The sequence below is a fragment of the Larus michahellis genome, chromosome 6, assembly GCF_964199755.1.
Source record: "Larus michahellis chromosome 6, bLarMic1.1, whole genome shotgun sequence".
Lineage (NCBI taxonomy): Eukaryota > Metazoa > Chordata > Aves > Charadriiformes > Laridae > Larus > Larus michahellis.
The window spans coordinates 52,036,066-52,154,638 of record NC_133901.1 but is presented as its reverse complement, the minus strand read 5'-3'; the positions used below and the strand labels follow the sequence as shown (position 1 = coordinate 52,154,638).

General features: G+C 47.8%; 4 protein-coding genes and 1 long non-coding RNA gene across 14 annotated transcripts; 2 read left to right on the top strand and 3 right to left on the bottom strand.

Annotated features, from left to right (window-relative positions):
• Positions 1-24,374: 24,374 nt before the first annotated feature.
• On the bottom strand, positions 24,375-26,368 carry LOC141744550 (uncharacterized). The gene is made up of 3 exons (XR_012587494.1): positions 26,292-26,368; positions 25,886-26,006; positions 24,375-24,916 (listed from the first exon to the last, which is right to left on the bottom strand). It is a non-coding gene; the product is annotated as an uncharacterized LOC141744550 (long non-coding RNA).
• An 834-nt stretch (positions 26,369-27,202) lies between these two features.
• WNT8B (Wnt family member 8B) lies at positions 27,203-41,030 on the top strand. Its single transcript, XM_074593047.1, has 6 exons — positions 27,203-28,079; positions 34,900-34,933; positions 36,221-36,359; positions 37,749-37,874; positions 39,905-40,047; positions 40,473-41,030. The coding sequence occupies exons 1-6, from the start codon at positions 28,021-28,023 to the stop codon at positions 41,028-41,030; spliced, it is 1,059 nt and encodes a 352-aa protein (XP_074449148.1). The 5' UTR covers positions 27,203-28,020.
• A 5,050-nt stretch (positions 41,031-46,080) lies between these two features.
• On the bottom strand, positions 46,081-81,955 carry SEC31B (SEC31 homolog B, COPII coat complex component). 10 transcript variants are annotated; one of them, XM_074590061.1, is made up of 28 exons: positions 81,852-81,933; positions 80,106-80,167; positions 77,174-77,272; positions 75,485-75,608; positions 74,501-74,696; positions 73,648-73,743; positions 72,425-72,565; positions 71,776-71,918; positions 71,448-71,547; positions 69,307-69,468; positions 67,205-67,357; positions 66,220-66,450; positions 64,701-64,775; positions 64,032-64,115; positions 62,974-63,082; positions 62,382-62,560; positions 61,595-61,721; positions 60,052-60,197; positions 58,603-58,776; positions 57,787-57,975; positions 56,903-57,116; positions 56,181-56,507; positions 54,987-55,091; positions 52,127-52,179; positions 50,738-50,884; positions 50,205-50,321; positions 48,719-48,790; positions 46,081-47,979 (listed from the first exon to the last, which is right to left on the bottom strand). In XM_074590061.1, exons 3-28 carry the CDS (start codon positions 77,250-77,252, stop codon positions 47,800-47,802), a joined length of 3,723 nt encoding a protein of 1,240 aa, XP_074446162.1. In that variant the 5' UTR covers positions 77,253-77,272; positions 80,106-80,167; positions 81,852-81,933; the 3' UTR covers positions 46,081-47,799. The 10 variants fall into 10 exon arrangements, with proteins under 10 accessions (XP_074446162.1, XP_074446163.1, XP_074446165.1 ...); XM_074590062.1 differs by lacking the exon at positions 81,852-81,933 and adding an exon at positions 81,474-81,489; XM_074590064.1 differs by lacking the exon at positions 80,106-80,167 and having other exon boundaries at positions 77,174-77,262; positions 81,852-81,955.
• A 2,310-nt stretch (positions 81,956-84,265) lies between these two features.
• Positions 84,266-88,074, bottom strand: NDUFB8 (NADH:ubiquinone oxidoreductase subunit B8). Its single transcript, XM_074590071.1, has 5 exons — positions 87,920-88,074; positions 87,622-87,748; positions 86,917-87,016; positions 85,204-85,359; positions 84,266-84,497 (listed from the first exon to the last, which is right to left on the bottom strand). The coding sequence occupies exons 1-5, from the start codon at positions 88,017-88,019 to the stop codon at positions 84,405-84,407; spliced, it is 576 nt and encodes a 191-aa protein (XP_074446172.1). The 5' UTR covers positions 88,020-88,074; the 3' UTR covers positions 84,266-84,404.
• Positions 88,075-91,112: 3,038 nt separating this feature from the next.
• On the top strand, positions 91,113-101,611 carry HIF1AN (hypoxia inducible factor 1 subunit alpha inhibitor). The gene is made up of 8 exons (XM_074591915.1): positions 91,113-91,329; positions 92,489-92,739; positions 94,537-94,685; positions 96,440-96,585; positions 97,080-97,186; positions 97,554-97,617; positions 97,856-97,966; positions 99,165-101,611. Exons 1-8 carry the CDS (start codon positions 91,153-91,155, stop codon positions 99,207-99,209), a joined length of 1,050 nt encoding a protein of 349 aa, XP_074448016.1. The 5' UTR covers positions 91,113-91,152; the 3' UTR covers positions 99,210-101,611.
• The last annotated feature ends 16,962 nt before the right edge of the window (positions 101,612-118,573 follow it).

The following is a 118,573-nucleotide window of genomic DNA, read 5'->3' as shown; positions in this document are numbered from 1 at the left end:
TCCTGCAAGTTACAGAGACCACAGCTTGAGTTCAGGCGATGGGTTAGGTTCTGGGCATCATGGCCTCGAGCCCCTCACTGGGCTGAACGTGCTTTTTTGTTTCCCCCTTAACTCTCCCCATTATGATTAATTTTTTTTTATTATTATTATTAGTTGTAGCAATAGTATTGGTTTTGTTGCTTAAATGCATCAAATGGAGCTGGAGGAAAGCACAAGAGGTGGCCAAAACAAGGTGAAACATCACCTCGAGTGATGTTTGAGTGGGGTTTGCAGCATCTCCCGTATTCAGGCAGGCCAGGGAGGGCAGAGAGGGAGCGGATGCCAACTTCCTCACTTCGGCTCTGCCACGTCGCAGCCAGGCAAGCTTCACGGAAGTGAGTCTCTGCAGCTTTGCTTTCTCCTGCTGCTGTGAAACTCGCCAGGAGCCAGGACAGCTCTGTGATGCTCTTCTTAGCAAGAGCACGCTTGTTACTCAGAAAAGAAGTCCTTCTCCTCGCCTTTCCCCTTCCTGCCACCACCACGGCCTTGTTATTGCTCAGCAATGGGACCCTTCGAGGTTTTGAGCCATCAGGAGCGATGTGGTCTCCAGCCAAAAGGTACAACAGGGATGAATGGAACAGGGAGCCCTTCAGCTCCCGGTGTCAGGAGACAGCATCCTTACTGCTCCAAGACTCATGACTGCCTGGGGGCCGGCTGGGGAAAAGGGGGAGAAGGCGAGGAGAAGGATTTCCTTGCTCCTGGTGCCCTTAGCGTGTTGTGTGACATACCCTACAGTAGAGAAGCGTGCCGTGACATACTGCAATATTTCACACCCTCTCAGCAGAGAAGCAGGGTTTGACATCCAGGGTTCCTTTAAAATTTCAAGTGCTGATTTGGGTCCAGAATCTGGAATTATGGTGGAAGCTGAGGAGCAGTAACCAAACAGTCCTGGTGTTTGCCCAGTCACTTTAAAGGTAGATTGGCAAATATCTCTGGGTGCCTTAAATCTTTCTTTAATATACATAGGAGTATTGACAGCTATTTGCCGTATTTTTTTTTTCTTTTGTTTTTTTTTTTTTGCTCAATTATGAACATTTGAGGGGTTTCTTAATTATTTAATTGCCTACACTGAACTGTGGGTGCAGGTGATTTTGAATGTATTTGAGTTAGAATTTTTGTTAGATTAAGAAACAGTTACAACACTTTAAGTAGAACTTTGTTTGAGAGAGATATATATATATACCTATAAATATATATATATATTTTTGGTGGCATGTTTGTATCTTGGACGCGTTGTCTGTATGTCTAGCTTAAACGAGTCTGTGAGAGGTGGAAGCAGAGAAGGCAGCAGTGGGACCTCGTGGCTGGAGCAGCCATTCTCCTGGGACCTGTTCCCGGCTTAGCTACTCGCTCACTGCGTGATTTGGGACAAAGTCACTTAAAAAAAAAAAAAAACCACAAAAAAAACTCTCCGTGCCTCAGTTTCCCTACCTGTAACAGGGGTTACGCCCTGCCTCCCAGGGGTGTGCTGAGGCTTGCTGCCGAGCGCCGAGGAGGGAGGCGTCCATACCACACGCACACCGCTGCTGGCAGAAGCATGGACTGGTTTGTTTTCCAAAACCATTCCCAGCCCCGCTGGTATTGTGAAGAGCAGATGTCCAAGTGTTGGGTGTTCAGGGAAGGACTGGAAAGTTGAATCTGCACATTGTCTAAGCTCTGTCACTGTTGAAATGTGAGTAGGATACGATTTTTCACAGCTTAGGGATTTCTGCATAGTAGTATCTCTGTTTTGTGTACTGGAAAAGAAAAAAAAAAACCTTTTTGAAATAATTTCTACTAATATGGAAACAGACATCTGGTTATGCTGATCTGAAATTTTATTTGTTCATAATAAAAATGTTACTTTAAAACTTGTTGGACTGATGACATGGCGGGCCGGGCTCAGTACAGCACACGATGCCCCATCAGGATGGAGAACGCTATGCGCTACCATTCCCAAACCCTCTTTCCCTTCCAGAAGAACCAAGGGGGGGAAAAAAAAAAATATCAAAAAAACTTCTGGCTCTTTAAGCGCTGTGAATGAGCGGATTATAATGGCTTTCATACTCCAGCGCAGCCAGGGCGGCACACCCCAGCAAGGCTGCCCTTGCGCTGCGGGGTTACTGCAGGTTAATTCCAGCCGGGGCCTCTCGCCAGAGCCTTGTGGTGAGGGATATACATGCAGCATAACACGTAATACCGGCAGCCCGTCTCCCCAGCCGGGGAACGGCCACCACCGCGTCAGGCGGGTTCATTAACCTCAGCGAGGGGGAATTTTCCTCCTGCAAGAGCCAGTGTCCCAGCTCTCCCCACCCCTTTCGCAGCTGGAAGGAAGTGAAAGGAGAAGGGGGAAATCCCCGCACCGAATCTCACTTTAATTGATGTTAGCTTCCCCACTCCTCCACCCTTTCAAACATCCGATCGGAACGGCGAATAAGGCCATCTCTGCATGGCACCAGCTCGCTCCACATGGGAGTAGGCAGAGGGGATGGCCTTGTTTGCAGCAACTTTACCACCTGCAGCACCCGGGGACAGCCGAGCCAGCCCTCCTTCCCTGGCATAGCCAGTTCCTTGCAGCCGGCATGCTGAATTCCTCAGCGAAGTTGGCCCACGCTTTGGTTTCCAGCTGCAGCTTCTGCTGCCGGAAAGCCCTTTGGGTGGGAAGGCCAGAGCCAGCACGCTGCAAACCGGAGTGTGGGGGAGAGCATGGGAAGATGTGCCGGCGGGAGAGAGAGGAGGGTTATTTGGAAGGAAGGTCTGGGCTCTTCCGCAGCTGCATTCTCCCACCTGGAGGAGCACGGCTGGCCCAGTCAATGTGACGTGTGGCTGCCCTGAGCTGTGGGAATGCTCTGGTTACAGAAGTACATCCCTGGCAGTGACAGAGAGGTGCTGCTTCCAACAATCCGTTGTGCTTTTGATCCCAGCCATGCCAGCACAGCCCCTCCTAAAACGAGTGAAACAGAAAAGGCAAATCTTCAAACCTTCTGATTATTCAGCCAAGCCTAAAAATAAAGTTAATGATCCCTCTGTCTGAATTTTATGAGTGCAACTCAGATCTCGGCCTCTCCCTCTTTGTTAAAGGTTGTTATTAAATCCCCTGCCCAGAATATGTTTTCCTATACTATATCAAGCTCGTCAGCAGTGCCTGCTCAGCATTTTGAGCTCATTGCCTGTTTCACGCATGATTATTATTCCCAGTTTCCTATGTAATCTGTGAATTTGGGTTGCAATTCCAATGCACCCCAACTTTGCTTCTCTGAAGATCTCCCACCCGCCTGGGAAGGGGAGGGAAGGGTTAACACGCCAACCAGCTCTGCTGGGTAGGAGAGGACAGGCAAACAAGTGCCTGCTTGTTCAGACCCAGCCGAGGGAGCACAGGGAGGGCTGCTAGCCTCCGCTGCTGGCTGTCATCAGCCAGGTGGAGGGTTTGCTGCATCTTCTCGTTCTGGACACAACATGCAGGAGAGGCCAGTGCGGTCTCTGGGGGCGAGGGACCAGGTTCCAGTTGCAACCCCCTCCCCAGAGCCAGGACCACAGCTGTGAGGAGCCCAGCGTAGCCAGCCCAGGACCCTGTGAATAGGAGCAAGGAGGGTGCCCCAGCAAGGGCAAGTGGTCCCACCGGGAGCTGCCCAGCAGCAGGGCTGGGTGCCAGCTCTGCACCCAGCCATGGGCTCCCACCACAGCGAGAAACCAGCAGCTCCTACTGACCCTCCAAGAGGGGCCAGGACTCCAGGAAGGGTGCAGGGACCTCCTGGGGAGCGGGGGTGGGGAGGAGGGGGGAGGCCATAGGAGCATAGGAGGGAAGCTGGAGGAGTGAACAAAGTCCCAGGAGAGCACGTGGAGGAGACGGCAGCCCTGCACGCCAGATAGATGGAGTGGGTGGCGTTTGCTTAATGCCCAGCCAAGTAGCCTCAGCCCTGCCCCAGAGAGACCTCTTCATCTGGGGAGCCTGGCAGTCACCCTACCCCGGTGGGCAGCGCTCCGCCATAGCCAGCGGCAGGACTGTGGCATGTACCCCAAGACAGCGGGGTGCCCACAGCCACGATGCCCGACCTGCCACAAACTCCCACCCGCCGCGGTGCTGGGTTACACGTGGGAGCCGAGCCCCATCTGCATGGGCTCAGAAGAGGCTTTTGCTTGGTTGCCGAGGGCGAGCGGCGACTTGCCACGCACTTTCCCCCCCGCCCCCGCAGCCCTCGGCTGGGCCGCCCGCCACGGCAGAGCCGCGAGCGGCTGACGGTGCACAAAAGAGAAAGGGTGGTGGGGGGGAAATCCGCAACAACCAAACAAGTAGGCTGAGTCTCCCTGAGGGTTACTGCCGGTCACCCCACGGCCCCCGGCGGCGTGTCGGCCGTGTGTTTACAGCAGCCCACAGCTCCTGACCCAGCCCGGGCCAATCCCCGCCTCGCCGCCCTTGGCTGATGCCGCCCGGCCCAATCCGCCCCGCCGGCGGGGCCGCCGCACCGCCCTCCCGCCGCACCGCCCTCCCGCCGCACCGGCCCGCTGCGGGGCTCGCCGGGACGCCACCACCCCCGCACCCTCGGGAAAACTCCGCCCGAAGTCGCCCCCTTGCCCGCCCCGCCGAGCTCCGGAGGGGTTTTATCCACCCGGCGGGGTCTGCGGGCAGCGGCCGCCCCTGACGGGCTGCGAGGGGGAAAGGGGGAGCAGGAGGGCAGGGAAGCAGCTCGTCTCCTTCCCGAGGGAGCAGCCCTCTGCCGGGGCTGCCCCCGGCGAGCGTCGCCCCCCCCGCATCCAGCAGCGTCGCCGCCAGCGCCTGCCCGGGTTAGTGCTTCTCTTAAAGCACCGGGTGCGGAGTCGTGGGAAATGCGGCCTCCTCAGCTTCCATTTAAAAACGAGCTCCGGGTTTTTACCTTTAAAAAGAAAGCAGACAAAAAAATTGGAATCCAGTATGCACGTGGACACACACAGTCACACTCAAACGTGTATACGTACACGTATACGAACGCATGCACAAGTATCAATCATAAAGCAGGAGACTTAGATTCGCGAGAGGCTTATAAAAAACCCCAAGCTGTGATTTTCATACACATAAATGTTAGTTATGTTACGAATCTGGTCATTTTGTAACTGTATTGAAAGTTGGCATTACATGAAAACAACAAAATCCTCCCTTACTTGGAATTCTTAACTAAAAAAAGCCACCTGTAAACTATGTCTTTCATTTCTTTTTAAACTGCATAGGAAGATAGAGCACTTTGCAGAACAAACACTATTTCATAATGGAGAATGTAGTGACGACAGCTGTTACACGCCAGTTTGGCTTTGTAACAAACACATCTGCTTGTTTTACATTTTTTTCAGTTCTCCTACAATAGCTTTTTACAAAACCCTGCTCTTTAGCACTCAAACAGAAGAAATGTCTGTCCCTTTTCAAAGCGCCTGTGACCTTCAGTCACTTTATAAGCTGACTAAGCAAAACTGACATTTTGACCAAATGATCGTAAATACATGTCCATTTACAGAGAGGCTTCACATTCCATCGCATTGACACAGATATATAAAATTAATGGTTTCTACACTTCACCCAGTTCTGGTGACACCTGCCATGTGATTTTAACACTCAGAAACAGGAGGAGACCTGTACAGTCACAATATTGCACTTCTTGTCTTTTTGAGCTGCCTAATTAAATCATGGTGATCCAAATATCCTGCGTTTAACTGCCATTTTATCACCTAAAATAGATTTGGCCTGACCTTGAATACATTGTTCTTGGGTCACCACTGGGAAGTGCATCATTAGAAAACCAGGATAATTAATTTAAAAGCCCTGAAAGACTACGGCTGTGACTGAGGTTAGGATGTTTTCCCACCTCAAGCAGGTGAGGAAGCATCAGGCTACCCTGCACTCACCCACCCACTATTCCCCCTCAGCCAAAATTCTTCCAAGATGACTTAGAGTGTAGGTATCTCTTTTCACAGGGCAAAAATGGTGGGGGCAGGTTTCAACTAACTTCAGCAATTTTAACCTTATGTATGAAATCCACTCTGGTTAAATAAGCGTCCTCTAGAGTCAAGAGAGACAGGGAGGCGGTTCCCGCAGTGAGTCACAGCAGCAATCTGAGATACCTGTTTTAGAAAAGGGTGAATCATCCGCTGGTGGTGCATCTGTAACTTCTATATACGGATACCTGGATTAGTTGTTGGATGCCTGTCTTTTAGATGATGAGTTTGGTGCAATGAGTTCCACACCTGGATTTTAATTGAGGAGAGCCCTTAACTCTCCAGCAGTGGCCCACACAAGTGCAGGCTCTGAGTGCTCAGAATGAGAAACGTGTCGTCTGAGGCATCTCGGTGGCTTTGGTCTCTGACTCAGCTTCCTTGTTTGGAGCTAAGGATGTTCAAAATGCCCCAAGAATTACTGGAAACTTGAAACTGGAAAATTTTAGATGCGCTTGACAGATAAGAGTACTTTTGTTTTTTTACACGGGAGGTGATAAACTTCTGGAAATTGTTGCAGTAGGATGTTGTGGCAGCAGACAGCATCAACAGGTTCACAAAGGGTTTGGAGAGACTCACAGTAAACAAGGTCCATAACCAGATGGTAAAAGCAGAGATGTGCCCTCTAACAGACACAAACACAAAAGGCTTGTGGACACAGGTCCGGGTGGAGCAGACCTCAAACAACCCCTAGGCTTGAGGGCTCTTCTTAAACAGCCTCTCCAGTTGCCACTGATGGAGAACATGACATGGGGCAGGATGGACCATCAGTATGAAGCCTTCCTCTGGAAGGGAGGATGAGGAATAGTTGCCAGTAGTTACCCTGCTCTAAATTCTGCTCTCATGATGGCCCCTGTCACAGTGTGGGGACACAGAGGGCTGGAATCACAGTCCCAGGATTGCACCTGGCTTTGGAGACAGTCCTTCTATTCCTCCATGTCATTCCTTCCAGTTCACTTCCCCCAGGCTTTGTTTTTAGTACTCCAAGCTTCTGAGAAGTCCAGCCATCAAATTATCAAGATGTTTGATGGCACACAATAAATATTGAATCTTTGGGAATGAAGCTCATAACTCAGTTTGCCACTCCTGACTAACGAGCCATCTCAAACTCATAAATGAGTAAGTATGTTCTTTGGACTAATGACCACATAACATGCTGGGATTGATGTTGTGGAAGATATTGCAGACACATGGGAGTTTTCAGGAAATATCAAGGCTCTTTAGAACCGCTACTAACAATGCACTAGCTTTGTTTAATATCTGTGTGGGATGTATTTTGTGTGTTTATGAGATTTTTCTTTGTCTCTGGTCTCTCCAATTCCAATTAAGCTGAGTCATGTGCAGGCGGAGCATAAGGGGTTGTATTAGAGGAGCATCAAAAATGGATTTTTTATTTTTTATTTTTTTTTCACAGATATTACCCATATCACTACTATCATTTGGATTCAGGACAAACCCGAAAGGTGAAAAATCAAAGGAAAAACTTCCCAGTCTTTTCCAATTTATCTGAAAACAGACAAAAAAACAGGATCCCCGAGCGGTCTTGTCTGATTGGTTGGTTGTGAGGTTTCAGTCTCAACAGTGCTTTCCTTTCTTTCTTTTATATTGTGACTCCTTCTATCATAATATGCATAATTAGCACCTTTGCACTCAAATATAGCTGAATATTTTCCAAGCAAAAGCTAGAAGCATTTAATTTTGAAAATACTCAAACCAAAACATTTCAAAATGGACAGAACATTTGTTTCCCTTTTTTTCTCCTCTAAGATGATATTTCTGGTTTCAGGCAGTGTTTCAGTTATGACGACCACATTTTCTGCTGGCAAGAGGTCCCATCAGTGGAATTTAGCTGGTCAGAAGGATGATGCAGTCTTATACCCCTTGGGCTGGCCCAGCTTGGAGTCTGAGTCACTACTGATGCATTTATTGGGTTCCTACTCTGCTATTGGCTTCTTACATGATACTGGGCAGGTCTCCTAATCCTCCAGGAACTGGCACAGATGCTGCTTTCCTCCTTCCCAGATTTTCTGCCGTGCTCTCTGGAGGAGAGACTTCACGTTCCGCATCTAGCATAGGGAAGCCAGAGTGTGGTTAAGGATGTTATAATCCAAATGGCTGTGGTGGAAACCTTCTGTCTTATCTGCTCTGTTTAGAGTTCAGCCGTTCCTGTTTCTGGAAGGTTCACAAGGCAGGTCCCTGGGCCATCCCTCAGCCTTTGAGGAAAACCAGAGCAGAATAGCATCCTGTCCTTTGCTGCGGCAGAAACCCTTGCTAGAACCAAATGCCTGTGCAATGAGAGACACTGAAGCACTGGAACTAAAGCAACCTCTCCCAAGAGGTGCATGCACAGGTTTTTCTCTCAAGAGATTCAAATCAGTTCTAACTGCACATTTAAATACTTAATGCTTTTGAATGATTGATGGGTTGAGGTACAGCTCTCCTAATATCTGTTTTGTTCTGTGCCTGCATCCTCATCTGGATGTCTTGAGCTAACAGAACAGCACAGCCTGGTAATAAATGCTTTTGCCATGGGAACTGGACACATTAGCAGCATGTTTACTGTCAGCTCCTTCTTCTACCTGAGCAGGTACAGGACATACTGCAAGGATCACTAATTGCCTGACACGTCTTTGTCAGTAACCAGCTCAGCTGAGTTTTCCCTGCCCTGCTGAGCTACTTTTGTTCTGCCCCAGTATCATGTTGTGCTGTAACAGATTTCCGTTCGGCTGGAGAAACCGTTCTCCGCCTCCTGCCCAGCCCTGCTCTGCCACCCAGCAGCGCAGTCGCTGAGCTGAGGGCACAGCTCAGGGAACGCTAAGGACAATCTCTTTGTCCTTTATTTGCACAATGAAGATACACCTCCCTTCTGTATGGCCAACACATACAGATATTTCTAACCAAAACGTTTGCCTGGGCATAGTGTATGGCGTGAGTGCCAATGGCCTCCGACCTCCTCTGGTCTCCGAGAGGTAAGGCAGGTAGCTTTCTTGGCCTCACGGCACCGGCTCTAACACAAAAGGTAGTACCACACACAGAATTATAAATGTGCTTGCTGTTCACTACCATGCTTAAATGTATAGGACTGCTCAAGGCATATAAAATAGTAAATATTTATAAGGTCAGGCTGAGATCAGGCACTGCATCTTTCATGCAAACCCCACTTCAGAGCGCATTAGCCTATTAAATGCACTCACCTCCCTTCTGTAAAAGGCTAGTAGGGAGAAAAGAATCCATTCCTGGTCATGAGGGGGCCCCAGTGCAGTAGTAAAAGAGAGCAGCGCTCACTTAGAAAGTGAGTTAGCATAAAGATAATCCACCCCCTTAAAGATAATTCTCACCATCCTCAGTGAAAAATACTGAGATGCTCTAGATCAGCTGGCATAGATAATGTGCCTCCCACTAAAAGCTCAGATTTACAGCTACTGAAAAAGTGCCTCCTTCCTCCTGTATTTGGAAATAGCTTTTCCATGGCTGAAAGGACAGGGTTAGGCAGCTCTTCCTGTTGGGGGAGATGGGGACACTGATACAAAAATGTTCTTACTGCAAAATAGCGCTGAGAGCGCCGTCGCTGAGATACAGGCAGCAGAGGCTGACAAATAACCTGGCTGCTGAAGAGCTGTTTGACTGAGCCAGCAGCGAAATGGGGGTGGGAGCTAATTCCGGTTACGGTCATGACAGATAAAAAATGGCACAGTTGCCATGGCTGGCAGGGTGTCTACCACAGTGACATAAACAAATAATAAAAGAGAAGGCGTTTGGCATCACAAACCCCCAGCAAAGTCCATGCAGAGCACAGTCTGTCAGTAAGGGCTGCACGTGCCTCTGATTTCCCAAATGACAGCTCTGTAATAAGCTGTGTAAGAAACTTGGCTTTGTGAAACAACCTGTAGCATTTCACTTAGCACTTAATTCCACAGCTAGTGAATCTTCTTTACTGACATGTCGTGGCCTTTTCACACTTTTCTGCTGATTTATACTTTCTATCATATGAACCACAAACCACCGCCTGTTTTTAATTTCTAATTCTGTGTGGGACTTCTGAGAGCTTTTGAAACCTAACAGAAAATGCCAGCGATGTAAAGACATGCAGTGTGTGCTAACCTGCATACCTGCCAACCTCACCTCCACCATCACAGGCAATAGCTACAGAGGTAGCTGTCAAGCACGGCATCACAACTCTCTCAGTTTTCCCCACCAAAAATTAAGGTATTCATTCAGAGTGTTTCTCCTTTCTGGTTCCTTCTAAAAAGCCGACTCCTCCTGTTCTCTTGGTTACACTAGTCAGATCCTCTCTGTGCCTCCTGGCTCCCCTGCAGCTGACCCTGACGCGGGTCAGAGCAGCCATCAGACCGACTGGGTCCTCTCTCCCAGCTGGTTTCTCATCACACCAAAAGCCAGCCAGCTCCTGGCAAGATGGGGAACGACACCTGAGGGATCCTGCAGTAGGGAAGGGCCTGTGGTAATGGTGATCAGGAGTCCACAGAATTCTCTATTACAGTGTCCCTTTACCCAACCCTTATTCCCAGCCACGTTGGCTGCTCAGGACAGGAGCCTCTTGGAGGATCAGACTCCATGGAGGGGAAAATGCAGGGCTGGAATTAGGAAGAGTTTCAGAGCACTCACCCTTTTCTTCCACTGTGGACACCCAAGAGGATAAACACTCCTTTCTTCAGGCTTGCTGACTGGCATTAAATTCAGGCTTGCCATCTACACACCAACTACAGACCAGACTTCTTTGGAGACCCTTACTGTGCAGCCAGCAAAGGTGTTTCCTCCTTCAGCAGCAGGAGACTGAGACTCGTCTGGGCGAAACCAGGGAAAGCCAACCAAGACCATTGGCGAAGCTGCCAGACTGAGCCAGTGCTGCTCACAAAGGAGCCAGACTAATTGAGACCTGCTGAAGGAGCAGACTATCTCATTAACCACATGTATAGGGAAGCCCTAAGCGAACCTATTCACAGGTAACCAGCACGGCACGCCATATGGCTAAGATCCCAGAGAGCTCTCTCATGGTTTGAAAGCTTGGGCCATCCTGCTCTGCTACGTTCTCATATACAGCAGAGATGTAATTTGCTGGCTGCTGGGTGCCGCACACCTACAGTGCTCCTCTTAACCCTTCTCGAGTCTGCAAGGGACTCTGTTCTTCACCAGTAGTCAGGCTGGGCAGCTGTTCATTACAGCGCAGCTCCAGGAGGAGGGTATTGCTCTACATATGGGACAGCTGGGTCACCAGGAAAAACATCTGCATGTCCAGATTCAAATCCATAAAGTGTTAGAAGGAGTGTCCTGAAGACAGAAATGCTGGCACAGGACAAAAGTTCATGGATACTATTAAAAATCAGGAACCTGAATTGGTCTATCTGAACTTGTTTTGTGTTTATACACCTCTAAAGGGTATAACTGAATAGTTTTGGTCAAAAGGGGAGATGGGAAGATTGGTCATAGTTAGTCACAAGCGCAGTCACAGGCTTTAAAATGGGAAGGGAATTACATCTCCATGGATGGAGAGATCCAGGGAAGAGCAAAGGAGAGGGGGACCTCAAGCATTCTGCAAAACACAAATGAGAACTGTGGCAGGGAGCTTTTTCTTTGAGTCAGGAAGTGTCATGTATAGACTCTGGGACTAGTTAGAGCAGATAAATGTCAACTCTGTCCATGTGAAGATGATGGCGTCAGCGTGCCCAAGCACTGATCCATCCACCTGTTGATCCAGCTCATTCCTCATGAATTTGAGCCCACCTCTTGCCACAACGTAACATACTCTGCCAAAGACATGTATCTTCCACCACTCCAGTAAGGCACTACCTCCTGGTATCATAAAAGCTCCCTTTTTACAAGTTTGTGTGCTTAAGTTCTCTATGTTTCTATGGATTTGGATGGAGAAATAGTTACCAGAAAACATCACAGGCCAAAGACAGGAAAGATAAATGCTAAGAAGATACTATGTGAAAGTTTCCCAAGGACTGATAAGTTTTGGAGAGAAGTAATCCTCATGAATTTGCAAGAACTGATAAACTTAGACCACCAGAGTCTAATACTGCGCAAGGCTGCCAGCACACATTAGCATCTACAACAGGTTGTATAACTTGGATCACACCCAGGAGGGCGGTGGCTGCTATACGCAGATGAAGACTACAGAGTTATGTATACAGCTGGTGAAACAAAGTGCCTGCTGAAGGAATTTCTAAAGACCTGCCTAAAAGCTACTGGTGCGTCAGGATGACCTTCTGCTTCTGAGTGTGCATGTTGGGGTTGGCCTCCCAACGGTTGCTCCAGCTAATAAGTGAACATGAATGAGCGTGTTATATGAATAGTTACCTGCTATTACTAATAACACCTTGATTCTAGTAACAACAGCAGCTAATGAATAAAAGATATTTCAAGAAATAGCGGTTGTAATCTGTGTTTTCCCATAACACTATCCCCTATCAAGGAAAAAGGAATTTACACCACCTGTTTGGGAGAAGCATGCTAAAGACAGTGGGGCACTCATACCTCTTCATGGTGGGACCTGCAGACCTAGCTTGGACAGACAGTGTTAGCACAGCTTCTTTGACCAAACAAGCCACTAGCCATGAAATGGTTTGTTGAAATCCCAGTGAAATCCTTGCTACTGCCTGACAGAAGGAATTGGTGGCTGTGGGAAATATGTTCCTCCTCCTGAACTATCGTATAGGAAATTCAGTCAAATCCAGCCTTGTGGAGGGACTTGACATGAACCACGTGAGCGTTTGCATGGGCAAGATTTGTTCAAAGGGAGAAGGTCCCATGTAAGAGCCAGCTAACCGCCATTGGCTCCATCACCCACACATTGTCTTCTCTGCATGCTTCAGTGCATGTCTGGGGACCATGACCAGACCCAACTCTGCCACTTACTCACTCTACAGACATGGGTTGTCACTTGAGTCTGCTATTTTTCAAAAGCATCTCCGTAGGTGATGCTTCGTGGCTGCTACTGATGTCCACAGAAACTGTGCAGACTCAGCACTTCTAATGTGGAAAAACAACATGTGTTGCAAGTCACACTGCAGCAAAAACATGAGACCCACAACATTTTATCTTGTAAGCCTCCCCCTCAATCTGCCTCCAGGTAACCTGCATTCCTCTCTCTCCAGGGCTGTCAAGTCTGTACCTCCACTTAAGGAACAGACAGATTTCTCTATCTATAAAAAGAACGTGAGGTTGTTTGAATGACGATTGCAACAAAACTAGCTTTATTGAGTCAGACCAAAAGTACCCTCTGACTAACCACAGCCAGCAGCAGATGCTTAGAGGCCTATAGAAGAACGATCAGATTATATCCGGACCTTTATTTTTAATAACTACCAATAGCCTCATCTTCCGTGAAGCACTCCTTCCATGTAAGTGCTGAAAGGCTTGAACCAGATCGCACGGTCTTGCACATTAAAGCAGCTCCTACCCTAGAGAGAGTTTATAACCCAAGAGGCCAAACCCCCATATACAGATGCAGGCACAAAGCATTCATGGCAAAGCTGAGTCAAATGGAGTCTCTTGACACCAGGTTATATTTTCAAAACCATCTGTCCAAACATGATGGAAATTATTAAACTAAAGAAACAAAGGCTTCGACAGGTGAAACTTCCTTCCAGATTTTCTGGCAGTGTTCCAGCCTTGATCATTGAAATTTCACGTGCACACCCGACCTCTGTGAGCGCATGAGCACGCTGCTAAAACACGCCTAGCTGAAACGCCATTCAAGCAAAACTTTTTGCTTGGTGAGCGTATTTCCTGTTGTCTCTGGTAACTCCTTCAATCCCAGCACACTGATCTCAGCAACCTCATGATTTATTAAGACACGGAGCAATGTTTTTCCAGTGGGTTTTTCCCCCCAACGCCATTGTCATCACTGCTGAGGTCCTGGCATTGAGAGCTTTCCAGGTTCAGGCAGCCGGAGCGGGCACTCCGGGTGAGCTGCGGTCAGCAAACATTTGCAGTCAGCAGCTGACTTCACGCTGGTACCGGCCAGCTCGGGCAGACAACGAAGCCCTTCGCTTTTGTGCCCAGCACCTCACTCTGAGGGCAAAAGAAGATCCCTCAGCCCATGGGACTTCCCAAGCCCATGTGTTGCCTACAGCCGTCGGATTCGTTTAATGCCCATGTAAAAGAAGTCGAGTTGGGTGTGATCGAAGAACAGGGGAAAAGTGAGCTGGCTCAGCTCTGCTTTAATAATATTAGTCATGAATTTTTACTCACTCGGAGTTCCTAAAGCTTGCTTTCCTTTTTTCCCCTCTTATCTCTTTAATCTGTGTGGAACACAGGTGATGTCAATCCTGCTGAGACAATCCTGAAAACTTTGCTTAGCTTTAACACTTGCATCTCTACCTCAGACTTTAAGGAGAGCCTGTGGGATGTCAGCAGCTGTACAGCTAAAGGGAATCCTTTCCAATCCTCTCTACCAGTGCCAAAACATTGTCAAATCCCCACGCGTCGAGCAGAAGCCTTCCTACTTCAGAAAGCAACGTGCCTTTCCCTCTACTTCCCCCTGTGCCTCAGCAAGCAGGGTAGCTGATGGCATGGCTCCAGTGCTCTCCAAAGCTTCCAAACTGCTGCTGCCAGCAACGCAAGCAGATGCCACCTTTGTCTGGCAGGGTAGCATTAAAAAAGCCACAGGGTATCAAGTGAGAGTTCTCCAAGGCTGTATCACCAGAGTTGTTAGAGAGGAGCCAGCAGGAACCTTAAGATTAAGTCCCATCACTTCAGTAGTTAAATTAATTAAAGTGCAGATGGAGTGGGCGAGGGAACCTGTATGAAGTAATTAAGCAAAACACCTACTCAAGTTAAACCCCAGTGACATCCACTCCTTCCACTCAGAGAAGTGTCTCTGGTCTGGGCCTACATGCAACAAGGTGAACGTACCTTTGCCAAGGGGGTAGAAATTCCCAACTCCTCTTTCCCTCCCTCATTCTCATGAGGATAGAAATTTTTTTTTTTTTTTTTTTTTTTTTTAAAATCTGATGCATGAAACATGACCTGGACCGGGGCTCAAGAAGTTTGGATGCTCATTCCCGCTCTGCCACTGACCGGATGAGTGACCTTGGCCATACTTTCTCGTTCCTTTTTCAGGAGAAGGAATGATCCCCACCTCGCTGAGCCTTATGCAACACACCCTGCTGCAGCTTACGTGATACTGCTGCACCCATTAAAGGAATAATTGGACCTGTCCTAGATGGCCAGAGGCTTGGCAAATCGGTTTGTTCTGAACCATCCCAATGCCTACCTTTTTGGTTGTTTGGCCTAAGATCTTTTTGCAGATGGAGAAAAAAAAAAGTCAATTTCAGAACAAAATGTTTTAAAAAATTTGACATAGTTAAGTAATATAAGGGTTTGCATCTGGTTTATTTGCTTAGTGATGAAACACCAGAGAATATAGACACTGGAAACCTTTCAGCTAAGATATCTACACTTCAGATATCAGAGGAGCTATGATAGCTGTTCAGATCTAGTAACATTCCCTGTGGACACTGTTTGAAGATCAAACATCTGTAATTTTCCCTCAGACAGGACATCCTGCCAACCACCGCAGGGACATGGTCACACTAAGAAAAGTGCCAGATTTTCTGTTTGTCTGCAAGCACCAGAGAGTTGCTGAATTTTTGGCTGACCACAGAAACCCAAGAACAGTAAACTTCATGGGTGATAAGACTGATGCCAGCCAACAAGGAAACCAGCTGATTAATGCACACCCCACAGTCTCTGACATGGGAGGAGCAAGGGGTTACTTAAGTGAAATTACGTGATCAGGCACTGCCAGCACACAAACGCTCACTACGCATCTGAAATCACCCAACCAAGGTTTCAGCTCAGCGACAGCCCTCATTGAAGGGTGGCCTCAGCCTCCAGCACCTTGGATTACACTTCCCGAGCTCTGTCCCTTCAGCCCAGTATCTGCGAGGCCATCAGCTGAGAAATATTCCTGGTTTGGCCAAAAAGACCCCATAGCAGACCTGCTCTTACGTAGGGAAGAGCCTGCAGATCAACTGTTAAGTTGTTCAGAGACCTGAGAAGCAAAGCTCTCCTAGGCCCCTGAGAGCGGGCACAAAGGCACTTAAAATAGCAGCTCTATCCCCAGAACTAATTCATAAGCTTTTAGACCCTAATGATATCCCAGCAACAAGCAGAGAAATGCCACATAGGAGGTCAGACTGCCGCATCATCATCAGAATAGAGACTTTCCGAAGCCTTCATTGTGTGTAAGGCCAGGGACACAAAGGCACTGCTTTCCCCAAGGACAGGGGACTAGATTTTCAGAAACACTTACAGGCTCTGGAGCCTCATGATTGCTTCAGGTTCCTAATATCAGATCCTAAAAGCTTCTCTTTCACACTACCCAGAGCATTTCTAATCCCAGAAAAGAGATGGAAACAAGGGAGAACTGCAACAGGTAACTTCCTACTCAACAAAACATGCTTTCTGTGCTGAGAGCAAGCTATGCATTGCTTTGCTCCCCTTCCCATAGACGGTACTCGTTGTAATAGGTAGTTTCCAAATACATCTGCTTCCCCTTTTCTCTAGCAGCTGCTTTACTAGCCTTAAACAACTGCCTAAACCACAACCAGAATTTCTGAAGCTTAATCTCTAACTTGCACCCAGAGTTTTGCTGCAGCCCATCATTTCCCTAGCACATAGTATCAGCAACATCCTACATACTCTCATCCCTCATGTAACCTTCTAGAAGCTCCTGTCCCAGCAGGCTCCTTTTATAGGAAAGCCCAGGGCTCAGCTGCCCCATCAGTCCCCTCCACCTGGGAGGGGGGGAGCAGTTACAGCTGAGGCTCAGCCTGGCTCCTCGTAAGGGGTCAGTCCACCTTTCCTCAGCAGAGAAGTTACAAGCTTGTGCTAATTTCAGTACAAGCTCTCCAAAATACATTGGCTGAGCCTCTAACTATGCCAGAAAGAAATGTATTAACGTATTTGGGTGAGCATAAGAGAATGATCCACCTCTTAGGCTTGCACAGAGGACATCCAGCCCAAGGTTTACATATGCAGGTAATTTTCGAAATCCTGCTAAAAATACTGTGAAGTGCTCAGTTTTTAGAGGGCAGGGGCTCTATTTTTTTTCTGGGAATCAGGATTAGAAAGGGTTTTATGATTGGGCATTTTTTTCCTTAGATGTTTCTGAGTTCTGCTTTTGGAAACTCACTAGTAATCACTAGTTCCTTGGGAATTCTGGCTTTCATCCTCTCAAAATAATCCATGAAATGGAGAGGGAGAAGAGCTCCAAATTACCATTTAGCTGATGCTACAAACAACATATTTGAGGCAAACTTCTCCCTGTTTTTATAGGGCTTATCGCATTTTAAATGTGCGTGCATCGACTCAGCTCAGACGAAGCCCCAGCAATGTCTGCTGGTGGTCCAAACAGAAGAGTCAGCTCTGCGTGAGAGAGAGCACATGAAAGACACGTCGGGCCTGAGGTTATGAGAGGACATGGCAGTGGGCACCATTCCCATTTGTTGGGACACAGAGGGCAGAAATCTGAGAGGACTGAGTGATTTTATTGGACGTCCTAAAACCTTCCTTGTGACACGTAGGATGCTTGCTCCTTCTGTGCATGGGGAAGATGGTGGGCATGGTAGGACGCTGCTGAACTCTCCTCTACTATATCATTAATGCAGTTGCTTTGGGAGAGGAGGAGGAGAGACCCCCAGTTTGTTGGAAATGCTGACAGCGTCCTGATATCCAGATCCTTCTTCTGAAAGGGGACTTTGCTATTGGAGAGGAGTATTTGCTATTGGACTCAGCAAACAAGATGCTGTTTCATTAGTCAGTTGTTTTCTGGGCTGGTATGGCCAGAAATGATTGCAACTGCCTTTGGCCGGACATTTGATAGAGTGCCACATTATATATTTATTGAGTGAAGAAATCCTAACCGGATAAAAATAGCAAGGCTGGGATTAGAAACTGGCTGGCAGATGAAGAACAGAGGTTCACTGTTGCTTCAAGATGCCTAGTGTCGCCAGAAAGATCCTGCACGGTGTTGATGTGGGTCTGCTAAGCTGGGGCAGGGGAGACACAAGACTGGCCTGAGGAAGCACAGTGAATAACTCCACCAGGCCTTTTGGATGACTGAGTGATGTCTTCTTGATCAAGAGAGGTAGTACACCAATGAATTAGCTCTCTCTAGTAGACACTGCACACAGATCCGCTCCTTGCAGCCCAGCAAAACTGGAAGACATACCATTCGAGGTGAGGTGCATAGTGGGGTCCACTCTTCTGCCATGCAAGATAGGAAGTTCACTCTCTTAATGATAGGTGGAGCAATATTAGTGGTCCTCACATTATTTATGGAAAAAGGACAAAAAATTCTGTTTAAAATGTCCTTTGTCAGTCTTCTTTTAGTCAAAAGGGATTTTCCCTTATGAACTGATACTTCCTACCTCCTGTGGTGTTCCTAGTGGGTGGTTTAAATGGTAAAGGGACTGGAGAGTCCAGTCTCTTCAAAGCTTTGTTTTTTGCTCCCTCTTCCGGCGGGTCAAGTGTATCCATTGTAATGGAGGTACCAGGTCATTCTCTGGAGCTAGTGTGCTATTAGGCCTGCTCTCTAAGGAGTGCCTGTCTTCAGGGAATCACCACAATTGCTACAAAATCGCACTTTGGGATCCAAGACCAGGAGTTGACTTCTTTTTCCCATGCAGAAGAAAGCTTCTAGCAGGCTGCGGAGATGGCTTACACATCATGTCTGAGGTGCAGTTCTGCCCCTTGGAGGGCAGTCACCTCCACCCACAACCCAGATGTCACACCTTCAGTCACTCCAAACCCAGAAAGTGGTTTTATATACACACACTTTCCTCTGTCACTTCTTACCACATGTGTGATCTGGAGCCAATGTGGCCAAGGGATTGTTGAGATAAATTAATTCATTCAAAGACTTTGATGATTCTATTAAGATAATGAGTGAAGGTTACCATCAAGATCAAGGTCTCCATTGTGCTGGGTGCTGTACAAACCCATCTGGGAGATAATACCCACTGTCGCCAAAAGCTTACAATCTAAGTAGACACTTGAATGGGGAGGGAGACTGAGGCATGAGAAAGAGGAATAATTTATTCATGGTTAAAGGCTGAGCTGGAATTAGAAGCCCCCATGTTCTGAGTGGGATCTGCTATCTCCTCTTAGCATCACCATCTACCAATGATTGATGCAGTCATAAATACTCACAATAAAAAGCCTCCCAGAAACAAGCCACACTTAATTCTTGAGGACATTTTGTTCTTTTCTCTGGTTACAAACCATGGGCGGGTAAGGGCTGTTCCGGCAGCTGCACGCAAGGCTTCGGACATAGCAACAGCAGGCAGACCGTGGCTGCAAGAATGACTCCTGTCATATGCAGTCATCTATCAGCACACCCTGTGGTGCTCATAAAAAAAGCCCTTCACAGAGTGCACAGTGTGCATTATTGGACGAATAAGATCTGAGGCAGCATCGCCATCCCTGAGTTGGAGAGGGAACTGCAGGGGAAACACATCCGAAGTTGGTGCCTTCAGTACCATTGTGTGTTACGTATTCCTCTCCACTCACCCTGATGGCGTGAGGTCTGAATCATGTTGCCATATTTCTGAAAACCGAGGTGAGGAAGGGTGGGACTCTGCCTCCAAACAGGTACTGCAATGAAATCTGACAGCAGAAAGCCTAGGAGTTAGCACACCTGTCTCAGTGGCAATGGGTAAGGACACAACTGCCTAAAGCACATCATTCCAGAAAGTACCACACAATGATAGATTAATATGAACGTTAGTTTCTTCTAATGTTGGGGCAGTTGAGGTTTTTGCCTTCTTCTCTGTTGATGTGGCAATGAGCGCTTTGTCCTCTAAACATAGGGCTCATTCCTACTTTGCGTGTGTTAATGTAAAACCAGTGCAAACATTGCTGTCGATTCTCATTCCGAGACCAGATGCAGGTCACCGTATAAACTCAATGTTCAGGAAGAGCTGCCATTATACAGGAACCTCATTTGCTCCTGATGTGATGCCGTCCCAGTGTACTGGGGTGTCAGCCCCCAGTAACCGCCAGGAGAAGCCAGGATGTTCTTGCATCTTCTTTGGTAGGGCACTCCCTTTCTCAGCATGGACATGTCGTAGGGGTACCCTCCACCCCCTCTTCCTCTCCCTAGTAGCAGGGTATGCTCTGATCTGTTTTCAGCTCAGATGCATCATACGATACACCATCTCGCCGCCCGAGTCTGGGCAAATCATTATCTGTGCCATGCCTCAGTTACCAGTGTCAGTGAACAGCTGACACTCTGTAAGCGTACCGAGGTTGCAGTAGACCATGTCCTGGGATGCTGCAGTGGTGGAAGTCAGATAAGGACGACTTTGTAAAACATTCATACAAAGCAAGCTTGACTGTTAGCAGTTGTGAAAAACGAACGTGACTGGCCAGAACAAAGTTCACTGTCATGCACTGACACCCCTCAGCAGCACCTGACCAGCATGAAGCTCTCTCCTAGCTGTGCTTCAAGAGTGGCACTCAGAAAAGGGTTATTGTTTCTAGCCACGTTTCTCTTTCCTTCACTCTCTGTGTCTCTGTTTTTTAGGGCTCAGTGGAAAATCTTGATCAGGCCACAGACCATGCTCTTAAGGCTGTAAGCAAAATGTCTGGTCCCCTTAGACAGGAAAAGGAAACACCTCCTTCAGAGAGGGTTATGCTTCAATAAAGCACCTCTTTGTGGTGGCCCTCATCAGCAGTGAAACTTCGTCCAGGCTGACAGTATGAAAGCCAAGGGGCTTGTCCCCAACAGGCCAACAAAAGCGCTGCTTTACTATTTATGCAACAGCCTGTTTCTCGGGACATTTATAAAAGAGGTCAGGGTTGTCCAACAGCAGAGTATCCGCAACATTTTTCCAACAATCACCAATAAAAGTGCCTCATGCTTAAGAGTTTGACAGTAAGCTGGCTTCTGGCTCTGTCAGCAATGGCATTTGCAAAGGATTGGTGATAGATTTCGTGCTGCTGCCAGTTTACCCTGACCATCTTGAAGCTGTTTCTTCATCTTGACTGTCTGATTCAGCCTCCAAGCTCCTCATCATCACCATTTATTGCGACTGACTGACTATTTTGGCAGAAAAGATAGTCCCAGTCAGTGCAGATGACACTGGGGAACGTTGGAGCCGGAGGCAGATCCTGAGCCCTGGGTTTTATTGGGAAATGATTCAGCTTTCCTTATAGCTCACTGGGGGCCACAGCACCCCGTGAGCTGATCTGATTGATGCTCACCACTGAAATGCAGCCACTCCCAAGGTGAAGAGTAGCAACAAGTAACACACTGAAGGCCAAGAACAGAGCAAAAAAGATCCGGTATTTTTATGTACGTACACTGAATGTATGAGAGCGCTCAGGCAAATAGCCAGGACCCACACTCTGCAAGTTTTGGGCAATGCAGAGAGGTGCTATGTGCCTTCTCAGCCTCGCTGCGATTTATGCCAAGCCTTCTGACATTTGGTGTTCATCGGAAAGCCCAATCGCCCACAGCCCAAGACTCTCAGCTTGCCTTTCATGCAAGAGAACATCATGTTCCCAGGCCTGCCGATTCCAGAGGAAACAAGCCCCAAGAGTACCTTAAAGGCTTGGACACAAATAGCTCCCACTGTGTATTATTTTCAAGCTAGTCTCATGATTTTGCAGGCCTGACTCATTCCGTGTAAATGCCGAGGGTTAGTCATGTTAGTCATCTGTAGGCAAAGAGGAAGGACCTCACTGGACTTACGCCAGCACAGCTTTTACCGCTGTTTTAGGGCAAAGAACTGAGCAAGATTTGCAGGTCCCTGACCTTGGGATTTGTCCTAGGACCTGTTAGGGGGCACAGCAGTGAAAAAGCATGAATCCAGATCTGTGCACACTACTGATGGCTTTACATCCATCTCCATGCGGAGGGTTGATCCTTTCCAAGCTAAGGCCTGGTGTCGGTAGAAGACTGATCAGCTGCCACGGCGGCTCGCCCTTGGGAAGCATGCTGCAGCACCCGAGTGGCGCACACGAGTGCTATGCTGCATCAGAGAGCTCACGTCAGGGTGCTGCTGGCCCTCCACCCACAGGCACGGCCACCAGCGGCTCTGCAGCACTGCTGTGAACGCTGAACCATTCACGATCCTCTGTAAAACAGCACCCTGAGGCCTCAGCATGGGCTCGGTCTGGAGAAGGAGAAGGTCTTTTTAAGCCCGGGTACCCTGCAGAGCATGTTGTCTGTGCTGGACATGGCAGTGCCCAGCACAGGAGCGTTTCCCCGCACGCCTGTGGGCCAAGGACACTCTTCAGCAGCAGCACTGAGCCCCGGCCCGGCTGCAGCCCGAGCCGGGAGCACCATCTGCCGGCTGCGGAACAGCGAGCGGGCTCGCCAGAAGGATAAATTACAGGGGAATTCGGAGCTACGTATGCCGCTGCACGGCCATCAGACCGTGTAGCAAGTTAGAGATGAAAAAGATCGCAGGATTGCGGAAAGCCCTCAGCTAAACCGCCTCCTGTCTGCATTACAAAAGGGACTGCAAACCAATCAGTCTGTCTACACTAGAGCCGGGCAAAATCGCTTGGGTGAAGGATATCCAGTTGTAAATCGGCTGGAGCTATTTACAGCTTGCGGACGGTTTCAGCTAAAAAAAGATCAAAGCATGTCACTGGGCAGTTTTCTTAATAAAAGGGCTTGATTTTTTTCATTTTGAAATGCGGTTTTGTTTCCAAATATTCCTGATAATAATAATATTGAGGGGAGCATAGGGAGCCTAAAAGGGAAACAAAACTTATGTCTCTGGTGCAACAGTGGACCCATTTAAGCAGTTCCCAAGCAGATTCCTCAGGTTTGCCAAAGACCCAAGCTAGCAAGTATTTATTTACACCATGCTGCTGAGCCATCTTCCTGCTTTACCCGCCTCATCCTTTGGTCCACTGAGTTCCACACACCTCTCAAACCTACAGCCCTTTCCCCCTCCAGCTACTTATCCTTCTGGCCAGTACAGAAGGATATCTCTGCCTGCCTTTTTCCCTTTTTTTTTTTTTTTCGTCATGCCCCGAATCTGCATGTGCAGGGGCCAAGCATGTTTCCCCCTTGCAGCAGAGCCCTCATGGATGCTGAAGAGGGGCTCCTTTTGCAGACCCACACACGTTGATGCCTGCGACATTTACTCCCTATGACCGTGAGCTTGTCTGTGTTGGCCCAAGCAGGGCTCTCTGAAGGACGGTGGCCATGTCCAGGATGAGCAGTAGCACGTGGCCTGGGCTCCTGGTCCCTAAAGGGCCATGCTGGGGAATCACTGTAGCTGCCACTCTGCATGGGAGTCTGGCTTTCCTTCAAGGCACAGGGGGACAGGAGCAAGGTGTGGCTGGCAAGCAGCCAGGGTATGTTGCTAGACCTGGGAGCTCAGTATGGTCCCTCTCACCTCCAGGGTTATCTCACCTCCTGCCATCCACCCAGGAATGTGCTATGACTCGCTTAGTCCTGCTTGTCCTAATAACACCTTCCTGGAGTGCTATACATAATTTCCCTCCACCCTTTTCTCCAAGCTGATCCTGCTTGTCCTTTAATGGCACACCACCTCCTCACTTTTCTTTGATTTTCATCACCAGATACCCCACCTCAGCACTTCAGTCCCTTTCCCTCTCCCAGCCCTCAGCTGCCTGGTTGGCAGGTGCTGGAAAAAGATGCTCTAGACCAGTACTTGCTCTCTGGACTCTCAGAAGAAATACTTTTTCGGCCAACACAGCGTGAGCCTGTGCAAGTTACTGCAATGGCAAGTCAATACCATTCAGAGGGAATATCCTCTAGTACTGTAACTGAGAATATGTGATAGAGGAATCATCTTAGCCCAGGCTAACTGGACTGAGCTGGAGCTTTTGAAGTGCTCTAAGCTCACTTGCTCCAGGGCACGGGCAACTTCTACATAGCACAGCTAAAGAGGCTGTTGCCCTAGAGACCCTTGAAACTGGCTGCCTTGAACATCAGACTAGTCAGATGGAGCCTGGGGCCGGCCTAGGGCATAAGAGGCTAGATCTATCCCCAAATTGCTGCCTGGCTCCAGGCCTCAGTTTTGCATCCTGTAAAATGGGAAAAGCGGGGAAGCTATTTCACTGAGGCACTTTGAGAGCTGCAGCTGGAAAATGCTTTGGAGATAACCATGCCTTGAACCGTGAACCAACCCTCTGCAAGATTTCTGGCCCTTCTGATGTGAAATAATTTTCACTGGATGTGTCCAGCCATGCAGTTCACTACAGTAGGTGAGGATTCCCTGAGCATGAACCATGAGGAGAACCTGCTAACGTGAGGATACACTCAACATTGGTAAAGCACAAGCAGACGTCACGGGAGACTGCTCATCACGTGTCACCCATGCACAGAGCAGCATTAGGGAACATAAAGGTTACAATGAAGAGGTCACGCAGCTGTTTGCGTGTCCTGGTGCGTCAATACTGTCTTTAATGGCACAATCTCAGATTGATATAGCTAAAAAAAAATAATAGACAGGCTTCTGGGCATACCAGCACCTTTCCTGCCTTTTCAGAGCAAAGGCGCTCAAAAAACCTGTTTGCTTTTTCCAGTGCATATCAGTCAGTCTAATAAAAGCTATTAAATTTCCCCAGCCTTTGTCTGCCTTTGTTTCTGGAACCACTTGACTGTAGGAGCAGAATAGCACAGGGCATGTTCAGGACAGGACTGGAAGCAACACTTACACTTTCATGGGGTGCTGGGGGATGTTTTCAGAGGCGTTAGACACTATTGAAGCCGCACATAGGTGGTGCACAAGGCAAAGCTGCAGTAAAGTCCGCTGAAATCTGCTTACTGCACTGGGAAGCCAAACCTTCCTGAGACTTTTTCAGCTCTTTCAGGGTGCTCCCGAGACAAGATTAATTTCTTTTTGTTTTGATCTCATACCTTCTGCATCTCTTTTAAAATAAGAGACGTCGAATTCCTTCTTGACCTTTTTAAATGGCCACTCTGTTTAAAAAAAAAAAAAAAAAAAAAATCTGTCATTTGGGCACTTTGCATTGTCACCAAGAAACTTTTGAGATATCTGTGAGCCAGACTTGGAATTTTTACACCCATTTCTTAACCTCATTTTTCATATCCATCAGTTGCATTGGTACCAGGGTGGAAGGCAGCAAGAGTATTAGAGGCTTTATTTCTTAATCTTTCTGTGATTACTTGTACAAGCTCTTTATTCAGATCTTCTCTGTACTCTGGAAATTAAACCTACACATCTTATATTCATGGTTTTGGTATGTTTTGTTTTTTAACAAACTGGAACAAATTACCATAGATGATGGTAGGTTCTCTATCTCCTGTTGTCCTTAGACCCCGTCTGCTGTTTTGGGAGATGAGCAAAGAGTCAAACACACATTACAGCACTCAATGCAAAGGTCAGTAGAGATCTGTATTGGCCAACATGTCAGATGGGATAATTTACCAGTCCTTCTAGCCATAAAATGTATTTTAATGCTTTCTGGGCCCATTTTAGAAAATTTACAGAGCTTTTGTCAGTAACAATAACAAAATTTGAAGGACATTATAATACAATTCTGCATCCCATTTCTTCAGAGAGTATCTCGTAGAGTCTATTAAACAGCCTTTGAGAGCTGTAATTAAGTGCTTTGAAACGTGTTTGGGACAGTTTTGTTTCAGGCTTTGCCTCCAGCTTCTTTGGCTTGAAAAAACATGCTTGTTTCCAGGAAAGGGACTATTGCATTTAATTGAAATTAGAAGTTGACTGGGGAGGCTGCTGCCTCTGAAGCGCCCTGGTGCTGCTGGTGCTTCTGTGAGCTTGGAGGAGGACCTGGCTGTCTCTTGTAACAGCTAATAAAAGATTAAATTCCTCCTCTTTATTTTGGATCCACCTACAGTTATTTTTTTCCTCAATTTTGTAATCCCATTACTTAATTTGTCTTGGAGTAAACAAAAAAAGCTCACCCCAGCAAACCCAGTGATGTCCTTCCTTTCCGGTTGGTCAAGATGTGTCTGAAGTGCTGCGTGATTTCAAAATGCTGTCGCTGCTGGGCCCGAGGAATGAGAAAATTCCAGTTCAAGAGCCCTGAAACAGACATGTGGAGACTTTCAAGAAACAACTGGAAATTATTCTTTGTCCTGCCATGGGAAATGGATGCCAAGTGCAGGGCGGCAGCATCCCCAGTGTCCCACCAGTGCTACCCCAGTGGGGCAGAGCCCCCAGCAGCCCCTCAGCTCCCTTGGGGCAGCCTCTTCTGGCACAGGGAGCACAGCCACCCTAGCCACTAAAACCATGCTAAACATCACAGCATTAGAATTCTATTTCAATATAAGAAATAATTTAAATAAATAAAGGATTTATTTCTCTTACCTTTCAGTTTCTGGCATTTATCTTCTACTAGATAATTTTTTAAGCTTTTTCTTAGTGTGTGTATCACCTCGTTTTTTAAAATATTCACAGATCCAGGAGGTGGGGCTTTAATTGCTGTAATAGGATGCAGCTGGGAGGCACAGCTGGCCCTGGGATCAGTTGATGGCGGCTGCGTTTTCTCCTCACCTTGGTGCTTCCAAACCACCTGGCCACCCTCGCTGGCTGGGTGGGCAATGCCTGGGGCAAAGGTAGAGTTTTGCCATCAGTGCCTGGTGTGCTGTGCCCTGCTGGAACTCCCTGGCCTGTGCAGAGCCAGTCTTGGCATGGCCAAAGTCTGGCTGAGAGCAAATCTCTGCCAGGCAGGTTTCCCTCCTTGAGGCTGCATGACCCAGGGGGGACATTTTATCCACTTGAGGTGGCCCTGAGAGAAGCTCAGCCTCCAGCCAGCCTGATGGCACAGCCACGGGGTCTCACTGCCCCCGTGAGACAACTGCTGCACCCTGGGTGAAATGAGTTTGACTGGTCTCAGCCCGTGTTTTAGCTGATTACGTCCACAGCACCTAAATGAGCTGTGCAGAGAAGATGGTGCTATGGCTCTGGGACGGGGTGGTGCAGCTGGTCCTGTTGACCTAGGGCCTGTCAGAGCAGCTGTGGTGGGCAGTGTGACAGTAACTGGGATGTCCTGCATGGACAGCAGGCACAGGCTGGATGCACTTCTAAGTAGCTCCAGCAGCTCTTGGCCTGGGATAAGCCCTCACTGAGAGACAACTGACCCTCCCAAACCAAAGACTCCCTCCTGTGGACTTCATAGGAAACCCCAAAAGCAAAAAATTAAGGGTGAAAGGGAAGGTTTAGTCAGAGGCCTTTCTCCTGGAGTGAGGGTGGCACGTGGCAAAGAGGAGATGGGAAGAAAGAGCAGGTCACCGTGATGAAGGAGGAGCAGATGGAGGTAGGAACTGGCCCCAGTTCCCCTTAAACTCCTGGGGGTGTCTGGGGCAGAGACGATGTTCATGTATCTGTTTCCCAGCCTTCTCCCTGAAGCACGCTGCGTGGCCTCCAAGCAGCGGGCACGGGCGACCCCAACCCAAGGCCGCCATCCCAGAGCACCCATTGCACCCCGGCCCCAGCAGGGTCTCCAAGGTAGGAGGAGGTGAGGGCAAGCCAAAAGCAGCCCTTCCAGTTGCCTTTGCGGGGGATGGAGAGGCAGGGCAGTGCTGGTGGAGATTGAATCTAGTGATTACTTTAAGGGATTTGCTGTCTCTTTCTTTATCCCTCTCTCTCTCTTTTTCTTTCTTTTTTTTTTTTTTGTTTTCCCCTTTTCCCTCCCTCTTATCCCTTTCGTGGTGCATTTGTCTTCGAGGAACCTGGGGTGTTCTTTTCATCAGTTCAATCTCTCTCTGGCACTTGAGTCCTGATTGGCTGAAGGACTTAGGGAAAAAAAAATCTTTAATTAAGTAGATAATCTCTTCTTAGGAAGTTCTGCGGCTCCATTTCACCAACCCCCTTTAGCTCTTACTTTAGGATTGGTTACCCTTCGCAGAAGTTGGGATTCAAGGGGCATACGCCTCTTCATCACACCAGGAGCGCCGGGTAGAAAATAACTCCATCCCTTTCCTAATTTTGTTGTGTTTCTTTTTTTTTTTTTTTTTCTTTTTGCTGGTGGTGGTGGTACCCAAGGTTTTTTTTTAGGATATCCTTTCTCCCTCTTTATTTGGATTTTATATTTCACATGGACCCTTATCTGGGCATCTTCTTCCTCACTCCCTTCTTCCAATCCTGCTGTGCCTGGTGAGTATCGAGAGCACCTCAGTCTGTGTCACAGGCAGGTGCTCTTCCCGGACACCCTAAGGAAATTCCTCTTCACCTTCCTAAATGTCCCCTTTTTTCCACTTAGCTCAGTTCTGGTCTTTAATGGGACCAGATACTTTACTTAGTCCCAACACACTCACTGTCAGAGAGGTTAGATCTGAGCAGAGAAAGTCCCCTTCTTCCCCCTTGCCCCCCAACAGTAACTCGATGGGCTAAATCCTGAGCTGGGTTAAAACAGAGTAGAGGAGAGCGGAAGATCTAGCCCCTCATTTCCAACTGGGAAGATAACCCAATGGCAGAGCCAGGGATTTCTGTTTTTCCAAAGGCTCACAGTCTGCTTGTCTTAATCAAATCAGGTGGGGCTTCTCTCACACTCCCCAAAGAAGACAGTCCCTGATTAAGAGCTCAAAGCCAGCAGGGGTGAGTTAGATCCACAGGAGCATCACTCCGGATGAGCAGCCTGAGACCCAGACTCCTTGGCAGGCACAGGGTCAGGATTACACACGTCTGAAATTCATGTATTAGGATTTCCTGGGGAGACACTTTTGGTACGGAGATTGCTGCGGCTTGGATCCCGACACCTGGGTCCCATCAGACCAGTCCCCCCGTGCACAAACCAGCTGTCGTCTCCGGTGGGCCTCTTGCTCTGTCCTAAGAGTGCTTTTACATTTATTTCCAGAAATGTTTTATAAGGGTGAGCAGAAGGAGATTACACTTGCATCAAATCTCATATCATTCCTTGGGGAATGTATCTATCCCATGCTCAAATAGAGATGGACTCAAATGACCTGGTTCTGTAGGCAATTTTTTCCTATGTGATTTTTACTCAGTACCCCAACTTTATTCTCCATTCCTGTAATGCCCTGGGGAATCTGCTCAGTGGGTTACAGGCTTATCTGTAACAGCAAGGAAAGTCTTTGGCCGTTCAATTACTAATATCCCTTGCCTCCCCCGCAGCAGATCTCTAGGGTTATTACCAGGGATGGAGAAACCAAAATTGCAGAAAGAGAAACTCAAGCGTAATTGGGAACTCAGTCCTGTTAGGCTGGGAGTGAAATTTTTGTTCTTTCAGAGATTTTCTGCTCCCTTCATTAAAAGAATGTGCAACAACTTGTATATGTCTAAATATTATACAGTAGCAAACTCAAGGTAAATCTCCCTTCTGCAACAAGGGGAATATGTCTGTTATGCGGAGAGGCTAGGCAAGAAATGCTGATTTTATTTTTCTTTTTCTGTTCTTCCTGTGTATGTCTCTCACTTTCCTCAATATAGACACGTTTATAATACATTAAAAGATTTTAAAAAAAAATCATCATTTTAAAGAAACAGTCCAAAGGGGAGAAATTTCAGAGCGCAAAGTAGAGTTAAATACAGAAATCCCAGGCGTTTTCAATGCAAGTTGGATGTCTAAATTCCCTGTCTGCCTTTTAGAAGCTTTTATCTAAGAGAAAAGTTTAGAGATCAAGATAGCCCTGCTTCTCTCCACATGTTGCCCATAGGTCATCATTTCCCGAGAGAAAGGAAAACTCCAAAGTTTATTCAAAACAGTCACATTACAGACCCTGTCCCTTAACTCGTGTGGAGAAAAAAGCAAGGTTGGTGGGAATCATGCAATAATCATGCTTGCAATTTTTGCTGGTCTTCTTTATCTGATCCAACAGCTTAAAATGCAACAAGATTCTTCTTGTGATTTAATCATGAGAATTGGGAGCAGGGGGCAATGTAGATCAACAATAATTTTTTTTTTATATATATGTGGCCACTTCCCTCCTCTGAGTGTGAATTAGATTCTGCCGTGTCAGCTAGGTTGAATGGTCAGCGTGTTTCTAGATATGCAAAATATCAGGGTTGCAGTTAGGAACTAAAAACCAAATAAATGTAGCAAGATAGAGAGAAATTGAGAAAAAAAAATAAAGCTCCAAATGTTAATGAGTTGCCTCCCCGTCTCTTATCCTGTGGGAATAATGTAAAAGTCTCTAATGCGGCAGCTTGTTTCTAAATGTTTTTTTACACTTCAGCTGTGAGATTGCCTTTAGTTTCCATTGTCACTGGTTTTCTAAAAAGTTGGGGGAGTTTGTACTTGAAAACGAACTCAGATCCAAAGTAAAATTGCATCCATTTTCTGTATTTGCGATAATGACAGTAAAGAACTAAATATAGGTTTATAATTTTCTAAAGAGCTGAACCAGCAGCACTGTAGCATGATAAGGTGTAAGGTGATAAAGTATCAAACAAATACTTTAATGGGAGATTTGATAAGGCTCTTGGGGCATATTAAACTGAGGAGTGGGGTGCTGTTATTTGTTAAAGTTGTAGCTGAGCAGAAATTATCAGAGGCTTATTAGTATTTGATATGTGTAAAATATCATGGGACAGCTGCTTGGCAGGGTTATTTGGTTTGGATTCAATAAAACTACGATAGAGAACTGCTGCTATAGATACTCATTAGCTTTGAGGTAATTCCCTTGTATCGGATGCAGCGAAAATCACTTGCCCTTGATTTGCTTTTTACCTGGATGCACAGAGTTGCAGTGAGGGAGCCGCACGCGCGGCCCAGGGCCCTGCACGGGCTGGGCATGGGGCTGAAGGACTCAGTGGGGCTCCTCTACCTCTGCTGAGGTCTGTCTCTGCTCCGCTTCAGTCCGTGTAATGCTGTCCTGGAATTTGAAGGTGGAGGGAAAGGGGTTTAGAAAGCTAGAAACCCAGAAAGATTTGTTGGAGAAGAGAAATAATTTCAAGCGTTTCCTTTCGTGTGTGCGATTTCAAAAAGTTTTAAATCAGTGTGGTGACACCCAAGTCCTGGGAATCGGGCTGGTTTACACCCATTGTGGATGCAGTTGGCTGGTTAGTTTAGGATTGCATTCCGCCTTCCTTTATAGTGGTATGGAAAATTAGTAAAAATAAATAAATGAATAAAAATCACACTACAGAGACAAAAATAAGAGAGATTCGTTTTCATAGTGATTCCTATTCGCAGCACAGAGATGACTGTAGTGGCATTGTCACTACATCCGTGGAACAAGTGGCTGAATTACTCTCTGTCCTTGCTGGAGACTATATTCAGAATAGAGACATTTTTTCTTAGCTAGATCATATGGGCAAAGACAAAACGCACAGAGTTTGTCTCCATTATTATCTTTCCTTCCCTCTCAGCATAGATAAGAAAAATCCCAGCTACCCTCCAGCCACACGACAGCCCCTTCTGCAGCACACAGCACCCTCATATTCAAACTGTCCCGTCCCCCCTTCTCCCGAATCCACTCGCAGCTGCAAGAGTTAAATGTGGGGGGTCAAGTGTACCCGTCTAAATGAATCCTTTACTTGTCTAAGTCCTACAAACCCGCCCAGCAGCATGCCTGCCTGTTGATCAGAGAGCTCGGGGAAAATGCCTTCTGTCTCTCAGACTTAATAAAAATGTTTAGAATATCCTGCTGGGAAATTGCTACTGTACCATTTGCTCAGCTGCAGATGGTGAATTGGCATATCCTGAACTTGGCCTTTTTGTGAACCTTGAGTTTTATCCCGGGAGGAACAGATCCTCTGCTTCAGTGCAGTTATGTCAATTGACACCTGCTAACAGGCTGTTTTGCTGCAAACCCTGAACTTGGGGATTACTGTCCTCCTCCTAAAGCCACCCTTGCAACTGCTCAGCAAGGGCTTGAAGCAAATCCTTCTTGCACACTGTGAATTTGGCTTTTCCTACCCAGGTGGGAAGCAATGATAAGAAAAAAACAAGATTAGAGAGGACTTGCAATTCTCTAGATCTTGCCTACACAGGGGCATTTTACCAGTGTTTTCTCACAGCTGCTACCAAGGTCCTCAGATTCACATTGACGCCATCCCGAGTGTGGTCCCCATAGCAAAGCACTTAAGGTCAAGGCAAAGGACAGGAGGGAAACCAGATGGAAAAATGACTTGTTCGAGCTGCTACCCAGTTGCGTGAGGATGGGGACCCATGGAGCTTACACAGTCTGAATAGTCCCAGGTTCATGGCCCTGTGTGATTCAGGTCACCCGATGCTCTAATCACCCGGCTACAGATGCCGTTTCTCCAAGTCCCAGGAAATATTTAATTAGCTGTACAATGCAGCAGCAGCTCCCAAAGGAAAATTCCTCGGCAAAACAGCCATCGACTTTGTGCTAAAGTACCCATGGGGGCTGGAGCACAGCCGGGTCTGAATCCCAGGCCTGGAACAAAGGGAAAGGATCTCTTGCTCTCACAGTGCCCTGGCACAGCCCTCTCCCTCCCATTGTGACCCAGGGGAATCTTTCCCAGCACAAGCTTCATCAATCTGGATGCATTTCCACCAAAAAAAAAAAATAACGTTAGACTTGCCAGAGTGAAACTTTGCAAGCTAGTTTTCTCAACTCTTCCTAAACTGTGAGTAATAGCAAGGTTTTGAGGTTTTGACCAAGCTATACCCTGTCTGCCACAATGTCCATGGCAGGGCTGCAGCACAGCTACACTTTGTCCCCCAGCTTGGGATGGCAGTGCCTGCTTTTGCCTGTGCTTGAGCCCACCCCGGAATGCCCCCGCAGTCTCCGTGCTGGATTTGTAGCACAACAGGACAGTGCCTTTCTCTCCCTGACCAGGGACATCTGTAGCTCCAGACAACATCACTTGAAAACACACAGGGAGAAAAAATCATACCGTAACCCACACCTTTCTCCCCCACATCCAGTGAAGGTCCACCCCGCTGCTGGGATTTTCAGGGAATGGAGGGGAGCTAGAAAAGCAGAAAGCATCACTGCATGCCTGGTAGCCCAACTGTGGAGTGGAGCATCCAGCTCCCGTGGAAGGACAGAGTGTGGATTAAGGTTCTGCAAAGGCTCGCTGAAAAGGAGAGGCACCCTCCACTGGGAGACAGCCAGCATTTGAAGCAGAACATTATGTCAAGAAGAAGCTGAAGAGCCCAGCCTCTCTCGATGCATGCTCTAGCTTTTTCCCAATCACTCACTGCAAGGTCTCAATCCACTCATGACACCTCTCTGGCCTCAGTGTCCTTCCCTTGGGATAACAGCACTCACCCATCTCTTTGGAGTGCCGGGGTGCCTGCAGGGAACTCACCAGAAATGGTGATGAGGGTTATTTTTGCAAACCTGGAGAGACTGGAATGAGGTGTTTGTAGACGACACCTCCCTCCACTTACTTCATTTCTGGCTAGGGACAGTTGGGGTTGGCTCTTGGGTCTTTTTAAAACCTTGGTCCTTTCTGCCAGTGCACAGCTAAGCTGGATTCACCCAGCCATCCGCCAAATTCCTAGGGCTTGTCACTGCACCATGTGGAGTCCTAATGCTGACTGACCGTTTACACTGAAAGAGCCTTTCTTGCTGGAGAAAGAGACTCAGACCGGCCAGCGTTGGCTCTGCTCTGCAAGCCCCTGGGGACAGGGATGGAGGGCAACCATGCTGCCTTGTGGCCCTTGGAGATTCCTCCTTCACAGCTTCAGCGGGAACAGACATTTTCCTCTTCATAAAATGAAGGAGGGGGAGGAACGTAGCATGTCATGCAGTTACCTCCTTTCCCTTTTTTTCTGCAGGGGCAGAAAGCTGTTACAACCTAGGAGACATGAACACCTGCAAGAGCCCTGTCTGCTGTCCCACCAGAGCAGGGCTTTGGCCAGGCAGGGATAAGGCTGTGGGCTTCTTTGGTGATCCTTTAGAGACCTCCTAAAATCCTTGATTCTGCTTCAGCAGACCCTCAGCTCATTCCCAGAGTTTGCTATTTTGTTTTTTCCACCTGGAGGTGAGAGGAATGGGTTAATGCCATGGAAAGCCACAGGCAGGGAAAAACCAGGGGCCAGAAGAGTGTGAAATTGGCTATGAAAATCTTACATTCAAAAATAAACGAATGCTAGAGGTCCTTTCATTTTCCTTGCAATAGCCTTAGGAAGAAGACCCACATTTTGAGTTTTTCCCCTTCCATACAAGAAGTAGGAATTACTGACCTAGAGAACAAAGAGGGGGATCATGAGACTCCCAGAGCAGAAGGTTTCAGGATCCTGCTATTTAAGATTACTAAAGCAGACTCTGGCATTTTCAGTAGAACAATTCTCCATTAATAGCAGCACAATTAAGTGTTTCACAGGAATACTTACAAACGGGCACCTTTGGAAACAGTTCATCTCAATTTTTCATATTTCACTTGGGAAACACCGGAAAGTTTAATTTTGGCTAGGACCAATTCACACATGCCCCCACTCCTCCCCACACAGCGCCCATCAGGATAGGGAGGATGAGCGTGTTTGAGTTCAGCCGTCACCCTAATGTGACCAAGGCGGGAGCGTGGGCAGCCAGACCTGGCACCACAGGAAAACAAGGGACTGTGATCCAGGGTGATGCTGTCAGGACACACACTGTGAGGGAACAGGATGTGACCTCCTTCCCTCAGCACGGTCCAGTGGGGAGGGCGATGCTGGGACATGGCCCAGCTCTTGGGACTGGGGGCAACACTACCCTAAACTAAGCTGAGCAGCAGCTGGGTAAGGCAAAAAGCAGGAAAGCACTACAAAAATGAGGGATAGGTATGAAGGGCAGCTGTGCGGGGAAAAGCAAAAGGAGGGGGTGTGATGGGGTTGCAGCCTAGTACAGCCTGGTTGGGGGAGTGGGGCTGGGGGAAGGAGAAGGCACCGTCCTGGCTCGCAGGGAGCAGCGAGGAGAGACGGGGGAGAGACCAAAGGTGCCTGCAGCCAGGAGACAGGCAGTCTGCGGGGAGTGAGAGGGGAGCCCGGGGATGCCTGGCATTCCCCAGGCCCCTCCGCCGTCACCCCCTCCCTGCTGACACTGTCTCTGTCTTCCAGGTCAGTGAATAATTTCCTGATGACGGGCCCCAAGGTAAGAGAAATCCCTTTGATCTCTGTCCCTTATTCCACTAAACCCGGGGAGGAGAGGGAGGGGCTCCTCCTTCCCACTACTCTCCATCCAGCCTTGGCCAGAGCTCCCCCCACCCCCAGGTTTCGTACAACAAGGTGGAGGAGGGCCAGGAACAACCTGCTATGCGCTGCAGCTCCTTGGGCTGTGTCAGCCCTAAGCAAAGCTGGCCTGGGGTCTTTTGAAGCTGGTTGGGGCCAGATTTTGGAGATTGTCTGCTGGCACCAGCTACGGCTCTCACCTGTCATCTGTTGCTTGCTGATGATCAGGTTAGCATCAGGACCCACTTTCATTGAGCTGGAAAGGTACTTTCTGTAAGCCCTGCAAAACATACTTCCCCGAGGAGCACAACTGGAATTGCCAGGACCTTGTTCAGTATTTTTGACCCCCTCTCCTCCTTGCAGCCCTTTTTTATTTCCTAGCCAGAACCAACTGTAAAATTCACCCGATTTTTGTTCCTGGCTATTCCCCAGGAACACCTCCAAGCCGATCTAGCTCTTGCTACAGCCCTCAGTGCTATGGTGGAGCGACCTTGCCCCAGATCACTGGTGGTCCCCCTGGGACTGCAGCGAGGGAGGCAGCAGGCTGAGGCACCTGCTGGCCTGGAGTTCCCTGTTCTCTGAGAAGGCGGCTCTGCCTCCTCTCATGCTGGAGAGATAAGGGGCGGGCTGGCACATCTCCTAACCTGGCTAACAGCCAACAGCTTAGCTTTCTTCCCCTGGGAGGCTCAGGCTCTGACCCAGCACAGCAGAAAATGCATTTGCTGCTGCTGGTGGCGAGCTCCACTCCCCAGGGGAGCCAAGCCTAAGAGACCTCCAGCTCTCTACAACTTGTCTCTGTAAAATGGCATGCAAGTTGTTTTCAGTTGAACGCCAGCCCCCTCGGGAGCCTGAGGCCATGTTCTTCCTGGTGTTTTGCACTGTGCTTCTCCATCCTTCTAGGGCCCAAAGCAGCAGGGCCCACAATATGCAGCTCAGGGCAGGAAAGCTACGCCTGCATCAGCCCCACCTCTGCATGGGGAGTGGCTGGGGCTACACCAGCTTTGCAAAACTGCTTGCGATGGAAACTAGAGCTGCTGAGTGACTCTCCTGAACCCTGGGAGTAGCCTGGGGACATTCTCAGCCTGTTGCCCACGGGGCTGTCCCCGCATGCTGGCCAAAGCATCCTGACTTGGTTTTGCAAGTTAATGCTGGGGGGGGCTGAAATGGGGCACACATTGTCCCCCCTCCTGACCCGCTGCTCTGCTCCTAGGCCTATCTCATCTACTCCAGCAGCGTGGCGGCCGGGGCGCAGAGCGGCATCGAGGAGTGCAAGTTCCAGTTCGCCTGGGACCGCTGGAACTGCCCTGAGAGGGCACTGCAGCTCTCCAGCCACGGCGGGCTGCGCAGTGGTAAGGAAAGCATTGGATACCACTACTGGGACCCCCTCGCTACAGGTTAGAGCCCATGGGCTCCTCCTCTCTTCCCAGGTTCCTCCTTTTCCTCCCCATACCCACCTGGGATGTGCCTCTCCCAGGAATACCCCAGAGGGATCTTTCCAGGAAGCCCCCTTCACCCATCACGCTGGGATCTAGCTTCAAGACAAGGCAGCCTCGCAATGCCAGCATGGTCTCCGGACCCATCGGGCCCCAGCTTGGGCAGGACAAGAATGTCCCACCGACCCTCACACCACTGCCTCCCCACAGAGATGCACCACCACGACCTGCAGCATGGGCTGCTGGACAATTCATGCCCAGGTGGTGTCTCTCTCCAGGGTGTCCCAGGGAGGCTGAGAACCAGCACAGAATGGTGGGGTGGCAAGCAGAGGGATATGGCTAAAGGGAGCAGGAAAGAGTTCATCAGTGGCTGTGCTGTGGCCAAGAGGCAGGAGAAAAGTCTTCCCACAGCTTCCAGATGTCAGAGTCACCTTGGGCAGAAATCCAGCACCCATGACCTGTGCCACTGTAGGGCATGGGGCTGTGGTCATTGTCACCGTATCCCATTCCTTACCCATTTGCAGGTGCCAGGAAATGTTTCAGTGCATGCCTGGTCCTCTAGACCCGTATATGATGCTGGCCTGAGCTCATACCTGCCCTGTGCAGGCAGGACCTGGGTATGGAGGAGAGCCTCAGGCCTCTGGTGGGACTGCAGCAGACGAGGGACCAGGGCCCCAGGCAGAGGTGCGCAGAGGTTTCAAACCAAGGCCTTGAGGAGGCAATTGCAGCACAAAGTAACACTCTGGGACCCTGGATCCCTGAACCGTTCCCATCAAGGTTATCTGCTCAGATCCAGACCTTGCTAGTATTAAATGAAAGCCAAAAGCTCAGTGAAGTCAGCTGATGATCACCACACTGACCCTGGTCCATAGGTAAGGTCACTGCTCTGAGCTCCGGCAGTGTCCAGCAGAAGATAAGGCTTTGGGGGCTGTGGGAAAGGAGCTCTTTGATCCTTGGAGAAGGCCTCTTCCCCTCTGGGGTGTATTAGTGAGATGTGGGGGACATTTGTCTGTCCGCGCTGTATCCCCACTGCTGAGCTCCCACAAGGACAGCCAAGAGCTAAACTCATCCACATCTTTGGAAATGGCATGAGTCAGTCTGGATAAAATTTGGGAGCTTCTGTCTTCATGCAGTTCAAGCCAAAACTAAGCTAATCTGACACGTAGGGCCTCCTCTCCATCCCACAAAGTTCTGCCCGTTGCAAATCTCTTCCTACGCAACCTCCTGCATGGTAGGAGTTGTTTCTCACACTGGTCTCAGTGAAACCTTTAGTACATCTGCTCTCCTTGTATTCCCACTTGACAGCAAACCGAGAAACCGCTTTTGTCCACGCCATCAGCTCTGCGGGCGTCATGTACACCCTGACCCGGAACTGCAGCCTGGGGGATTTTGACAACTGTGGCTGTGACGACTCCCGCAATGGACAGCTGGGTAAGGAGCGACGAGCTGCCGTCCCTCTCTCACATCCCAGGCAGCAGGTGACAGTTCTTCTCTTCTCCTTCACTGAAGCCTGCAAAAATAACTCCTCCTTCCAGTCCCCACACCTGCAAATAATGCCCAGAGCAGAGCTTTGCCTGGCTCAAACCAAAGTAGCTCTGCGGAAACTTATGGGGCCATCTCTAATTTACACCAGCTGAGACCAAGCCCTTGATGTTTTCCATTACTTTCTAAATGAGCAGGAAAGTAGAAGGGAGTTGCAGTTTCCCTGGTTCAAATAAAGAATGACTCTGTTTAAGCTGCTGGAGGGAATCACTATCATGCGTGCAGAGGAGAGGATCTGATGCCATGCATCTAAATGGCAGGTCTGGTTAGAGCAGCGCTCATCAGGACCTCCTAGGGTCTGCAGGACCAGGGTGGCCCCAGAGCAGAATGACCAGGAGGGAAAGCAGGGTGGCATTCACAGACCCCTCCAGCGTTTGTCAGGGTGGCAGGGAGAGCACAAACAGGAGAACCGCAGTGGCAGCAACAGCCTTCACCCCGTTCCCGTCGCAGCGGTACCCAGCCCCGCAGGCGCTGAGCACCCGGGGGTGGGGAGCCCCAGGCTGCACCGCTCCAGCTCTCCGCTCAGCTCGCACAGAAAACATTGACATTTCCGTCTTTTGTTTTGCATGGGAAGAGGTCAAATTTCAAATTGTCAAAATCTTTTAAAAGCCATTCCCCGCCCAGCTGCACTGGGCAGTTGGTATGTGTTAGTTTATGACAAACTCCTCTGCAGTTTTCAGTATTTGGTAATTTTTTTTATTGGCTAATAGGTTTTAAAACAGCCACTGCTTAGGTGTCCGAGGTGTGGGATAACCCAAGCAAAGACTTTTGGGCAATGACGCACCAAATTTTATCTTCTCTGGAAAACTGAGTTAGTCATGCTACACTTCTTTTCTCCAAAACATATCTGGTTTTCATGAAAATTTTCCATTGTGAACTTAAAACCTTGGAAGGCAAAGGAAATTTTTGGGCTTGTCCAAAACAGCGTGATTCAATTCTAAATGCCGTTGCGCTGGATCCAAGTTGGTGAAAGGTTTCCATTCTCCCTTCACTCCCAGCTCTTGATTTGGACTTCATCATCCGCTGCAATTACCCACCTCCCATGAGACAACCCTGCCTTTCCCTGGGAGAGGGGACCGCAGTGCTCTGGGCCAGGGCTGGGCCTTTCAAGAGAGGCACGAGGCCGTTGAACCACAACGCCCAAGATGTACTGCCGAGGCATGTTGGGGTCAGAATGTTCCAGATTTCAAGTCTTCATATAGAATTTGGCATTGGTCTCTAGGAGGAAAAGAGGCAAACCGCATGACGTCTTTCTAGTCAGCCAAGCTCAGTTATCAAGCTCCCACGCGGTTGGGAAGAGTACCCTCCACATCTTGCTGTGCAGTTTCCCAGTTCTGTGCCGAGTCCTTTGTTTCTTTATGATCATTGGAAAACCAGAGCCTTCTGAGATACCAAACTTCATCCCAGGATTCTGGGCGCAACAAAAAAGAGGGTCTCCTGGATACATGTGTGCCAGGCTTGGGTTGTTTCCCGGCGGAGGGGAATCTGTTCCCCCTGACCAGGATGCTTCCACCAGTTCACTAATCCACATTAACTAGATGCTGGCTCTACAAGTTAGACTGAACCAGTTCAAGTCAGGGTTTGAAGGAAGGTGATTAAAGACCCAAAGCCTTACCTATATGGCTGATAATGCACGATAATTAACAGCTTCTGAATCCAGCTCTATAGAAAGGCTGGAAATCCCTGGGTTTGTCACACAGGACCTACCCCTCCTCTGCCTGCATGAGCCACTTCCTAGCCAGGCCTCAGTAGAAACAGCATGAGCCCAAGGGGAGGGAATTGGGGAGTATCATGAGGCAAAAGGCTGGATTTGCCCCACAGCCTCTGTTCCCTCCCGTCACTTCTGAGACCCTTTCTTGTTGCCAGAGCCACAAGCCAGGCTGGTTCCCTGACAGCACACATCTCATCTCCTTTCCTAGGGGGGCAAGGCTGGCTGTGGGGAGGCTGCAGCGACAATGTGGGCTTTGGGGAAGCCATTTCCAAGCAGTTTGTGGATGCCCTGGAGACCGGACAAGACGCCAGAGCTGCTATGAACCTGCACAACAACGAGGCGGGTAGAAAGGTGAGCCCCTCTCTCCCTCCAGCCCTGACAGAGCATACCAGTACTCAGGCCATTCACTGTGGAGTCACAACTTGCTGTGGCTAAAAGCACGTGTCCAGAAGAAACAACTACCCCGCTGAGGAGAAGGGGATGGCAGCAGCACTGACATGATGGGTGGTGGTTGTTCTAAGGTAGCAAACCTTCTGTGATTACACCGTTAATGGCTTCCTGCTGTCCCCCTTCTCCCAGCTCGAGTAGGGGAGTACTGTGGAGAAGCAAATCTGCGAGCTTTAATCCAACAACCCTGGGCAGGACTACTGTGGAGGGGGAGTAGATGGCAAACCCCTCCACAGGCCTGGAGCCACATGTCTCCATGCACCGCAGCACAGAAATGACCCCTCTGGGCCTTTTCCTGAATCCCCCCTCTCTCTCTCCTCACCCTGTAGGCCGTGAAAGGGACCATGAAGCGGACTTGCAAATGCCACGGCGTGTCAGGGAGCTGCACCACCCAGACCTGCTGGCTGCAGCTGCCTGAGTTTCGGGAGGTGGGCACTTACCTCAAGGAGAGGTACCACAAAGCCCTGAAGGTGGACTTGCTGCAGGGGGCAGGGAACAGTGCTGCCAGCCGGGGCGCCATCGCCGAGACCTTCAGCTCCATCTCCAAGAAGGAGCTGGTGCATTTAGAAGACTCTCCTGACTACTGCCTGGAGAACAAGACGCTGGGGCTGCTGGGCACGGAGGGCAGGGAGTGCCTGAAGAGGGGCAAGGCGCTCAGCAAGTGGGAGAAGCGGAGCTGCCGGCGGCTGTGCGGGGACTGCGGGCTGGCGGTGGAGGAGAGGCGAGCCGAGATGGTGTCCAGCTGCAACTGCAAGTTCCACTGGTGCTGCGCCGTGCGCTGCGAGCAGTGCCGCAAAAGGGTCACCAAGTACTTCTGCGTCCGCAAGGAGAAGCGGGAGCGGAGCGGGGGTGGCGGGGCCAGCCGCAAGCTCAAGAGAAAGCCCTAACTTGCCTCTGCTCCTCCACGGCCCTGTCTGCCCTCCCCCTCTCCTGGCCTCCCCATCATCCCCCGGCACCATTTCCCTTTGGCTTAATCTTGTCTCATTCCCAATGCCCCCTCACCGGGGCTTGGGCAAGGCAAAAGAGCTTGCATGAGCCCCTAGGCCTTGCCCATACAGGGCAGTGGGTGATGACTTCTGGGAAGACCCTCAAGTGTTGACAAAACAAGGAGAGATTTGGTCTCTTCAACCCAGAGTCACTCTATCCAGTGACTATGGTTTTTTATTGCTGAAAACACAGGTGGTGTGGGTGGCTCCTGCTCTTTTCAGCTTGTCTGTTCCCCAAACAAGCACCTGCTCTGGGCTTTTGAATAGGTGAGATTAACACTTAGGAAAGCATGAGGAAGCTGAGATGGCACCACCAGAATTGGGCAACTCAGAGTGGTAATCCCTAAACTAGAAGAGGCTTCTAGTACCCTAAAAAAAAAAAATAGAGGCACTAAAATAAAGTTGTTATTGCCTTTTATTAAGCCTACACTATGAGGGAATAAAAAAAGTGTGCAACTCCTTCCTGCAGCAAGCCAGCCTCCAGGAGGCCCACAGTCTCACTTCCCATCCTTTAACAGCTTTGTGTTTTATTTTGCATTTGAGATGGCAGCAGCAAGAGTGAAGCTGCTGCTTGACCTGACCGTTAAACAGCTGTCCAAAAGAGGAGTCCCATCACTTGCTTTATACATGCTTTCTCTGTATCTTTTAAGCCTCCAGGTCTGGTCTCCCTTGTCATGCCAGCATCCCTGCCAAAGCCCTTGATTGATGCCATAAAGATGTCCTCACACTTCTCCAGTCCCTCTTTCCTCCCAGATCTCTCCCAGAGAGGAGCTGTCAGCTGAGCCCATTCCCCACCTCCTGGTGTACTTGCCAAGCACTCTTACCCTGTCAGCTAACTAACTACTTCCTCCTAGTCTGAGAAAATAATGTCAGTTACTATTTAATGGCGTTGTAAATAGGAAAGTGAAGCACTTTGAAGTTTAATTTATTGCACAGTTACTGTGATGTATACATAACAGTTTTTCCTCTACCGCTTATTGTATATATTCTATAGGCTAAGTAAGCAGCAGGAAGATTTGGTCGATGCATCTGTTCCCTTGCTGCGGTTGGGGTAGGGAGGGAAGAAGCTGTCAGCTGCAGGACCCGGGGAAGCTCACTGCACCATCACAGTGACGTCCCCGGGGGCTGCGAGGTTATTGTCTGCTTTGCTGTTTGAAGTGTCCTTTAGCCAGATGAGAAGCCAGCAGAGCTACGTTGCTGGCCATTGGACCTGTCTTGTAGCCAATATTTGTAAACCAATAGCCAATGCAATAAATCAGTAGCCAAGTGCTTGCAAAATGCTGTTGTGTCTAAGTAGTTTGGTGGGGTTTTTTCATCCAGTTGTGTGTGTGTATGCATGTAGTTACAGTTCTGGAGGCTAAAACTCAGGCACTTACCTGTCTGTTGAGTATAAGAAGAACTGACCAGTTGTCTCCACGCAGCACAACCTTGGCCTCTACCAAGAGGGGAAAGGGCCTGCTTGCTCCTTGAGCTTGCTCGAGGTTGCATCCAACTGCAATGCAGCTGCCAGGAGGAAAGGGGGTGGGAAGGTGGAAGACAGGGGCCCTGTTGCCCTCTTCAGAGGTGATACATTAAAGACACTCAGCAGTCTGTATGTGTGTATTTATGAAATACCCCCTTGATTCTAGGACTACTTCGTTGGGGGTGGGAATTTGGACCTAGGGCAAGCCGGGGTCTCACCAGAGCAAGAGTGTTCATGTCAAGCAAGAATCTGGCCCTTCAAAAATGGCAAGAAACATTGTCCCATTCTCAGGGAAAACTTAAACACTTCCACTTCACACACAAACCAGCAGCTGTTTGCGCAAAGGTTCTTATTCATACAAGGACCCTGCCCTTGGTCTCCCTTGCATCTCTGTCAGCAGTTCCTCCATCTCCCTGTGGTTGGAATGCATCCTTGGGCAGGAAAGCATTGCAGGAAAGCATCTTGCCCAGCAGGGAAAGCTCCAGCATGGGCTGGCTTGAGGACCACTGCAAAGCAGAGAGGACAGCTTCTACCCCCTTGTCCTTCTGTGCCCCCCATTCCACAGCCAGCTGGAAATGTAAGAAAAGGAAAAGATGTGGAAGCTCTTTCCCATTTCCTCCCTCTCCTCAGCACATGGTAGGCTGTGCTACCCCCCTGCTGACATTATTGCCCCACACGGTCGAAGGCCGTGGCACAGCCCAGGACGTGCCTGCTGGGCACAGTGACACCTGTGGGTGAAGCAGACACGCAGGGAGCATTACGAGCATGAGCCCCACCATTGCACGCTTCTTTCTCTGAGAGAAAATGGCGATACCGCAGCTGCAAAATGTGCTGACCTCAGCAGCGGGTCGGGGCCGGAGGGGTCCCCCCTCCCCAGCGCAAGGAGCCCTGAGCTGTAAAGGCACTGCAGCCATTGTGCGGCAGGATTGGATGCTTCCATGTATTCATTTCGGTTTAATGAAGGCGCATTCCTCAGAGGAGAAATATTTACATTCAGCTTCCCAGGTGGTCACCTTCGCCCAGATGACACACAAACAGGCAGCCCCCCGCTCCCTTTTCCAATCCAGACCTCTTTAGAGGGCTCGGGGAGGAGGGGAGCAAGGGGAGGGGGGCTGATGGGGGAGCAGAATAGAGAAGGGAACAAAATGCTAATAAATCAGCCAGCCAGCCCTTTTCCCCTCCCCTCTGTGGAGTCAATGGAAAGTGTCATTTCACATGCTAATCCCCCTCCGCTCTCTTCACAACACCTTTTCCGAAAAGTGTTTGGGAAAAGTCCTTGTGGCCCGTTTACAGCTCCCTGCCGCTTCGGATTCCTTCTTGTCTAAGGCCGCGGCCCCCGTGTGGGTCTCTCCCTCCAGCAGGGCTCCTTACAAAAAACATCTCAACAAAGACTTTGGAGTTCATCAGCCTCCCACTGAAATTCACAGCTGCTGAACAAACTAATCCCCTCTCTTGGCCTTTCTTCCTTTCAATGGGTTCTTGGCTTCAAAGACACTTTGGGAAAGGACTTTGTGGGGACTCACACTGCTCCCTCAATAGAAGTTAGTGCAAGCATTATCTTCAGAGCAAGTGGCTTTACAAACAAATACTGCCTAACAATCTCTGCCCCTCCAGCTCCCCCAAACACACACAAGCCTAGCCTGCAGACATGATGTTATCTGCAACAGGATTAGAGCTCTGTTCTCTGTGCCCAGGGATCCTTTCCTACCGCCCCCCCCCCCCCAATTCTTTGTCAACCCAAAGGCCTTCTCACCCAACAGAAAAGGCTTTCTCTGTGAGCAGGGCAGGGATGCAGTGGTAGCATGTGCCCACATGGGAGGGGGCAACGCCAAGAAGCTGCTGCCCATAGACCAGAAACTGTTACTAGCCAGCAGAGATAGTGCTATTAATGAAGGAGTGCTTTCCTGCTGGGCTTGCGAGGACACATACCACCCCAGGGCCACAGAGACTGGGCTTCTACCACAAGCCTCTCAAAGACCCTCGAGTACGTCACCTCACTTCCCCCTGCCCGATTTTCCTAGCAAGAGTTTTAGGGATGGCACTCGCTGGGGTAAACCTGAAGCAAAACTGGGCAACTATGGGACAAAGAGGCAAGCAAGGAAGGACTTGCCGCGAAGACAGGATAAATAGCCAGTCTCTGCATGAGTCCAGGGGTAGAGAGAGCAGCGTGTGCTGGAGGGAACTAAAGTCTAATGCATTGGAGAAATACATGGAAAATCCATACTTATTTTTCAGTGGTACAAGTGGCCTGAGGTAAAGAAAGAGAGTGGCTGGACTCCACAGGGTACTATAACTGGGTCCAGAGAGGCAGAATCTAAGAAATATGAGGTTAAATGATCTCAGAAAGCTAGGACTTTCCTGATATACTTGTTAAGCAAATGTATGCCTCCAGGGCTACCTGCTCACTTGTACAACATCAGAAGGCATCATAACACAAGTGCTGCCTTTGAAAATCAGCTTGCATCTCCCTGATGGGGGACAGCTGGGAGGCCAGACTTGTTGCTAACTGCTCCTAGACTGGGCTGCAAAAGCTGTGCAAGACTCCCTTATGCTTGGTGTTTGTCTCTCCCAGAAGCAGAACTAACAAAGGCTGGTTTTCTCTGAATGCATGTGCTGTGTCCATAACACCCCAAAACTCTAATAAACCCTGGTCCCTTCCCAGCAACAGCCCTTCAAATCTTCCCCATCCAACAATCTTTGTCAACCTTAACTTCCTCCCAAGTCCTCCAACCACAAGCCAGGTAATATAGTCCTGCACATTTCAGTTTCAGGTGTGCTGACTGGCTGGCCTGTACATATATGCTAGTTATCCAGCTGACAGGAAAAAGAAAGCAAAAATTTTTGAGATTACATCAGCCTTTTTGCAGGAGCTAATTTGATTCCTGACTTTATCTCAGTACCGATGTTTCACTTCACCCTTCTTACCTCCTTAAAAGCTTAAATTAAATCAGCCAACCCATTCAGAAGTTATTAACCAATGGTAAGAACTGACAATTCAATGGTATAAATCTGATTTCCACACAGGTCAGATCCTCATCCTAGTTTAAGTGGCTTGGCATGGCTTCAGCGGTGTAACGTTGATTTCCAATGGCAGAGGATCTCATCAAGGGTGCTCTGTTTACTTACTGGCATACTTCCAACTCCTGAAGTCTGGTGTAAAAATCACCAACACTGCTGTGATTCCCCAAGAGAACCTCAGCCATCCTGGTGACCTTCTTGTGTCTGATGCAGATGAACAGTCACAACTGAGGCAGGTGATCTGGAGAAAATCAGTTCTCTCACCCTGCAGCCTTATGGAGTGGGTCTCACCACACCAGGATGGTTGCTGCCCACATCAGCAGAGCTCAGAATCTGGTTTGCCCCACAGAGTTCTCAATTGCCCCCCTCACCAAAGCTGAGAACTCAGCTCTCAGTGGGTCGCCCTGCAGACTGAGGGAAGTCCCATGTAGCCTGAGGTGACAAGCCTATGAAAAAAACCCACGCTAGCAGTATCACAAAACACAGCTTTTATTTCACTGTTCTGTAATCTCTCAGTGCATCAAACCGCAGCAATAGAAACAACACAGCAGCAACAAGGAGGCACTTTGACCTGGAAAGGAGAGAATGAGATGTGTCCTCTCCCTCGCTTCTCTGATTTTTCTCCCTCCTAAGTCTCCTGGCAGAGCAGGCTGATTTGCGTAAGTCACTGAACCACAGCCCCACAATGGCATTACCACTCAAGCAGCAAGCAGAGGAAGCATGGGCTGGCTGTAGCCAAATGTCAGGAAGAAGCCTTGCTCCCAGCTAGGGCCCAACGATTACGCTCCCTGGTTAGCATGAAAGAGGGTGAGAGAAAGGAAGGCAAGGAGGGAGGAAGAAAGGGAAAGATACACACACACATACACGGAGATGTGCCCTAAAATCTTATCTGCCTTCCCAGCCAGACTTCTTCTGCAGGACAGATATGTTTCATTCATCTATTTTACCCCAGAGGAAACGCCACAGTGATGAAAAGACTCAGCACAGCCACATCCTTAACAGCATCACCTCCTGCGGCATATTTCTGCCACCATAGTGCCAAGGGGCCTTTGAGAACTACCTTTGTATCTATCTGCTACTGTAGGCAAAATGAATGCACCACACTTGGAGCAGTGAGCTGTCTCCCCGTGCTCAAGTCTGGGCTGGTCAGAGTAGCTCGAGGGGATTCTTTATGGGACCTGAACAATCCCTGATGCTCTTAAAGCCCCTAGACTGTTTGAAAAGCCTAATGTGGGAAGCCTTTAGATAACACCAGTGGGCAAAAGGCCAGCTGTGCTAACATAAAGGAAGTGAAAAAGGCCAGGAGCCAGAGAGGGCAGCTTTCAGCCCAAACCCAGGATGTGACTAGCTCTGGGGAGGAGTGCATAGAGCAGTCCAACCTGCTAGCATTCCTGAATGGGAGAGTCCCAGGAGAGAGAAGGGAGATCCAGCCCTGGGCCTGAAACATAAAGGGCTCAAGCCTGCAGCTTATGGGGGAAAAGATATAAGAGAGGGGAGATAGAAGGTAAACAGGAGACTCAACTATGAAAAGAGAGGGATGGGTGAAGAAGAGAGAGAACCACAGCTAGCCCAGAGCGAGCTGGCAGTTAGCCCTAATTGTAGCAGGACATGGGTGCAGAGGGGTGAGAGGGTGAGTCAAGGATAAGAATGAAGAAAAAGGAGGAACCAGAGGAGAGATCCTCACTGCAGCCCAACAGAGCAGGGACACCCCAGCTTAAGTCCCAAAGGAGCCCAGCTATCACTCAGGCAGTTTAAACTGCAGCAGGGAATAGAGCCTGAGGCTCTTCTGTCTGGTGGCACTGCAGGTGCCAGCCCTGTTTGTCTCCTAAAAAAAAGAACAAACAAGCAACGTCACCCTAGGCAGGAAGGAGTTTCCCCTTTGTGCCAGGGAAACAGGGAAGAGGGAGGATCTCTGTGTAACCTGGACAGCCTGAAATTGAGATCCCTGGGCTGGGAAGCAGCCTCAGACTAGTGAAAAAGAAGAGAGAGAAAGAACAGTCTCCAGGAGTCCCAGGCCCCAGTTGGTTTCTGGAGAGTGGATGGGGCCAGCCATGCTGTCCCAGCACAGTTCCAGGCACTGGCACAGACTCACTTCTCCAGAGTACGAAGGAGAGTCCACAACCTGCAGCACAACAACAGGTGAGGGAGTCTACCAGTTCTCATTGTGCACTGTTCCAGCTGCTCCACACTTTACACATTCAGCTTGCCGGCAATGGTCATGAGGACTTTCAAGATGGGCATGAAACCAGACACCTCACTGAAACTGCTGCTGCTCACCACTTGGGTGTGAACCAGGAGACCCTGTTGGTAGTTTCTAGCCTCAATGCAGCGGGCAATTTCATGGAGACCCATGAGGATGGTTGGAGAGAGCTGTGGGGAGGGAGCAGAAATGAGTCAGCATGCTCAGCACTGTAACACAGGCCTCCCTCCCTCCACACCCTTCCTTCCCGTTCTCTACTTCATCCTCACCCAACAGCACCTACACAGTCAAGCACTGGCCGGAAGGACAGCCTGCTTTGTCCTTAGGTTTCCCAGGCCACAACAAACATTAATCTAATACCCAGTCTGGGTTACAGTGAATGCAGATCCTAAGTAATGACGTTTCAGCATTAATTTAATATCTGATGTATTTGAGGAGGTCAAAGGTCCATCTAGCACAGAATCCTGTCTCTGTTCAGGCTAATACGGACACTGAGGACAAGGGTGTATATTAAAAGGATTCTTCCCTTGATAGCTATCCTTCCAGCAATTGGCATCAACAGTTTCAGAATTTCCTAAGGCCAGAGGTTACACTAGGTTCACACTTAACAACTACTCTCTATTGTCCATTCCAGTCTGGAACCTGTCTATATGCCAGTATACTTCCTGGGGGCAAAATGACCCCCCAGATACCTCCCCAGCTTCTCCTTACACTATGTCTGGGCCAAACTCAAGGAAGACGAGATAAGGCTGGCTGGATTCAAGGTGGGTTATAAGGTCTGGCAATCCCCTAGCTTTCTCAAGCGGATATGTGTTGGTAACACTGGAACAGACACCAAGGCCCACAACCCAGTGCAAAGGTGGGATCAGGAACCTGGACAGACCACAGGGAATGGTGGCATCTACTTACCGCCTGCTCACGGAGCTTCTCATACAAACACTCCAGCCGCTGCAATGCATCCTCCAGCTTCCTTCGGGTTTTCTGAAGTGAAACAGGTATCACTAGCTCTGCCAGAGCTTCAAAGCCACCTCTCCCAGAACCATGTTGTTCTCACTTAGTCCCTCCCCTCCACTGTTCTCCCCGCAGCACCTTACAATTCAGTTGCATCTCAGCCTCTGCCAGCCAGGGACTGTGCTACAAGCCAGCCATGCCCTCACTGTGCAATATACATGCACGCCTTCTCTCCCAAGACAGGAAGCTGGATTTGCCCCTTTTCCCATCTCCCAGCCTAAGAGTTCCTCCCTTCTGCCAGTGCTTGCAGACCACAGGACAGAGTGCTGCTTCCAGAGCTTGAGAAACATCCACTAGTTGACCCATGGGGCATTCAGACAGCCCCACCCCACCTGACCTAAGCAACAGCTTCTTCCTGGTCTCCTTGAGGAAAAGAGGGAATATCCTTCCCACCCTAGGTAACCACCAAGGAAAGGGCCTGAGTACCGAAGCTCTGGTGGGACTGACCCCATTAAGCCTACCTCAGTTAATCCACTCATGGGTAAATTATACTGTGGCTAGAAATGCCTGGCTCTGGGCAATGCTGGGACAGGCCTGGCAGCCTTAGGAGCTTGGGTGCATTGCATTGCTGTACCAAACCAGCTAGTCAACCTCCACGTAAGCTGAGCGATTAAGCTCAAACCAACAGGCCCTTCTGTCCCTAGAAGGAACCTTTAGGTTATCTCCCAGAAATTGCTGTGCTGTACTGCACTCTCAGAAAGCACAGAGCGAACACGCTGAAACTGCTGCTACACACAAATTGTCTGACTCTGGGACAGCAGTTTGGGCTCGGTGCTCATCCCAACACCCCTAAGCAGAGGTATTCCAGAAGGCTTCATGGTGCCCCCAAGCTCCAGGAAGACTTAGCAACGTAACGTGATGCTGAAAACGCCGTTTTTCTGCTTCGAGACAGTCTGGCCTGATACATTCATGCAAAGCGGCATGTATGCCAACAGCCTTCCAGGAACCAGGGTGGAGGAGTTACAGTGACTCGGACACAAAGATTGTCTGGCTTTCTCTTCCACACAGGGTATCTCAGCCTTTCCCTCTGAGCTCTGAGGATAGCTGGTAATACCAGCTCAGCACGAACTATCTACAGATCAAGCTGGTGAAAAAGGAAGCTGAATTAGTTGGGTCATTTTTTCTACTTTTCTCAGAGCAAAAAGCCAGGAGGACAGAACCATTGGTCCAGAGAGGGAATGAGAAGCAGTGGATAAATGCTAGAGAATGCATCTCAGTTCCCAAGAGATGGACAAACATACAGCCTAAGGGAAGGAGGAAAGATGAAGATTAACTGGGTTCTTGGGACAAGACTCTTCCTCTCTTTTCCCAACCAAAAGAAGGAAGCACCAGTCAAACATCTATGAGGGCAAAAAAGCCAAAGATCAGAGAAGGGAGGACTTACTGGATCAGTGGCAACAGCAGAGCAGCGTTGCACCAACCCTTCAAATGTGGTCTTCAGAGCCTGGTGCTCAGGTGGCACCTCCTTCCTCTCAACCCTCTCCACAGGTAGCTGGTGATACTGACAGAGAGAGAAAAAGCTGAATGACTGCAACAAGAGCATGAAAGGCTGGAGCAGGTTGATTCCTCTCCTGCAACTATGAACAGAAAGAATTTCACCCCTTCACAAACCCAGAGAATACCTGGAAGCACAGAGTTAGATTATCATCTTCACACTGTGATATAGCTTCAGGCCTCTGTGGATTCCCAACTCTCAGCAGGCTGACAGCCTGCCTGGCCTCCCTCCCTCTCTCCCGTCCATACCCAGGTGTCATTTTCCACCCCGGCAATTCCTCTAACACTCAGGCAGAGAGTGTTAAGGGCTAGGGAGCAACATAAGCCCTGCAGCTGCCAATTAATAAGAATCTCAGAAGTTTAGTTGTTTTTCTACTTGACAAAGAGCTGGTGGCTGTGGAATGCCCCGCTTTCTCTGGGTACCTGCAGGCTGCCTTCCTTGGGTGCTCCTGGGGGCGACTGGCCAGATTCTTGCAACCTGGACAGCTGAGGATGGATCCCCTGGGGCTCAGCAGGCAGGCTCATTACTGGAGCTGTGATAGGGGCTGGAGGAGTAAATTTGTCAGGCAGCTGTCAGCAAGAAGAAAGAAAAAAAAAATAATCAAGAAAACCAAGTCCAAGGAAAGAGAGTTGGTTACATTCCGCACAGTCAAATTCAACTTCCTTTCTAACTTGCAAAGTGCCCAGTTCTCAAGATGATGTGTAACACACCCCTGTTCTTTCAGCCCCCTTACTCGGAGCATGGGGCCCTTCCTCTTGCATCCTAGATGAACAGTCAAAGAGACAGCAAGAAAACTCCTCTGAAATTGTTCAATCAAACAGATCCGTTGCCCCTGAAAGCACTGGTCCTCAGAAAGCCGCCTTGGCTCTGCGACGGCACGAGTCCTGAATGTAGAGATTAGCAGCAGTAAAGTGTCCAACAGAGCAAGTGCTGGGGAAAATCCCACGACATGGGGGGAGAATCCTCTTGCAAACACTTCATCGTGCCCCTGCTAAGCCAGAGAGTCAGGACAGATTCACTCCGACGGGGCTAGATCAAAAGGAGATGGCTTTAACAAGAGGCTAATCCTGTTGTAGTGAGCACAGCCTGAAGCAGGTTCCCAGCTATGCTGCCAGAAAAAGGGCGAGAAGTCTGTTCCAAGCTAAAGAAGAGGAGTGGGGGGTGGGAATGGTGCCAAACAAGCCTCTTGTCTCACCTGCCAGAAGGCAGCAGTGATAGAAATGGGGTACTGAGAGCATTTGTTGCATAAAAGCTCAGCTCACAGGTCCTCCTATGCAATCACTACAAGGGCGAGAGCAGCAGGGCCAACATGGCAGGCAGCTCACAGCTACACCTGTCCCAACTTCTTTCAGCAGAAGTGTCCTATCAGTTGGTATCAGCATCTGAGGCAAATCGCTGCGGGTCTCACTATGCTGAGGGGAAATGCTGCCCCCAGCTGTCAGGTGTGAAGTGAGCGTGATCCCCCCCAGCCACTGTCAGAAAAAGTGTGTGGGCAAGGGGATAAGATTAAATCCCTATTTCTAGCAACAAGTGACTGTAGTCGGCCTGGGAAGTACTGACAGAGGATGCAGTATCACAGACGATAACCATGTTACAAAACAGTCACCGTGGAGAATGGCATGTGAGTTTGGATGGCAAAGGGCCAAGAGGATTTAGACTCCGGTCCTAGCTACACAGGTAATGCAGAAGTAGACTGACCAACATGGAATGAGACCTGCTGAGTGTGACAGGGAGCGTTTATAAGAATGTATCTGTTGCACAGAGCTCCCTGGCTAAAAGACAACCAACGCATACTGCAACTGAAAGCTTACCTTTTTCTTTTGAGGGCCTCTTACAGCAGAGGGATCAGTCCAAGATTCCTGAGCTGCCAGGAAAGAGAACAAGACACAAATGTCAGACTTTCAGAAGGTGGCAACAGCAACAATTCATGGTTGCTTGCGTGGTTTGGAACTTCCCTCAGCAAAAGGGCCCATGTCTCCAATTCCCCCATCATTGCACCTTCAGACCATTTCAACCAAGGAATTTCAGGCCCAGCTCACAGGCCCAAGAACTGCTCTTGCTTCCCTTTTTCTTTCTTAATGACATTGTTAACATCCAAGTATGCGCACAGGCTTCATGAGGTGATGTCTGATCAGATGGAACCGGCACACACCCACTCCCACACAGAAAGCTTTTTCACAACTACCTGAAGCTTTCTGCATTCTGCAGAGGCTGCAGAAGTCAGCCTCAGCGTCAGGCGTGAACCTTGGTCGGGACCTGCATGCGTGTGCACAGCAGGGTTCAGGGAGCTCCTGGGGTTCCCCAAATGGAGAACCTAGTGCTGTGGTACCACAGCGAGGGCTCTGTTACCGGTGAGAGAGGGCTTCTTGCCAACACTCGCAGGAGTGCCTCATGGTAGCAGTCCACAGCAATGCAGGTTGCTGTGACAAAAGGGGGGAAAGTTGGGCGTTCGTTGAAATTTTCCCCTTTCACAATAATCTTCAGAACCAAAGCTTAGTAAAATCTGCTGGCTTCCCACTAGAAGGAAATAGACTTAACCATTAAATGCCTTGGGAGCAGAGGGGTGTCTCAGTAGACACTTCTGTGGTACCTAGCTTCTAACCTCACTCCAGGTAATTAAAAATCCATCAGACAATATGACATCAAAAGACTTGTGACCACACTTCTTTCTGTGAAGGTCAAATTCCAACTACCTTTTCTGCTGCTGTCCTGTAAGGGTACCTGCATCTTTAGACTGTGCTTCGTCACCCCAGTTCTAATAACCTCAAGCCCGTGAGACAGGAATAATCTGTGAGAAAGTGACATAATTCTAAGGGGCAATATCAAAATTGCTGGAGCTCAGTGACACACTTAATGAGCCACTGATCCTGAACTGAGCTTTAAAAATCACAGGGGAAAGATGCAAAAGGTGCTTCATTACTTTAATTACCTTTATTATTAAAATTCTGGCAGCCTCTTTTTGCCCTCCCTTTTCCCATGATTTCAAGACTCACTCTCTGATGAGTTTGGATCAGTAGTTTAATTAAGTTGGCACTTATTTCTAGCTTGGGGATTCTGTGCCCTAGAACTCTGCTGGCCCCCACCGAGCCTGTGGCCTAGCAGTCCCTGGCACTATTCCAACCCAGTAGCACTTTGAATCCTCACAGGAAACAGCTATTTAAATTATAGTCTGCAAGCCAGGCACTTAATCATCAGACATGAGACAAGAGGACCCTGCTGCATTTTGCTGGGATGAAACTGACTGTCTTGCCTGTGCTATTTGTGAATTTCTCATCAACCCTGAAAGGAGTGCCCCATGGCAGCAGTCTCCAGCAATGCCCGTCCCAGAAAAAACGAGACCATCACAGGCTGGAGTCAGGGATTATCCCAGCCAGAAAGGAGATCAGCCAATAGGTTGCTGTCCTTCACCCTGTCCCTGACACTCCCCAGGAGCGTGGGATTTCTACAAGCAGAGATCTCTCTTCACTGCGCTAGCAAAAATGTGTTCATGGGCTGCTCAGATTATGTTCAGGAATTTCCAAAGCAAGCAAGTTTGGCCAGTCAGACTGAGTGATCTTACAGTCCCCTTCCAGGCTAAAGAAAAGTACCCATCAAAACCAGAACAATAATGCCAGGCAAGAAAGCATTCCTAAGGAAGCCAGTTTGCACTGCTGATCTGGGAATGCCATATGCTGCTATTAAAACTGGGGGTAAATGCGGCCAGGAGACGGGAACTTCCCAGCAGTGAATTCCCATAGGGCATCTTCAGCCTGAGGAAGGGCTTGAAATCTTTGCTATGGAATCATCTTTCCTTTAACAGGGAAACATCAGGGTCTTTTGTTTCTCTGCTGAAGGGACGACTCCTTTTCACTCCACACAACAAAGTTTGCTTGGTGGTATAAGTGGATACCGAGTACCCAGATTTCCTAAACAAAGCTGAGACTCCCTAGATAATCTTTCGTGCCTGGCAGATGGTCTCTGGTGCAAGCAGCAGTCACTGTGCAGAGAGCCCACTAAGACATTGAGCCTTACCCCACTGACAACGTAGACTGGAAGATACCTACTCTCCATCATCAGTGAATTCCAAGCAGAGAAATCAGTACGAAGCATCAATCAGAAAATCTCTACAGTCCAAATCCTCCCCAGCAGATGGACTGAGATTCAAAGCTAAACCTTGCCCTCTAACTGAAGCCAAAAGGGCTTTCCAGCCCCTAGAGTCTGCTTGGGAAGCTCTACTCCACCACTGCTCATGCTGGGACCCACCTCTTCCAAACCACCTGGGGAAAGCAAAAGCACAAGTAAAGCTGTGCAAAAAGCTGGGAGTGTACAAGGGAGAAAACGAGATGAATTACAACCACTGGCCTGTTCCTTGCCTAGAGAACGAAGAAAGGAAAAGGCGCTGCTTCCCTGTCCTGTTGGCCCAGCAACTGCCTGAAGGGACGCAGAGACTGAGAATGCTTTAATTCCTCCAGGACTGGAGGAGAGTAGAGAAGGAAGAAGCTGGAACCTCTGCTTTCTGTACCCAAACTCATCAGTAAGAGTGCAATGCTTTCACTTCACTTCCAATATCCCCAGCTGTCAGGACAACTATGTCCACTACCCCAGCTGCATAGCTCCCCAGGCATGCAAGGAACAACAACAAATAGCAATGAGCATGCACGCATGCACACACAGTAAAGCGTGCACACACACCCCACATTTCACTGGAAGCAGCAACATTGCCTCCCCCACAGGCCTGGAGGCTTCTCTGGGTACTACCTGCATGATCCATGTGGGGATCTAGCCAAGGGAAGAAACCTGAAAAATCAAGGCAGGGTGGGAAAGTCATTGTCACCAACAGCTTTTACTCAGTGAGTAATGTCTCTGGACTACTATCCCTGTTAGCTTTTCAGAAGGAATTTGTCCAGCCTTAGCTTAGAGCCTTTGCGTGTAGTCCCCACAGGCTTCACACAGTGGGATTTGCTATCCTTGGTTAAACACTGCTCAGCAAATGATGCCAGGTGGAGGCAAACCTCAAAGCCTCAGTTCCTTCACTCTCAGAATACATGTGGCTTGGAGAAGCATCTGCTCAAAAAAATCTAAGGACTGTCAGCCTTGTTGTTAGGGATCTCCACAGCCTGGCTAAACCTGTCCCCTGAAACAGCAAACAAAAAATTAACAAGCACCAGATGTGATGATGTTGTGGGAAATAGAAAGAGGGAATGCCCATCCACTAGGAACTAGGTCCAACAACACTTTCTTCATTGTGCTAGCAAGGACTTTGTAATACTTGCAGGCTGGGCTGGATTCAAACTACAGAGTTTCCCTCCCCCAGTGGGGAAAGGCTCCAGGTCTACAGCATTGCACAGGGGAATCCAGAAGTGATTCCCTGGCAAGCACTTTCTGGGAAGAAGAAAAAAGGGGGAGAACTAGAGCACAGCAGACAGAGGAATTTTATCCTGAAGCTAAGCAAGTATCCCATGGACAGAGAAGCAGGACCCTGCTCTCCCAGCATTTCAAATCCACTTCTTGTGTAAGTTACAATAAGCAGGGGCAAGATCAGCAAGCCTTCCACCAGGCATTCTCCCTGGGAACCACTACCCTTTCAGGCAGAGCAGATGCCTCTGGAGTGGTTGACTTCTCAGGGTGCACTGGGGACCTGAAGAGACAGCATCTTGTAACCACACCTGGGGGACAGAGCAGCTGAACAGGCTGAATGAAATTGTCGTCATTGCTGTGTTTCACCACCACAGCAAGACTCAGCACAATGTGCCTGTAAGGTTAGCCTCAGCGCTACATCCAGCCTTTATGGTGACAGACCAGACCTCAGAAGGTCCGTGTCCATCACGGACTGCAAACCCCACCCAGGAGTGTCCTGGACATAAAAGTCACACAAGCATGACTTACCTGTGGGAGGAGGAGGAATGCTCGCTGCTGGCAGGGGCTTAGTAGATGGAGCTCCAGGACCTCCCTGAGGGTAACCCATGTTCATGGGAGAGTTGAAAGGTGCTGATGAGAAACCTAGAGGAGACTGGCTTGCCACAGGGAGAGGACAAGCTGCAGGAAGCTGAGATGATGGGACTGAGGCTGGAGTGAAGAGGGCAGGTCCGGGTGGTGGAACACCAGGAGATGTCATGGGCATGGACTGTCCTGGCAGAGAAGGCTGGCTGGGGAAGGGAGCAGGACCAACAGGTCTGACTCCTGCTGGTCCAAATGGCTGAGACTGTGACGCAGCTACAAATGAGAAAGAGGGTGTATCAGCATCACTTGTTTCATGTGCAAACTACTCCCGATGCCCTCCTTCATGCTAGTAAGTCTGCCGTTCTCCAAGTCATACCCTACAATATCCGTGCCAGGTGTATCCTCCATAACCCAGGCTACATCAGTCAAACTCTGCTGCAAAGTTAGCTATGGCTTCTCTACCCCTATATATCCTTAGTATCAGTGGACGTGCAGCAACAGTTGCTAGAACTAGAGGTGTCAGAAGCACTGAGAAGGCTCTCAGACAGCTGACTTGTTCTTTGCAAGTACAATAGGCCCATGAGGAAGAAAGTAGAGCAGCCATCCACACTGAAGGCTTTAGTGTAAGAAAACCTGGAGAACAGACACAACTACCAGACAATGCTTACCTGGCCCTGAAACTGTTGCTGGAACCAAGCCCAGGTTGTACTGTGGGTAGGGAGGCCCTCTGGAATAGACACTTGTTTGTGGACCCGTGCTGGCCTGGGGAGGGGTAACATGGTGAGGTGTCACAGACATCGCTGGCACTGGCTGAGGCATGAAGAGGGAAGGCACTGAAGGCTGAGAAGGTGCTGAAGGGGCAAATGATGACTGATAGTTGTGCTGCAATTAAAAAACAAAGAACTTGCAAATGGTGGACAGAGTCATGTGCACACACATATAATCAGATCCTCTTTCTATCCCTGTCACTTCTCAGGCAAGAGAAGATGCTGCTGCTGTCAGTGCCCTGGATGGATTGGATCTAAGGTCTTTCCCACCACATAACTTGTTCAACAAGCTGGGAACCACACTCTTCAGAGTATTCTCCAGCTCTCACAAGGATTAGTCCTCAGGAGCCAGTGACTTCCTGGAACCACAACCAGAGGAATTAATGAAGGAACAATAATGAAGTAGTAGAGGCTGGAAGCAAAACTTCCTGAACAGTTTTCTTGTGCAAGAACTGAGATTAAGCCATACTACACTAATTTTACTGAGACATGAGTGTGAGATGGGCCCATCAGAGTGAACCACAGCCCCCTTTTCCCCTCAGTACGTGAGATCTCAGTGGATCACCATACTTTTAACAATCTCATCCAGGGCTCTGTGAAAAGATGCTTGCCAGCATATTTTTGGATTATCAAAGAGCTTGTGTTTGCTCCAGTGAAGGACATCACTGATGATGTTTGCTTAATGCCCGCAATCTGTGCCATCTTATATTACTTCATATGCCTTCCACAACCCAGTAGCCTTTCTCCCTCTCCCCAAGTCATGAACACCTGAGTTTAAGGCCTACCTTCTCTGGATGTCTGGGACCTGTTTTGTGGGCTGCTCCTTCAGGGGTAGAACCACCCTTGGCCACTGGAGATGTGTGTTTAATGACACTTACATTGACGCGAGTGTAGGGAAAAGGGGGTGGCTGCTGATCACCCACATTCTCTCCTTGAGCATGGAAAAGCCGGTCTCGGAGCTGTTCGATCAGGAGCTAAAACAAACGATGTTTTAGGATAAGTGCCTTGAGAGCCTCAGATGGAAGGTGCTGAGGAGGCATTCAAAGCAGACCCTGACCCAAAGCACTGCGCATCAACCTGCAAAACTAATCATTTCCCCAGAATCTCCAGGAAGAAACAAACCAACTGTAAGTGACAATCTGGGACATCACCTGCCATATTCCCAGGCAGATGAAGTCTCACCAATCCTTCCCACAACCTTTAGGCTTTTCCCTCCCCAACCCCTAACCACGCTTGGGCACTAGACAGATTTGTTTCAAACTACAAGGTGACCTCCCCATTCCCTCGCTCTACCAGCTAGTTTCAAGGATAGATGCAGCTTCCCTGGAAAGCTGCTTCCCAGAATTTTTCTCCAGGAACCATTTTACAGTTCTATAGCTCCCTTCCTTTTCCCTGAATTAAAGGCAATACAAAGAAAAATCAAATTAAGACAAAAGCCGTGTCCTACAAAAAAAACCCCAACACACCTTTATTCTCAAGTTACCATAATTAAGGTAAAACCTTAAGTCCTGATGCATGTCAAAACCCAAACTCTCTCTCTACAAAGTATCATTTTTCCCCATATGCTACCTCTTTCCCACAACAACCTGTTTCTCACTCACCTCTTTAGAGCCGCTGGGTAGGTAATTCATTGCAGCTGCCAAGCACCCTTGCGATGCCAGGAGACTGGCATATTGGGTGATTCGTTCTGCCAAGACAGGGCCTGGTGCTGGTCCTGCTGTGCCTCGGAGCATCTCAATGGACCTGCTCAGCACCATCACCTTCTCTATGAGATCCTGAATAACCACGAGGAGGGAAGAAACAGACCTCAGAATCTCAATCACTTTACCGGTCCATCTCATGCCGAGACAACAGCAGATGGCTTTCCCCACTTTCAACTGACATCACGTCCAATGTGAACAGAAGTTACTCCGCTCTGCACCAGATACTACCACTGATTACCATTTCCTCAGGTGTGCTTCATGGAGAAAAACAGGAACCAAGAAGCAAACCCTGATGCTGCTACTTTTATGGTAATTGAACAAAGAAAATCAGAAGCCACAAGGACATTCCAATTAACTGTGATCTTTTTACTAGCAAGTTACTAACTCTAGGAGTTACAGGCTATCAGCTCAGAAGAGGAAGGATTAAAACCATACCAGAAGAAATTCACTAGGGAAAAACTACTACTGCTGACAAACAGATCAGAATGTTTTTAGTTATTCAAAGCTCCTTCAATTCCTAGAAATCAAAGTAATGCTTATAGCTGTAGAATGATATATGCGTCATTGACTAATAGCTGATATCTGGGAGGAGGCCAGTTTCAAACATAGCCAGGAATGATGAAGATGCCTTTTTGTTGCTGTTATTCCTGTTGTTCACTAGCAAGGTTGGAAAAACATGGAACTCTAGCAGAGGGCATTATCTGCAGATATCTGAGTGGAAGACTTGTCTAGTTCATTCTAGTGACTGGTGGACACAACAGGAGTTAGTGACTTAGTCGGGACTGGTTTAAGTGTAACAGGTAGGTAACAACACTGACTTAGAAGCCCTGATTCATCTGCAAGCTGTGACTTCCCATATGCGATCATTCTACTTGCAGTGGGAATAATACAGTCTAGATTTTATTTTATTTTGCCAGAGGATGTTCTGAAGGTACAGCCAGATAACTAGAGCATTACAGTTAGACATGATAAGCACAGCAGCAAATGTACTCCCAGGCAACTACCAGTAAGAAAACAGGTACAGTCTAAACTTCCCTGACTAAAAGGAAGCTCAGAGAGGACATCGGTATACAAAGACAGGCAGGAAGGCCATAACTCCTGTCCATGTCTGGACTTCTGTGCAATGTAATCAGTACTCTCTAAACACACAAACCCTTAGTGTTTAAGGGTGCAAGTCTCCTTTAGATGTAAGCCCGTAATTCAGGCTAGGAGATGACAGCTTGGTGACTACGAACAGGTCTCCACTGTCTGCTGGAAACCAGATACTCTGTTTGATGGGCTACTGCAAACAGATCGGGGCTACCAGACTGGCCTAAAGAGAAGTCAAACCAATATTAGCACCTGTACCTGCAGGGCAAGGGGTGACGAAGTCTCATGGTTTTTCACCCAGCATTCCACCAACCTCTCCACATTGCCTGATGAGATATAGCAGAGGCAGGCATCATTGGACAGGGCTGCATCTCCCTCTGACTCTAGGCGGGCACCCAGCACGTCTGGACAGGAAGAAATAAGCCAACATTTAACACACTCTCTTTTGAAGACCTCATTTACCCCAGTGCTCATCTATTAGCAATCCTACTCTGGCTTGGCATGAAAAGGTGTTGACAGCTTTGGATCTGCACCTAATTCTTGGATAACACAGAGAAACGGGCATCATTAAGGAATCCCAAAGCCAACTTGGTTGAAAAAAGAAGTAATTTTTTATATACCTGCCAATTTTTATGTGTCTGCCCAGACATATAAAAGAAAGAAAAAGCCTTAAAAGTTACAGATTAATTCAGTGAAAAAATCCAACCCTTTTTTTTCTCCAAAGAGGTGTGGGAATCTCCAGGCAACAGTAGTGTCCAGTACCAGGGACAGCTAGTAACTGGTAGTTGTCAATGTTTAGCAAATACTAGGAGATAAAGGTGAGCTGGAGCTACGACACTATCACCACTGCCACTGCCACTTTCTACCCTTACAATTTGGCCTGTAAAAGATGTCATGTTTTCTTGCATTTCAAGTTGTGTCATCTTACACGTATGAAGTGCTGGCATTTCTCCAACAGCACTTAGCTGTTCCCATCAGCCAGGAACCAGTTCCCAGCTAAGCAACATGAGTAACTTCATCAGATTCAGTCACTAGATTGTCCTCTGACTCTCAGAACAACCAGTTGCTGAGCATGTTGGACTATTAAAAGGACCAATGAAATTACTGAAGCCATCAAACATTTATTAGCCCCTGTTTCTAAGCTTAAAAGGGAGAGGAATGTGCTGGAATGGTAAAATTCTTTCAGATGGAGTAAAGCCACCAGACCTTTTACTGTCAAGGAAATCCCTTTCTCCCCCAAATAAAATAATAAATATCACCCTCTTAGCGTCTCAGTCTAGTGCCTATCCTGTTTTTTTCCACGCTATTGGTAGAGGTCACAGGAAATATCAGCATATATAACTTTACACTATGACTCTCAGCTACAGTGTCCTCCTACAGCTATCATTGTCCTAACTCAACAGACCACACTTATTTAATAAAGTTCCAGGTAGCTGTAATGAGTAAGGAGTGCTTTCCTTTCTCAACAGTATCCACTTCTTTCTGTAAGCAGTCCAGAGTCGCCCTCCTCTAAGGGAAATTGTATCAATCATAGAATCATAGAATAGTTTGGGTTGAAAGGGACCTTTAAAAGTCATCTAGTCCACCCCCCCTGCAATGAGCAGGAACATCTTCAACTAGATCAGGTTGCTCACAGTCCTGTCCAACCTGACCTTGAGTGTTTCCAGGGATGGGGCATCTACCACTTCTCTGTGCAAGTTGTTCCAGTGTTTCAGCACTCTCATTATAAAAAATTTCTTCCTTATATCTAGCCTAAATCTACCCTCAAATCATATGTATCAAAATGTAGTACACTGCATACCACAGAGCTGAGTATAGTCCTCATGCTTCGAGTATGTTAACAAGATGGCCAGTGCCTCCTTCCAGCTCTGTAGATCACAGGTGCAAACAATATCTTGCCAGTTCTGCTGCACAATGGAGGAAAGCAGCTGTAAGGAAAGCAGAAGGCCTGTCAGTCACTGAAGACAAAGATAAGCTCATTTCTTAAGCAAGTGCACCCAGAGGGATAGCTCACTTTTACGCGCATCTCCCCCTGTGCAGCAGCTACCTCACTGTACATTAAGGTCCCCCAATCCCAGCATCCCAACGTTAACAGTAATTGGAACCTGATGCCTCTAAAGAAAGTAAAAAAGCACAACAAAGCATTTAAAAGAATACAGAAACAGCCACGTTAGGCAAGACTAAAGATTGGTCTAATACCTATCCTGTTTCAAAGCAGCTAGTACCAATGATTGGGAATATAGCGTTAGGATATAGTGTAACTCTTGTTACACTTCCTCATTTGTCAATGAATAAGACAGGACCTTCCTAGCTGAGCTGTAAAGAGGCAGTATGCTTCAAAGGTTACAAGCATGGAGAGCTGAGGCAGAAGATTAAAAGAAAGATACAGAGAACACAAACATCCGAGATGGGCAACATGAAGTTGTCATAATTAGAAAATAGAGTAAACGTCTAACCAAGAGGAGATGCATAGATTCTGCTGACATTCTATTTCCTGCCAAAGTATTTCCACATATATTCAGACAAACATCTGCCAAGATATCGCACACCTTCCCCTGCTCAGTGGATACAAGAAAACTGCCACTTACCAGGGAGAGTTTTGTCTTACGCTTGGCAAAGTAGCGCTTCTGGGTCTCCTTTAGGAGGTTCTCCCCACCAGCTATAGCTAAGATGATGGCATCAGCAAAGCGCTCTGCCCGCATGCACAGCTCCACTGCACTCTCAAAATTCCCCAACAAAAGGGCTTGGCTGATGAGTCCATCTGTATCTACAGAGGTGAGAAGCAGAATCAACCCACAGGGACATCATCCAGATGCATTGATGATACTCATTTTAAAAATTAGGCAGTAAAAAACAATAATGCATGGAAGCCCAGTTAAAAGAAGATTTAGAAAGCCAAATCAGGTTTTGCACTTTAAAAAAAAAAAATAATCGACTAACTTGACATTAAGTCTTGCATCATCTCGAAGATTTGCCTATATTTTTAATGGGTCTCTTATCTGTAAAGAGTATTCCTTTACACAATGCTAAGAGATGCTGCGTGACACTGGGATAGGTCATGTCTTTTATAAGTATCCACCTGCCGGAGTGGACCACATTCATCCTGGTCTCTCTAATTTTCTGGTTTTCCCTCCTCTCTCCTTTTCCTAAGAGGGTAGAAACATGTTTCATGCAACATACCTTCTGTGACAGGAATCTCCATTGTGCTCATATTCTGTGGGATGAGGTTGTCGAAAAAGGCTGAAGAGGAGGAAACGGCAGCTACATCATCACTGGAATTTATCAAAAGCTGTGCAAAGAGTGCAAGAGGTTGGTTAATTAATTAATTGAACACACAGATCCTGCCCAAAACGGTTTAATGGACTACAGAGTGGGATGGGGCTGCTCTCCATTTCGCTGAGCATGCTCATATAAATCTGATTTCAACTTGGAAATCCATCATGCCTCCTGTCACTGCTCTATCAACCTGCACAGTTTCACCAGGGCAGCAACAACTGCAGTGCTGCTATTGACAAAGCTTAGGAGACTAACGGTGTAAGACATGCAATGCCAACAGTATTGGTGGCCAGCGTTTATCAACTCAACTGCCAGCCCTCGAGGAAGATGAAAAATTATGGATGGAATAGAGACAAGCCCAACAAGTCATATGTGTAATTAACAGGATCACAGCCATGCTTGAAATGCAGAACATAACTGCTATCCCTAGAACATCTCAGCAAGTGTTTAAGGTTTGTGAAGAAGATCAGTAATTTGAGCATAGCAGTTTTAGATACCTTAGAGGAGCAAAATTTACAGTGCATGGTGAACCAGGCCTTGGAAGGCATCCGAAGATGGACATCCCAGAATTATGTGAGAATACATTCCAAAGGATAGAGGTGAAAAGGAAAGAAATGCAAAAGAAATACCACAGCAGAAGTTTCACAGAGGAAATCCAGAACCGTAGCATGAAGTTAAGCTGGGGTGAGGCTAATTCTATCATTGAAGAAGTCAGCACTGGGGAAGCAAGCCTTCTTGCAGTGTTAACAGCCAGGAGTTCGTCTTCATCATTCGCTGATTTGTTTTAAAGCCAGAAGGAACCGCTATGATTGTTTAGTCTGACCCTATGAGGGTCTGACAGGCCTGTGAACTGCCCTCTGCGATGCCTGTGTTGAGCCCAGCAACTTGTGGTTTGAATGAAACCTTCCTGTTCATTCTGCCCTCCACTGCTCTCCCAGATTGGCAAGATGAACAGGACATACCTGATCTGTCTGTGCAGCATTTGTCTCATCTGCCTCGGGAAGGGGCTGTTTATCTGGGATCCCATTACTCAAACATGAGGCAATCTGGAAAAGTAACAGACATTCAGAGTGAGGCCCCTATCAAAGTTAAACACCTGGGCAGCAAAGCCACCAAGTGACTGGCAAGTCCCAGACACAATTCCCCCAGCTCTTTCACCTGTTTGAAAAGTTCCTGTCCCTATGGCTGGCTGGCTGCCTATCAGAGGTTATTTATCCTTTTCAGAGCATTATCCATGCTGCTGCAAGAGTTTCCTCTCCTGCAGCTCCATCAGTGCTATGCCAGACTGTCTTCATCTGTCACCTTCTTCCTGGCTGAGGAATCCCCTGAGATGCAGAGAGCTGGATGCTAGAATAAGCTCTCACAACTTCCCAGAGCACCAACAACTGGAAGCAAGATAACTGGGCTCAAGACCCATTTGGTTTGATCCAGTACAGCTACAGTTATACCCTTAAAAACGCACGCATTTGCTTTTTAATGGAGGATACTTGAAGTGCCTCTCAGCTGAAATTTCATAGTTTGGTCTTTTATGTGCTGTGAGATCACCCACTCATTTCCAGTAGGCACCCCACAACTCTCCTGCAGGAGCTTTCGTCCTGTAAAGGTTTCCCTCTATTGGAAAGACCCCTTACCTTTTTTTGCAAATCCTCTTTACTGTAGCCCAGCAGCTTGAGGAGTTTAGTCCTGGACTCCTGCTCCAGATTCACCTGAGTACCAAAGGATATTGAAAAAGACAAGAAAATATGTAAAATCCTAGACAACTACACATTGTCAATGCTTGGCTGCTTCTGGCAGCAACAAAGTTTAGAGCTCAGCTTATAGATAAGGAACTCAACTAAGACAAGTCCACCTAGTGACTACTGTGGGAAAATCTATGGAATTTAAGTTATGATAAAAGTCATGATAAAAGGGTGAAATTCAAGTTTGTCACATAGTTACAACTGAGGTACAAGTGCATATCAGGGCTATGACTGCGTGTGTACTTAGTGTACTTGGTCATTAGTCTCCTGGATGGTCTACGAATTGCCAAGCTAATCTCTCCATAGAGACAATGAACTGATTTGAGTCCAGATGAAACTGAGACAAGGTGGTTGCCTGAACTCCTTGCTGGCTTCACAAGAATTAGTTAACTAATTGTTACAGAAGCTCCCTGGGTAGGGATTTCAGAGAGTCACAGAGGTTCCCACAGGCTGCACGCAGCCTAATTGACAGGTGCTATTTGTACACTTTAATACATGATTAACATTCTGCAAGGAAGATCTGTCTGTCTCAGCAAGTCCCAGGCTGTTCTTACTACAGAACTGACCCAACTGTACATGGATAAGATACTTGTAACAGTCAATAGAAACTGTTCTGGCAGGTGCGGAAATGGTCATGCAAGACGGTGTTTTGTACAAAAGCCTGGTTTGTAGTTTAGGACAATCAATAGCAACAGATCTTGTACATGCTGGAGTGGTCTCACAGGACGATGGGCCAGCTGGATTATAAGAATTCACTAGAATGACAGTTTGACCTATCTCATCCAATGCAGCTGAAGACATTGTTGCAATGACCCTCGCAAGGAGACTACTGTCACCACCTACACAACACCTGGCCATCCTATTCAAGAGATACGGTTCCCCATGCAAACGCAATACTATGAACACGATCCCAGTATTTCACTCCCCAGACAGTCTGCCTATGAGTGTCTGTAAAACACTACCAAGGCTAAGCCCAGCCCCTCCTCATTACTAAACTCCTTCATATTACCAAATTGTGAATGAAACCATCTTCCTACATAGGGCTACAGTCAGTCCTCATGCCACCACTTTACTGAGGAATCTCATTGCGCATTTGGACTTTGCTTTGAGAAATAATAACAGTAGAGCTCCACAGGTAGCTTGGCAGTGGGTTGAGATGAGAAAATCCTATTCAGCACCTTGACAGGAAGCCCAAATGAGTCCACTGAAAAGACCATTCCTACTGAAAAATAAGGCAACCTCCAAGACCTCAACTGCAAAAACTTTTCTTTAAACGAATAACTAACTAGCCTGTTCAGTTCCATTTTCTTAAAGAACGGGAATATAAAGGGCTATAGAGGAGCATAATAAACACATTCCAACCCAGGACCATAAAAGAACCAACCTCTGTGTTTCACCACAGCCATCCTACCTTCAAGAAGTTCCAAAGATTCTCATCAAATGGCAACTTGGCTGTCTGGATCTTGCCCTGGCAGTAATCAAGGAGGTTCCCTGACTGCAAGGCCATCTGCAGTTCTCTGGATCGGAGCAGGAATTCAGTTTCAGTAGTGACTTGACTGATGAATACCTGGTGCGGGTAAGTCTGCTGCGTTTGCTGTCCAGGAGCTTTGGTAAGACCAAAGGAAATAAGTTTTCCTCCAAACTGAGAAAGACAGAGGGAAACATTAAGACAGTAAGCATTCCTGTAAACAAAAGTAAAAGCAACTCACTTAGCTCTTCATTCAGCAAGCTGGACACAAGATCCAGGTGTGATCACAAGGAACCCAAACAGTTTAATGTGTGCGGATGGTAGGGACAATGAAGGAGTTCACATCAAAAGTCCTTCAGCTGAAGGCTGATAGCACATACACAGATATCATGGTTATCAGACCTAGCCAATTGCAAATGCCAGAGAGGCACAGAGGAATAAGTACCGTTTGGAACTCTGTTCTTTTCGGATACGGAGAGGCAGGCTGCAGTGATAAAAACTATCAAGTGAATGGCAGGCACTAGAGACACAGAGTACAAGTCAAGCCACAGGCTAAAAGAACAATTCAGCCTTTCGATTCAGGAGCAAAGATGTGAAGAAAATTAAATACCTGGATAGAAAGGAGGGATAGAGGAGAATGGGAAAGCACATGACAGCCTACAAGGACAGCTTTTTTAAGTCTTCCTTAGCTTTGTTAACTCTAACTTATAACCTCCTATTCTCTGCTACAGGACTCTTTCGTGTTGGAAATATATCTGAATGTTGAGCAAAAGAGCTTCTCTCCACGGGATACCATACTGCACCTTAAACAGGCATTAAAACAACTAGCAACAGGAAGATAAAAATGTTTCTCTAGTAAAAGAAAAGGACTGTGTCAAAAGATAACACATCTCTTGCTTTTTAAGCTAAGGATGCTCCATTCACTTACTGCAAATGAAACCCCCACAGGTCTGCGAATCCATTTGGGTGGCTTTTTTAATGGTGGAATCAAGGTGGTCTGAGCTACTTGCTCTGGCACTTGCAGAGGAGGAAGGATCTGTCCTGTGCCAAAGGGATCCAGGTTGTTGAAGGAGGAAGAGATCTAGAATCAGATGGAGAAAGTAATAAGATATAACACAATTGCTCTCTGTACAGAGTAAGCACAAAAAAACTATTGCTTAGTAATTAGTTACTTTCCTTGCTGATGAAGAAAAAGGCTATCGCAGCACCCCTTCCTGGAATACCACCAAGCCTCTATGCGAGGGAAATTGTAAATCCAAACAGTTCCAGAAATTATTTCTCAAGAAAGCTTCACCTTGAGAGATTCTCAAGTAATTTTTCCTTACCAAGATGTAAATTCCCTAACAAACACTGCCTGGCCTAGCACCCAGCTCATAAACACAAGAGTTACAAAATAACTTGTTTTATGCAAGACAGTGACAACATATGGTCAGAAGTTGTACAACTTACTTCTTGGTTTGCTGACCCCCTTTCTGTTGCTGGGGTCTTTCAAATGGGTTAGTTTTAAGGACTGTTTCAAGTTTTTATAGCTTAGATGAGGCTGGTGAAATAATCTCTCCAGACTTTCTTGCCTAGACAAGAGTGTGTCAAAAGTGGCCTCTGATCTGGATTTCTGACATTTCGGAAGTCAGTGAGCATACATACAGTGCTGTTCACAAGCATTCTTTATTTTTAACATTGTTGGCATAGATTTGTTGTTTGCTAGCAATAACCCTGTTCAAGTTTGACTGGACCATAGGGCATAGCTCCAAAATACAGCTGACCAGCATACCTGAAAAGAAGCAGCACAAGGCTCATCAAGCTAAAGTTGCCAAACAAAGGATCACAGGCAAGACCTATGTGTTTTGTCTTTCCAGTCTTTCTTGAGGGGAATCCAATTCCAACAACAGACCATTTCCTGGAGGAACAGCTTATACCTAATAGATCAATCACCCTAAACCTCCAAAAAATAAATACACGCTCCCAGGGCATGAGTAACAACAGCCACCAGGTCTTCAGCAGAGTTTCTGTCCTTATACCATGGAATACATAGGAAAGAGACCTCTTGGTCATGAACTCCCCACCTCCATAATTGGCATTATCTCCTCCTATTTTTGTTCTTACTTGCTATTCTATTTATCTAGGAGTTATTCTACCCTACTGTTCTCCAGTTTTGAAAAGTGAAAGCGTGGCGCATGCACATGAAGAATGCACATAAAGAAAATTCTCCATGGGTTAAATAAATCCTTAATCTCCTACAGCTGTTGCTTGATAAAGTATTTTCTTTCTCTTGCAAATCCTATGAAACTGAACTCAGTCAGCTGTAAATGACTATATAAATAACACTTAAGCCAGCTCATATGTATTCTCTTAAAACCTGTATTGTAAGGCATTTGTTGGCTGGGAGAGAGGGAGGGAATTAAAAGACTAGACATCAAATTAAAACTAAAATTTTAGACAGTTTAGACATTTAATCTGTCCAGAGTTTGCCCATTTATTCATTGGCTAAGTAATGGGTTTCAGTATCAAAATATTAATGTGCTCTAAGTTACAGTCAATTGACTTGAGGAAAATTGCTAATAGTGGCTTATAGGCTATTTTTAAAAATTCTCTTCTGAACTAATGATGAATAACGTATTGCATTAATCAGTATCAATGTATTTAATTTTAACTTAATGACAAGACAAGCTTGTTGCTCTAACAGGTGTGCTGCTTTATTTTTAGTCTAGCAGTAATAATCATAAGAGACATAACATCAAAACTACACTTGATCTTGGTTCTCTTTACACATTTTAATGAATTTTACAAGAAATACTGAGGAACCTTCGGCAAGAGGCAATGTAGTCCCTTCAGGACTTTGTGGATATTAAGTCCCCACACAGGTAACTTCTGGTTCTCACACTATACAGCTATACATCCTGGGGGGTGGGACAGACTGCATCACTTAAAAAAAAAAAATCATACTGTTACACATGTGTGCTTCTAACGCTCTCAGAAGTCAGGTGAGAAACTGCCAATCTGTCAAGCTGTAATGTGTCCACAGGACTTTACCTTGTCAGCCTGTGTCTTCTGCTGAGCTTCCAAGTTCCCACCCATAACAGAATAAATGTTGATCCACCCATCAAAAGTGGCAGCAGAGAAGACTGAAGGATTCCTAGGACACCACTGGACATCAAAGCACCACTGACTCCGAATGGGCAACTCGTAAACCACCTATCATGGAAAGAGAGAAGGCAGAAGCACAACATGAACAGTCCCCTGCTTTCCCTAAATTACTTGCCCACAGCAAGCGTATCACTCTTTATTTACAATACAAGTCTCTTATTTTTGCTTCTTGAAGGATGCATTGCAACCAAGTTATAACACATTGAGCCCAAACAGCAGAAAACCACAGAGAGCTGCTATACCATAGGATTGTGATTGTAGAACAAAATGCAAAAGCAACAAGTCAGTACTGTTGCACCTGCTGTTAACCAGGGGAGACACAGCAGAACACAACACAAGAAAACCAGAAGCCAAAAGGCAAGGTGTTATGAGCAAGAACATGTAAACAGACAGAATAGTTTGGAATAACAAATTTGACAAGGAAAATAAAAGCCTAGGGGAAAAAGCAGAACAACAAAAGAGGACTGTAATAGCTGCAGATGAACTATAAAGGATATTGCAGCCAACAAGTTTCTGATCCAGCACTCAAAAATCCAAAGTTCAATTCATGGCCCAGTCACAGGCTTCCTGCCTGATGTTGGGCAACTCACTAACACAACCTTGACTTTGAACCTCAAGTTTGTAAAACGAAGAGATTTCCTTTATGCCTTGCAGGCACAAAGCACAGAGAATCAGAGCTTCCTCCTCTGTGGGAATATGATCTGGGTTTTCTGTTCCCAGGTATAAAACCTTGCCTTTGCTTATATTAAAATCTGGACTGCTAAATTAAAAACACAAACAAAAAAAAAAAAATCACACCCAAACAAAACCCCCCAATGCCAATGACAAAAACAACCCCAAATATCCCCAAAAAACAAAGAAACCAACCGTTGCCCCAAACTCACCAGATCAGCCATTCTGTATAACTGTACTGTCCTTACTATTGAAAACCTTCCCAATTTTTGTATCACGTGAAAATTTTCTGTTCATTGGTACCAAGTCAAGAGCAGCCCCCTAACAACAGTTTGTGCACAAATGCCTAAGTTGACTTTGAACTCTGCAAATCTACAGCAGCACGCATAAAGATGAGCCAGCTGCACTAAAATTGTCTTTTTTAAATTTTTCTGCTAAAACACTGTGAAAAGACTTTAGTAAAAATTAGACTTCAGGAACGTTTCAGAGTCTAATTCTCTTCTAACTGCTAGACATCTGTACAGATTGAGCATCAAATTCCATGAAACCACAACAGCAGCATTTAATACATTTTATGAAAATGGATTAATTTTTTTTCCATGCTTCCAAGGCAAAGGTGGTCAGCTAAGTGAAATTGTCCCATGAAATGAATCCAACCTGGGCTTCCCAGCTGGACTTTGTTCAGTATTGTTAGAGTACTTTCCCCATGCTATCATCAAGATCAACTGCATTAATGTTGTTGAAAGTTCAAAATTCAGTTTTATCCAGAAATTCAGCATTGAACAAGTAGGTGTGTAGAAAAATTTTTTTACACAGTCCTATTGCAATTCAGGTGATACCAAAATATATCAAAGATGGTAATTTTGAGATACATGACTAGATAAGCGCATACATGTGAAAGCACTGTCCTATGAATAAAGTTTACACACTTATTTAATTCATTGTTCCCCTCTCAATGACCCTAACAAACACTCCTCATTCTTCCGCAAGTTTCCCCCAAAAAAACTTACTACCCTAGGAGAAGGAAGAAGAAGAAACAAATGGGCACAGAGAACACTACATATGTGAACATTGCAAGAGTAATCATAATTAGATGAAACTAAGCTTTAGTAAAAGCTTTCTTCCCTCTACAATTTCTGGACACAGATACATCAGAGAAAATCTCTGCCTGTCTGTTGTTTTCAGCCTGGTTATGGACAACACTCTCATTCACTCCAGACAGGAAGAGAGCAGGAGACATACTGGAGGAAATTACACTGGCACTCCACAAGGATACAGAGAAGGGACACGTACATAACATAGCACACAACTCTGAATAAAGCAGACCATGTGTACTTATAGCTGTGGTTATGTACCTCCCCCATACTTGGGTTCCAACACAAGATCCGGTTGTCTTTGGCGCTACTCAACAGCAGTTCAGGGTCAGCCTGGCACCAAGAGACAGAAAGAACTCCCCTAAAATAGATAAGGGAAAAAAAAATAAAAAAAAATAAAAAAAAATCACATTTCACACCCTGTCACCAAGAAAGCAGCAGAAATGCTAGTTCTCATCTCTACCCTCAACCAGATTCATCTGTGAAAGGTCTAGCAAAAAGTTATAGCTCTCCTAAGTCCAGTCTCCCAGATGTCTGCCTTTTAAAGATGGAGATCCTTGAAAAGGCAACACAGCAAGCAGGTCCTCACCTTGTGTGCCTTTCCAGCTGGCTCAAAGGAGAGGTAGCAAAACGCAAGTCCCATATTTGGATCACTGGCAAGCGGTCATCCTCAGAGGAAAGGACTAGCTGGGTTGCAACTTCTGGATGCCAGGCCATTCCTGAGCAATGCATCTAGGGACAAAAATAGCATAGCGAAAAATTCAGCAAAGCAAGCTGGCAACAGCACAAATGGCCCAGAGCCACATCAGTCTGCACTTAACTTGCCTAGAATTTTTGACTTAAAGCAAGCCTAGCAATGTCTTGCTGTGGAAAGCAAGTATTTCTACCTTCCCCTACCCAGCAAAAAACCCACTAACCACACAGAAGTTGTAGGGCTAGTTCAAAGTTGATCCAGGAAGACAGCTGGGGTAAAAATGCAGGAGGATTCCCAAAAACGAGCTGTGAACGTACAAACTGAAAGCAAAGGTGCCTTATTTTTATGAACAGCTAGGGGTCTTGTTTCTCCATTTCATTAGCGGGAAAATGAGAGAGGTGTTTTGATGCTACAACTCCAAGAGAACCAGCCCCAACAGCTCCCACAATAAAAAAAACTGGATTCCAAGAGCCCATGCCACTGCTTTGCAGTCACATGTGGCACGTTGTAAGCTAGCCAGAATCAGAGTCTTTCCTCCACTCACTCTGTTGCTGTGGTCACTGACTTTGATGATAGGCTCATTCTTCCTGAGGTCCCAAACCACAGCCTTGCCGCTGGGGTGAGCGGAGGACAGGATATGCTGCACCTGACGATTCCAGGACACCACACTAATGTCTTCATGAGGCTGCCAAGATAGGAAAGGCCACACATCCATTATTCCCACGTTGAGGGAACACTAATCACAGGATTCTGACATGAGCTTAACTAAGGGATTCGAGGATATATAGATTCCTCTCTTCAATCACTGATCAACTACCTGGAAGTAACAGCACTGACCAGAAAGACTAGGGAGAATGGAAAGTCCCTTACTCAGGATGTACAGTGGACAGTCAAATTCTATGGAGGAATGCCATCTGGAAAAGCACCTTTGCATTCTGGGAGCAGGTACTGGATTCTGCATTGGCCAAATGTGTCATAAATCAGCCCAGAGAGAACTGCAGCTGAGAGAACAGAGATGCTTCTACCCTGGCTCCTGGGATGAACTTAAATGGAAAGATGACCTTGCACAACATTTCAGGAGTGCAATGAGATGGAAAATGGTGAAGCATTCAGGGATAATTGCTGTTACCGTATCTACCACAATGCAGGAGATATGCAAAGAGACAAATGGGAGGCTTATTGGAGGACAAACTTGGCCCGCTTTTAGGCAAGTTTACTATAATTTTTTTCACTTTCAGGAGCTGATTGCCCTGAATAACATAATCAGCACAGAAGATCAGAAGCTTCTTCCTCTTCAAACTCAGGAAACATTATCTGGGAGTAATAGCCAAGATGCATTAAATGGCTCACTGGCTCTGCTAGGGAAATTACTTTCATGAGATATGAAAAGCTTCAGCTGAAGCCTGAAGTAAATTCATTCCTCAGAGAGGGTCCAATAAGCCTTCTTAATCCATGACACATGCCCTAGCTGGATCACAAGATAAACTGGTCAGTTACTTGATTCAAATCCACAAAGAGCTTACCCATCCATGCAAAGTGCATCCTTCCAGAGCTTGCCAGCCTACCTCTCCTCCCCTTATAACACTCTTTCCACCTCCCCAGAAGCAGCTAATCAGTAAGTTCTGATTCATCTTTCTCCTGACAGACACCAAGGTCATTCCCCCTTCACAGACTGACTAGACCAGGACAACTCCACGCACTCACACGGTTTTGCCTTGCCTACCAAGATATAAAACTGCAGTATTGCCCAGAGGAAAACTTGTTTACCTGTGATTTAGCCCCTGGAGTCATAGGCACACTGAAGTTATTCAAGTCCCAGATGAAAATTTCAGAATCATTGGCTCCAGAAGCCAAGAGGTTACTCTGTAGAAAGAAAAAAGGCTCAGCTGAGTTTCACAGATTTCTTCAAAATAAATGTAAGTAAAAAACCCAAAAGCTTCTCAAGTCAGATGAGAGCTGCCACTGGTAAGCAGAAAGATACTAACTGCATTATAAACCAAGCACATTTCTGGCCTCCATGCCTTCAGCTGTGCCATGCTACAGACCTGTTTAAAATTTGTCTAGCAAGCTACGTGTGCAGGTGTCTGGTGTTACTCATCATGAAACTCTGCCACAGGCCTGGAAGCCATTGTGTCTGGCCGGCTAAGCCTTTGCCCTGCATCCCGGCACCAAGGACATTTCTTCTGAGAAGATGCAGGCTTCCCACAAGGGTCTGCCGACAACTTTCAATTTGCCTTTGTGCTACCATGAGAACTTGCATTCTGTTCCCTACTCCTTTATGTTGCAATCCCTTCAAATGTGATCAGAGTCCCACCGAACAAATAAAAAAAAGTTCTGATTTCAAATGAGTAATGGTCTAACATGTAACACTACTACAAGACATGTTTTTACAGAGAGGTAAGAGACTTGATCAAGGTTGCAAGGGAATTCAGTGGCAAAGCTGTGAACAGAACCCAAATCTGAGTCCCAAACCAGTCTTGTGTCACAACTACCACGCCTCTTGCAGGTTAAAACCTGACCCTTCAGTTTATACATCTCTATACAGAAAGGAAAAACATATTTTTTTTGTAATATGGAAGTTAACTTTCATTTGGTTATTAAGTGTCTTAATGTCGCATACCTGGAAAGGGTTGAAGTCAAGAGCTCGAACAGGACCAGAATGCTTCTCTGTCTGCCCAATTACAGGTTCACTCTTTGAAGCCAAGATGCGGTGCACGCTGTACATTGTCAGTACACCATTATCCCCTCCACCAATGATCACTCCAGAGGACTCCGGGGACCCGTTTCCAAAGTTACCCCAGATCAGCTTATGAAACCTAAAAAAGAAGACAATAAAGCTGGCGTAGGCCACAATATTTGGTGGAGGTCAAGACACCCTCTGTATAACCAAAAACCACATTCATGTTCTGACCTATCAAACATAACCACCAGTCTGCACCTTAAATAACCATTTCCCTTCAAAGATGACTGTGGCTTTTATATGGAAAAAAGGTAAATTAGTTTCCTTCCAAAGACTTTTACAGGGAACTTACAAAGGAAGAGCTAGTCTGTCTCTCTGTTTCTCCCCCACTTAAAACCTTTAGGACATCATATGGGATTTGGTGGGTGAACTCCTCTAACCTACACTATATAGAAAATTAGATTATAGGACTATATGCGTTCTTTTCTAGAGCTATTATTTGAAAAATATGTTTACCCACTGTAAAAGTTGGTAGTTACAAATCAAGGCTATGTTTTACACTGGGTCCGAATGTCATCCACACTCATGAGCCTAAGAAATCACCTCGTCTTAAAAAGCTGTAAGACAAGTTTCACTCTGCCTCTAGTCTCTTTATTCAAAATCATTAGCCCCAGCAAATTTACATGATATAGAATGACTGTGCTGACTGACTACCGTGTAAGTTCTTCAGACTTCTCCAATGGTCCAACTTTAATACCCAACAACATTTGTGTCAACAAAAATGTTCAATTCTTGAAGACAGATGTCAACTGATCCAAAAGATCATTTTATATCCCAAAAACCTGATCTTCTCCTCTCCTTTCTTGTACCAGAAAAGCCCTTTTTAGTTCCAGTGATTGATATGTCAGTATGAGTCTCTAGTACCTGTTTGAGGCAGGAAGTGTTCCTTTCTGCTTCATGTCCAGGGAGGGATCCCTGAAGTCAACCTCGAATATTTCCAAGGTGGCATTTGTACTGAAGGATGCATCCAGTTGTTGGGCAGATGTTCCTAGCAGAAGTACAAGGGCAAAACAAGTAGGTACTTTTTTGCAAAAGCACAAGATACAAAACCAATAAGGCACTGTAAACCTATTCTTCATAGTCGACACAACCTTGGTTGTGACTGTTCAAGGAGAGGACATGTTTGAATACCTCATAAAAAGGAACCAACAATTATGACAAAAACTTTGAAAGAAGTTAGAACTTCTTCAAGAAATTCTGGGCACTAGGGTCACTGTTGCACAAATACTTTTCTTTCTTAGAATAAATATAATTCATATACTCTCTTCCAAGCAGCCACAGCTTGTGATATTAAGTCTTTATCTAAATTACAAATGCAGTAGCATCATGAAACCCTGCTACAAGTATGATCCCAAATACTTCTGTATACTGCTCCTCAACCATGACCATATGTCTTCATCAAAACCCCTAAACCTGGTCTACAGCAGAAGTTCTTCAACCTTAGCTAACTAAACACTCCCCAACGACCCATGGACAGCTAGCAGTCACACAGTGGTGGCCTCCTTCCTTCTCCCTAGCTTAGAGAATAAAAGCTAAAAATAGATTTAACATTGCCTAACGGCACACTGCCAGGCAAATAGTGAACCAGTTACCACAGAGGTGCTTTGTAACTGCTTATGGCATGGAAAGTGCCCAAGAGACTATTAAAAAGCAGTAAAAAATATGAAACTATGTGGTTTCTGATCTAAAACAGGCTGAAGCCAAGACCTTTGGTCCAACCAAAAATCTGTCCTCATTAGAGAAACACAAAATAGACTATCTACCCCAAAAATGGTAATGTTGCTTTTAAGACAACAGCTGAACTTTTGTCACTTTCTTTTGACAGTCAGTCCTGGGGGGAAAAAAAAAAAAAAAGGCAAAACAATATGGCAGCGCTGCACAACCCAGGCAGGAGACAGAGCTGATGAGTTCTCCTGTGGGCAGACAACCCAAGCTGTTGGTTCTACACAGACACTAAACTCACCCACTGCCAACTCGGTGAACAGTCTGACTTTGTGCTTCAGGAAATGAAACTATTATAACAATAGGGAATAATGAATAATATCAACGCAATGCCAATTTAAGATTTTGCAGAAATATTGAAAATTGAATGATAACCAAAACATGCAACTTTAGGGAGATTTCTATTATTTGATTGTCAAACCACATAATGTCTGAAAACCAACAAAGTTGAAGTGAGCTTAAATTAACATGATTAGAATGAACTTTTTTTCCCAGACATACCAAGTAAGTAACCTCATTTTAATTTTTATAGCAAGCAGGTGTTGGATTTCATACAGACTTAATTAGAAGTTAGAATAAAAAAGCCATGTATTCATCCTTTGAAAAAAAAAAAAAATCACTGGCCTTTAAGGTGTCAAAGCTGGCTATACAAATAATCCTCTACAGGTCACTTGAAAAAACAATTAAGGCTGTAATGTTTTCAGTATATTGCTTGTAAGTTTTCCAGAGATTATTAAGGTGGGAATTGTTGACAGTTAAAGTCAATACAACTCTACATAAAATCTCTCTGTGACTCATACTTTAATTTTCACAAACTGTGAAGAACTTTACCTGTTGCTAGATAAATGGGGTGGTTGTTTGCTGGACTCCATGCCTGGACAGCTGTTCGCTCAATTTCCTTTAGCTTCATTTTCTAGGCTCTAGAAGAAACTTCACACAGTGATTAGAATAGCAGGACAAAGTCAAAATGAAAATAATCACACCAGTAACGAAATATCCCCCTTACAAACGTACCACAAGGACAAATTGCTCTAAACAGGCAGAAGTTACTTGTTACTTCCTAAGCTAGTGAATACAGTTTTCACATGAATGAATTAGTGTATTTTAGAATTAATGAAAAAAACCCTAAACAATCACAGCTGTCTGATCCCAGATTTTCTTTCATATATAGCTCTCTTTTTCATACACCTCCATTACATGAGAGTTTCAGTAAAAAGAAGGGGATCCAGATTAAACAACATACTCAAGTCTTCAGTCCAGGCTGGTTTAAATCAGCTGCAGAAATTAATTTAAAAAAATGTATTTGCAAAGCAGTAGTTGCTCCCCCTGAACAAGCTGATGTCAGTATACACATAGGTAAAAAGGGAGCAGAAGGAATCTCAGGGCAGGCTAAATTCCAAGCAGAAAAGTGACGTGGCAACAGAACACAAAGTGCAACGCTATCACACGCCAATTCAGTTAATGTACTTTGTTCTCGTTACTCTGAGAAGCAAAAGGAAAAGATTCATTTGACCTTTTCCTCGAGTTTGCAAATGGTAGGAGGCAAGAAGAAGTGATCCAGAAATAATTACCAGGTTTCAATCTCAGCTCTGACAACAATTCTTTTTATTTACTCTGGATAGACCAACTGACACCTGCAAAAAGGGAACACAGCTTCCCTATGTCACTGGAGAGAGATTAGTTGGGCAATAATGTAGCGGGATAACTGAAAGTCAAACAACAGCAGGCAGCCAGAAGGTTGCAAAACTGAACATAAATACAAATTATGGTTCCATGTAGGATCCTGTTCTTGCTGAGGAGAAAGTACCCAGTACTTCTCCATCCCAGACTATGCCCAGGCCTTCTAGACAATGTCAGTAACATAAATGATGTGCAGACATAACACACAGGCTAGCGGGGTCACTCTCATGAGCAGTTCCTGAACATTTCGAGCCTGGCTGCAGTGCAGTCTTTTAATTCTTGCTAAACTGAGCTGCTAACTATGCACTCAGATGATATCATGCTGAATAAAGTAAAACTGTCAGCAGGCAGCACAGCAAAACACTCTCCACCTTGCCGGCTCACTGTGATCAACCTCTCCCGGTTACTTGACACGGTCTGTGTTAGCCAGGCTGATGCCTAAACCAGAGTCGGCATCACGTGGCCCTTTCTTCAGATGCAGGGCTACAAGGGCCAGTGCTTCAGAGCTTGGCCTTACTCAGGCCAGAGTACGGATGTTTACTTGTAATCAAGTTCATAAAGGTAGTTTGCTGTGGCCAGCCCACTGTCTGGTCAAACCATCAAAAAAAAAAACAAACAAAATGCACCCCGGTTTTGTAAAAGCTTTACATCATCTTGTGGCTCATGTGAAGCTATGGCCTCCTCAGGCCCACACGAAGGGGAATCTGCTCAGCATTGCTTCTTGGGCTTGGACCTCCTGGCTAATAATTCCACACTCCTTTTAGGGTTTCTTCTCCACCACCAGTCACAAGATAAGGACTTCCTCTCTCCCCCCCCGTGCACTATCAGGATATGCTGTTTGTTTAGAATTTATTTAATGCTTTTTAGCGTTAGTCTGCAGTAGTATCTCCCAAAGCTCGAAGTGCCTATTGCTATTCTCACATTAAACTTATCCTAACTTAGCTGAGGCCCAGAACTCTTGTACAGTAAGACAAGTGCAACTATTTCCTCATGCAGACCAGGAATACAGGCAGAAAGGTCATCTCCTCCTCATCACCATAACAGATCTCTAAAGCTTACTTTCTTGTCTTCCAGCACACACTTTGTGGAGTACTCATTAGGGCTCCATCACATTTTCTCTGCCAAGAAGTTGTAGAGCCTACTCGTCTGTCTCACATACTAGCGCAGGAACACTGTGCGAGTGTCTTCTCTTCAATGAAAATATCTCCAGGAGGAGTCAGATGAACCTGCTAGTAACAGCCTACTGCACAAAGCACCACTTGACTCCACTGATGTGGGGGAGCAGGACAGCTGGTATGTTCCTTACCACTCCCTTTCTTGCCTCTTCCTCCTCCAGTTACAATCACGGGAGCTGGCTGTACACACAGGCCTCACTGCTTCTTGGCTTTTGAGAGGGCAACTCCCCTGCAAATGTTATTAGACAATGGCCAAGAGACCTCTTCCCTCTAATACACAAACTGGCAAGGAAGCAGTGAAGAGCACAACCATCACAAATGTAGCCAGGTGAACAGTACAAGCTCCCACTCCTTACCCTCTGTGCTGGACTGACTGCAGGGCTGGGACAACTTGCGTTTAACACGCTAACAAAGGCAAAACACAAAAAAATGTGCAGAACAGTATTGATCAATCATCCTGCTTTTCTTGTCAATGAAGCATTTTGCATAAGAAAGTCAACATTAGTGTTCTCTTTTCACAAACTTAAGTCAGGACAGAACGTGAACTTAAAGTGTCTTGCCCATGAAAACTCACCCAGACATGGGAAAGGAAACAAGGCACCATTTAGAGTGGCTCGATATTGACAGAACAACTGAAGAAGTGCTGGATCATAGGTATTGAACAGGTACACTGTGTCCCTGGTCCTCAAGGCCAAGCAGCAGTAGTGCCACCAGACTTAAGAAGGCCCACAAGAGATGCAATAAGAAGCCAAGATACCACTATCGCACCATCTCTTAAGCACCCCCCATCAGCTCAGCTCCATTGCATCTGAGGTTCTGCAGGGATGCAGCTGCACCTCCTCCAGTGGGCTCTGAGTTTGGAAGGAAAAAAACCCAAAACCTGCTTTGAGTCTTACTTTCAGACTTACTTTCAGAAAAGCGATCCTTCTATACAATGTGCACGTCTGTATCCAGGATGGGACTCAATATCCTTAAAGCAAGAAAAAAATCCCCAACCCTTCTTTAGCAACCTCTTGTGGCTGTCTGAGGAAAAAATCACATGCATCGGACTCTTCCGTAGGAGAATTTTTTAGGGAGACATTGCCACCTGCTGTCATCCCCCAAAATAGCATCTAAGACTTATGAAAAAGCCCATGCTTTTCTCAGGACCTCTAATTAATTAATCATGACAATTCCTCCTCCTCCTCTAGACATACGATTACAGATCTAATGTATTAACGAACCTTAGCCCCAGCTGGAGACACAGGACAGAAGCAGCGTTTCCCCACAGCCTCCCCCAGCCGTGGTTTCCTGCACAATGTCCTTAAAAGGTAACACTGTCTGTAAATCAAAACCCAGCCGGTCAGAGCACTCCCCACCGCTGGGAACTGGAGAGCACACAGCTGAACAGGGAAAAGTAAAAGCACGTGCTCTCAAATCCTGATGGACCTTGCAAACGATGCTGGCAGAGGAAAAAATTCCTCACCTATGCTAACCTGAAATACTTGTGGCTTTAGAGTACATTGTAAAAGGCTGTGGTTGCTGTTGATAATGATAATGAACGCTCGTATCACTCTAGTCAGGCCTTCTCTCTCTTGCACCACCCAAATACTGTCAATCAGAAATACCCTCCTACTGACTTTCCCAATCCTCCTCCTGCCACTGGGCATCCAATCGTTCCTCTTTGAACAGTTCCTGCTGATATTGGATTTCCAGCACAGCACACAAAGTTGCTGATAGCCTGATCCCCCTCAGCTAGAGGTGAAACTTGGGCAGAACAGAAAAGACTATCCAAGGTCACCCAAGTGACAAGCAGCCACCCTAAGAATTGAAAAAGGCATCTCAGCCATGACACAATGGTTAAGGCAGAAACTGTCCTACAGTCTCCACATCCCAGCATCAATTTGGAATCTTTGTACTGCCCCTTCCCTTTCCATTGCTCTGACGCTCTCCTTTTGCAGCTCCCCAACACCCTATAGCCAGGCTGTTCTCACAAGTGCTTATTATAAACCCCGATTACGGAAGGCAGAAGGCACTGAGACGCTAATCTCAGCTAATCATTGCTGCTCGCAAGGTGGGGCTGATGCAGGGTAGGGCTCAGCACATTCCTCCATGAAGCTCCCCTGGTATATAAAGAAACTACTTCTGCTCTGAGCGCTTTCAGAAGCTGTTGCAAAGTGCCACAGCGCTGTGTGGAGGGGAGTGCTCACACATGTATCTAGTCACCTTGCTCTCCACAGTAGCGTTTCGCTGCCCGACAGCAAAAAGGAGGGAAGCTCTAGGAAGAAAGCACTGACCTCGGCCACCGGCTGTCACAAAACAGGCTCTCGGCTACGCCGGAGGCCCAGCTCAAACGGCCCGGCTTCCCCCGGCGCCCGCTGCCCATAAGCTGTCCCCCGCCAGCAAAGGGGAAGGGAGCTCCGGGGCAGAGGGGTGGGGACGGAGCCACGGGACCTGGGGACGGAGCTGGCACAGCGGCACCGGGGTGGGCAGGGCAGCAAAGCCGGCCTGGCTTGGGGGGGGTGAAGAGCGGGGCGAGGGGCCCGTTCCCGGCGGGGCTGGGCCGGCCCGAGGGCGGCTCCCAGGCCCGTGCCCCCGGTGACGGGGCGGAGGGGCGCGATGGCCGGGGCCGGAGCAGCCGAGCGGAGGAGGAGGGGGCGGGCAGCGGCCCTTACCGGCTCCCTGGCCGTCCCCGCCGCGCCGCCGACCCAAGCCCGAGCGCCTCCCGTAGCGGAGCCCTGCCGACGGTGGCCGCCGGGAGCCGAAAAGCCGCCGCCCGCGGAGCGCCGGCGTCACCCCGCCCCCGCCGCGCCTGCGCAGCTGCCAGCCCCGCGCCTCGCCGCCGCCTTACCGGCAGCGGACACCGCCGGCCAGGGAGCGGGAGCCCGTCACCGGTGGGGAAATTGGCCGCTGCTGCTTTGGGGGGTGTCCCGAAAGCGCGGAGGGGCTGGTTTCAGCCCCTCCTTAGCGGGTTGGGGGTGTCTTTTCCTCAGCCGCGGCACCGCGACCCTGGCAGCAGCCGGGGCTAAGCACAAGGCTCCCCAGCCAAGAGGCCCTTCGGCACCGATCCGCCTTTAAGATCCTTGGATTTGTTCCGTCCGTTAGTCCCAAACGGCTGACGCTGCCAGCCAAGGGACGCCTGAGCCAGAGCCGGGGTCTGCAGCCTCTGCTCACCCCCACAGAACTTTCCCTCAGATGCAGATTTAAGCCCTCTGGAGAGGACACAGCACACAGCCTAGGAATATGTTTGCCTAAAAGCATTTCAGTTGCCAGGGAAGAAAAAAACAAAAACCACCAACAGAAAAACACAAAAAAAACCCACCACAAATGGGCCCAGACCTTTTCCCCCTCACCTCTCCCCTGTTTTGAGAAAATTTGCCTACGCTAGAAACTCCATTTTTAAGGATTTCTGAGCCACGTTCTCTGCCCAACCCATTCTGCCTTCCCCATGAAGAAAAACACCAGTAAATTCCGGTTAGATACAGACCAGGTGTGAATGTCGCCCGAGAAGGGGGCAGCAGCAGACACCGCTGTGGTAACACTGTACAACGAGCCGGACAGGCCCCAGCCTGCCTCCCTGCAACCGCTGCTTTACTAGTGTACATACACCAGGATAGAGCTCCTGCTACTGCTCCGATCATTTTCGTCTCACTTCCAAGTCTCACAACACTGTATACAGTGCTGTCACATAACTGCTGCGTAATGGTAATTCCCACTCAAGTATCCCTAAGGAGTGTTTTCCCCTGCAAAACACTTTATAACAGAATTCAAGGTCCCCACAGCTCAAAAGATACTCTGAAAACCCTGCTGGGGTAAAACATCATTGTCTGTAATTTAAAAGTAAGCATTTCTGTAACTAGAAGAAGAGGTGACAGCTTACAAAAGCCAGGAGGAATGGTGATTGTTCCGCACCTCCAAAGAGGCTAGTTTTATTTACACATACATATTTGTATGTCCTAGCATTCAATCATGTAATTCCCTTGAACATACACCCTTATGGAAATGCCTACACGGAGATCAAGCTAACTGTCCTTTAAAATCTGGGGTTAAAAATCTTTACAGATTGAAAAATTGTGAATCACCATCTTCAAATACCTCCTTCTCTTAAAGCACAAAGCTATGAGTCATGGCAAGGTGTTGAGAGCAGAGCACAGCAGCCAGTTTATAGGACGCACCCAGAAAAGCCCAAGGCCTTAACCTTCTGTGATCATCCACTCCTGCAGCCAAACAGCCGGGTCTAAGGCATTGCACAGGGGAGCTGAGAGAACTTCCACTGTAAATCAGTACTGAAGGTACCGTCTCCTCCAGTGATAAGGCGAAAAACTTACGTTAAGGAGAAAAACTTACATTAAGGGAAGAGCGGACTGGGAAAAACCTAGGAGCTTAATAAAATTGTATGTATAACTCCCCCAAGCAAACTGATGATGAAGCCATAGGAGGTCCTAGACCAGTGGTTTGCAACAAGATGGGCAGACTCCATGGGTCAGGTGCAATTCCAACCCCGGTGGATGAGCTCAGGCCATACAGGAGCACCTTGGGCATCCGTGCTCTTCGACCAAAGCCCAGGCACAGCAGAACAGGTCTGGCCAGAGCCGGACTTGCCCAATAGCCTTTTCATACCACCACTGTCCACAGCTCTGCTGTCAGCGTCAAGCTATACACTGCAAAGCTCTATGCCTCACCAGTGCTCCCTACTGGTTGTCCAAGCTCCACTTAAGAGGGCATCTAGATCAGGAAGAGATCTAAGCCAAATCCCAGTAAGGGCGGACATTTATTCTCACGGTATGAGGCTCCCAAGCACTGTCACTTGTCAGTCTGGTTCTGCCTGTCATTTCACATTAAATGATGACACTAGTTCAACTCCAAGCAACGCCTGCAGTAAGCCACTTGGTAACAGGCAATATCTTCTACATAAACAGGGTTAGCTAAGGAATGTTTGTGCACAAGGTACATAAACTAGCCGCAGCCCGAGGACCGCACTCGGAACTTTGCCCCACAGATACTAGCCCATTTAGAAAAGTGGCAAAGGTCATGCAATTTCATTGGCCACTGTTCAGCCTTCTCAAACCAACACGAGACAACTAGCACAGTAGGTATCATTGATATATTTCACCGCAGTAAGTGGTTGAACGCTGAAGAACAAGCATTAACACATGCCACAGTGAACTCTAGAGAAGACGCCATCCCCAGCTGAGCTGACAGAGGAGAAACATAACACTTCAACAGCTTCAGATTTCATAGTGCGTCACCACTGGTGGCTCTTTATTGGGGTCTCCTCCTTTCTCCAGATACAGGTCATTGAAGGGATATTGCTTCGGTCCCTACAAGGAGAGATAAAGAGTAGCAAATTCACCACTTACCAAGCACATTAAGGCGCAAGGGGAAAATGTCTCATCCAATCCCACCCTCACCCAAATCAATGCTTGTCATTTACGACTTAAATTTCTATTGCTTAAGTGCTTCAGCAGGAATATTACAGTACAAGGAAAGTAAATTTAGAGATAGAGTTCTTTGTATAAAACCATGTCCTTTAACAGAAACATCAAGGTGGTCTTGCACTGAATCTTAACTAACAGTTCATCTCGCAGCATGAGAATAATATATTGCAAAAGCTGTTTCTGGATTCAGATGTATTTTTCAGAAGTACATTCCAAATGATCCAGATCATGAGATATAATTAAAAACACAGGGCAAGAGAAGAGAAAGCATCTCCCTCGAGCAGATGTACACAGGGAAGGAGAATACCGAGACCAAAGAAGGGATAGTGCGAGAAGCATAGATTAAAATTAGTTCCCTGAGAACAGGAACTGCTCACTACGAAACAGAACCTGTGAGCTGAGCCAAGCCAGTCAACAGAACAACTCGGGCTTGATGAGGCCACAGGACACCCCTTGCCCCACCCCCTGCCAGCAGCAGGGTTTTGCACTCACACTCATCACTCAGCTTCGGCAAAACCACTCTTCTAGGCATCGGCAGTGACAAGAAACACTGCTACTTTTATTCCCTTTACCCAAGGGTGTGACTCACCACAGGCCTGTAAGATGGATAGATCTCTCCAACAACAAACATGATCAGCATGGTACTCAAAAAGATAAGGAAGTGTTTGCGCATGGTGTGCCAGGGAACTGGAGTGGGGGATGTATCAACACGGTTCCGAATATACATGTCAAAGTCCCAGTGCATCTAAAGAAGAAAGGAAAATGGCAGCACATTTACCAACAGTGCTCAAGCTAGTTTTATCAAGGGAATAAGTGCTTTACAGCATTCACAAAACTGCCAGAAGCTGTTTCATCTCAACCTCACAAGTGGAGATAAAGCCACAGAGGAGACAAGTGATTTACCTACAGTCACAGCAAGTTGTTGCTTACAGTAAAACTCAGGACTCCAAATTCCATCCTATGCTTATACCAGGCAATATGCTTAATTATAGGATAGCAGCAGCTTTTATTTATATAAATTATCACTCCACCTTAGATTTGTTGAAAAGAAATGATATAAATTGGTACCTTCATTTACAGCAGTTCAGTCACATACCCAAACAGAAGTAGCAGTGTTATTTCAAGCAAAGAAGCATCTACCTGCCACTTGGAAGGTGGTTCCTCAAAATAGGCAGAGCACCTCCCGCTGCTACTCCATGACAAGAGCAGAGCTGGTAGCAAACTAATGCCCTTCCTGATTGAAGCAGAAGGGCATTTAAGCTTCTGCCTTTAAGTACACATAAGGAAGTCCCAAGCATGTTCTGCCTATAGTCTCCTTTCACATTAATGAAAGCAGAGAACTCATTAATTTGCAGCTCAAGTACTGCCTCCAGCTCCCCAGCTTTCCCCTTTGCACCCAGAGCGCCAGACTGAGGAGAATTCAGTTGCCTAAACAGAGGCATCTGCTGACACCCGGAATACACCAGTATATTCCACTTGGTCCCCTGCTGCCAGCTCCACGTACAAGGGTACGTATACAAGCCTTCCTGTACCAAGCACCACAACAACACAGAATCACTGCCGTTTTTTTAAGTGCCTTTTAAGTCATTACAGCGTGCACTTTACTGTGGTACTCATGCTATGATGCTCTGGCATGCTTATACTATGATAGTAAAATACTACGTTTACATAATCTCTACTTTGCATAAGGAGAGCTCAAGTCAGTTATCAAGTTCAGTAATCACCGTTAGTTTGCAGTCATTCACTAAAAGACCCTGCACTAACTGAAAAGTTACTCCTGACAAGGAGTTTTAGGAACTTAGGTTTTGAAAGTTAACACAGGTGCTCTAGTCATGCATTTCTCTTAAGGGTATCTTGCAAACTTTCTTCAGAGAAAACCTCTTTATATGTATTCTACCCCAAAACAACCGTGGAGTAATAAAGCAGAAATAGCCATTTCCATTGTACTAAAAACACTTTATTCAAACAATAGCTTCTTTGCCAAATGATTCTGAACTAATCTCTCACACTGAGTCAGATCAGGCAAGGAAAACGGATGAGACTTTCCTCTTCTTGTAAAGTCTCCCTCCTCGTATGTAATAAGATGCTAACACTCCTCAGCACTTTCAAAATATTTACCATGGCAGCCATAGCCCAAGTTTCCCTCCAACTGACTGCCCCTGCTGGCACAGGCAACACACACCTGCGCTTGGAGATGCAATCACACAAAGAATTAAACAGAGAGCACTAGCAAGATGTGCATGTTAGTATTTAGTGACAGTAATATTGTAGTCATAAAGAAAAGTGCTACTAGCATTCCTACCGGCTGTCCCCAGTTATGCCTCATGTCTGGCTGGTCCCACTGGTACCAGGGATCTCTCTCATGAAGAGACTTATTAGGGAGCATGGGATAGTCACCATACCTGTGAGAAGCAGACAAAAAACCCCCAAAGACAGAAGAAACCCGTATTAATTTAGATACATTTCATAGGACATGCTATAGGATAGGGCTATAGAAATGGAAGACTTAACATTACTTTGTTTTTATAGCTCCTATGTATATAAATCTTTTAAATGCATACATACAACTAGCACAACAATCACCACCTTGTAACAAACAGCGTTCCTCAAAGTGTCCTTTTCTGGCAATACCAGCCAGAAAAAAATGCAAGCTTAACTGAAATGCAGAACCCCAGTTATCTAGCATTTTGCACGTGTCAAAGCATTCCCCAATATTTAAATACCTCCCAAAATCTTTACTTCAGAGATGTCTTTCAGTTCTTCCCTCTTAGCCTTGCAGTACAACAGCACATGAAGTCTCTCACGCAGTATTTTATTCACACGTGTCTCCAACTCATTCTCCTTGTTTCAAAGCTCTGACGCGGGCCCTCAAAGCTCTAAGCTCCCAGCACCGCATCTCCAGGCATTCAACTGGGACTACCAGCCCTCAGCACTCCCCACTAGGCCGGGAGGTGCCGGCCCTGACCTGCTCCCCGCCTGCCGAGGGACGGGACCCCCCCCGGCTCACCCGAAGCCGTCGTCGGGGTAGGGCTGGTAGTCTTCCACCCGCATGTTGTACTTCTTTGCGGCGGCTGCCCGCTCCTCCGGCGTCCGGGGGTACGGCCCGGGCATCAGGTCCTTTGACATCTCCGAGGCTGGCGGGAGAGCAACAAATCCGGGTGGGCGCGGGCCCCGCCGGCCCCCGCAGCCGGGCCGGGGAGGTCGCGCCGCCCTCGCACCCCGGCCCCGCCGTCACCGGCCCACCGCCACAAGGACACCCACCCCGCCGCCGCCCGAAGCCCCCCCACTTCCACCTCCCCGCTCACCCGCCCGCGCTCCCGGGGGCACCGCCGCGGCGGCCCGCGCCGCCCACAGCCGGGCAGCCGCCCGCTGCCAGAGGACACCGCGGAGCCCGGCCGCCGCCATCGCCTCCACCACGCAGGCGCGGCCGACGGTGGCCGGTAGAGACAGAAGGGCTCGGGGCGGGGCTAACGCGGGGGCGGGGTCGTGGGCGGAGCTAGCGAACGGGGGCGTGGTTTATGGAGGGCGTGGTTAACGCGGGGGTGGGGCCACGCCGGCCACCTCCTGCGCCTCGGGTAACAAATCCCCGTCCAGGGCGTTAATGAATCAGCCACTGTTATTATAATATTGACATAAGAGCTAATGGGCAGCGAGGGCATCAGTGCGGTATTTCTGGTCTGAAGCCGGGTAATGGGAATTTACGGCAGGTGTCACCCCCGGGGGGCGGGGCAGCCGCCCACGCAGCAGCCGGGTCGATGCTCAGCCGGGTCGATGGCGTGGCTGGCCACCTTATGCAAATTGCCTTCTTTGTATCAGTATCAATATTATTAAAGTTAATACCCAAATGCAATCGTCTTATCTCCGTGGAGCCAGGGAAACGCGAACAGCTGAAACGGCCTGTTAATTTAGTGATGCTACCCCTCAAACATAAGCGATATATTATTGTAGATAAAATCGATACGAGCATTAAAGGATTTTGCAGTTTACTTCATTATGTAAACTCTGTGGTAGTTGAACTCATTTTCCTTCAGTTATTCACATCAGCCATAATGGGTTATGTCTCTATAACGATCTACATTATAAACCTTTGCAGCTCAAAAACTATCATGGAGAATTTGTCATTAAACTCATTCCTTCTAATAACAACATTAATTGTAAACCTACTAATTGAATGAAGATAGCGATGAACCATAACAATATATCTGAGCTGCAGCGTGCCTGAGGGGGGGGCATTGTCACAGGCCAGAATACGATCCTTTCACTTATCCCAAAGAAAGGCCTCCTCGTGTCGTTTTAGGGACGATGTCTTAATTCAGCCAACTCCCTTACAACGGGGTGTGCAGTGAAGTTAGTATGTCAATTAGTTATTTAATAAGGTTACTAACTCAGAGCCCAGCCCTCCAGTGCCGAGGCTGTTTGGTGTTTGCCGTGGAGCAGCTCTGGGTGCCTGTCCCAGCCCTGTGGCACTTCAGGGACAGCAGTGTCACATTGGAAGTGGGGACCTTGGGCTCCCAGCTGTGCCATCAGTCTGGGCTGAGACCTTGCTGCAGGTTGGGATCGTGGTCGCGTGCTCCTCACATCGGCTCTGCATCGCTGGGTGTTTACTTTCTGTCTTGATGCTTGAGTCTTCCACAGAGGTGGCTCAAGCTTCCTAAGCACCCAAGTATGTTTGCAAATATATTGTAAAAAATTTTCTTCACCTGTACAGGAGCAGTGCTGTAGATTTAAAGGGCGAGGGGGCACTCGTTTTCCTAGAAACTAAGCACATTAATACATTTTGGAAGAACAGGGGAAAATAGATTATGTTATTCTCATGAAAGCAAAGATCTACGCAGCGAGAACAGCAAATCCATCAAGATGAAAACCACTTAATGCCAGAGACCTAAATTTTCTCAAGAGCTGATGCCTCAATGAGCCAGCCCTCACTCTTGGGAAAGAGCAAGCATCGTTCTTGATGCTTCCAGAGTAAAAGCAAAATGTATACTTTGTCTCATGTAATAAAAATACACTAAGAAATAAATTCAATAGCTCCAGCCTTAGGCACACATTTAATGAATATTGCTAAAACGATGTAGTCGCACAACGTCCATTCATGATCGAAAGGCAAAGGTTAGTTACACTGAGCAGCACTACGTATTTTTTCTTGTAGCAAGTGTTAATTAAAATTTCCAGGCCCGGAACAGGGCGGTACGTTGGGATGGAGTGAGGATGGTGGGCAGGGGGCTGGTTTCCTGAGCGGCCCAGCAGTGAAGCCACCCCCGAGGAGCAGCACCAGCCATTGGCAGGGGAAGGGCCCTCAGCTGACAAGAGGCAGGGAGGCACAGGACCCAGCTCCAAGGGCCTGCGCATGGACGTCACACATGCTCCTGTGCCGCCATACAACTGATTTCATGGAGGAATCGAGGCCTCGTGGGCACGTGGTTGCCATCTTGGGGCACAGGGGCCTGCCTGCCATGGCGGCAGCGGTGGCCTGCCCTCCCACAGCCATGCCATGCTGTGCGGTGGTGTCCCCACCTTCACAGATGGCCCTGTCTGGTTCCTGGGGTGGGTTTTTCCCCGCATGATGTCCCAGCTCCCACAAGCGTCACCACAACCCCGGGCAGCGCTAGGGGCCTGGGGCAGAGTGGCTGGAGAGCTGCCCAGCAGAAAAGGACCTGGGGGTGTTGGTCAACAGCTGGCTGAATATGAGCCAGCAGTGTGCCCAGGTGGCCAAGAAGGCCAAAAGTGTCATGGCTTGTACCAGGAACAGTGTGGTGAGTGGGATCAGGGAAGTGATCGTCCCCCTGTACTGGGCACTGGTGAGGCCCCACGTTGAGTACTGTGTTCAGTTTTGGGCCTCTCAGCACAAAAAAGACATTGAGGTGCTGGAGCGTGTCCAGAGAAGGGCAACGAAGCTGGTGAGGGGTCTGGAGAACAAGTCGTGTGAGGAGCTGCTGAGGGAGCTGGGGTTGTTCAGCCTGGAGAAAAGGAGGCTGAGGGGAGACCTTATCACCCTCTACAACTACCTGAAAGGAGGGTGTAGTGAGGTGGGGGTTGGTCTCTTCTCACAAGTTGCAAGTGATAACACAACAGGAAATATCCTCAAGTTGTGCCAGGGGAGGTTTAGATTGGATATCAGGAAAAATATCTTCACCGAAAGGGTTATCAAGGGTTGGAACAGGCTGCGTCGGTAAGTGGTGGAGTCACAATCCCTGGAGGTATTTAAAAGTTGTGGAGATGTGGCACTTCGGGACATGATCTAGTTGGACTTGGCAGTGTTAGGTTTAGTGTTGGACTCGACGATCTTAAGGGTCTTTTCCAACCAAAACGATTCGATCGCTCTGTGATTCTAAAAACTTTGGAAAGGGCCAAAACGCAGAGGCCGCCCCCAACCTCCTCCCGCCAAGGGGCGCTTCTCGCCGCTGCCGCCGCCGCTCCCTCCTCCCCTCTCCATGGTGCCCCCTCCCCTCCCGCCTTCTCCCTTCGCTTCCGGCGTTGCCATGGGCGGGCAACTTCCGCTTCCGCCTTTCTAGTTCCGGGTTCTCCGGTGGAGGCGGCGATGGCGGCGGCCTCCTCCTCGGCGGCGGCCGCGGGCTGCCGGGAGGGCCCGGCGGTAGCGGCAGGGGCAGGGCCCGGCTGGAGCGACTCCCAGTTCCGTCGTTACTCTTTCGAGACGCGGCCCATCCCGCGGCTCAGCCACAGCGACCCCCGCGCCGAAGAGCTCATCGAGAACGAGGTGGGGTGGGCAGCGGCGGCCCGGCCCGCTTCGGCTCGGCCCGGTGGCTGCGGTGGGGCCGGGGGGCTTGTGATTCGTGGCGCGGGAGCTGCCAGCCCTGCTTGTCAGGTCGGGCAGAGCCGGGCACGCAGAGCGGCTCGCAGGGTGCGGGGCTTTCCCGGGTCCCGCTGCCGTCCCGGTGCACTCACTGGCCCGTCCCGGCTCTGTGCCTTTGCCCCGGCTACCGCCCTGTCTGCCGCGGAGCGCCCGCCGTGCCCCCTCCCCGCGCGGGCTTGGTGGTTGCCGCTGTCCCGTTCCTCTCAGTTGTGGTGGACAGTTCTTTACGGTACCGCAGCGTGGAGTTGTGAAATTTGCAGGAAACATTTGTTTTGAGTGCTTTGTTGTGCGGATGGAAATCGTGGAAATGTTGTGTGAAGCCATGGGCACAAGTTTGTTATTTTTTAAGTGAAAGCAGTCACAGATGTGATGGTTGCTTTGCAGTAGCAGCTCTTGTATTGGTTCTGGACAAGCTTAATCTAGTCTTGGTAAGATTGCTAGTTGTTTGGGGTTTTTTTAATTAAAGAAAGCCTGCAAGAAAAGAAGTTGTGCATCCACAGCTTGGAAACACAACAGCTGTAATTCTTGTTTGAGTTGCTTACTGTTTATAGCTGAGGAGATGGGTGATGTCCTTTGTCTTCTTTTTGTAGAGATGGGGTAATCTCAGTTTTTCAATGGCTGAAGGTTATCTGCATCTCTGAGAAAAGAGGAGTGCTGTCTCTGGATTCAGAGTTGTCTTTCTGCCAGCATTTACCCCTTCCTAGCTGGGGCTGGAAGTGACCAGACAGAATACTATGTCTCTCTGCTACGTGGCAGGACCAAGTAGGCCTAAAACTGTTCCCAGCTAGTGTTTGTCTAACCTCACGTGTTAGAGATTAGCTAAGCAGATAGTGGAATCTGTGCCATTGCTACCAGCAGCTTGCTGTAGGAGCAAGCCACCGCTTTCTTAAAACTTTCTATTATGTTATGCTTGTTTTTCTTCCCAAATCAAGGTATCTGATTACTGTAAATGCCTTTTCCAATTCCCTATTTTCAAAGAGAGCTTGTGTGGTTGCAATAATGAATGTGACGGTTCTTGAGTTCAAGAGGTCCTTGAATCAATAAACTTCCTGTTTTTCTCCAGGAGCCGGTGGTGCTGACAGATACGAATCTGGTTTATCCTGCTCTGAAATGGGACCTGGACTACCTCCAGGAAAACATCGGCAATGGGGACTTCTCAGTGTATAGTGCCAGCACACACAAGTTTTTGTACTATGATGAGAAGAAGATGGCCAATTTTAAGAATTTCAAACCCAAGTCGAGCAGGGAAGAGATGAAGTTTGCTGAGTTTGTGGACAGACTCAAAGAAATACAACAAAAAGGGAGTGCTGAGAGGTATGTGATATGTGGAGGTTTCTCTGTTTCTGCAGGTTAAGTAGGGGGTAGGTTTCTCTTCAGTGAGTGTTGGTGATTAAAGCCTCTCAAACTTTTCATTTTTTTTTAAAGTCCTGCTTTTTCTGCCGGGCTGCTACTTGACTGCAGTCTTGTTACCTGATGAAAAAAGTCCTATCAGTAACTAATCAAACTGTTCACATTGTCTGCAGAGAGTTTTTTCTTTTCTTCTCTGTCTGAGGCAGGGTTTGGACAGAGAAAGCCTTAAGATTCACTTTCTTTTGGCAGACTATGGTATTGGTAGAGGAGTTTAGTTATCTAATTAAAAGGTTCTTGTGGTTAAACCCCAGTGGACAGCTAAGCACCACAGAACCACTCACTGACTCCCCCAGGTGGGACGGGGGAGAGAAACAGAAGAGTAAAAGCATGAAAACTTGTGGGCTGAGATAAAAACAGTTTAATAGGTAAAGCAAAAGCCACGTATGCAAGCAAAGCGAAACAAGGAATTCATTTACTGCTTCCTATTGGCAGGCAGGTGTTCAGCCATCTCCAGGAAAGTAGGGCTCCCTTATGCATTATGGTTACTTGGGAAGACAAACGCCATAACTCCAAATGTTCCACCCCCTTCCTCCTTCCCCCAACTTTTTATTGCTGAGCATGATGTCATATGGTATAGAATAGCCCTTTGGTTATTTGGGGTCAGCTGTCCCATCTGTGACCCATCCCAACTCTTTGTGCACCCCCAGCCTACACACTGGTAGGGTGGTGTGAGAAGCAGAAAGCGCCTTGACTCTGTGTAAGAACTGCTCAGCAATAACCAAAACATCCCTGTATTATCAACACTGTTCCCAGCACAGATCCAAAACATCGCCCCATACTAGCGATTATGAAGAAAATTAACTCTACCCCAGCCAAGACCAGCACAAAAGTACAGGCTATAGCAGCACTCAGCCTTTTTTATGGAATATCAAGGTAGCTAACCCTCTTTTGGAAAGATGAGATAAGTTTGCATACGTGCAGTTTATATGTTGGTGGTGACGGACCATAACTGTTATCAACCGTACTTAAACCTTCAGTTAATGTTATTGGTCACCAGCCCTCTGAAAGGACTTATGGATGCTTAATTCTGTCTTAATTGGAAGCAACTCTGTGTCTGTGTCCACTTGTCATCTGTGCATTTTTCTTCTTTGTCAAGCTTTGGATGTGCTTTTTCCAAGAGAGTAGGCAGTCCTTGAACTTAAAAATGCGTTTTTCTTCCAGCATTGCAGACAGTAGCCTGTAATACTGCAGTTGTTAATACGGATGTTTGATTCCTCTGGTCCTCTATGTCTAAATGTAACATGGCTTTAAAGTAAGTTGATACTGAAACACTCTGTGTTTCCTGAGCCCTTTTTTGCCCTTGTGCACTTCTAGTAAAAGAGGTGTCTCTTATCACAGATGGGTTAGAGTGTTGGCATTTATCTGGGGATTATTTGTGTGTTTGGTATTTGATAGCGGCCAGTCTGTTCACTGTTTCTTCCCCCTGCACTGTGAGGGGGTGGTTCTTGCTCTGAAATTCTCTTTTCCACTTGTGATGGCTCAAGTAGAACTGAGTTCTGTACCATGAAATCTTTCATCAAAGTTTGGGGACTTTTTGAATTTGTTTCCTTCCACAGGTGTTTATGGTGTGTGGTGATAGAACAGAATCTCTAGGAGTTACGTCTTTAGTTTTAAAAGCTTTCTGAAGAGATGCAGAGATATGTCTTTATGTTCATAACAAAGCTTAATACTTGGTTTCTGCTTGTCTCTGGGAAAATACAGGCTATATCTGCAGCAAACCCTGAATGACACAGTTGGAAGGAAGATTGTGGTGGATTTCCTTGGCTTCAACTGGAACTGGATTAACAAGCAGCAAGGGAAACGTGGCTGGGGTCAACTGACTTCTAACTTGCTTCTTATTGGCATGGAAGGTAAGCAGTTTCCTCTGACTGGAGAGGGGGAGAAGAATCAATCAGCAGTTCTGTATTTCAGTTCCAGAAGGTCTTTCAAATGGATTTTCCACTGGTTTCTCAGTGTTCCTTCAGAGGAGGCAGTTTAAAGCTTTGTGTTGGGAGGGGACTGTTGTCACAACCTCACTTGGGTTATAGAGAGGAAACCAAAGCAATAGCCTGTATTTCCCCAGGGACATACTGTGAATGCCTGGATGTACTCTGCTCATGGAAAGGCTCTGTATGGTGCTGGTAGGGCTGTGTTTTCAATAATTGCTAATCATATTCTGAGACCTGTTTATTGTTTGAATGGTTCAGATGCTGTAGATTGAAAATGCTCAGAGTCTATAGATCTAAAATGCAAAAAGGTTTGCAAGTTGAGCAAAGTTAGTCTTCTGGACTTCACTTTGCATGTCCAGTGTCTACCCAGGAGGAAAAACTGATTGTTTTGTGAAGCATTTATTCTTATTTGAGGTGGTACATTGTGGGGATGAATTCTCTTTCCATTAAGAGCTGAATTCCTTTTTGGAAGGTTAGAGGGCACTGGAGAACTTGAAGATGGATAAATCCTAAAAATATCTGTATAGAGTGGAATTCCAAATCCATGTGGAGACTGACTCATAGTCAGGTGCCTTTAGAAGACAGAGGTACCACTACTCTGTTGAAAAGGAGAGCGTTCTAATAGGAAGTAATCTCAATAATTGGGCAAGAAACATACACGTTTTTGTGAAGTGGGATGGCCTATAATCAATGTGGACGTCACATCCAATTACAATTGTCCAATTATAATTACTTGGCCGTTCGTGGCTGTTCAGTTCTGACAGCAGATGTTTTTTCCCCTTTGCAGCAAGTCATACTCAGCTTACGGTAGTTTGCCACTTGTTTTACTAGCAGAGAAAAGAGAACTTAATGTAAAAGCACTGCACCAACACTTCCCTACAGGTTGTAATATGGTCACTAAAATCCTAGTATCAACAGGTTATGCACAAGAACCAAGGAATTGTCTCGAACCAGTGTATGCTAGAAAAAGAGTGTCTTTACATGAGCATGTGATTGATCTATTTAATGAAGTTATGGCGTTAACTGTTATCTTAATTCTCTTTAGTGAAAATACATATAAAAAGCAAGATAAAAGATTAATATCTGGATTGACAAACAGCCTGAAAATCATAGTTGTGAGGGATACAAAATGGCCCACTGTATTTAAATATCTGATTAAGTTTAAGATCTGGTGGTGACAGTCAAGCTTCATAACTGTTAATCAGACTGAGGAGATGCTATTGGGAGCCCCAGTGACAAAGAGATTTGTTTACTTATTTTCATGCAAAACAACTAGGACTTTTTTCAAAATCAGACTGTTAGTCTTCTTTTTCTACAGGCTAATAATTTTTGAAAGTCCATTCCACAACTCGTGTTCTAAAACAGTGTTTTATGAAAAAGCTTCCCGTCGACATTCACCATCTGCTGTTCATGGATACAAGCTGGAAATCCTAATCCTGTAGAGCATAAGTTGCTGAATATGGATTTAGAATGGAAATTAAGTGGGATAGCAACTGCTCAATAAAGGGTGACTGATACAGTGATCAGTTTGTAACATTTCAGCGGTCATTTTCCTTGTTTAGTTTTCTGAATATGTGGGAGAGTATTTACTCTCTTTAGGAAGGAATATAACTTGCTTCCATCTTTCATACCTGTATGCGAGTGTGTCTTGATTGTTGCTTTTTCTCTCTGTATAGGGAATGTGACACCAGCTCATTATGATGAGCAGCAGAACTTCTTTGCTCAGATTAAGGGTTACAAGAGGTGTATCCTGTTCCCTCCTGATCAGTTTGAATGCCTCTACCCTTATCCTGTGCACCATCCATGTGACAGACAGAGCCAGGTGAGAGTAGCAGATCTGTTTTCTGCTCCATGTCAGTAAAGGGCATTTGTGAAGATGCTAGGTGGGAGGAGGCTGCCCTAGTTGTATACCACTTGTTGAGCCTTTGCAAAACCTGTGTTCGGATCTGTTACCTGGTGAATACGTTGAGAATAGATTGAAGGTGTGTTTCTGTTTGTGTCTGGTCCTGACTTGCAAGTGCTAGGGCTATAAGCATCTCCTTACTGGTGGTACAACTGGGCTGCAGTTCTGCCTCTTCTGTTCTGTTTCATTGATCACTTGGTCAAACACAGACTTGCTCAGAGACAAATTGCAGGACTCTTGTCTAAGATGGTGGTACTTTGAGGGTACTGCAGGACATTGCAGTGGAGTTAAGACATGAATGGGAATGTAAGAGCCATATGGGGAACATCAGGAGGATTTGATACTGAGAGCCAATGAGGAGGACTGTCACTGCAGGATGTGCTTCTGAGTTTCTTAATGTTTTCTTCCATTAGGTGGACTTTGACAATCCTGACTACGAGAAGTTTCCAAACTTCCGGAGTGTGGTTGGCTACGAGACGGTGGTGGGTCCAGGGGATGTGCTATACATACCTATGTACTGGTAAGAAGGATGTCGGGGACTGCACAGTGACCAGCAAACAGAGGTCTAAAAGGTCTTCTGCTTAAAGTGTGGGGTTGGCTCTTAAGAGAATTTTGTTTTGGCTTCTCCAGCAAGAATGATATTTTCTGTGATATCTTGGGCCAATCTGCTTCTACTTCCTGTCTGTTGGATGGGAGTGGTAATTCTCCCAAACGCTATGTTATTGTGCGAGTACTCCACTAACGTGTGCAAGAAAAGATCTGTATTTAAATAAGGAGAGCTTTCCAGAAGTTCTGAGATCTTGATAGTGAAGTCTGAACTCATCCATCCAAGGTATTTCACTATACACTACAGCAATAGTTTCTTTTTTTGTGTGGTTTCCATGCAGGTGGCACCACATTGAGTCTCTCCTGAATGGGGGGATTACCATCACTGTGAACTTCTGGTACAAGGTGAGTACAAGCACCCTCCTGCACAGCTTGGATAGCTCTATCCCAGAGGATTTTTTTAGGTAGATGTGTATTAGCATGTGTTTTAAATATGAGAACTTTGTTGCACCAAATCCTTTGCATTAAAGCTGAAAGCTACTTTCTCCCTTTCAAGTGGTCTGTGAAGAACTGGGTGGCTGGGAGAAGGTGGAATAATGTGCCAATTCAGGAAGCATGCAATGAGCTATTTTTGATATTTCAGGGTGCCCCAACCCCAAAGAGAATTGAATATCCATTAAAGGCTCATCAGAAAGTCGCAATAATGAGGAACATTGAGAAGATGTTGGGAGAAGCCTTAGGAAATCCACAAGAGGTATAAAAAAGAACCATATAGTCACTGCTGTTGAACCTGTTATGGCTTAATGCAAAACTCGAGATGCCAACTGTTTGGCTCCGCAGGTGTTACGGTGAGGGTAGGAGAAAGCAGGGTTGCTCTGTTACTGTGAATAGTTCTTCCTGCTGTCTTCAGAAGGTCCTTTGGCTACAAAAAGGCAAGTTCTTTAAATTATAATTCTGGAGAGGACCACTACAAACAATGGAGTACTTGTTCTTGTACATTGGGGAAGGTGTACTTTGTCTTTTGGCACTGCCAGGAAAGCGTTGCTCCCAAACTCTCCTTAGTCTTCTCTGCAGCAGCAATACCCAGTATTTGCCAAAAAAATGAAACTGTTTTACCTGTTGAATTCAAATCTCTTAAATAAGAGAAATCTTTTGTATTAAGTCATGTGCTTCCCCCTTAATGCATGTCTTGGTCATCTCTGAATTCTTTGCAATTTTACCCAACTGGTATTTCAAAAAATCAGATTGAAGTACTAAGAGTATGCTTTTGAAGATCTCCTGCTGATCTGAAAGTGGAAACACTGGGTGTGAATAGAAATGTTTTTGTGGTCTGTAACCTTTACTGTGTGCAGGAGCTCCTCTTCAGTGCACTCATGTGAGATTATGCCTCTCCCCTGAGAATATTTTACTGCCACAGTTCATATTGAACTGCCCTCAGTGACCAGGCAATGCTGAGAAATGGGAGTGGTCTTGACTGAAAACAAAACCTTAGCAAAATTGTCAGCCCTAACCTTCCTTTCAAGTGACCCCAAGGACCAAAGAGGATTCAATGAGTAAGAATGTTCATTCTCTGCCCTGCAAAAAGCAACCCCTGGTGACTGTTGGCTCCTTTTAATAGCACCTACTGAGAAATCACAAATGTAGGGCGGGAAGTGGAAAAAGTTTCAAACAGATACCATGGATGCAATGTTTTGGTGACAGCTAAAGTTGTGTATTGGCAGAGAAGCTTGCAATTTTGGTAGTGTATTTGAGGATGTGCTGAAGTGCTGCAGTGTTTTATCTAGAAAATACCTTGAAACTGATTCGGTGCATCTTAGGCTCAGTTTGCATGCTGAGATCCTCTGCCCTGGGCTGCTAAGCTCATAAGGTGATGTGATGCAGAGGGAGCCAGCCCTGCAGCTGCCATTCTTGTGTAACTATCTCAGCTAACAATCTGTTTTTGCTTTGAACAGGTGGGTCCCTTGTTGAATATGATGATTAAGGGACGGTATGACTAATGCCTGGCTGCCCGGGTGACTGATGTTGGAGCTGCTTTCTTCACAAGCAACGGAAGATACTGAGCGCTAGTATTGCACGCAGCACTTAACAGACTGATGGGTTTCCTGGCCCATCCCTGCCCCACTACAATAGAGGGGGCTACTGGAACTGCAAAACCGTTAGTACCCCATTCATCCTCCACTCTCACCTAACCGAACCTCCCAAGAAAGAGTCTGCACTTACTGGAAGCTGGATTCATGCTCACTAACTTGTTTTTTCTCCCTCTGCCCTGTTTGCCACAACAAGGAGCATTGCTTCTGGCACTTGGATTTGTTGCTTCAGGATTTTCAGGCATTTGAAGAAGAGCTTGGAGGAGAACCAGGAGTGATCTTGTTTCCTCGGCCTCGTGGAGTTTGGGCCTCCTAGCTGGGTTTGTGTGTTGGTGCCTGCAGTGGATATAAGATGGGAAATGATAGATTTCACAGTCCTCTGTTGTTAGAGGACCTGTCCATGCTCAACTCTGACATCTTTTTATATAATGGAAATGAACATGTGAGATGGCCTGTGTGTAATGAGCAACTGGACAAATGATTCAATTTCTTCAACTTAAGACATCTATGCTTTGGACTTAGGACAGGGTAGAGATCAGAGTGAACTCATCTAGTGTGTGAGCACCAAATCCTATGCTCTCCAAGTGACGTCTGTGTTGTAGAAGTCTAGATAAACCTCCTTTCTGAGAGCTTTCTATGGGGAGTGAAGGCTTCTCTCCAGCTCTTCTGAAGCTGCAGTGTGGTTGAAAGGGGATGTAGCGTTATGAAGGGAGATGGATAAATGCCAGGGCACTCACCAAGTCTTGAATGATTAAGACACGTTTTTAAGTGAAATTCCCCGTGGGTGCCGAGCTAGACTGTCAAAACACAGTGTCAGATAGGTACAGAGCCTCCCTTCTCCCCACCAGGGGTGCTGGTTTGTCAGACTAACATGGGGAAAGTGCCCTTTTTACTGAAACTGCAAGAACTCAAGTGTGTGTGGCTGCGCACCAGTGCGCACGTTTGTGTGATGTTGTGTGGCTCCTGTCCATCAGTTAAATCCATGCCAGTGTGTGGTTCCCTTCCTTGTACAGTCATATGAGAGAGGTCAGGGCTTTCTGTTTAAATGTGGTTAAGTTTATCTTGATCCTTTTTGTGTTCCGGGACTTGACATGGCAGGCCAGGAAGTGACAAGACCAAGGCATAGAAACCAGACAAGCCTCTGTTTAAGATTCCTCAGCAATCGCCCTGAAAATTCATTTTGCTTTCCTCCTCCTCTTCTTCCATGCAGAAGCCTTAAGGCTCATACGGAGGCTGGCTTTTTATTCCCTGAGGTGTGCTGCACCGCTCTCCCGGTTTGGGGGTGGTGCAAAGGTCTTGTACATTTGATGCGGTTGTAATGGGTCCCAAGAGCTAGAGGTGGGAGAAGCTGTTTCATAGCCCATATATCTCATCCCAGAGAATAGTGGGGAATTTGTTCTGTTGAGACTTCCCAGTGTTTTCCCCCTTGTTCTTTAGGGCTTGTTCTGATGTGGGATTCTGATAAAAGTGTTGAGAACGTGCTGCTCAGGAAGTGCTCCATCTTTGGCCTTGGCTCCTATCTTTTGCTGGGACAGCTGATGCACCACTTGCAGTGAGCTTGTCTTGCACAGAAGTGAAAAGCCTCTCAAACAGGAGGTCCCAGGGGCTAGTTTTCTGGCTGCTTTATAGGTCAGAAGAAATTAAGTGTAATTGGCAGCTGCAAGGTCCTTGTTTAAAAAAGATGTCTGTGTCACTGAGTAGTCTGACTGCCATGTTACTTGTCACAGACTCTCCAGAGCTGTGGTTAGATTCAGTCGAAGGTCACTCAGCTGGATACTTATGCATGCTTGGCCTTTGGGCAGGTGGGGAAGAAGGCTAAGCTTAAGCTGCTGACTCTGGCCAAAAGCAAGGCCTTCCCAGGAATCCTGGGCACATGCCCATGGTTGAAAGATGCTCAAATGAAATCCCATCTCTGTGCTATTTATTCAGCACATTGTAGTCTCCAGTACTACTTGTTAGACACCATCAGCTCTTGAAAGCTCAGGGTGGGAGTTCATTTCCCATGTGGAGAGAGAATGGTACTTACAGAACTTTAGGATCCTATTTTTTTCTTTATTTGCCAAAGGTCTAACTTTTAAAGTGTCTGAACAGGTTTTGCTGCACTTGACTTCATGAAAGCTCATTTACAATGCACTGATGGACTGACTCCCCCCCTTCCCTTTTCACCTTGTGCTTTCAATGCCCCTTGCCATGGTATTGGGAAGCTGTGTGTGTTCTCTGCTAGGGGTGTGTGTGCAGGGGGTGGGGTGTGACAAACACACGGTACCTTCTGAAGTGTAGTTCTTAAATACAACCAATGTTGAACAACAGAACTGTGTGGCTTTTATTTTTGTGAGTGGCTGTACAGGAGAGCTGCATAAGGAAATATGTGTATAAAGATACCTTTCAGTCTTTCTAATAACTCCACTTGTGTTCTTTACTGGGGAAAGCTGCTGGTCTCCAGAACTGCCTTTAAAACAGTAATACCAGCTGCATTATTGTGTGTCTTCACAACTTGCCTCATACTACTTCTGTAAGCCTGAAAGGAAAGCTGGGAATAAGATGGTACCCTTGAACCCTGTCAACAACAAGTGTTGGTGAGGAGGGAACAAATTCCCCTCCCTGCTGACCTGGATGCTATCACCATGCTCTGGTCACTGATGGGATGACAGAGCAAACTACATTATCATGTCTAATGAGTTCTATCAGTTGCTTATCCTTTGGGATATCTTGTGCCCCATTTGGTCCTTTATCCAATTCATGTTTTGGTCAAGGAGATTTTGGGGGGAGGCTTCCTCTGTGTACCTCTGCTGTATGTTGGCAGCCTTGGGTTGTGGAGTCCTCTCTACCTAATAAAGACACAGGTTATTTTATGGTACTATTAACTCTACAGCAATCTTGGCATCTGACCATCGGTGAAATATTGGTTAAATCCAAACAAATTTCTAATGTGTAGTAAAGTGGGGAAGAGTTGAACAGAGATTAGGGATGGTGGGGGTGGCAGGGGGAGAGAGAGAGAGAGACAGCAGTCTGAGCCTGGCGTACTACGATTGGCATTCTCTCCTCACGCCCTTGGGGGACAGGGTAGATGCGGAGGGAGTAGAAACGTAGGTAAAGTCTTCCGTGACCGTGGGTGTTCACCCTTCTGTGCTGTGCTTGCTGGGCTCATCATCTCTGAACACACACTTGCTTCTGTTCCACTGAACTTAGTGGTCCGTTATGTCTGATCCTGTAGTTTCTGTTGTGCACGTGCCTCTTGGGTAACATGCGTGGCTGGCACCACAAAGCTCAGAAATGTCTCAGGTTGTGCACAGAAGCAAAGGAAGCTGAGGTATGAGAACTTTGTCGTTTGAAAACCAGATCAGACTCCAAGATTTAAACTTGTACTTCTAGTCTTTTTCTTATTTGCTTCTATTACCTTAGGTTCCTTAATACCTTCCTTCTCTTTTGTTTCCCCCATTTCCCTGTTCCTTGAAAAGTGAGATTTTTCTAAGGAGAAGTGAGCTTTCTCTTAATCCTTGTAGATCATGGCTGCAGGATCTTTCCCGTAGAAAGAGAAGAGTGTGGGTTTTCAGACTGATGCATTGTTTTACCCCCTTGATGATCAGGACCAGGCTCAGCTCAGTGATCACCCAGGAAATTTAGAGTGATAAAGCAAGTCCAAGGTGGAGCCAGCAGGTCGGGATCAGGGCCAGAGCTGAGGAGGTATGAGACATAGCTGCGATGCAGGGCCAGTCTAACACAGATAGGGGTGAAGGGCATCACAGCAGCTCTTGAGGGAAAGAGGGACAGGCCTGGGCCAAGACTGCTGCTGCTTTTCTTTACAGCAATTCTTACCAATGAGCAAGCTGACCTTGAATGCAGCCAACTGCTCTTTAAAGTCCTAGAATGGGGATGGTGCATTCAGGGTCTTGACAGTCTCTTATCAGGCCTCTGTATTGATGCGTGGTCAACCCATGCTGCTGTCCCACCATGGGAACCAGAGCAGCAACTGCAACAGGGAGTGCACGTGTTCTCCAAAATGCTTTTCTCCAAGTCTTCTTTCTGCCACATGTGTGTGGGGAGCTTCCTCGCGCTCTGGTTTATGCTCTTCATCTTCCATTCCTGTTGCGGAGACGGCACCTCCTGTCAATGTCCTGGGAAGTCCTGGCAGGAGTCACCATCTTCCCTGGGTGCTTTTCTGCATTGGTGCTGCCTAGAAGGAAAGGGAAAGAGATGCTGTTACTGTGACAAACACATGCAAAGTAAGTTCTAATTACTGCCTCGCAAAGTCAAATATTTGTTGCAAGCAGAGGACTAATTGTGGGGGGAGGGAGCGGAAGTCGAGGCTCTTGGAGTGTAAGTGGAACAGATGCCCGGACGCCTTGGGGAAACGCAGCTTTCCTCTACAAATCAGAGCTTTAAATTACAAGGCTTTTACCAACGAGAACAGTTGTGGGAAGTCGTCTGCTCTCATTTGCGTAATGGCTTCTGTCACTGGTGATTAGACACAGGATGAAGGAAAAGAAATTTGACAATTAGGAATGAGCGATCATTAATCAGAATCTTTGTTAGAAGGAGGGAAGGGGGGGAGAATATCCCGCAAACAATGGAGGCAGCCACTAGAGCCACAGCGAAGTCCATGAGGTGCGTAACTCTTGAGTGCTGCTGTTGCTCTGCAGAGCCCCCTCCGCCTCCGCGCGGAGCAGCAGCGAGGGCCGTGCCTCGGTTGGAAAGCTTGCGGAGGAAGGCAGCGAGGCAAAGTCCTTCCTGTGCTGTTCAGTGATTCTCAGCTGTCTGCTTAGGAGAGAGCACATCTTGGAGCCCTCTCCTTGCCCTGTCACAACACCTTGCGCGTCCTTCTCAGTGCCTGGCTGCAAATTGCCAGCAAAATAACACAGAAACAACTTCTTAAATTTTGGCAGCCTCCTTTCCCCACATGCAGCCTTCCAGGTTCTGGTGTGGAGGAGAACTGGTACTGGCCTTGACTGGCATGCAGAAAGATTAGGAGGAGCAACATGAAAGCAGTTCCAGGCGCTTTTCCTGATAATGTCATTTCCTACAAGAGCATGGAGGAACGTGATGGACTGCATGACAGGTAAATAAAAGAAGGCAGTTGTGACTTCTCTGTGTCTGTCATTTGCTGGCTTAGTTCATCATCCAGCCATGCACAATCCACTACATGCATTCGTTTGGGTTTTGTGGGTTTTGATCAAATTATCGGTGCACATGAAATCTATGTTACCTGTTTTTCCTACAGCTGGCATTCAAAATCTTGTCAGGTTAAACATTTTGGTGTAGTTTATGCTGCCTCTGATTAGATCAACAGTTACAACTTGGGAGGAGGGATGACAGACCGTTTGTGGGGCACGTAAGGTTGGTTGGTGCATCTCAAGACTTAAGCTTACTGGGTTCATTGATTTCAGTGGCAGGTCCTGTCTTTGCAAGGCTGGGCCATTCACTTGAGGCAGAGGTCTCCGTCAGCGCGATTATTGTTTCTGTGACTGGAAATCAAAGCAGATACTTCCAAAGGGGAGAGCTGAAGCCATGTTGCCTCGTTCCCAGCTGGGTCCGAGCTCAGACAAATGACAGCAGCTTGGATTTTCAGCCTCTTCCCATGGCTAGTGGTATTCACCACAGGAATGTAAAATGAAAGAGAAAACAGTGGATGTCAGGACAAGATCTAACAGGACTTTTCACCCTTTGCTCATCAGGAGAGAAGTTAGGAGAATCATTGGTCCCATTGCTTGGGGTGGGGAGATGTGGCAGGTAGTGACTTTTATCCCCTCATAAACGTGTGAAGGGAGGGCCGCTTCTCATGCACACCAACATTTTAAATGCATGTTTAAATTTGGAGGAGCGCACCTCATGCTTTTTGTGGATGGTAAGGCAGCCTGTGGTGATGTAGGGTTGCTGTCGGAATTCACCTCACAAATTGCTGTAAACCCTGAGAAAGCCCAGACTTTGTCATGGCAGGGTATTGCCCTTGCTGCTGGAAATGTTGCTGTGCTGGGTGGCAGGAGCCACAGGTATGACTTTCATCTCGGGGTTTCAGTTGTGTTTTTTCCTGGATAGTCAAGGTTCGCCATTGAATGCCGTGACAGGGAGGACCATTGGATGTGACTTGAAACCCCTTGGGAAGCCAGGAAGGGAGGAGAGTGTATGCTGTCCTGTACGTAAATCTGTTACGAGATCTGCTGCACATTCTGAGCTGCTTAAGCACTGCTGGCACCATGCAGTGATCTGTGTGAAGTCTCTGGCTGAGCTGAAAGCAGCTAAAGGAGTGAGGTCAAACCATTTGCTTTTATAAAAGGACAGTCCCCATGCCCACAGACAGGGCGCAGGGGCTATAACAGCATCCAAGGAGACAGTTCCTGTGGGAGAGCTTAGTACCACGGGCGATGGACCGATTCTACCCGAGCTTGACTGCTCCAAGTTCCTCTGCCAGGACCTTTGACAGTCTCTCAGAAGCTGCTCCTATCCATCTGTATTTCACTGGGGTAAAATGCTTCAGGCAGCAAAGAATTACTGGTGCTGGTGGGTATTTAGGTCAAATGCCAGCCACTACAGGCCGTGGAGCTGGAGGGTATGGGCCGGTAAGACCTTGCTTGGCATTTGAGGTAATAAGCTTCTGGTCTGTCAGTTCATGTGAACTGCAGAGATTTGTAGAGCTGGGGAGTTGCAGGGCCATGTTACTTGGGCTGTCAGGTCTGACACCGCTCTGGCAGGGCAGACCTTAGCGCTCTCTGAGCCTATGTTTGGGGTGGTGCAAGCCTGGCGGGGAGCAGGGATGGGAATCTCCCAAGTGGAGTTCAGGGCTCTGAAGGACCCATTCATCTGCCACCAATTCACTCCAAGCACAGCCTGCGGCCCCTTGCTTCCACCTCCTCCCCAGCACAGAGGCAGTCCTGTGTCTCCTGCTTTTGCTGTTTGTTTATAGCTCTCCCCATCCCATCTGTCTTTCTCTCCTCCTTCCTCCCCTTCCTTTTCCCTCCCTCTCCCTCCTCCCCCTCATTCCCTGTAAGCGATTAATCATTTTGACAGGCTCGGCGATGGCCTTTATTTCCTTGAGGCGGCCAAGAAATGTCTGTGAGCACCTTCCCTGACACCCCTCGTGTTCTCTCGCCAATCAGATCAGCCACTTCGCTTGGAGTGACACCGCCAGAAATGCAGGGAGGGGAGCGGGGGGGGAAACTCCAGCAGAGCCAGCTGGGGAAACGGGCAGTGGGGCAGCATCCAGTTGGGGTGCCATGTGGGCCCCTGTTAGCTGTGATGAATATGTCATTTCACTATAGCTTGAATGTGTCATACTTTGCTCCCTCCCTCTCCCCAGGCTCCCCTGCAAATCTTGGTTTCAGTGCAAAGGCAGTCAGGAAGAAATCAGGCTGCTCAGAAAAATATCAGCCTCCAACAGAGAGGCTGGAGGGAAAAGCTGTCGGAGAAGAACGAAGAGCAGGCTGGGATCATCAAGGGAGAAAGAATGGGGATGATTCTGCAGATGGATGTGGAAGCCTTCCTGGGAAACTCCCCTTTGTCTCGTGCAGGAAGAAAGTTGCCTCTGAGTCTCTGTCATGGTTCAGCTGGACTTGTGTTGTCATGAGGATGCCTTCCATTCACCTGCAGCCAAGGGAGCTCTCGGGCCATGGTACCTGCTATTGCAAATGCTCTGCCACCTAACTAGAATGAAAACAGGGTGGATCAGGGTGCATGATGTTCCCAAAAGAATTTTTTTATCTGCTCTAATCAAGCTTTACGGCATCCTCCTTCCCCTCGGCATGGGACCCAGGGCTGCCATACCTCTAGAGTTATTCTTTCTCCTCTTAGCATGAAAGCAGATATCTTCCCCAGTGGGAAGGAGAGGCCCAGGAGTAACCATTCTAGCCAGGGCCTCTGGGGATGTCTAGAGACCCTTTGTGCAGAGGAGTGGATTGTAACGAACACTTGAAGAAGTGGAGGAGATAGTTAAGAAGGAAAAGAAGTTGAATGTGTTGCACTAGAAGTCAGATGGGATGTGATGTAAAGATCTTGCATAAGGTGGTCAGGTATCGTAAGACAGGAGACTGGTTATAGTGACCTAAAGGGTTGTCTCTAGTCTCTTGTTCCTATTAAACAAGTAAGCCCGGATATGAGACTAGAAGACGGTGAACAGGCTCATCCTTCATGAAAGGCCCTAGAATAAGACTGCCCCAAATCTTCAAGAAGGCCAAAGAGCAGAGCAGATGGAAGGGAGTGTATGTGCTTGGAAGTCGCCACCTCTTGAGATGGGACAAGGCAGCAACACAAGGCAAACCCCCCCTAGCTGAATGCAGCTATGCCTCTGGGAGGCGTAGCCAGGCAGGTAATAGCTCCCAACAGACTCCGGGAAGCTCACACCCATAAGCTATGAAACATTCATAAGATATGAAACATCAGTGCTCGCTATTCACCACATGAGCTTGGGTTCTTGCCCTACATGAAAGGCATTAAGAGTCAGTTTTAACTGCAGGGCCCACTAGCAGCAGGCTGGATGGGTTCAGTGAAGATGTTGAGGGAAAACCACAACCTCATTCCTACACCTCCCTGTTGATTGCTTTCTCCTTGTGAAAAGGTTGTCCTACAGGCACAGACCTAAAAGCTGATACAGCTTAAGTCCAAAGGGAAGGCAGTGAGCTCATCTGGAATAAACACCTTTGCCTCTCATGGGCTGACTCTGCATGAGATCTCTGGAAGGTAGGAATACTTGAACTAAAGAGGAGTTAACAGGCACTTTCCAGCAGATGAAAAGGCAGTGTGGACCCTTGCTGACAGACATGCTGCCCCATGTCTTGGGAGTGACCTTTGCCAAGGTCACTGCTGAGTTTTTCTAAGCTATCGTTTCTCTCAAGGAAATATTGATTTTGTGCTGGTGGTGCTAAGCACTGTTGTTGAACGAGAGGCTATAAATGCTTGGCAGGACAGTGGTGGCCCTTCTTGGCGGCTAGACTCACTGATCTGGCTTGCTTTCTTCAGGCTTGTGCGCATGTGTTCAGGGTAAGGAACACTAGATTTGTGGTTCCAGGCTAGTGACCACTAATGGCTTCCGTGCTTCTTCTCCAGTTTGAGGTAGTTACGTTTGCTCCCTTGTGTTCGGTCAAGGACGGGGAGACGTTCATTAACGGTAGAAAATGGCCTGTCCCTGGATGGTTTACATCCAGTAATAGGCTTCTTTCTTGAATATAACGTAAGAAGGGAACATGGCAGAGGTCTTAAACAGTTTATCTCAGTGCTGGGAGTTTTCAGAGAGAATGTATGACATCTTCAGAAATTAAGACCAACCAATGCAGTTAATGCTGGCTCTCCTAGAAAGCCTGTTTTAAATCATGAACAGCCCTGGTAAGATCTAGGTCTCTAAGGGTTCCTGCCTGTTGTGTGAGCTCAAGGCTTTGAATCACTTAGCACTGCAGTGACAAAATTTGTGTCTTTGCCTTCCCAAGCCATAAGCAGCAAGTAGAATATAAAGCTGTCTGTCTTTCCTTTTCTTTTTACGAGGCCAAACCACGAAAAAGGGAGCCTTATAGTTTGCAGCAGTGGGTTCTCGCTGTTGCTTTCATTGGTTAAATTCAACTTTGCTTGCCCAGAGAGGCTGTTATGTCTCCATCCTCAGAAATACTGGCATGACTGGCCAAAGCCCTGAGCAACCCGATCTAATTGTACCTGCTTGAAGCAGGAGGTTGAACTAGATGATCTCCTGAGGCCTCTTTCAACCCTGATTATTCTACAATCCTATAGGTTTGCCCACGAGAACTCATCACCTGATGTGCTGTATTTCATCCCACCCCTTAAAATTGTTATAGAGCCCCGGTAATCCATAATATTAGGAAGTATAGTATTATTTTATTTCTCTATATTTTCTATATGCCTTTGGCAGGATGTTTTAGGCTACTTTCTTTGGTCTCTGGGGTTATGAAGAGTTTCCTCACTGAACTTGGCACTGTGTCTATTGGCAGAGCTGGTCAGTAGGGCAAGGTCAAGTAGAAGGTAATGGATTGAGAGCTCTTGATCATGGTATGGCAGATGCTCGTCCAGTCCTCAGGCAGGGGCTGTCCTTCTGGCTGGGGTGCTATGTGCTGTGATGAGGTGACGAGGTGACTTGCCTACTTGCGAATGGGAAGGTGTTGCAATCAGGAGCTGTGATCCCGCCCTGTGGACAAGCTGGACTATGCCCAGAACAAGAACTCGCTCCTGCTTTTAGGGATGCAGGATCTAATTTCAGAGCTGGTCTGTACTGCGTGCAGTGCTGTTGCTATCCTTATGTATTTCTGTAGCTTCAGGTTCAGGTGCTTGTAGTGGCCTGGGTCATCCCCTGTCTCGTGGAAAATCTCAGATATCCTTGGTTATTGGCAAGCATCTCCTTGTTGTGCAGCTGTTCTAGACTTATGAGCAGCACCCAGTGCTTAATGAGAAAGCTGGAGCATGGAGCTAACTTTGCATGTTCCTTTAGGTGACAGGTGCTTGTGCCCCTGGGGACTTCAGAATTGGAGGTTGGGTCGGTTGAATTTAGGAATCTCACATTTCGAGTTGCCCTGGACAGCGGCAACATTTGTGTCTGGGCTCTGTCTGTCTGGGCTGCTCTGAATGTTATGGATGTGTTGCCGCTGTCTTTGCGGAGTGGATGAAAGTGTTTGTGGTAAAATGTAATCAAGTGGAAAATTGCAGTGCATATAAACACATATGGCACTCAATGACTGGGCATTAGGCACAGTGACTGCAGGCAAAAAAAAATTATCTGTAAACGTTTCGCAGCAAGTTTCGAAATCTTAAAGAACAATAAGATATTAGCAATTTAATGGGGTGATTCAGCGAGGCAGCGATCCTTGGGTTGGGAGAACGAGGATGCATGCAGCTGCAGTGACGGGAGCGGCTGGGATTACTCAGCCAAGCTCAACAAGCCCTGTCTCCCAGCACAAGACAGCTGCCAAAGGTTTCCTTCACATGGCAAGGTGGCTGTGCTTGGAGAGGAGAGCACCAGGAGGTGGCCCGTGAACCTCACCAGTGCCACCTTCCAGCCTCCTCCAAGAGCCTGCTGTTTACAGCAGCATTTGGAAGAGGTTGCGTATGGTCAATGAGGCAGAACTGATGGGCTAGGTGGATCAGGCCTGGCTCAGGTTGGGAGCCGCGGAGGCACTGCAGGTTAACGACTGGCTTGGCCTCCCAGAAAGGGAGAGCTGGGTCCTGTTCACCTCCTGTGCTTCCAGGCTCCATCTGCTCATGCTGCCTAGGATGGCACCTTCCCAGCTATTGCAGAGCTCGCAGCACTCCAAATCCTCCGTGGGGACAACTATTTTGCACTCCGCCAAGGAGCTCTGTCACCTACTGGAACTGCACTTGGATCTTTCACATCTAACACCATGGGGCTTCACTGCCTGAGCTGGATGTCTGTCTACAGACCTCTTGCTTTGATCTTGCTGCTTACAGGGAACAAAGGCATGTCAGGCCAGCATATGAAAGTGACTTTTGCTGAGTGACAGAAGTACCAGAAAGGTGGTTTTCTTCTCTTGCCGTATGCTGACTTGCCTTTTTCTGACATGAAGAAGGTTACTGGTGACTGGGAGGAGAAATGCACCTTGCCCGCCTTACCTGTCTGTACCTTTCCCAAGGGACACAGGAAAGTAGCTTGAATACTAGGAGGAATATAGGCTTGGTGGCTCTACTGACTGCCCTGTAGGTCTTGGATCTGGTAGCCAAACTTGCTCTGCAGTTGATGAGGGAAGAGCTTCCGAAGAAGGAATGAAGAGGGCACTAAATGGGAAACCCCAAAGGTATTGGCAGCTTGGTCCAGTGAAGCCTGGCTGATTCCAAACATGCCTGGGGATAAATCTTCCCAGACTAACCAGAGACAGTAAGAACTGCCCCAATGAAGTAAAAATAAACAAAATCAGTGTTTCTGGGATGTGACTGACAGCTTTCCAGGAATGTAAGGAACGTAGTGGGGCTGCTGCGAAGCTGCTGTGAGTAGAATAGTAGGTTCTCTTCATCTCGCTGCATAGGACCTTTCATTTTCATGCTAGTTCATACACGACCATGAGAACATGCCTTTTCTTGGATCTGATCCTAGAAACTGAGACTCAAGTGCCTGGATCATTAGCAAAGTGTAACTTCAGTGAGATTACAGGCAAGGCCTGTATTGATGTCTTTGCCTTCTTCTGGCAAACTGCCTACGGCTGGACTTTGGTAAGACAACATACCTGCCACACTTTTCTATTCAGCTCTGGATAGAATTGGTGAGAATAATGGTGGGAGAAGCTTTTAATGAATTGATATTAAATAATGTTTATTTTCATTACGTGCTTTATCCATTTAAGAAATTCCTGCTTTTAATCTTATCTCCTTAAATGTGATATGTTAGAAAGAAAGACTATATTTCTTGCTTTGTGTCACCTGCTGGTTTAGGCACTTACAGTGTTTACTTCTATAGCATTCTTGCTCTTGCTGATGCATAAGTACCATAGGGAAGTCATTGTCCTACTGGCAAATCAAGCCGATGAGGCATGTCTACCTCTATTGAATACGGATACATTTACCTACAGAATTCCCCTGTCTTTATAACCAGATGGAGCCAGCCCTCAAAGGACTGCCCAGAAAGCCCACAAAATATTCTGCTGTGGTCAAATTCAAATGTGAAGTTCTTCTTGAGACTTGTCCTTTTTAAAGGGCTCTGCATTTTCTGGAACTAGCTCCCTGCCTATTCCACTCTCTGCCATGCAACCTATGGACTGTAGCTTGTTGCCAGCTTCATCTTTTCTCTGTGTATTTCATGTTGCCGCAGCACTAAAGCTGGGGGGTGGGGTGGGGTTTGAACCTCCCTTCCTCACACGAAAAAAGAGATTAATAATCCCTGCCCTTTGCCTGCTGGATCTCATCAGTCTGCACATAGATCTGGAGGCACAGGTCTCCTAGGCCATGTACACATGGTGCCCAGAGCAACAGTGTCTTTACCTACCTACCTCAGATCTCTGCTGAGAACATCAGCTCTTACCTCCTGACAGCTGGGAGAGGCTCATGTCTGCTAGGGTTTGGGTGGAGATGTAATGCCCAATTTCCACAGGGAAGTGCAGGACTGTAGAACAGAAAGGCTTTCTATTTCTGGGTACGTTGGTATCATCAGTTACAGCTGATATCTGACCTCTTCTCTGTCCATCATGTAAGTCCTCTTGTGAGCCTTGCATACATAGTGCTACATGAAAATTCACCCTCAGGACCTATGGACCACTCAAGGCCTCTCCACTGTGACCTATGTTTGCTTCAAGTTCCCTGGATTTCAAATATGTCAGAGGTGACTTCATCCATCCTGCCCTAGAGCTGGAGTCAGATCACTGGTAGGCAGGAAACCTCCAGGTGAAGGGAACAGAGCTGTCATCTGGGGTTGACAGGATTCAAGTGCAAATGGAAGTAAATATGTGATGGCTGGGTTTTCTTGGAGGTGTTTGTTATGGTGTGTTTGTCTGAGGCATGCATTGGCCTAGCTTGAGGTCTGGAGTGTCTGGCATCATAGGGGGCTTCTACATGAGCTCTCAGTCATGGCATTGCCCTTCAGCATAAGTGAATGACCAACAGGCTGAAGCAGGGCTCTGCACTCGTGAGCTTATGTGTCCCAGTTTCCTCAGGGAGTTGCTGGCAAAGTGTGAGCTTACCTGGGGGAGAGCCTTTGCTGAGCTGCTCGCGAGGGTGAGCTACTTTTGAGGAGGAGTACTAAAGAGAGGACTTCATGGTCTCCTGTGGAAAATGGGTATCTGCCCCTGGGCCTGAACTGCAAATAGGCCCTACCTGTACTGGCAGCTTCTTCTGCAACCAGGGGTTACACTACAGTTGCTGTCACCCTGGTGAAGGTCTTCTGGAGGATGACACGTGGATCTTCCTTCTGATTTCTGACCGGAGGAGGGCAGAAAGTCCATGAGCAATTGTGTGAGAGACTCTGTAGATAGCTGGTGAACCAGAAGACTGCGCTCTTTCTGTAAGTGCAGTCACCTCCGCCGCTCCCATGGCTCAAGTTCTCTTCTGAGACAGGCAACTGGTGGTGCTCTTTATGCAGGTCCAGAACAGAAAAATGCTCCTCTTGCTTGCTGTAGCAGGTAGTTTGATGCTCAGGTAGGCAAACTAGAAATGGTAGGGTTGATAGAGTGCATATGCTGGTTTTTCCTGTGACAGATTATGAAGCCACCTGAGTCACTGTCCCATTGTCCCCACCCACATGGAGGCTATGATACTGGGGGCAGGTCTGCCTGTCACACCTGAAAGAGCTGTACAGCTCAAGCACAGCAAGGGAGAGATTTTAAGTCAAGAAGCAGCTGTTCAGTCACTCGGTGTAAGCTTGTGGGTAACTAAGGGAATTCTCCTGGTTTCTTTTGTCTAAACCCCACCTTCCCAAAGGGCCTCCTGTCAGGATTTGAAGGCACTGGGACAGAAAAATCTACTGCTGCTCTGAGGAATTTGCTCCTGAGGTGAACCCCATCACTTCGTGTAAAACCCATCACTGGATCTCATTTTTGACTGGAATTTGTCTGTTTACTGTAGGCACTTGTCTTTCTCGGTCAGCATTAGGAAGGTGTGTGGAAATGGGCACACTCCCCTGGCCCCCAAAACTCTAGTTGCCTTTGACCTTTGGGCACCATTCCACCTGCTGTGCTGATTTTTGGTTTATTCAGCCTGCAGCTGGCATGACTGAAACAGCAGTCAGGCCTTGCTGGTCAGCCTGGCCCAGTGAGCGGGAGGATTTGCCATCAGGCTGTCTGCTGCCTTTATCCCTGCCTGCAGCCTCTGGTGCTGCGATGACAACCTGCCTTTCCCAAAGTGGCTCTCTAGCCTTGAGAGGGTCACTCCGCTCCTCAGGAGCAGCTGAGATGAGCTGTCTCCCCTGGTGCAGCTGGCCAAGACATTGCTGTCACCTCTGGCAGTTGCTGTACAGCTGTCAGACCCTGTCGCTCCTTCCCGAGCAGGGCAGAGCTGCTGCTAGTGCCTGCTGATGCCAGTATCACTTCCTGCATCCAAGAGGCTGTTGTTGCTGGTTTATTAGATATTGCCCTGGGAAGGCACCATCAAATGCTGTTCTTGCACCCTGGGTGCAGCCAGACAGTCATTGCCCACCAGTTCCCAGGCTCTGGGACAAACATACCTACTTGATGCTGGATGTGTCTGCGAGTGTCCACGCGCACTGGGACAGCAAGAGAGCCAGGGTGGATGGGCAAATTCCCATGGTACAACCCTGCATGAGGGTTACAGTGAAAACTGGTGGCTGTGGTGGGATATGAAAGCCCCAGGATCTGACAGCTCAGGGCCTCGCATTGCTTTTCAAGTGCTTAAAGGCAAACGAATATTCAGAGACTGAGTGAGTAAATGAGGAGCCATCCCGTGGCTCCATGAGAGGAGAGCTCAGACACAAAGAGGCCGAGTTTTGAAGTGTCTGGGCTGTGAACAGGTTTGGGGATACCTGCGTTGATGAAGATGGAGGTGTCTGAGGTAAGCTGAGGGGGACAGCAATGAAAAAACCCTCCCAAGACGAAGGCAAAGACAGACAAAACCATCACCCTCACTTGTAAGAAAGGCGGCGAGTGAAGGGATCGGGACCTGCAGCTACAGGGGGGTGTGGGGGTGACAGAGGGGCGGTGTCGGCGCGGGCACGGCCGCGGGTGCCCCGCCGGGCAGGGGCTGGCAGTCCCCGTCCCGGAGCCGCCGTGCGCTGCTGCCGTCTGGCCACAGCGTGGAGCCCGCGGTCCGTGCGGGGCCCGGCGGGGCTGCCCACGGGGGACGGGGGCTGCTGGGAGCCCTGGAGGGGGGATGCCATCGGTCAAAAACCTAATTCTGAACTGAGGTCTTCCAGGAGCAGCTTTCCCATGAAAATCCTCTCCCCTGGCACTGAGTCCTGATGTGTGACATCAGCCTGAATCCAGTTTCAGCTTCAGCTTTGGAACCCAGATGCCAGAACTGGATTGGGCTTGCCTCTTCTAGACCATATGTACAGGTGCTGGGGAGGTATATAAGAACAGGTACCTACACCTAGACATTGGTGTTGCAGGACGGATGCTGACTGCTGTGCTAGGTGTTGTACAATCAGGAGCATATGATGCAAGTCATAATTTCATTGTGACACATATGTTGTTTTAGAGCAACACAATCCCACTGAGGTTTGTGTGTATTCTAGTTGTGCTGCGGGGAGATCTTGTGTGTGTGAGCACTAATGTTGGCTACTCACATTTCCCTTAGTGGGTTGTTGGGGTTTTTTTTCATTATTACCATAAAACAAAAGAAGAATTCTCCCCTGTTTAATCCGCTTCTGTAGCGGGTAAATCAAGCCCACGCCTGTTTTCCATGTCTCAAATTGCTTTGTTTCTTTGCACCACTGGCTGCCTTTCTAACTTTCCTAGGGCTAGAGATAACACTTCAGGCTTGGAAGAAGCTTTCAGGACCTCCCTGTACTCACAGCTGTCCATTGAACAGCCCCAGCAGCCTGTGGGCGCATTGGGCTCAGCTGTGATGTTTGCCTATCCCGAGGAAAGGAGGAAGGACAGATGACCTGTGATGCCCTTTCCAAAGCGGAGGTGATGCTCTAGCCCCTGTGAGCTGTCTCTCTGGTGCAGGGGTTTCTTGTTCTCCACCCTCTTCTCTGCCATGGGAAAAGACGTCCCACCGTGGTTGGGACTGGGAGCTGCCCGACGTCTTCCCTGGGACCCCTCCGAATGCTCCCTGCCCCTGGTCCAGACCCAAACCAGCGAGACGCCTGCCCTTTTCCCCTTGCCCTTCCTGCCGGCGGGAGAAGGAACACCCCGCCTCGGCTCCCCGCGGGGCAGGGTGCGGGCGGGGCTGCCGCCGGGGCGGGGAGCGGGGGCTGCAATGTGCGGGATGGACCCACGAGGGCAGCAAAACACTGCGGGAGAAGCGGGATCTCCGCCGAGGTGGCCGCGGGCTGGTGACAAAAGGGACTCCGACTCAGGGCTTTTCGCAGACCGGGGGGCGGCAGTTTCCAGGGCTGCTGCCTGGGAGGCTCATAAGATGCTTCGGGAGAAGGCAGGCACGCTGCCTGCCTCGGGAAGGACCCATCGCCCTCCCCTCTTGGGACCAGGGCTCGCCCCAGGCTCCCCCAGGGTCTATTGCACAGCTGAGGCAGGGCAGTAGGAATGGGGCTGTGCAAATGGGGAATGGCAAAGTAGCATCGCACTGGTGTGGCCTCACCCTGGAGCCTGTTGGAGCGCTTCTGGGTCTGCTTTATGCTTGGCCATCAGCCCCCTCGCAGAGCAGGTCTGTCCTGGGAAACATACTGGAAGGGGGGCTGTTTTGGCAGTTTTCTCTGTATCTGCGTGCCAGGCCTCTGTATGTGGCTCACAACCCTCACCAAGCATCACAGGTGCTCCTCATGGCTCAGAGAGGCTTGAACGTCCTTTTCAGTGCCCCCAAGGTGGAGAGCACGCTGCCTCTGGCCAGGTGATGTGGTCGATGGCTGAGCTGGCACCTTCCTGCTCCCCCTGCAGAGGCAAAGCCCCTTGGGGAGAAACAAGAGGGAGTCACAGATCTGTTGAAATCCCCAGTGGAGTCACACGCCTCTGGTTCCCTAGAGCCTGGGGAGGCCAAGGGCTAAGGTGATCTCTGACCTCGACTGCAAATGCAAAGCTCCGAATAAAGCCTTTCCCCTGCTAGTTATGGACCCACCACCCCATCCAGGCCATGGATCTGGGCTCAGTGAGTGCTCCCCAGCACCCACTGGGGTGAACCATGGAGGGTAGGGGGTGCTGCTTGCCCTTCCTTCATGGGTGAGATGTGGAGGGAAGATGCCACAGCACAGTATGTGCGGAGGAGGAGGCCTTTGCTGCCACAAAGCGGGGTACAGCAGCTGCGGCGAGTGACTCAGAGACCCAGACGGCACAGTCAGACACTGCCATCCCAGACCTCCACTCGCCAAGGCTGTGCTCCCAGCCCCTCTCCTCAGCCCCCTCCCTTCTCCTCCTTTCCAATCCTCTTGTACTGTTTTCTTGGCAAGGGTGCTGGCTTTCAGCCCCTGCACCTCATGTGCCCTATTGATAGCTGGTAATTTATGTAAATCTCCTAATATATGGATTCTGGGATCAGGACAGAGGGTTTGTGTGTGAGATGAGATTAATATGTTTGCAGATTCTCTCTGCAAAGAGAGGGAGAGAGGCAGGCAGGCAGGGCCGGGACGTTTGCCCTAGGTCTCTATTAGGACTTCTGTGTGCACAGCCCTGCCCGGTCTCTGCCTCCCTGTGGCCAGCAGAGCAGGGGACTGTAGCTTCTTTGGCCACCCTGGTCACCCACAGACAGCCTTGCTGGCCAGCTGCCCCAAAGAGCCCATTTCTGGGAGGCCACAAAACACCCAGTAGTGGTTTCCATCTCTCTCTGCTCCCCCGAAGTTTCAGCATCTCCGGAAGGTGGCCGGGCTGAGCTGTGACAGAGGTAGCTGCTGCCGCATGATCGTGTGGCCCCCTGAAGTGCCGGAAAACTGCGGCTCAGCTTTATTCTCTCTCTGACAGTTCAGGAGAGTGGAGGCTGCTTGTAGCCACTGGCCTCTTGGTGCAAGCTGGGGCTTGGGCTCTCCTGGTCCAGGTTGAAATCAGGGACAGGGTGGCATAAGGAGTAGGGCACGGGGCCAGGGGGACCAGTGTGCCAGCGGGGTGGTAGGGCACAGGGCCCTGGGCTGGGGGAAGATGGTGAGCCCAGCGCCTGGCTTGGTGCCCACTTATTGGGTTGACGTGATGGCCGACGCTGAAGGATGGGCAGGGGGATGCCACGTGCCTCTGTCCTGTCCCTCCTGAGGACTGCAGTCCCTGGGGCAAGAGGTGCTACATCTACACCCAGCCCTGTCCCGGGGCTGCATGCCTTATCCGTGCACATCTCCCGTCCTGGCACCCATGCTGGGCTGCCTGGGCTCGGTGTGGGGCCGCACTGGTGGGTCAGACGGGGAGGCAGAGCCCGCTGGGGACGCTGGGGTCTGAGCGGAGCTGGGGAGTGGGCGGTGGGGAAGGGAGCTGCCCTCTGATTCAGATGTTCCCGAGGAGTTCCTGTTCCACACCTGACATTTAGAAACCAGGAATCCTGCTGATGGATAGGATTTGATGTGGTGGAGTATATTTCACACTATGTCATTTATCCTGCTGCTGCCTCATGTGAAATGTCAGCCGTCCAGGAGCTTTTCTGATCGCTCTTTGAAGTACTGGTTTCTGATAAACTCGGGAGAAGGATGCTTTTTCCCCCCCCGGGTCAGTGGCAACAACTTTTCTCCTTGCTGCGCAGGGTTCCTTGGTAGGAACTGCTAGCTCAGCCCCATGTACTCAGGGTTGCTGTGGGGCTTCTGCTGC

Bases quoted from the DNA above. Each gene is read 5' to 3' on its own strand.
- WNT8B (XM_074593047.1), top strand. From the start codon at position 28,021: ATGGACCCTTATCTGGGCATCTTCTTCCTCACTCCCTTCTTCCAATCC. The intron at 36,360-37,748 runs GTAAGGAAAGCA...CCCACTTGACAG, and splicing joins CCACGGCGGGCTGCGCAGTG to CAAACCGAGAAACCGCTTTT. The intron at 40,048-40,472 runs GTGAGCCCCTCT...CTCACCCTGTAG, and splicing joins ACAACGAGGCGGGTAGAAAG to GCCGTGAAAGGGACCATGAA.
- SEC31B (XM_074590064.1), bottom strand. From the start codon at position 77,252: ATGAAGCTAAAGGAAATTGAGCGAACAGCTGTCCAGGCATGGAGTCCA. The intron at 64,116-64,700 runs GTAAGGGGTCTT...TTACTTTTCCAG, and splicing joins AAGAGGATTTGCAAAAAAAG to ATTGCCTCATGTTTGAGTAA. The intron at 56,508-56,902 runs GTAAGCATTGTC...TCTCATTTGTAG, and splicing joins AGCAACAGTTTCAGGGCCAG to CTGCGTCACAGTCTCAGCCA.
- NDUFB8 (XM_074590071.1), bottom strand. From the start codon at position 88,019: ATGGCGGCGGCCGGGCTCCGCGGTGTCCTCTGGCAGCGGGCGGCTGCC. The intron at 87,017-87,621 runs GTGAGCCGGGGG...TGCTTCTCACAG, and splicing joins TACCCCGACGACGGCTTCGG to GTATGGTGACTATCCCATGC. The intron at 85,360-86,916 runs GTAGGAATGCTA...TTTCTTCTTTAG, and splicing joins GGCATAACTGGGGACAGCCG to ATGCACTGGGACTTTGACAT.
- HIF1AN (XM_074591915.1), top strand. From the start codon at position 91,153: ATGGCGGCGGCCTCCTCCTCGGCGGCGGCCGCGGGCTGCCGGGAGGGC. The intron at 96,586-97,079 runs GTGAGAGTAGCA...TTCTTCCATTAG, and splicing joins CATGTGACAGACAGAGCCAG to GTGGACTTTGACAATCCTGA. The intron at 97,618-97,855 runs GTGAGTACAAGC...TTGATATTTCAG, and splicing joins CTGTGAACTTCTGGTACAAG to GGTGCCCCAACCCCAAAGAG.